Raw genomic sequence first — 144,179 nt, forward strand, 5'->3', positions numbered from 1 at the left:
CCCTTGTTAGCCACGGTTGAGCCACCTTCACCATTTTATTTTTACTCCAGACAGGGATGTATAATTGTTGAAGTTCATCCATGTGATCTTTAAATGTTTGCCATTGCCTATCTGCCATCAACCCTTTAAGTATCACTTGCCAGTCTATTCTAGCCAATTCACGTATCATACCATCGAAGTTACCTTTCCTTAAGTTCAGGACCCTAGTCTCTGAATTAACAGTGTCACTCTCCATCTTAATAAAGAATTCTACCATATTATGGTCACTCTTCCCCAAGGGACCTCGCAAAACAAGATTGCTAATTAGCCCTTTCTCATTATACATCACCCAGTCTAGGATGGCCAGCCCTCTAGTTGGTTCCTCGACATATTGGTCCAGAAAACCATCCCTAATACACTCCAGGAAATCCTCCTGCACCGTATTGTTTCAAGTTTGGTTAGCCCAATCTATATGTAGATTAAAGTCGCCCCTGATGACTGCTGTACCTTTATTGCATGCATCCCTAATTTCTTGTTTGATGCTGTCCCCAACCTCACAACTCCCACTAGCATTTTCTGTCCTTTGGTATTCCGCAGCTCCACCCATACAGATTCCACATCATCCAAGCTAATGTTCTTCCTTACTATTGCGTTAATTTCAGCAACGCTACCCCCCTGCTTTTTCTTTCTGTCTATCCTTTCTGAATGTTGAATACCCCTGGATGTTGAGTTCCCAGCCTTGGTCACCCTGGAGCGATGTCTCCATGATGCCAATGATATCATATTCATTAATTGCTGCCTGTGCAGCTAATTTGTCCACCTTATTACGAATACTCCTCGCATTGAGGCACAGAGCCTTCAGGCTTGTCTTTTTAACAAACTCTGCCTTTTTAGAATTTTGCTGCAATGTGGTCCTTTTTGACTTTTGCCTTGGGTTTCTCTGCCCTCCAGTTTTACTTTTCTTCTTTCTATCTTTTGCATCTGCCCCCATTCTACTTCAGTCTGTGGTTGTGGTCTCCTCCCAGTCTCTGTCCTGAGCAACTTCGCCGTCTCTCCAGGGCATCAAGGAGTGTATCCACTATGGCATCTGAGAACCGGAGGGCATGCTAATGAGTTGCTGCTGCTGGGTCTGCCATGCTCACCGTATGAGTGAGTGCGCTGGAAGCGAATATAACCATGAGGCATTGAGGCCCCAATCTAGGCCTCAATGGAATCCAGGTGGTGCCACTATGTGTGTGGTGCAGCTTCAAATGCTGTTTAATGCCTGGATGTTGAGGCCACGCTTAACGGCCCGCTCAACGTCACTTACCGCCTCCAGGTAAGCATGTAAAGGCATGATTTAATGCTGCAATCCACTTTTCAGATGGCAAAACTGAATTGCATGTTTTGGGGCTACGTCGAAAGCCTGGCTCTAAAAAATCCTCTCAGCTGGTGACACCGCCTCAAAATCGGCGATATTGAATTTCGACCCCTTTAAATTTAAGTAATTAAATACATAAAACAAGGTTAGATAGAGATGGCAGTGCAGGTGTTGTCATCATCATCATCATCATAAGCAGTCCCTCAGTGTTGAGGATGACTTGCTTCCACACTAAAAATGACCACCCAGGTGACCGATGAACTCATTTTAAACGGTGGAAGATGCCTGTGCCTGAATTCTTTTAATGTGGGGTGCCATTGCACACCAGCCACCACATGGGCTTGATGAAGCAAGGTCTTGGTCCAGTGGCAAGGAGATCCAAGATGACTGGAGACCAGGCTCCGCCACATGTGCCAATACATACACACAAACTCAAACATACTCCTACTGTCCTCCTTCCTTCCTCCTTCCCACAGGACCTCTCTCTAGCTCTATGGGCCCAAATTTCCCTAACCTCTTTTTCTGGCACAATCACTCGAGCTGCGCTGCTTTTGCCCGCATCCAATCGGCCAAAAAAAAACCTCCATATTTTGGCCGCTCCCCAGCCTCTGCTCCATCATGGCGCAGTTTGGCCCAATGGATTGGGGGCAGAGCCAGATCGCGGTGCCGAAAACATTGCCGGGACCTCTACGTGCTAGAGTCTGCATGCATGTGCAGTAGCTCCTGGCAGGCCATTTCTGCAAACGCGCGCTGCAGGCTGTGTGGGAGGGGCCGAAGCATGCCATCCCTAGCCCTGGCCGAATGGGCTCCCTCATCGGCGGTCCACTGCGTTCCCTGAGGTAGAACTTCTAGTTTTTATTTGTTATTTACCGATTGATTTTGGTGCTTTAGGTGCAGGGTTCCTTCTATTTTATTTGTTATTTTTTGATTGCTTATTACTTTGGTCCCGGTGCTTTAGGGGAAGGATTCCTTCTATTTTTTTTATTTTTTATTTATTGACTGCTTATTACTTTTGTCTTGGTGCTTTAGAGGCAGCTGAATTTAGGGAGCTGGGAGTTAAATTAAAAAGTAGGACCTCAAAGGTAGTTATCTCAGGATTGCTACCAGTGCCACGTGCTAGTCAGAGTAGGAATCGCACGTGGCTTGAGAAGTAGTGCAGAAGGGAGGGCTTCAAATTCCTGGGACATTGGAACCGGTTCTGGGGGAGGTGGAACCAGTACAAACCGGACGGTCTGCACCTGGGCAGGACTGGAACCAATGTCCTAGGGGGAGTGTTTGCTAGTGCTGTTGGGGAAGGGTTAACCTAATATGGCAGGGGGATGGGAACCTATGCAGGGAGACAGAGAGAAGTAGAATGGGGGCAGAAGCAAAAGCTAGAAAGAAGAAAAGTAAAAGTGGAGGGCAGAGAAATCAAAGGCAAAAATCAAAAAGGACCACATTACAACATAATTCTAAAAGAACAAAGAGTGTTAAAAAAACAAGCCTGAAGACTCTGTGTCTCAATGCGAGGAGCATTCGTAATAAAGTGGATGAATTAACTGCGCAGATAGCTGTTAACGGATATGATGTAATTGGGATTACGGAGACATGGCTCCAGGGTGACCAAGGCTGGGAACTCAACATCCATGGGTATTCAACATTTTCATGAAGGATAGATAGAAAGAAAAAGGATGTGGGTTAGCGTTACTGGTTACAGAGGAGATTAACACAATAGTAAGGAAGGACATTAGCTTGGATGATGTGGAATCTGCATGGGTAGAGCTGTGGAACACCAAAGTGCAGAAAATGCTATTGGGAGTTTTGTACAGACCACCAAACAGTAGTAGTGAGGTTGGGGATGGCATCAAACAGTAAATTAGGGATGTATGCAATAAAGGTACAGCAGTTATCATGGGTGACTTTAATCTATATATAGATTAGGCTAACCAAACTGGTAGCAATACGGTGGAGGAGGATTTCCTGGAGTATATAAGGGAGGGTTTTTTGGATCAATATGTCGAGGAACCAACTAGAGAGCTGGCCATCCTAGACTGGGTTTGTGTAATGAGAGGATTATTTAACAATCTTGTTGTGCGAGGCCCCTTGGGGAAGAGTGACCATAATATGGTAGAAATCTTCATTAAAATGGAGAATAACACTATTAATTCAGAGACTATGGTCCTGAACTTAAAGAAAGGTAACTTCGATGGCATGAGACATGAATTATCTAGAATAGACTGGTGAATGATATTTACAGGGTTGACAGTGGCTAGGCAATGGCAGACATTGAAAGATCACATGGATGAACTTCAACAATTGTACATCCCTGTCTCGTGTAAAAATAAAATGGTGAAGGTGGCTCAACCATGGCTAACAAGGGAAATTAGGGATAGAGTTAAATCCAAGGAAGAGGCATATAAATTGGCCAGAAAAAGCAGTAAACCTGAGGACTGGGAGAAATGTAGAATTCAGCAGAGGAGGCCAAAGGGTTTAATTAGGAGGGGGAAAGTAGAGTATGAGAGTAAGCTTGTAGCAGAATCAGGTGAATTTATAATGGGGAACAAAGAAATGGCAGAACAATTGAACAAATACTTTGAATCTGTCTTCACGAAGGAAGACACAAATAACCTTCTGGAAATACTAGGGGACAGAGGGTCTAGTGAGAAGGAGGAACTGAAGGAAATCCTTATTGGGCAGGAAATTGTGTTTGGGAAATTGATGGGATTGAAGGCCGATAAATCCACAGGGCCTGATAATCTGTATTCCAGAGTACTTAAGGAAGTAGCCCTAGAAATAATGGATGCATTGGTGATCATTTTCCAACATTCTAAAAACTCTGGATCAGTTCCTATGGATTGGAGGGTAGCTAATGTAACCCCACTTTTTAAAAAGGAGGGAGAGAGAAAACATGGAATTATAGACCGGTTAGCCTGACATCGGTAGTGGGGAAAATGTTGTAATCAATTATTAAAGATGTAATAGCAGCGCACTTGGAATGCAGTGACAGGATCGGTCCAAGTCAGCGTGGATTTATGAAAGGGAAATCAAGCTTGACAAATCTTCTAGAATTTTTTGAAGATGTAACTAGTAGAGTGGACAAGGGAGAAGCAGTGGATGTGGTGTATTTGGACGTACAAAAGGCCTTTGACGAAGTCCCACACAAGAGATTAGTGTGCAAAATTAAAGCACATGGTATTGGGGGTAATGTATTGATATGGCTAGCGAACTGGTTGGCAGACAGGAAGCAAAGAGTAGGAATAAACGGGTCCTTTTCAGAATGGCAGGCAGTGACTAGTGGGGTACCGCAAGCTTCAGTGCTGGGATCCCAGCTATTTACAATATACATTGATGATTTAGACGAAGGAATTGAATGTAATATCTCCAAGTTTGCAGATGACACTAAACTGGGTGGCAGTGTGAGCTGTGAGGAGGATGCCAAGAGGCTTCAGGGTGACTTGGACAGGTTAGGTGAGTGGGCAAATGCATGGCAGATGCAGTATAATGTAGATAAATGTGAGATTATCCACTTTGGTGGCATAAACAGGAAGGCAGAATATTTTCTGAATGATGACAGATTAGGAAAAGGGAAGATGCAATGAGACCTGGGTGTCATGGTTCATCAGTCATTGAAGGTTGGCATGCAGGTACAGCAGGCGGTTAAGAAAGCAATTGGCATGTTGGCCTTCACAGCGAGGGGATTTGAGTACAGGGGCAGGGAGGTGTTACTACTGTTGTACAGGACTTTGGTGAGGCCACACCTGGAGTATTGTGTACAGTTTTGGTCTCCTAATCTGAGGAAGGACATTCTTGCTATTGAGGGAGTGCAGCGAAGGTTCACCAGACTGATTCCTGGGATGGCAGGACTGGCATATGAAGAAACATTGGATCGACTAGGCTGATTTTCACTGGAATTTAGAAAAATGAGAGGGGATCTCATAGAAACATAAAAAATTCTGACGGGAGTGAACAGGTTAGATGCAGGAAGAATGTTCCTGATGTTGGGGAAGTCCAGAACCAGGGGTCACAGTCTAAGGATAAGGGGTAAGCCATTTAGGACTGAGATGAGGAGAAACTTCTTCACTCAGAGAATTGTGAACCTGTGGAATTCTCTACCACAGAAAGTTGTTGAGGCCAGTTCATTAGATGTATTCAAAAGGGAGTTAGATACGGCCCTTACGGCTAAAGGGATCAAGGGGTATGCAGAGAAATCAGGAATGGGGTACTGAAGTTGCATGATTAGCCATGATCATATTGAATGGTGATGCAGGCTCGAAGGGCCGAATGGCCTGCTCCTGCACTGATTTCTATGTTTCTATAGGGCTCAAGTTCCAGCTCGAGTTGCTCCTTTTTTTTTGGAGCAACTTGTTTAGCATGGAGTATCTTAGAAATTGCAATTTTCGGCCTTTAGTTTGCTGCAATTCTAGGGAGTTAGAATAGTTTCATTTTAGAACAGTTTTTTTTAAATGACGTCCTCGTCGGCGGTGGGGCCCACTCGAAGTCCTGGGCGGCGGTTATCTGCTGGGGGCGGGCCCCGCCCGAAGTGGCATCTGCATCGGCCGAGGGGCCGCCCGAAGTCCTGGGCGGTGGTTATCTGCTGGGGTGGACCCCGCCCGAAATGGCGTCCTCATTGTTGGCGGGACCCGCCTGAAGTCCTGGGCGGCAGCCCGGCATCTACTGGGGGGGGCCCCGTCCCAGCAGGCTGTGCAGGGCTCCCGGTGCTGCAGTAGGTGAGTAGAAACTTTTAATTTTTTATTTATTGATTGATTTTTTATTATTTTTTTCATTTTTTATTTTTAAAATTTTTTTTGATTGATTTATTGGTTGATTTATTGATTTATTTATCATGTATTATTGATGATGGCTCTTTATTTGTCAAAGTGAAATGTTTAATGCTTGTAAAATCCCGTTAACTTCACTCTAACTTCTCTTCCCCCCACCCCGCCACCACCATCTCTCGTTCCCTGCGCCTAATTTATAAAGTGTTGGCAAGGTTTTTCTGAGCGTACAAAAATCTACACTTACTCCATTCTAAGTTAGTTTGGAGTAAGTTTTCGCTGCCGGCACTGTTTTTGGCGCAGGGCTGCAGCTCCGCTCCCAGCAGCTCCTGCTGCGCTGAGCCGAGCTGAAAACGGGCCGACAGATATCGGAGAATCGCGAGGTAAGTATTCGGCGCTATTTCTGTTCTACAAATTAGGCGGGCCTCTCCGATGTGCGCTGTTCTAGCGGGGGTCCGAAACTTGAGCCCTATGTTTCTATGTTGCTTCTATTTCATTTGTTAATTAATTGCTTATTACTGTTTTGCTTTGTTTGGTGCTTGGTGGTGCTTTAACTGTAGTTACTTGCGTCGATTCCTTAACTGTAAGTAAGGTCTTCCTGTGCAGACAAAAGTGGACACATACGCTGCCCTAAGTTAGTTTAGTACAACTTTTTTCTGGCCAAATTGGCATAAATGGTGTAAGTGGCTGGGAACGCCCCCTTTTGAAAAAAAACCTGACCTAACAAAAAACCTAACTAACTCACTTACACTGGCGCAAATCAAATGGCCATATTTGCAACTAAAAAGATACTCCAGAAAAATCAAGTTACACCAAAAATAATGGTGCAACCCATGGGGAAATTTGGTCCCATATCCCTGAATACCATTACCTAACAATATTTTCGATCTCAGTCTTGAAAGCTCCAATTATCCCAGCATCCACAGCCTTTTGAGGAAATAATTCCAGTTTTTTTACAACCTTTTGTATGATTTCCCTCCTAAATGGCCTATCTCTAATTTTAAGATTATTTCCCCTCGTGATTTCCCCACCAGAGAAAATAGTTTCTCCATATCGACCCCATCAAATCCTTTTAACGTTTAAACATGTTGATCAGATCACCCCTCAATCTTCTATACAAGTGGTAGCATTGTGCTGAGATTAAGGTTTTAATGCAGCTTTCTCAACCTTCATAACATTTTAAATAAATGAAGTTATCTGAGCTGCAAGATAATTGCAGCTTTGGATTAGCAACCAACAGTATAAATAGTTTAGCACTGTGTTCCTTCATGGTAATACTTCACGTTAACAACCTTTAACACTATTTATAGCGATGAGAAAACACAGCTATAAAACACTTAAAATATCTCTCCCATGATTACAAAAGCAGACGTTAATTTTCGCCGCTAATTTTCACTTTAAAAAAAAGTATGAGCAGGTTCTCTTATTTTAAAACAAAGTTTAAAATAAAGCCAGTTGTAGCGAGTTAAATATCAAAGCTATAACTACAGCCAACAAGCTCATTTTTTGTTGAGAAATTCATGGTTTGAGATACACAGGAACGGACGATGGTGAAAAGCATTAGAAAGCAAATGTTTTAACCATCCAGGTAGTGTGTTGTAACTGCAGCATGTGTGAATTTGTGGAGACCAGCGAGATCCTGAGCAACCATGTCTGTGGTAAGTGTCTGCAACTCGAGGACGCACTCCATCATGTTGTGTGGCAATACCACTATCGTAAATGGGATAGATTCAAAACAGATCAAAACTGGGCAGCAATATGGCGCTGTGAGCCATCAGCAGCAGCAGAATTGTACTCGACTACAATCTATGACCTCTGTTAATGAATCAGTACTCCTCCATGTTGAACAGCACTTGGAAGAAGTACTATCCTTCACTCTATCTTTACCATCAAACCAGCGGATGAACCCTGGTTCAATGAGAAGGGCAGATGAGCATGCCAGAAGTAGCAGCAGGTGTACCTAAAATGAAGTGCCAACCTGGGGAAGCTAGAATATAGGAGATGTGCTAAACAGCAGAAATAGCATGCTAGTGACAGAGCTAAGCAATCCCCCAACCAACGGATCAGATCAAAGCTCTGCAGTTCTGCCACATCCAGTCGTCAATGGTGGTGGATAATCAAACAATTAATGGGAGGAGGAGGCTCTATGAATATCCTCAATGATGGTGGAGACCAGCATGTGAGTGAAAAATGTAAGGCTAAAGCGTTCGTATCCATCTTCAGCCAGAAGTGCCGAGTGGGTGATCCATCTCGGTCTCCTCCTGAGGTCCCCACCATCACAGAAGCCAATCTTCAGCCAATTCGATTCACTCCACTTCACACCCCCATTCTCACGGATAGAGGGAGGGGCTCCCGATTCACACTGATAGAGGGAGGGGCTCTGCTTTCTCACTGATAGAGGGAGATGCCCTATTCTCACTGATAGAGATGGGACTCCCCATTCTCACAGAGGGAGGGGCTCCGCACTCTCACTGATAGAGAGAGGGGCTCCATTCTCACTGATAGAGGGAGGGGCTCTATTCTCACTGATAGAGAGAGGGGCTCCATTCTCACTGATAGAGGGAGGGGCTCCATTCTCACAGAGGGAGGGGCTCCATTCTCACTGATAGAGGGACGGGCTCCATTCTCACTGATAGAGGGAGGGGCTCCACATTCTCACTGATAGAGGGAGGGGCTCTATTCTCACTGATAGAGGGAGGGGCTCTATTCTCACTGATAGAGGGAGGGGCTCCTTTCTCACTGATAGAGGGAGGGGCTCCATTCTCACTGATAGAGGGAGGGGCTCCCCATTCTGACTGAAAGAGGAAGGGGCTCCATTCTCACTGATAGAGGGAGGGGCTCCATTCTCACTGATAGAGGGAGGGGCTCTCCATTCTTACTGATAGAGGGAGGGGCTCCCCATTCTGACTGATAGAGGGAGGGGTTCCATTCTCACTGATAGAGGGAGTGGCTCTCCATTCTTACTGACAGAGGGAGGGGCTCCCCATTCTTACTGATAGAGGGAGGGGCTCCACATTCTCACTGATAGAGGGAGGGGCTCCATTCACACTGATAGAGGGAGGGGCTCCATTCTCACTGATAGAGAGAGGGGCTCCATTCTCACTGATAGAGGGAGGGGCTCCCCATTCTCACTGATAGAGGGAGGGGCTCCCCATTCTCACTGATAGAGGGATGGGCTCCCCATTCTCACTGATAGAGAAGGGGGCTCTCAATTCTCACTAATGGGAACTTGGGTGAAGGATAATGACACTCTTCCTTTAATCAAAGGCTCCCCTCCCAGGTACACCTTCTACCGCTTGCCCCGCACAGACTGCCCTGGTGTGGGTATAGCTCTCATCACTAAATCATACCTTGCTCTGTCCCCTTACTCCTCCGGCACTTTCTCATCTTTTGAACATCTCACCTTATTCCACCCCTCTAACTGCTCATTCAAAATTCTCGTTCTCTACCAGCCACCCAAACATTATAAAAACTTTATCACGGATATATCCTCACTGCTTTCCTACCTAACCCTTTGCACCGAGCGACTTCTCATCCTCGGTGATTTCAACCTCCATCTCAACTCATCTTGTTCTCTCTCCGCTGAATTCACTACCCTACTCTCCTGCCTTAACCTCTTCCTCCACATAAATTCCTCAACCCATATTCACGGCCACCCCCTTGACCTTGAAATCTCTCATGGCCTTGCTATTCCAACCGTATCAATTAAAGAGAAAGCCATCTCTGACCATTTCCTTTTATCGCTCTCGACCCACATTCCCCTTCCCCAATCCAAATCTACTTCCTTCTGCATCTGCCCTTGGCAAAAACTCTCCAAATTCTATTACAACTGCACGTATCAACTCAGAACTGTCCAACCTTTGGCCCTCTTTTAACAATGATATTTCTTTAGCCACAGATCTGCTCAAACACACCCTCACTACCACCTTTGATGCCCTAGTCCCTATTAAAATGATTACTCTCTCCCACCCTTGCCGTTCCCCTTGGTACAGCCCTCATCTTCACTCCCTTAAGTCAAAAGGGCGTAGACTTGAACGGATGTGGCGGACAACTGGTTTAGCCATTCACTGCCAGATCTGACTTGAACACATAAAACACTATCGGTTCTTATTTTTGTCTACAAAAACTGCAGGATCATTCTGGATTGCAAAAATAATCCCAGGCTACTATTCTCTACTGCTAACCATCTCCATAAACCCCTCTCTCCTGTCTCCACCACACTCACCTCCAACAACAAGTGTGAGGAGCTCATGGACTTCTTTGGCTCAAAGATTGAGACCATCCGATCAGCTGCCTCTGCCCATTCCCTTCCCTCACCTAGCCCACAGGGCTAAACTTCATCTGACACTCCCACCTGCCCTAGCCCTAAACTTGCATCTTTTTCTAGTTTCTCTTTGATCTCCCCTCTAAATCTCTCCAAACTCATCTTATTCATGAGACCCACTCCCTGCTCCCTTGACCCTATTCCCACTAAACTGCTGACCACCCAACTTCCTTTTCTGGCTCCCATGTTAGCCGACATTGTTAACGGTTCTCTGTCCTTAGGTACTGTTCCCCTCTCCTTCAAATCTGTTGTCATCACCCCTCTCAAAAAACCAACCCTTGACCCCACTTTGCTTGCTAGCTATCGCCCCATTCCCAACCTCCGTTTCCTGTCCAAAGTACTTGAATCTGTTCTTGCCTCCCAAATCCGTGATCATCTTTCCATGAATTCAATGTTTGATTCCCTTCAAACTGGCTTTCGTCCCTGCCACAGTACCGAAACTGCTCTCATCAAAGTCACAAATGACGTCCTTTGTGACTGTGACAAATTATCCCTCCTCGTCCTTCTGGACCTGTCTGTAGCTTTTGACACAGTTGACCACTCCATCCTCCTCTAACACCTCTCCATCAATGTCCAGCTAAGTGGAACTGCACTCACCTGGTTCCATTCTTACCTATCTAATTGTAGCCAGAAAATCTCCAGCAATGGCTTCTCTTCCCACTCCCACATCACTATCTCTGGTGTCCCCCAAGCATCTGTCTTTGGTCCCCTCTTATATTTCTCATCTATATGCTGCCCCTTGGCGATATCATCCGAAAACACGGAGTCAGTTTCCACATGTACGCCACCCAGCTCTATCTCTCCACCACTTCTGTCGACCTCTGCTTGGTATATAAATTGTCATTGCTTGTCCGACAACCAGTACTGGATGAGCAGAAATTTTCTCCAGTTAAATATTGGGAAGACCAAAGCCTTTGACCCCCGCCATAAACTGCATTCCCTAACCACTGACTTCATTCATCTCCCTAGCATCAATCAGAGGGTGAACAAGACTTCGCAAGCTAGGTATCAAATTTTACCCTGAAATGAGTTTCCAGCCACACATCCGTGGCACAACTAAAAGCGCCTTTTTTCATTGCCCGCCTCAGCTCTTCTGCTGTTGAAACCCTCATTCATGCCTTTGTTACCTCTAGACTTGACTACTCCAACTCACTCCTGGCCAATCTTCCACATTCCACATTCCGTAAACTTGAAGTGATCCAAAACTCAGCAGCCCGTATACTAACCACATCAAGTCAAGATTGCCCATCGCCCCTGTGCTTTCTGACCTACATTGGCTCCCGGTTAAACAATGCCTCAATTTCAAAATTCTCATCCTTGTTTACAAATTACTCCATGGACTTGCCCTTCCCTATCTCTGTAATCTTTTTCATGGGCCAGCTCACACTGCGATATGTGTGTGCACTAAGTCCGTGCAGCAGAGCTGGTCTCCAGTCGTCTTGGTTAATCCTTGTCACTGAACCAAGACCTGGCTCTGTCAAGTCCATGTAGTGGCTGGTGTGCAATGGCCACCACACGTTAAAAAGAAATCCAAGCACAGGCATCTTCCATCCTTCAAGATGTAGTTCGTGACCTGGAATATTAGGTCTTTCATTGAAACACCTGTGCACTCATCCCTTTTTTACATGGAAGCAAGTCATCCTCGTTTCGAGGGACTGCCTATAATGATGATGAATCTTTTTCAGCCTCACAAGACCTCTTGAACATCCTTCATTATAGCTGCTTAACCATCGGTGGGCCCTAAGCACTGGAATTCCCTCCCTTAACCTCTACTCCTCTCTACCTCCCTTTCCTCCTTTAAGAGGCTCGTTAAAACCTATCTCTTTAAACAAGCTTTTGATCATCTGCCTTAATTTCTGATATGGCTTGGTGTTAAATTTATCTGTTCGTAACACTGTTGTGAAATATCTTGGGATGTTTTACTATGTTAAAGGTGCTATATAAATAAAAGTTATTATTATTATTATCAAGAAATGGCTGAGCGCACCAGATACTGCAAAGGTTATGGGCCTCGACAAGATCCCAGCTGTCGTGCTGAAGACTTGTGCTCCAGAACTACAGAACTAAGGTGAAAATAGCCAGATTTTTGAATGATAAGTGAATCAAGGGTTATGGGGAGTGGGCGGGGAAGTGGAGTTGAGGCCAACATCAGATCAGCCACGATCTTATTGAATGGTGAAGCAGGCTCGAGGGGCTAAATGGCCTACTCCTGCTTCTATTTCTTATGTTCTTATGTTCTTAACTAGCCGTGCCTCTAGCCAAGCTGGTTCAGTACAGCATCAACCAACAAGTTGCCCAGGTAAGTCCTGTCCACAAAAAGCAGGACAAATCTAATCCAGCCAAGTACCAACCATCGGTCTACTCTCTCAATCATCAGCAAAGTAATGGAAGGTGTCGTTGACAGTGCTATCAAACGGCACTTACTCACCATTAAGCTGCTCACCAATTCTCAGTTTAGGTTTCGCCAGGACCACTCGGCTCCAGACATCATTAGAGCCTTGGTCCAAACATGGACAAAAGAGCTGAATTCCAGAGTTGAGGTGAAAGTGACTGCCATTGTCATCAAGTCAGCATTTGATCGAATGTGGCATAAAGGAGCCCTAGTAAAATTGAAGTTGGAATCAGGGGAAAACTCGCCACTGGCTATAGTCATACATAGCACAAAAAGGAAGATGGTTATGGTTGTTGGAGGCCAATCATCTCTGCCCCAGGATATCATTGCAGGAGTTCCTCATGGCTGTGTCCTCGGCCCAACCATCTTCAGCTGCTCCATCAATGATCTTCCCTCCATCATAGGTTTAGAAGTGGGGATGTTCGCTGATGATTCCACAATGTTCAGTTCCATTCACAGATAATGAAGCAGTCCATGCCCTCATGCAGCAAGACCTGGACAACATTCAGGCTTGGGCTGATAAGTGGCAAGTAACATTCGCACCACACAAGTGCCATGCAATGACGATTTCCAACATCATATCATAGGAGTTGTCCATGAAGGTCCTGACGTTCCAGACCCCGAACTTCATTTTGAAGGGTAGAAAATACTTGTGCGTGAGTTCTTATAACGTGGGGTGCACACCAGCTACCACACGGGTTTAGCAGAGCAAGGTCTTGGTCCAGTGGCAAAGAGATCCAAGACAAATGGAGACCAGGCACTGCTTTATGAGCCTAGTTGCCTACAGCGGGATGCGAGCCGTAAGCTTGGCGCTGAGCAGCGCCCTTCGCTGAGGTGATAAGAAAACTGAGGTCTGGCTGAGGGCAGGCATTGGGATGGTCAGAGGTCCACTTTGTGGAAGGAGGAGAGGTCACAGAGATCAGAATGGCCACAGCCATTGTCCACTCCACGTGCTCAGCAGAGACTGTGCCGTTGAGTGGGGACAGCGGCCGGGGGGAGGCCAGAGCATAGTTGGAGGAAGGAAGGCCCCGACGTCGCCGGAGGGATGAAGGCCAGGATGTTGCCGGTGCGATGGAGGCCCAAATGTCGCTGGAGGGAAGGCTCGTGCGTGAGGGCGAGGAGTGAAGGTTGGGCCCAAACTTGTGGTTGGAGCTGGTTGGAAACTCATCGCCGTTGAGATTGCCGGGGATCAGTTGGATCAGCTGAGTTGGCCAGTGGTGAGCGAGAAGCGATGGTCCAGTTGGAGGGACTTGGCAGCAGGGAGGTTGATCTGGATGGTAAGTCGTGATTGGTGGATGGGGGATGGGCAGTGGGCTCTTGCAGCACGGGTTTTAGGGTAGGAAAATACATTGCGGGGTCGAGGTTAGGGTCAGAGGGGGCTTAAACAATGGCGCGGGGGGGAGGGGTGTGGCGAAGGTTAAAGGAGAGAGAGGTGAAGGTTGGCAGCAGATGGCCAGAGGAGGTTTGTTTGGGGAGGGCTCCCTAGGGAGCTGCTATCCCATCTGCCATCTTGAACAAAATGGCCAACAAGAGCGAGTCTAACCACCGCCCCTTGACATTCAACATAATTACCATCACCAAATCCCCCACCATCAACATCTCATTGAAACATATAAGGTTCTGAGGGGGCTTGACAGAATAGATGCGGAGAGGTTATTTCCCCTGGCTGGAGAGTCTAGAACTAAGAGACATCATCTCCTAATAAAGGGTCGGCCATTTAAGACTGAGATAAGGAGGAATTTTTTCAAACAGAGTGTTATGAATCTTTGGAATTATCTACCCAAGAGGGTTGTGGATGCTCAGTCGTTCAGTATATTCACGACTGAGATAGATTTTTGGACTCATGGGGAATCAAGGGATATGGGGATCATGTGGAAAATTGGAGTTGAGGTCGAAAATCAGCCATGATCTTATTGAATGGCAGAGCAGGCTCGATGGGCCTAGTCCTGCTTCTATTTCTAATATTCTTATACTCAGGATTACCCACTGGCTGATTTTTAGATTCACCCACTACCTTTCACTTAAGATTTTATGGTGACCAGTTCTCTTTCCTTACGTGCTCGACATATTTGCAATCACCGAATTCCTATTGACAACAAGGAAGGACACTCAGGGGAAAAATTCGGAAGCGCCCCATTTGGGGTGTTAACTTTTAAAAGTTGGAAAAATTAGCGTCAGGCGCTGATGATTTCTAACTTTAAAAAATTCAGCATTTGTACTCCAGGAAGTAAGTGTAGCGCAAAATCAAGTGTTCCATTTCCTTCCTGGATGCAAGAGGCAGCAGGTGGGAGGAGGGATGGTGGGGGGTGCAGGGGCGGGGGTAGGTGTGCAGTGCTGTCACGTTGGAGGCTCCTTTCTTCCTTTAAAGGGAAGGACCATCACTGCAGGCTCTGCAAATGAAAAACTTACCTTCTTCCGATGGCAGCCGTGATCCATCCCTATCAGCCCGATGCACTGCAGCAGAGAGCCGAACTGATCAATCACGGGCAAAGAAGATCTGAACGAAATCAAAGAGAGGTATGAAAATATTTTCTAACTTCGCTCAGCCACCTCACCTTTAAGCATTGCCCCCAATGCGCCTGGCCTCCTGATGATCGCCTCCTACAGCTGCTGGTGTTTTCGCCCGTCGATGCTGCAGGGGACGGAACTGTAAGGGGTTCTCGGGGAGTGTTGTTGTGCCTTGGGTGTCTCTCTCTGGGCTTCTGCCCTCACAGCTTATACCTGGCCTGTGAGGTACCCTGAGTGCTGCAAGAGCTCCCCTGGAGAGACTGTGTCCACAGCTTATGAAGGGGGTTTTGAGAACTCGTGCGTCGCCACAGCTTATGCCTAGCCTGTGAGGCACCTGTGAGTGTCAAACACTCCTAACCCCTTCTTCCCGAGCCTGTGACACACAGTTGAGCGTTTTCGAGGTGCTCCTAGCTTGCCTTACACTGTTCTGACATAAGACTCACGATCAGGAGATGTAATACAATAGAACTGAGACAAGGTGATTCCAAGAGGAACTTAGGCTTCCAATTTATTTGACAAAGTGTATCTCAACTGTAAAGTCCTGTCCCCTCAGTACAGATTCACATGAGGCATGTAGTGAAGTCAAGGTCACTCTGGACCTGCACCTTTATTTCACAGCTCTGGAATGCTGCACTTGCCTGAGACCTGTCCTTATATACCTGTCTCTTGCAAGTGCACCCCTTGTGGTAAGGTATGCTGGTGGTTACAGATCATATCTTATTACAGTCATGTATAGCATTTTAGGATACAGTTATATATAATAATGTAAGATACATGACATCACCCTCCCCCAAGGTCTTATTATCTTTATAGGTTCAGTCTCTCAGGTGGTCTACGCTCTCGCGTGGAGTGTCTGAGTTGTGGTTCAGTTGTTTGCTTGGTGTCTGTTTTTCTTTGGGTGTGGTTGCTGGTATCTCGCCTGGGCTGTCTGTTTCGATTGGTGTGATTGTTGTTGACTCACCTGGGCTGTTTCCTCATGTTGTTCCCTCTATCTGTCCACCAGGTGTGGTGCGAGTTCCACATTGTAGTCTGCCTCTGGTTCCGCAGTGTTGTTGATAAATCTGATTTTGACTTGGTCTACATGCCTTCAGCAGGTTTTTCCATTGTCCATTTGTACTACCAGTAGCCTGTTTCCTTCCTTGCCCGTTACTGTCCCTGCAAGCCTTTTGGGACCCCTGCCATAGTTTAGTACAAACACTTTGTCCCCGATCTCATTCCATCTCCCCCTCAAATTTCTGTCATGGTACTCAGTCAGCTTACGGCGCGTTGCCTCAACGATTTCGTGCATGTCTGGGAGGATTAATGAGAGCCTTGTCTTTACCGTCCTTTTCATCAACAGTTGCGCGGGGGGATCCCAGTGAATGAGTGCGGACGAGATCTGTATGCCAGCAGCAGTCGCGACAGGCGACCCTGCAGTGTGGGACTTTGGATTTTAAGCATGCCTTGTTTAATGATTTGCACTGCTCTCTCCGCCTGGCTGTTGGAGGCCGGCTTGAACAGTGCCGTCTTGACATGATTTATGCCATGGTCAATTAAAAAATCTTGGAATTCTGAGCTGGTGAAGTATGGCCATTGTCACTGAGCAATATGTCAGGGATTCCGTGCATTGCAAACATGGTTGCGAGGCTGTCCACAGTGGTGGAGGTTGTGCTCGAGTTTAAAATGGTGCATTCGATCCACTTTGAAAATGCATCTACAACTACGAGGAACATTTTGCCCATGAATGGGCCCGCATAGTCTACGTGCACCCGCGACCAAGGTTTGGTAGGCCAGGGCCAGGGACTCAATGGAGCCTCCCTGGGGGCATTGCTGAGTCGGGCCCAAATGGTGCACCTTCGGACGCAGAGCTCCAAGTCTGCGTCAATACCAAGCCACCAGACGTGGGATCTGGCTATGGCCTTCATGAGAACGATCCCCGGGTGCTCGCGGTGGAGCTCCCAGACAAATGCCTCTCTGCCTCGCAGAGGCATGACTACTCGGCTGCCCCACATCAGGCAGCCTGCTTGTAGTGATAACTCATGCATGCGCCTGTGAAAGGGTTTTAATTCCTCGGGGCAGGCATCGCGAGCCTCTACCCAGTCACCGGTTAGGGCACATCTTTTTGCTAAGGATAACGTGGGGTCGCTGGCCGTCCAGGCTCTGATTTTGCGAGCCGTCATGGGCGAACCTGTGGACTCAAAGGCATTGATTGCCATGACTATCTCACATTCTGGTTTGTCAGACCCTTCCGTGGTCGCCAGGGGTAGCCTGCTGAGCGCGTCGGCACAGTTGTCTGTGCCTGGTCTGTGCCTTATGGTATAGTCGTAGGATGCCAGCATGAGTGCCCACTGTTGAATTCGCGCCGAGGCGTTGGCGTTTATTGCCTTGCTCTCGGATAGGAGGGACGTGAGGGGCTTGTGATCGGTTCCTAACGAGAACTTAGCCCCAAAAATGTGTTGGTGCATCTTTTTGACACCATACACGCACACGAGCGCCTCCTTCTCTACCATTCCGTACCCGCGCTCCGCCCGCGAAAGTGACCTGGAGGCATAAGCTATGGGTTGTAATGTGCCCGCACTATTGACATGTTGCAAAACGCACCCGACCCCATACGCTGACGCATCGCATATGAGAACTAGCTTTTTACCTGGGTCAAAGAAAGTCAAAACACTGTTGGAACACAGAAGGTTGCGTGCCTTATTGAAGGCGCGTTCCTGGGCGTCCCCCCCAAAACCAATCACACCCCTTCCTGAGTAGCACATGGAGAGGCTCCAGCAGCATGCTTAAGTTCTGCATAAAGTTCCCAAAGTAATTGAGTAGCCCGAGAAAGGCATGTAGTTCTGAGACATTCCGGGGCCTGGGTGCCAGGCGAATTGCTTCTGTTTTGGACTCTGTTGGGCGGATTCCATCAGCAGCAATCCTTCTGCCCAAAAATTCAACCTCGGGTGCGAGAAACAGGCACTTGGATTTCTTGACTCGTAGGCCTACCCGATCCAACCGCTTTAGTACTTCCTCCAAATTACGGAGATGGGAGCCGGTGTCCCTGCCCGTGATAAGTATGTCGTCTTGAAATACAACCGTCCCCGGGATGGACTTGAGCAGACTCTCCATGTTGCGCTGGAATATGGCAGCTGCCGACCTGATGCCAAATGGGCATCGATTGGAAATGAAAAGGCCTCGATGTGTGTTGATGGTGGTGAGTAGCTTGGATTCCTCGGTCAATTCTTGTGTCATATACGCAGATGTGAGGTCTAGTTTTGAGAAAAGTTTACCTCCAGCCAATGTGGCAAATAAGTCCTCCGCTCTGGGCAGCGGGTACTGGTCCTGTTGGAAGACTTTGTTTATGGTAGATTTGTTGTCCCCACAGATTCGTACGGATCCATCAAGCTTCATGACTGGAACGATGTGACTTGCCCAGTCGCTAAATCCCACAGGTGATATAATGTCTTCCTACAGAAGCCTGTCTAGTTCATGTTCAATCTTTTCCCTCATCACATAGGGTACAGCTCTGGCCTTGTGATGGACCGGTCTAGCATCCTGTGTGATGTAGATTTTGACTTTGGCCCCTTTGAAAGTGCCCACACCCAGCTGAAAGAGATGTTCAAATCGCTTTCTAACTGTTGAGCAGGAGGTCCATTCCTCTAATGACATGGCATGGACATCATCCCATTTCCAGTTTAGTTTTGCTAGCCAGCTTCTCCCCAGCACTGCTAGGGAGTCTCCGGGGACAATCCACAGGGGAAGTCAGTTCACTGTCCCTTTGTGTGTGACAGAGAGCATGGCGCTGCCGAGGACTGGTACAATTTCTTAGGTTCAGGTCCTTAGTTTGGTGTCGACCCTTGTGAGTTTTGGTCTGTCTCTGTTATGCGGCCACAGTTGTTCAAATTGTTGAGCGCCCTTGAGAGATTGACCGCTCCCGTATCCAGCTCCATGTTAACAGGTATTCCGTTGATTAGGACCCTCATCATTATAGGAGGGGTCCTGTTGTAGGAGCAGCGGCCATTGATCATGTTGACCCGCTGTACTTCGGTGTCCCGGGTACTGTCCCCACCATCTTCTGGTCCGTTTTCCGACCCACCCATCCGATTCGTATACCAGCCGAGCTGCCGTTTTTTTGCACATGCGGGCCAAATGGCCTGCATATTCACAGTTCCTGCAAACAGTTGAAATCGACATCCCCTTGATGAGTGCCCACCCCCATACCTCCAGCACAGACTGCTTGCAAAGAATGAGCTGCGTCTGGCTGATTTCTCTTGAGCTTCTCTCAGTTTGTAGTTGATTGCTCGCATTGTGGGGTGATGAGGTGTGAACGGCTGTTCCTGTGGCCCTTGATGGCTTCTGGCACCACTGCCTGCTGTCGAGAGCCTGTTCTCCCGGTTTTGTCTGAGTGTGGGAGTAGCAGCTTGTTTAATGCTGTGAACTTCTTGTTCCGATATTTCGTTAGTTGTCGTACCTGCATTGTAAATCAACCTCGTTTCTTCTTCCCCTATCAAGAATGTCTGTGCAACCAGTGCTGCTGCCTCTAAAGTCAGGTTCTTGGTCTCTATGAGCTTTCGGAATATGCTTGCGTGGCCTATTCCTTCAATGAAAAAGTCTCTCAGCATTTCTCTCCTCAGTTAATCGGAGAACTCACATAAACTAGCCAACCTCCGAAGTTCCGCCACGAAGTCGGGTATGCTCTGGCCCACACAGCCTCTGTAGTTGTAGAACGTGTGTCTGGCCATGTGTCGGCTGCTCACTAGCTTCAGGTGGTCTCTTACCAGTGTGCTCAATTCTTCAAACGACTTGCTTGCTAGTTTCTCGGGTGCCAGCAGATCCTTCATTAAAGCGTATGTTTTTGAGCCACAGCTGGTCAAGAGATGGGCTCTTCTCTTGTCTGCCTTATCATCGCCTAACCAGTCTTTGGTTACAAAGCTTTGCTGGAGCCTTTCTATAAAGTCCTCCCAATTGTCTCTAGCATTGTATTTTTCATCTGATCCGTTGTTCGCCATTCTGTGGATTCTGTAATCCCGTAACTCGTCGCCACTGTAAAGTCCTATCCCCTCAGTTCAGATTCTCACAAGGCATGTCGTAAAGTCAAGGTCACTCTGGACCTGCACCTTTATTTCACAGCTCTGGAATGCTGCACTTGCCTGAGACCTGTCCTTATATACCTGTCTCTTGCAAGTGCACCTCTAGTGGTAAGGTATGCTGGTGGTTACAGGTCATATCTTATTACAGTCATGTATAGCATGTTAGGATACAGTTATATATAATAATGAAAGATACATGACATCAACAAACAGCAATACACCAACCAAACAATCCCCCTAAATCCCATTAAATGGTCACAACGAAAATTTTTACCCAAGTTTAGCAGTACAATGCCCAACCTCCCACCTTTCCTGGCCTAACTGAGTTGGGAGTTCTGGGGACCAGAGGTTATACTCACTACTGTGCCTTTTGCAGTTTGGTGGTTTGTTTCTTCTATCTTCGGTGTCTTCGGAGACTGGTTTTCCTTCAGTGTCGAGAGGCTTGCTGGTTGTTGGATAATGAGAGCAGAACACACACACACTGGGTCAGAAACCCCTTTTTATAGCCAGATATCCAGTCCGCCTCTCGTGCTGAAATCGATCCTTCCCATTGGTGGGCTTTGTGATTTTGAAAAATGCAGCAGTTTTAGATTATTGCGGGGTTTTTTCCACTGATGTTAACCTACTCAAGGTTTGAGTAGGTGTTGATTGCGTTGGCCTCCTGTAGCCATTGTATTGGCCCTTGGTTTGTTTTGGGTTCCCTCGTTTTCTGAAGGTCTGCATAATTTCCCTCCATAGTGTAAACATGGGGAAGACAATAGCCCGATAATGGCGATGAGTCAGTCCCACAGTTTTCGAGCAAGTGCTCTTCCATTGTCTTGAAAACCCCATGCTTTGGGCTGACTCTGTCCCGCCATTGGCCCTCCGGTGTCCTCCCCCGTCCAGTCACTGCTCTGCCAAGGTCAAACCATCTTGGTTTCAATTCACATTGCAGCACAGACAGATTCCACAGCTCTTTTCCTTCTGGGCAAAATGAGGGGGTTTTCGTCCTCCCCTACATAATCCCCCATCTGACACAGTCAGACACCACTCGAGTGTGTCAAAGTTCAGGGTGGTGCGAAAACCCTTGGTCTCCCAAATTGCCCAACTTTCCCCAGTTTAACTCTAAACTGATCCCATCGATATATATTATAATTCCTTTTAACGCGGTACCAAATACAGAATACAACTGGTTACAATATACAACAGCAATATACATATATGTACTTAAGGTTACAGCAGTAATTGTACATTGAGTCTCATTTCAGTCTGAACCGCAAAACAAAGAAACCTGCCCCGTAAGCTCCCCAGGGGCCATATATGAAAACGCGGTCATCCCTGGAAATGACAAAACCGCCTAAGTGTCGCGGTCAAGCTTTGTTTACATGCCTTGAGTGTTTAGCAATGGCTCTCCTGTCTGTGTAGTAGCCTGAGGAACTGCTTTCTTTTTCTTTTTCTCCTGAGCTTACAGCTTGTAACTAGCATACATGCTACAATCAGGAGTTGGCCGATTACTAAGGCATGCGATCCCACCGGGATCCACGCAGGTATGTCTGCCCGTATCCCCAAATCCCACCAAGCTGGAGGTTTGATCTGGGCAATCTCCCCTGCTAGAATTTCAGTTTTCTGCTCCATGGTGTAAAAATGTTTTTGAGACAAATCCACTGCCTGGAGGAGGGCTGTAAGTTTCTCAGGTAGTGGGGCAATGGGATAGCCAAAATGGGCGACATATTGTTGTAGGTGGCTGAGGTTGTTTTGTACCGTGAGGTGAATCGTGGAAGGTTCAGGGCTGGGTGTGATTCTGGTGTGTGCCACTTGAACCTCTGCCCTGGGTTTAAAGCAAAAGCTGCTGTACGGTATTGGACACCACCTTCCCGGTCCATGTTCATACCGTTGGGCACTTGTGGTGACACAATATGTCTCACCGCCTACATATGCTGTCTGTGGAGGCATGTGGTTAGGGGCCATTACCTCCATTGTGCAATTGATGGGCTCTGCCCCAGCAGTGCTGAACCCGCATTGTGGCCTTGCGAAAGCGTTCAAGTGCTGGGGGCACAGGATTACCTGTGCTCCCCTGCTCCGACAACCCGAGAGGTCTGTACCTGTCACAGTGTGCTCCCACATTGTGACATAAGGTGGGACCTCTTGGAATCGAACATGCACCCCTCCACGAATGACTCCCACATTCTCCACTCGGTACAGGGGTGCTGGTCGTGGGGACGCCCCCTTCATGGGCATCCTGACCACCACACCCATGATGGTATGGTTTGACTTTCCACAGTAGGCTTCCGACGCTACACGAAGTTGGCAAGGACTCAAAACATTATCATAAGGGTGCAGTGCTGCTAAGTGCTGGTTGCTGATCCAGGAGGGGACCTGTCCCTGTCTCAGATCCTCGAGGTTACTCCGTCCCTCTCCCAGCAACCAGGCCCCATAGAGCACACACACCTCATTTTGGGCGGCTTGATCGGAGGCGTTTCTATCCTCCCAAATCAAGGCATTTACAGCCCTGGCCTGTGCTTCCAATTGAGAGATAATCTCCTTTAAGTGAACTGTCATTGCCACCTCTTCGTGGAGCGCGGATCCCACTGCGGTATTCTCGTCCCCCAGGATTTTGCGCAGCTGATTCTTTAACCCATTTATCTGGAGGGCCAGCTGTATGTTATCCAATCTGTTTATGGCGGACGCCCCGATGGTAAACCCTGTGAAAATGTCATTTAAAGTGCCACGCCTCTGCCTGCCCGGATCGGCCCTATCCCACTGTTTATACAAGTCTGTCACTCTCACTCTGGAAGTGGCCACAGTGATCTCCGGGCAGGGGATGGAGGCCTCTCCGTAGGTAAAGTCCTTATGGTTGGAGTACTTGGTGGAGTTCGATCCCAACTACCCAGGCCATTTCCCCTCGTGGGAGTAGGTGACCCGGACATCCGCCGCCGAAGTCCCTTCTCCTGTGGTCACTGTCGGCGCTCTGCCCCCGGAGCATCCGAAAACCAGGGAGTCCTCAGTGTCCCCTCGGTGCCCGGTGCAGATCCTTAGCGATACCAGCATCACTAACATCCAGTAGGGAGGTGTTGATTTCTGAAAGGCAAGAAGAACATGTCCTTGCCTTGAGAGACCTCTCCAGGCTCGGCCCGCGTAACATGTTTCGAACACAAAAATGCTGTACCCAACCGTCACTGCCTTACCGAAACACATATGCACACAACACAAAGTAACAAAACAGAAGGGAAAATATATACACCGCCACCCGTCCCCGGGTGGCCAGACTACATCCTGTCACTGTACAAGCGTCGTCGACCACTCGGCTGACCGTACCCTGGGAACCTGAGGGGCTCATATAGTCCCTCTTAATGAGTCTTGTGCTGCCCTCCAAGGCCATCCCGAGCCCCGGATAATCGGTGGGAGACCCTTGCTAGCGCAATAGAGCACCCTCCCTGTCGTCTTTCGCCTTCCCCGTCTGGGGCGGGGAGCTGAGTAAACAGGGGACCACGGCGCCCTGGGCTGTGGCACTCTGTCACTCCTCCTTACTGTCGGTGCAGTGTCCCACGTTATGGGCTGCAATGCTATCTCCTCCACCTCTTGGGCTAGCCCCAGCTGATCCACCATGGGAGGTTCAGCTTCCCCTCAGACCTTGCTAATGGTAGAGCCTTTCTCCCTACTTCTGTTAGTGGGCTGGTAAAATCTACCCAGTGGTGGGATAGCCTTACTGGAGCAGTGAACCATCCCCGGCTGTAGAGCTTCGGGGCCCGCTGCCTCCTCCGGGGCCTCCAAATCCACCGGGTCCTGTTCTTCTCCCAGTGCCGGATTCCCTTCCCTTGCTCATCCCCTCTGGTTTTTTTACCTCTTTTGGGGTCAAACAATTTACACTAATTAATGCGATACCACTTCACCCGGCGAGGCAATTGAACCGCATAGACCATAGGGCTAGCCTTGTCGACTATGCTGTATGGTCCCATATACAGTGGTTCAAATACCCCGACCCGGGCGAAGCTTCTCACCATCACCTGGTCGCCCACCTCCCAATCATGGTGACTGCGGGGTTCCAGCAGCAGCCGATTGGCACGGTGCTGTTTACCCATGTTGTTGGCCGCCTGCCAGTGAATCTGTTGAAGCTGTTCAAATAGATTCTTGACGAAGCGGTCCCGGTTCACCTCTCGAAGCTGCCCTTCAGTGAGAACCGGCGCCAACACATGCACTGGAGTTCTCATGATCCGGCCAGTCATCAGCTCATGGGGTGAGTACCCTGTGCTCTTTGACTGACTGGCCCGGAATCCCATAAGGACCAACGGTAAGACCTCCACCCACTTGTTCGGTGAGTCTCCCGTCTCCTTGCGCAGCCTTTCCTTTAGGGTCCGGTTCAGGCGTTCTATGGGGCCTGAGGACTGAGGGTTGTAGGCGACATGCCATTTGGCTCTTATCCCCAGCACCTTTAGGGTGGCCTGCATCACCTGGCCGGTGAAGTGGCTTCCCCGGTCGGACTCCACGATTTGAGGTAGACCCCACCGAGAGAACACCTCCCTCACCAGGATCTTTTCAGTCCCCACGGCGGAGCTGTTCGACAAGGGAAGGCTTCCACCCACTTGGAAAACACATTCACCAGGACGAGGCAGTATTTATAACCTCCCTGGGTGGCCGGTAGGGCTCCGATGTTGTCGATCTGGATTGACTGCCATGGTCCCTCTATCCACCTGACGTGTCCCATAGACACCTTCCTTTTCTGAGGGTCTGGGTTGTTTGCAGCGCAAACCAGACAGCCCGCACAGAAGTCGCGGACATCTTCCCGGAGGCCTGGTCACCACCCTGCCTTTTCTACCCGTTGCCAGGTAGATTCCGGCCAAGGGTGTCCCGCACCTGGACCCTCATGGGCCAGCTGAAGGAATTCCCTCCAGTGTTGTGGCGGCATTACCCAGTTGTCCCCTTTAAACAACATGCCTTCCCGCACAGCAATATCTGCAGCACTGTATGGGCCCTCCGCCTTTTCTCCCTTTTTGATAGCAGCCAAGGCAGCCTTCAGGACCGGATCCTGCATCTGGACTACTTTGTGTCCCTGGCTTGCTTCTTGTTGCTGCTATCCTGCCTGCCTCGTATGGGTCCTATGGGCGACCTATACGAGCATCTTCCCTTGCCAGCAGGTCTGCCTGCTGGTTACCTTCCCCCCGTGGCTCAGTTTTGGAGTGGGCCTTTACCTTATGGATATATACATCCCCGGTTTCTCCCACTGCAGCCACGATCTTTTCTAGCAGGGGTTTGGTCACAAGGGGCTTCCCATCCGCAGAGGTGTACCCCGGCATGACCAAATCACCAGATACTCTGTACACGAATTGCAAGTGAACATGCTGTTCGAGCAAATCGTGTATGGGGTAGGGAATTCCTTGGGGTGTGTGACCACATACATCACCGCTGAGAGTTCCGCCTGCTGGGCGCTCAGGGTGCATGGGAGTTTAAGAGCCAAGGCAATTCCTGCCTTGGGATCCCAAACTCCGCAGCTCGTGAGTCTTGTACCCGCGGACACTGAACTGGAGCCATCAATGTAGATCTCACGGCCTGTGGGGTGTATCTCTGCCCGAAATCCAAAGTTAATGTCCCATACCCCCTCCACCAAGCATCTATGCGGCTGCCCTGGATAGATTAAATTTGCTGCAAGCTTGGGCTCGCAGAGGCCCTTGACCTTTAAAGTCATTTGGGAGAGGAGTAGGGTCCAGTGAGTGATTCTAGCATTGCTCACTGTCCCGTCCTTAATCCTCCCGTCCAACAGCATCTGCGTCGGGGTATGATGGGTGAGGAGTGTAATGGGGGATACTCCGATAAAGATCTGAGCTCTCTTTACTGCCCAGTGGGTGGCAAGCAAGTGCCTCTCACAATTGGAGTATCCCTTTTCTACCTCCATGAGGACCCTGGAGGAGTACACCACTGGTCTCAGCTGACCGTTTCGCTCCTGGAGCAACACTGCACTTAAGCTGTCGCCACTGGCTGCCACCTCCAGGAAGAATTCCTCCCCCCCATCAATTGCCTCTAGGGCTGGTGCTACCTGCAGGTCTCTCTTAAGACGGACAAATGCTGCCTCACAGCCCTTGTCACATTCCCACTCGACCCCCTTATGTAGGAGTCTGAGCAGAGGGGCGGCAGTGGCTGTATAGTCCTCGATGAAGTCCCTACAGTAGCCAGTAATTCCCAGGAAAGACCTTACCCCCGACACATCCCTAGGGACAGGGAGTTCCTGCACTGCCTTTCTTCTAGCCTCATCACTGGCCCTTTCTCCTGCCCTTATCGTCAGGCCCAGGAATTTTACCTCTCCTAGACCTATCTGGGCTTTCTTGGTGTTAACTTTAAAACCCCCTTCCTTCAGTAAGACCAGCAGTTCGGCCAGCAGTGGACCGTGTTCCTCACTGCAGTCTGTGAACAACAACAGGTCATCCACATACTGGACCAGCTGGTGTGGTTGGCTGAAGCCTTTTAAGCAGTTCGCCATGCATTGGTGAAAGATGCTGGGACTATTATGAAAGCCCTGTGGGAGGCAGCTCCATGTATACTGCTGTTCCCAGAAGGTGAAGGCAAACTTGTACTGGTCTTCCCTCCGTACAGGGATAGACCAGAACCCGTTGGATATGTCCAGCACTGTGAACGTGGTTGCGGATGCAGGGATTTCCCCTATCAGATCCGCAACCACTGCTACTGTGGGGGCACAAGCTGGGATGTTTTTATTGAGCACCCTATAATCCACCGTAGCCCGCCAAGAATTGTCCGGTTTCCTAACCGGCCAAAGCGGGAGTTGACATGGGTGGCTATGGGTCTCAAAACACCCTGCTCGACAAGCGAGCTTAAAGCTGTCTCCAAGTCTGCTTCTGCCTCTCGGGGAAAGCCATACTGCTTTTGTGGGCGGGACATGGGATCCCCATCTATTCTAACCTCCACTCCTGTGACTCTTCCACAATCGTGTTTATGGGTGGCAAATGCTGCAAGATTTGCTTGCACATAGGCCCGGTACTCGGCCGGGATGTTACCGACCAGAACCTCCAGGTCGTAACCCCCTTTTGGCTTCACTGCACACAGAGTCCCTTTTTCCTGTTTCTTATCAATAGCCATGACTTCTCCCTCTGCTCCCGTGGCCACTGTGCCCCATAGACAGTGATTCCTCAAGTCTACTAGGATCTGGCGAGCGATGATGAAATCAGCCCCCAAGATCCCTTTTCCCACCTACTTCCAGTTCATCAGGACGCACTTCCATTGTGTTTGGAGTGCTCCTAAACGAACTGCGAGCGGGACTGAGAAAAACCAAGCCTTCTCATTTCCTGTGAACCCAACTAGTTGATACGGCACCCCGTTTGATAGAGGTGAGGTTGCGGGGTCCTCCGAATGGACTATCGTGCTGGAAGCACCAGTGTCCAAAAGGTAAGTACCCTATACACCCTCAACCTCCATCTTGACCCAGGGTTGTCCCCAGGGGTCGTATTCTCGTGGGCACAGGTATGCAGGCTGGGTCTGGGCTAGTCACGGCCTCTGTACTGATAGGGTTGCTGGTGCTTCCCTGCCTGTTGCCGTGGCTACCTTCCCAGTCCCCTCCAGCGCTGTCCTCACTGCAGCTACTATCTGGTCAAGGGATGGTGAGGAGCTCCCTCCACTTCCCCCACTCTGGGTGGCTTCTGAAGGACTTCTCCCCCCATATCTCTTTACTGGGCTCCTGCAATCCCTTTTAAAATGCCCAGCTTTCCCGCACCCGTAGCACATTCCCTCCTTATCAGACGAGCGGCCACCCTCCTGGTGCCATTCCCCTTTGGGAATTGAGTTGGGTTTTACTTCATTTACCCGACCTTTGGAGGTTTTCTCCTCCTCCCCTCCTCCATTCCATTGGACCAGTGCCAGTTGCCTGACCACTGCTTCCTCAGTGAGGTTGGGGTCCCGGGAATCGAACCACAGTTCTGCCCTGGCCTTGAGCCGGGGCAAGCAGTTTGCCACGGGCATCCTCAGCCAGCGGCCAGTCTGTACCACGGAAAGATTTGCCCGGTCGAGGAGCTCCCCACAGGCTGCGTGGTATACCACTCACAGCCTGTTCGCAAACGCCTGCGGGGTTTCCCCTGCAAGCTGCCTTGTCCTTTCGACCCGTTCGAAAGGACTGCTGTTATCGAAGCCCATAGCCTCAAGGACGGCCCTCTGGACCTCAGTAAATGTGTACTGCCCCCTCTGACATTCTACCGGTAGGGCCTGGTACAATTTGCTGTCCAGAGAGAAGAGCAGCAGCTTGGCTGTCTCTTCCTCATCGCACCCATTAATTTTCTCTGCCTGCACCACCTCCATGAAGTGGATAGACGGGTCCCTGCTGCGAGTGAGTTGGGCCAAATGGGCCACCATGGCCCTGAGTGATTGAACTCCATGGGGAATAATAAAGTCGCTCTCCAGCGCTCCCTGACCTTGGCCACTTTCCTGTGGAGGACCGTATTTGCGCTGCCTGACCGGGCACATCCGCCCTGGTTCAGGATCTTTCTGCGCTGGTCCCTCTACCTCCAGCTGTCCCCTCATACCCAGTGCAGCAGACAGTGCCTGGTCGCCTGATCCAGTCCTTAACTGACCCTCGGTGGGAGCCTCACATCCTTGCTGCCGAGCGGGACACATTGGTCCTGCCCCCAGCCCTGGGTATGCTACTACCTGCGCACCCCGCTCCTCCTGGTACCCCACCAGACAAACCACTGGTGCTTCAGGAGGTGGTCGGGCATCTCTTGCCTTTGGATTCTCCTCTACCCCCCAATACTCTCCTTTGTCCCCTGTGGACCATCCAGGTCCTATCAGGGCGACGATCCCCTTTCCCTGGGATAGAGCGTGGGTGAGAGTTTTAATGCTCTCCTTGCAGGGACCGTGATCTGCAAATTCACTGCTACTGGCCACTTTATAGGCTGCCTGTACATCTTTTAATTTATTCTCCAGTTCCCAAATTTTCTGGGTGTACCGAGAGTTCTGTTCCCGGAGGGCACCCTCACTACCCTTGGCCTCAGTGACCTGACACTGAAGATAGTCCCGGCTATTTTGGAAGGTCTCCTCCAACTGCCTCTTCCCTTGCTGCTCCTCAGCTAATTCGACCAGTAGGTTGTCCCTAACCGCAGCCCGGATAGCAGAGAGCTCCTCTGATTTCTGAAGACTCTGTTCCAAATCCTTCACCCGCTGGTCGAGCTTTCAGACTTGGCGGGTGAAGCAGATAAGCCAGATGGCCTTTTCCACCCTGCGGTTGTGGTCCTTCCCTGCTATCCACTGGGCAGCAACATCCACTGGGCGCTCTGCCCGTGTGAGGGCTTGCACCCAAGGTTTGGTGAGGTTCACCTTGCTAAAAATGTATGAGGAAATTCTCTCCTCCATTTTAGTTTCCTCTCTTAACATCTCCTGTTTGCTTATGTCCTGCCGCGGTCACCATGTTCTGTAAGGGGTTCTCAGGGAGCATTGTTGTGCCTTGGGTGTCTCTCTCTGGGCTGCGAGGTACCCTGAGTGCTGCAAGAGCACCCCTGGAGATACTGTGTCCACAGCTTATGAAGTGGGTTTTGAGACTCGTGCATCCCCACAGCTTATGCCTAGCCTGTGAGGCACCTGTGAGTGTCAAACACTCCTAACCCCTTCTTCCCTAGCCTGTGACACACAGTTGAGTGTTTTCGAGGCGCTCCTAGCTTCCCTTACACTGATCTGACATAAGACTCACGATCAGGAGATGTAATACAATAGAACTGAGACAAGGTGATTCCAAGAGGAACTTTAGGCTTCCAATTTATTTGACAAGGTGTATCTCAACAAACAGCAATACACCAACAAAACAATCCCCCTAAATCCCACTAAATGGTCACAACGAAAATCTTTACACAAGTTTAGCAGTACAATGCCCAACCTCCCACCTTTCCTGGCCTAACTGAGTTGGGAGTTCTGGGGACCAGAGGTTATACTCACTACTGTGCCTTTTGCAGTCTGGTGGTTTGTTTCTTCTATCTTCGGTGTCTTCGGACACTGGTTTTCCTTCAGTGTCGAGAGGCTTGCTGGTTGTTGGATCACGAGAACAGAACACACACACACTGGGTCAGAAACCCCTTTTTATAGCCAGATATCCAGTCCGCCTCTCGTGCTGAAATCGATCCTTCCCATTGGTGGGCTTTGTGATTTTGAAAAATGTAGCAGTTTTAGATTATTGCGGGGTTTTTTCCACTGATGTTAACCTACTCAAGGTTTGAGTAGGTGTTGATTGCGTTGGCCTCCTGTAGCCATTGTGTAGGTCCTTGGGTTGTTTTGGGTTCCCTAGTTTTCTGAAGGTCTGCATAATTTCCCTCCAACTCAGTTTTCCTAACCTACTCAAGGTTTGAGTAGGTGTTGATTGGGTTGGCCTCCTGTAGCCATTGTGTAGGCCCTTGGTTTGTTTTGGGTTCCCTAGTTTTCTGAAAGTCTGCATAATTTCCCTCCATAGTGTAAACATGGGCAAGACAATAGCCCGATAATGGCGATGAGTCAGTCCCACAGTTTTCGAGCAAGTGCTCTCCCATTGGCTTGAAAGCCCCATGCTTCAGGCTGACTCTGTCCCACCATTGGCCCTCCCGTGTCCTCTCCCGTCCAATCACTGCTCTGCCAAGGTCAAACCGTTTCGGTTTCAATTCACATTGCAGCATAGACAGATTCCACAGCTCTTTTCCTTCTGGGCAAAATGAGGGGGTTTACGACCTCCCCTACAGAACCGAGGTTTGGTTCCGGGGCGATGCACACTACGATGATCTCCGGATGAAGGAGATTGTGGTGCAATGCTAATGCACCGCTGCAAACTTCCTGTCGAATATGGAGGAAGTTGATCTTCTCGCTGCGCCTATTCAGTAAGCATTTAGCGCCCTGTTATCGCCCCCACCGCCTATACCTTTCATGTATCATGAGAGGGACAAGAACACATAAGGTAAGCAGCACGACAGGGTAATAACTGTATTAACACTCTCTCTCCTTCCTGCTTCCTCCTTTGTCCACCCACCCTTAGTCCTATGCCCTCCCAATCCTGATGTACATAGGACCTTGATTTTCAGACAAAACTGGGCAAGAGTGAGCTGTGCATGCACTGCCCAATTTCACATGTCAGTCCAGCTGAAGGGTGTGGGAACATGGGTTCAAACTAACTGTGTATCTCGCTATTCTTTCTGGGCAGTCTGTGATACCAGCACATGATGAGTTAACAGTTAATATAGTTCTCTGCTGAGCATGGGTTATAAATTGTGCAAGGGAATTTTAAAGTAAATCTATCGAGAGGGCTGTCTATCAGGTTGAGGATCAGGTCAGTTGTGTTTATGATAATAAAATGAATGGGAATTTCATGCCGGCAATCAGGTCGCTTGTGCTTATGGAAGTGCATGTTTGTTGGGGTTATGTTGTTATTCTGTTGTCATTTGTACGTATCTTTGATGCAGTGATTTATTGGTAGTATGCATAGAATGTAGCGAATCAAAGGTGAAATTTGGTTTAAGATTGCAAGTGACTTGCTGTTTATTAGCTCATATTGGAATCATTTGAGTATGATGTCTCAAAGCTCATACTGTAAGAAAGGACAAGTGCTGTCATATTGGTTGCGGATGGTATGAGGTTTCAATAAAGTCCTGATATGGCATTGCTACAACTGAGTGTGTGTGTAATCTGGCATTTAAAGTAACAAGACAAAAAAGGAAAAGAAAGCAGTCCAACAAAGGGTAGCCAAAATGGTAAGTTGTTAATTATTTTTGTAGAGCTCGGAGAGGAAGGAGTGCTCCTCTGGGCTCCACTAAAATAATTCAGGCTGCTGCATCACCAAGTTCCCCCCTTCCCCATCCCCGAATGACCCACCCCACCCCCTCCCCACACCCACACCCCCTGCTTGATGCTAGCTGCATAGGCAACTGGGCTGCTCAATATTGCGCATACTTGGAGCCAGTGAGGGTGCCAGTGAGGCTCCAGAGGGGTGCCCGTTTCGTGCCTGCAGTCCGGCAGATGAATAAAAGAATAAAAGTGTTTAGTAATGATAAAATTGATTCTGTCTATATATATATATATAGGAAGCATGGCTTTTGTCATGTTTGTAACCTTCACATAACTGTAACCTTTATGTAACAACACTGTACACTGTATACACCTGAGAAATGCACACCTTGACCACAGGGGGTGAACTTGTGGGAGACACTCCTCACCTGGTCATTCAGGTATAAAAAGGGAGGTCCCACGCAGGGTCATCATTTCTTGGTCCTGTGAATAAAGGTACACGTCACAGAGTGACCTTGTCTCCAGTATGTGCCTTGTGTTGATTTGCTGTAGTGTGTAAGGACACAACATTTGGCGACGAGAAACGGGAATCAACGACTCAAGAAAATGGCCACCGGTAGCATGGAGGAACGGTACTGTGTTGGTGAGGACTGGGACGATTTTGTTGAGAGGCTCCAGCAGAGCTTAGTCACGAAGGACTGGCTGGGAGTGGCAGCGGCTGACAAGTGGAGGGCGCATCTACTGACCAGCTGTGGACCTAAGATGTACGCGCTGATGAAGGACCTGCTCGCACCCGATAAGCCGGCGGACAAGACCTTCGAGGAGCTCAGCAAACTGATCGGTGAGCACTTCAAACCGGCGAGTAGTATACACATTGCTCGACACCGATTCTAAACGCACCGACGTCAGGAAGGGCAGAGCATTCCGGACTTTGTTGCGGACCTTCGGCGCTTGACCAGCCTCTGTAAATTCACAGACGCCTGCTGGGGGGAGATGTTACGGGATTTCTTCATTGAGGGCATTGGTCATGCCGGGATTTTTAGGAAGCTAATTGAGACCAAGGACTTGGCTCAGACCTTCATGGTGGGGGAGGAGGAAACCAAGATCATATACGTGTGCAAAGTGGTGATGGAGCATGGAGTTAACATGGTAAACGTGACTCAGAACCCCGCAGGCAGGCAAGGGCAATTCAACACCAACCAGGCAGTAACAGACTCTAGGGTGGGTCCTCAACAGAGACAATGGCAGGTTGAACGGACCTTTACACCATCACAAGGGACAATACGTCCCGTGATGGGACCATTGACACCCAGAAACAGAATGCTCAAGAGTAATCAAGGAGACAATCAGAGAGGAATGCCTGGCAACAGCTTTTTTGGGGAGGAGCTGGCTAGCCGAGATGAACTGGAAATGGGGGGATGTGCACGCCATTTCATCTGTGGAGCAAAGTTCATGCTCACAGGTCCTACAAAAGTTCGAGTCATTATTTCAACCTGGCGTTGGGACTTTCAAAGGCACCAAGGTAGTGATATGCATCACCCCGGATGCCACACCAGTGCACCATAAAGCCAGAGCTGTGCCGTATGTGATGAGGGAGAAAATTGAGAGTGAGTTGGACAGGTTGCTAAGAGAGGGCATAATTTCGCCCATTGAATTCAGCGACTGGGCAAGCCCCATCGTCCCTGTTCTAAAAACGGATGGCTCGGTCAGGATCTGCGGCGACTACAAGGCCATCATCAACCGAGTGTCCCTTCAAGACAAATACCCGCTTCCGAGAGCGGAGGATCTTTTTGCCACGCTGGCAGGCGGCAAGCTGTTCACCAAGTTCGACCTCACTTCGGCCTACATGACCCAGGAACTGGCCAAAGAATCCAAGCTACTGACCACCATCACCACGCACAAGGGGCTGTTTGTCTACAACAGATGTCCATTTGGCATTCATTCAGCAGTCGCTATCTTTCAGAGGAACATGGAAAGCCTGCTCAAATCAATCCCTGGAACAATCGTATTCCAGCACGACATCCTTATCACGGGTCGAGACACCGAGGAACACCTCCACAACCTGGAGGAGGTGCTACACCGACTGGACCGGGTAGGCCTGCGACTAAAGAAGTCCAAATGTATGTTTTTGGCCGCAGAGGTCAAGTTTTTGGACAGGAGGGTTGCCGCAGATGGGATCCGGCCTACCGAATCCAAAACGGAGGCGAATCGTCACGCGCCCAGGCCCGGCAACACATCCGGAGTTGCGTTCATTTCTGGGACTATTGAGGTATTTCGGGAACTTTCTGCTGAACTTAAGTACATTGTTAGAGCCGCTACATGTGCTCCTGCGTAAGGGTTGCGATCGGTTTTGGAGGTCTGTCAGGAACGGGCTTTCAATCGGGCGCGGAACCTGCTTTGTTCTAATAAGTTATTGACCCTGTACGACCCCTGTAAGAAATTGGTTTTGACATGCGATCCATCATCCTATGGGGTTGGGTGCGTGTTGCAGCAGAGTAATGATGAGGGCCAACTCCAACCTGTGCTTATGCCTCCAGGTCGCTCTCCCAAGCAGAATGGGGGTATGGGATGGTTGAAAAGGAAGCACTCGCATGTGTCTATGGGGTGAAAAAGATGCACCAGTACCTTTTTGGCAGAAGGTTCGAGTTAGAAATGGACCACAAGCCGTTAACATCCCTGTTGTTCGACAGCAAAGCGGTCAATGCCAATGCGTCAGATCGCATACAGCGATGGGCTCTCACACTGGCTGCGTATGACTACACCATACGGCAGCGGCCAGGCACCGTAAATTGCGCTGACGCGCTCAGCAGGCTTCCACTGGCCACCACTGAGGGGGCAGCGGAGCAAAGCGCGCAGATGGTCATGGCTGTCGATGCCTTTGACAGCGCAGGCTCCCCCATCACAGCCCGCCAGATCAAAATCTGGACTAACAGAGATCCCCTCCTATCCTTGATTAAGAAATGTGTCCTGACTGGGGATTGGGCGCCCGCATATGGAGCATGCCCTGAAGAGGTCAGACCGTTCAGTCAGTCGAGGAGGCGGGAGCTTGGAGCAGCGCGAGTCCGGGGTCGGCGAGAGGCCTATAAAGGCCAGCGGGAGTCGAGCAGTTCGAGCAGTCAGTTGAGGAGGCGGGAGCTCGGAGCAGCGCGAGTCCGGGGTCGGCGAGAGGCCTATAAAGGCCAGCGGGAGTCGAGCAGTTCGAGCAGTCAGTCGAGGAGGCGGGAGCTCGGAGCAGTGCGAGTCCGGGGTCGGCGAGAGGCCTATAAAGGCCAGCGGGAGTCGAGCAGTTCGAGCAGTCAGTCGAGGAGGCGGGAGCTCGGAGCAGCGCGAGTCCGGAGTCGGCGAGAGGCCTATAAAGGCCAGCGGGAGTCGAGCAGTTCGAGCAGACAGTCGAGGAGGCGGGAGCTAGGAGCAGCGCGAGTCCAGGGTCGGCGAGAGGCGTACCGGTGCAGCTACAGGGAGAAGGCAAAGAAACAAAGGTGACGTCACAGCCTAGGGGGTAAGTGATTGGCTGGTGATTGGTGAGTAGTTTTTCTTTTTCTTCTTGTATTGGTCAGTAACTTTAGCACTGTTATTACCAGTTTAAGTGTATCTAAGGGTTAAGACATGGCAGGAGAGCTCGGTCGGGTGTTATGCTCCTCCTGTACCATGTGGGAACTCGGGGACACTTCCGGTGTCCCTGACGACTACGTGTGTGGGAAGTGTGTCCACCTCCGGCTCCTGACGATCCGCGTTACGGAATTGGAGCTGAGGGTGGATTTACTCCACGATGCTGAGAATGACGTGAGTATCACGTGTAGTGAGTTGTTCTTACCGCAGGGAAAGGGTCCACAGCCAGATAGGGAATGGAAGACCAGCAGGAAGAGTAGTGCAAGGAAGGTAGTGCAGGGGTCCCCTGTGGTCATCCCCCTGCAAAACAGATACACCGCTTTGGGTACTGTTGAGGGGAATGACTCATCAGGGGAGGGCAGCAGCAGCCAAGTTCATGGCACCGTGGCTGGCTCTGCTGCACAGGAGGGCAAGAAAAAGAGTGGGAGAGCGATAGTGATAGGGGATTCGATTGTGAGGGGAATAGATAGGCGTTTCTGCGGCCGCAACCGAGACTCCAGGATGGTATGTTGCCTCCCTGGTGCAAGGGTCAAGGATGTCTCGGAGCGGGTGCAGGACATTCTGAAATGGGAGGGAGAACAGCCAGTTGTCGTGGTGCACATTGGTACCAACGACATAGGTAAAAAAAGGGATGAGGTCCTACGAAACGAATTTAAGGAGCTAGGAGCTAAATTAAAAAGTAGGACCTCAAAAGTAGTAATCTCGGGATTGCTACCAGTGCCACGTGATAGTCAGAGTAGGAATCGCAGGATAGCGCAGATGAATACGTGGCTTGAGCAGTGGTGCAGCAGGGAGGGATTCAAATTCCTGGGGCATTGGGACCGGTTCTGGGGGAGGTGGGACCAGTACAAACCGGACGGTCTGCACCTGGGCAGGACCGGAACCAATGTCCTAGGGGGAGTGTTTGCTAGTGCTGTTGGGGAGGATTTAAACTAATATGGCAGGGGGATGGGAACCAATGCAGGGAGACAGAGGGAAACAAAAAGGAGACAAAAGCAAAAGACAGAAAGGAGATGAGGAAAAGTAGAGGGCAGAGAAACCCAAGGCAAAGAACAAAAAGGGCCACTGTACAGCAAAATTCTAAAAGGACAAAGGGTGTTAATAAAACAAGCCTGAAGGCTTTGTGTCTTAATGCAAGGAGTATCCGCAATAAGGTGGATGAATTAATTGTGCAAATAGATGTTAACAAATATGATGTGATTGGGATTACGGAGACGTGTCTCCAGGATGATCAGGGCTGGGAACTCAACATTCAGGGGTATTCAACATTCAGGAAGGATAGAATAAAAGGAAAAGGAGGTGGGGTAGCATTGCTGGTTAAAGAGGAGATTAATGCAATAGTTAGGAAAGACAGTAGCTTGGATGATGTGGAATCTATATGGATAGAGCTGCAGAACACCAAAGGGCAAAAAACGTTAGTAGGAGTTGTGTACAGACCTCCAAACAGTAATAGGGATGTTGGGGAGGGCATCAAACAGGAAATTAGGGGTGCATGCAATAAAGGTGTAGCAGTTATAATGGGTGACTTTAATATGCACATAGATTGGGCTAGCCAAACTGGAAGCAATACGGTGAGGAGGATTTCCTGGAGTGCATAAGGGATGGTTTTTTAGACCAATATGTTGAGGAACCAACTAGGGGGGAGGCCATCTTAGACTGGGTGTTGTGTAATGAGAGAGGATTAATTAGCAATCTCATTGTGCGAGGGCCCTTGGGGAAGAGTGACCATAATATGGTGGAATTCTGCATTAGGATGGAGAATGAAACAGTAATTTCAGAGACCATGGTCCAGAACTTAAAGAAGGGTAACTTTGAAGGTATGAGGCGTGAATTGGCTAGGATAGATTGGCGAATGATACTTAGGGGGTTGACTGTGGATGGGCAATGGCAGACATTTAGAGACCGCATGGATGAATTACAACAATTGTACATTCCTGTCTGGCGTAAAAATAAAAAAGGGAAGGTGGCTCAACCGTGGCTATCTAGGGAAATCAGGGATAGTATTAAAGCCAAGGAAGTGGCATACAAATTGGCCAGAAATAGCAGCGAACCTGGGGACTGGGAGAAATTTAGAACTCAGCAGAGGAGGACAAAGGGTTTGATTAGGGCAGGGAAAATGGAGTACGAGAAGAAGCTTGCAGGGAACATTAAGGCGGATTGCAAAAGTTTCTATAGGTATGTAAAGAGAAAAAGGTTGGTGAAGACAAACGTAGGTCCCCTGCAGTCAGAATCAGGGGAAGTCATAACGGGGAACAAAGAAATGGCAGACCAATTGAACAAGTACTTTGGTTCGGTATTCACTAAGGAGGATACAAACAACCTTCCGGATATAAAAGGGGTCAGAGGGTCTAGTAAGGAGGGGGAACTGAGGGAAATCTTTATTAGTCGGGAAATTGTGTTGGGGAAATTGATGGGATTGAAGGCCGATAAATCCCCAGGGCCTGATGGACTGCATCCTAGAGTACTTAAGGAGGTGGCCTTGGAAATAGCGGATGCATTGACAGTCATTTTCCAACATTCCATTGACTCTGGATCAGTTCCTATGGAGTGGAGGGTAGCCAATGTAACCCCACTTTTTAAAAAAGGAGGGAGAGAGAAAACAGGGAATTATAGACCGGTCAGCCTGACCTCAGTAGTGGGTAAAATGATGGAATCAATTATTAAGGATGTCATAGCAGTGCATCTGGAAAATGGTGACATGATAGGTCCAAGTCAGCATGGATTTGTGAAAGGGAAATCATGCTTGACAAATCTTCTGGAATTTTTTGAGGATGTTTCCAGTAAAGTGGACAAAGGAGAACCAGTTGATGTGGTATATTTGGACTTTCAGAAGGCTTTCGACAAGGTCCCACACAAGAGATTAATGTGCAAAGTTAAAGCACATGGGATTGGGGGTAGTGTGCTGACGTGGATTGAGAACTGGTTGTCAGACAGGAAGCAAAGAGTAGGAGTAAACGGGTACTTTTCAGAATGGCAGGCAGTGACTAGTGGAGTGCCGCAAGGTTCTGTGCTGGGGCCCCAGCTGTTTACATTGTACATTAATGATTTAGACGAGGGGATTAAATGCAGTATCTCCAAATTTGCGGATGATACTAAGTTGGGTGGCAGTGTGAGCTGCGAGGAGGATGCTATTAGGCTGCAGAGTGACTTGGATAGGTTAGGTGAGTGGGCAAATGCATGGCAGATGAAGTATAATGTGGATAAATGTGAGGTTATCCACTTTGGTGGTAAAAACAGAGAGACAGACTATTATCTGAATGGTGACAGATTAGGAAAAGGGAAGGTGCAACGAGACCTGGGTGTCATGGTACATCAGTCATTGAAGGTTAGCATGCAGGTACAGCAGGCGGTTAAGAAAGCAAATGGCATGTTGGCCTTCATAGCGAGGGGATTTGAATACAGGGGCAGGGAGGTGTTGCTACAGTTGTACAGGGCCTTGGTGAGGCCACACCTGGAGTATTGTGTACAGTTTTGGTCTCCTAACTTGAGGAAGGACATTCTTGCTATTGAGGGAGTACAGCGAAGGTTCACCAGACTGATTCCCGGGATGGCGGGACTGACCTATCAAGAAAGATTGGATCAACTGGGCTTGTATTCACTGGAGTTCAGAAGAATGAGAGGGGACCTCATAGAAACGTTTAAAATTCTGACGGGTTTAGACAGGTTAGATGCAGAAAGAATGTTCCCAATGTTGGGGAAGTCCAGAACCAGGGGTCACAGTCTGAGGATAAGGGGTAAGCCATTTAGGACCGAGATGAGGAGAAACTTCTTCACCCAGAGAGTGGTGAACCTGTGGAATTCTCTACCACAGAAAGTAGTTGAGGCCAATTCACTAAATATATTCAAAAGGGAGTTAGATGAAGTCCTTACTACGCGGGGGATCAAGGGTTATGGCGAGAAAGCAGGAAGGGGGTACTGAAGTTTTATGTTCAGCCATGAACTCATTGAATGGCGGTGCAGGCTAGAAGGGCTGAATGGCCTGCTCCTGCACCTATTTTCTATGTTTCTATGTTTCTATGTTCCACAGACGGATGGATGAACTCTCCATCCAAGCCAACTGCCTACTATGGGGCAGCCGAGTAGTCATGCCCCAGAAGGGAAGGGAAGCATTCATCAGGGAACTCCACAGCGAGCATCCAGGCATTGTGTTAATGAAGGCCATTGCTTGGTCACATATATGGTGGCCGGGAATTGATGCAGACCTGGAACACTGTGTTCACAGGTGCATGACGTGTGCCCAGCTGAGCAATGCCCCCAGGGAGGCCCCACTCAGCCCGTGGCCCTGGCCCACCAAGCCATGGTCATGTATTCACATAGACTACGCAGGCCCGTTCATGGGAAAAATGTTCCTCATTGTTGTTGATGTGTACTCAAATCGAGTACATCATATTGAATTCGTGCACGACATCCACCACAGTGGAGAGTCTGTGTGCGGTCTTTGCGATCCACAGCTTGCTGGACATCCTGGTTAGTGACAACGGCCCGTGTTTCACTAGCTATGAATTCTGGGAGTTCATGTCGGGTAATGGCATCAAACATGTCAGGACAGCGCCGTTCAAGCCGGCTTCCAATGGCCAGGCGGAACGTGCGGTCCAAATCATAAAGCAAGGCATGCCCCATATTCAAGGACCCTCCCTTCAATGCAGTCTATCGCGCCTCCTGCTGGCCTACAGGTCCCGACCGCACTCGCTCACGGGATTCCCGCCAGCGGAACTACTCATGAAACGTACACTTAAAACTCGGCTGTCCCTCATTCATCCAGTCTTGTCAAACATTGTTGAGGGCAAGCGCCAGTCCCAAAATGAGTGCCACGACCGTAACTCAAAGGGGAGATGGATAGAAATCGATGACCCTGTATTTGTTCTTAATCACGCTGTGGGGCCCAAGTGGCTCGAGGGTACTGTAATTGGTAAAGAGGGGAATAGGGTCATAGTGGTCAGACTCAACAATGGGCAGATATGCCACAAGAATCTGGACCAAGTTAAAAAAAGATTCAGCATGGACACTGAGGAACCTGAGGAACAGCATGAGATGCTGCCCACACCACTGCCAGAGAACGAGCAACAAGAACCGTCAGCAGCATGCACAGTCCCTGCGGTCAGCCCGGACGAGCCGGAAGCACCACAGGTGACAAAGACGCATGCCAAATCTCAACAACCAGAGCTCCAACTGCGGCGCTCCACGAGAGAGCGTTGACCGCCTGAAAGACTCAATCTTTGACCCAAAGACGTTGGGGGGAGGTGATGTCATGTTTGTAACCTTCACATAACTGTAACCTTTATGTAACACCACTGTACACTGCATACACCTGAGAAATGCACACCTTGACCATAGGGGGTGAACTTGTGGGAGACACTCCTCACCTGGTCATCCAGGTATATAAAGGGAGATCCCACGCAGGTTCATCACTTCTTGGTCCTGTGAATAAAGGTACAGGTCACAGAGTGACCTTGTCTCCAGTATGTGCCTCATGTTGATTTGCTGTAGTGTGTAAGGACACAACAGCTTTGAAAGACACCAAACTAGAAAAGATGTTAATTGGAAAGCCATTAACCTAATCAAGGAATGGCACCGGCCCTCCAGATACACACATGTATGAGGAGAAGCCAATCAGGAATGAGCCTGGAACCAAGACCCAATCCTGAGGCTTTCTGAGAAATGTTAGCCTTAAGATGTATAAAAAATTAAATCAAAGATTGCTGGGTTGCTTCTTCTTGTCTCTTCTCCTTAGCACATGGCAAAAGCAGGACCTCCCTCTACAGACAAAGAAACAGGTCGTGTGCTTTGCCAGAGGGAAGTAAGTGTACCTTTTTTATTGTAACATCATTGTATTTGTTGTAACTAAGTTGATCAGTAGGATAGCTGAGGACTGCTGTTTCTCTGATAGATGTGCACGTGTATGTGTTTAATAAACTATTCCAAATTGTTTTAAAAGAATTGGTCTTGCTGTCAATTTAATTCCAGAGATTTAGAAATCTTACAGTATGGTAATGAGCCCTGGCCTTTAAAATGGACTGGGGCTTCGGACTGCACTGTCAGGCATTTGGCTGGTGCACTCCGCATCAATAGTTAAAATCTGTAACTCTATTTCTATTGTTCTATTTCATAGTCTATGGTTGGAGCCAGGCACATTCAGTATGACTTCAGTAAACAATTTCTGTGAAGTAGTTTCAATAGCTCTCACGTCATTGCACAATATGTAGCCTTGTGAAAAGATTCAGAGTTGTTTTTCAAACAATGTTTATTATGAGAGCAGTCACATCAAAGACAAGAAACAGGCAAAACAGAAATTAAAAAATTATGAAAGTCCAAGAAGTATGTGCCAAGTTAGAAATTTTAATCTTGGATATTGTCAGAGGCCTACCATTTTTCTTCCAGTTTCATCATTGTGATCAATTCTGATATTTTTGATGAATGACTGCTTAAGACACTTAGGCCGTGAAATTCGGTACCGGGGACAGTACCTGCCGTGAGACAGGAGTTCCTGCGCCAAGCACGGAAATCCCGCCCCATGACATATATTTGGCTTACTGCCCCTGAGAGGAGGTGCAGCACAAAATATCATGTTACCCTTCCTCTCGGGGACGGAAGCAGGGTACAAAACGTCCGCGAAGTTCGCAGTGCTACGCGGTGAGACACGTAGTGCTGGTGCGTATACGGGGCCCTCCCCTTCATTAAAGGGGAGGACCAAGCTGCCGACTCTGGGTGGGAAACAGGGCCATTGCTAGACCACCAGGGAGTGGGGTGCCGTGGCAGCAGCCCGGCACACAAGTGGAGTGCCAGGTTGCAGGACCACGGCATGGACACGGTGTTTGACTACCAAGAAGACCGCGACCAGTAAGTCGGCCATTTATTTTTTTCTTCTCCACTTCCCCTTTAATTATCACCCCGTGAGCGGCCTACTGTTTGGTATGTGCCCCATGAAGCTTTCACTCCAGGGTGAAAACGGGTTGCTACGCACAGTGATGACGTTGTTATCACCAACGCAATGGAGTGGGGCGCTGCCGGTAAGAGCGGGGTACTACAAGTTACTGCCGCTGCTAAACTCCTACGGAATTTCACGGGAGTTGGTAGCAGCCACATCCCCGTACGAAATGTCATTTGTGCCCCGTTAGCGCCTCCGGGGGCAAATGCCTCGAATTACTCCCCCATTGAGTTGGACTTTCCACTGAAGATCGCTGGGCTATCGCCCATCTATCGCCCAAATAGGCAGGCTATCGCCCATTTTACCTGAAAACTGGAAAATTGGGCCCAGACGTCGCCCAGAGATTGCCGGCCCAACTTTCGGCACAGAATTTTACATCGTCGAGGTGATCGCCCACTGCAACTTTCGACACATCGCCCACACATCGCCGGGCTGATCGCTCGCTGAGAAGATCTCTGGGGATCGCTGGAGAAAAGCTGCTCCTACCTGGCAGTCTTCACAGAATGCGGCACTACATACACCATTTTGAACATCGGAGGAAGTGAGAGGCTGTTTGAAGAAGGGGCTTATCAGGATAATTGTAATTTGTGAGTTATTTAAGGGTGTTATTAACTGACTGATCTGCTCACATTTATATTAATATTTATATTTATATTTATTGAGGACAAAGGGTATTTATAGCAATAGTGATGGGGTCTGTAACTTCTCTACCATTATTTGTAAATGCTCACATGCTGGAGTCTGAAGTTGGGTTTAGTGAAGAGCCCAAAGAGGTGGCAGACTAATGCGGAGGAGGAAACCGTACACCCAACAAACTTACAGGGAAAAGCAATCATACCTGAACTTGTCTAATAACACGTGCCTTAGGAGGCTGCACTTCCAAAAGGAGGTCATCGCTGAGATGTGTCAGCTTATCAAGGGAGATCTGCAGCCGACCAGCACCATCAGGACTGCACTGCTCGTTGAGGTAAAGGTTACTGCGCACTATCCTTCTACGCATCGGGCTCCTTTCAGGCTTCAGCTGCCAATATCTGTGGTATCTCTCAGCACGCCACACACTGCTCCATTCGACAGGTGACTGAAGCCCTTTACGCTCGCAAGATGGACTTTATAAGCTTCCTTATGACCAGAGAGGCACAGACTGGGAGGGCCTTGGGTTTCTCGTGAATAGCAAACTTCCCCAAGGTGCAGGGAACAATAGACTGCATGTACATTGCCCTGTGAGCCTCTTTACAGAACGCAGTGTTTCGTAACCGATAGGGATTCCACTCCCTGAATGTGCAGCTCGTTGTCGACCACGACCAAATAATCATGGCAGTAAATGCAAATTTTCCAGGGAGCATCCATGATGCGCACATCTTGCGTGAGAGCGCTGTCTCTGAACTGTTTAAAAGTCAGCCACAAGGTCATGGTTGGATGCTGGGGGATAAAGGATAGGGCTCATGACCCCCCTGCATAATCCCCAGATGGAAGCCGAGAAGCGTTACAACGAAAGCCATATAGCTACACGCAATATCATTGATGTTATGTATGTGAACCTCACCTGTGTGTAAGACTTGCCACTCGAGGGCACATCTGTGGGAGAACTATGGGTCACCTATGTACCCTGTTGCAAGCAGGTATAAAAGGCAGGCCAGCACTTTTCTGCCTCACTTTGGAGTTATATTAATCGAGACCAAGGTCACAATGGTTTGAGCTTACAACACAGTCTCGTGGAGTTATTTTGAACATAAAAACTGGCGACGAGTTACAGATCATGAACTTTCACGCGGAAATGGCTGCCATTGGTATTCTTGAGAGATTTGTTGAGGGTGATGATTGGGAAGCCTTCATTGAGCACCTCGACCAGTACTTTGTGGCCAACGAATTGGACTGAAACAGAGATCAAGAGCAGGACGATTATCCTCACCCTATGTGGGTCATTGGTATATGGTCTCCTTAAAAATTTGCTGGCACCGGTCAAATCAACGGAAAAATCTTACGCAGAGCTGTGTATGCTGGCTAAGGAACACCTCAAGCCAAAGGAGAGCATCCTGATGGCCAGGTACCACTTTTATATACGCACCGTCGCTCCGAAGGCCAGAACGTGGCGAGTTTTGTCACCGACCTTAGACACCTTGCGGGGCAGTGCAACTTTTCAGCATCCTTGGGGGAAATGTTGCGAGACTTTTTTGTGCTTGGAATTGTCCACGAGAGCATCCTTCGCAAACTGCTGTCTGCCGAATCGTTGGATCTGAGCAGGGCCATCACGATGGCTCAAGCCTTCACATCCATGAGTGACAACACGAAACAGATATCTTCACAGAATCGAAGCTCATTGGCAAGTACTGTTTTTAAAATAATGCCTTCAGCAGGCAGGATTGTACATGGTAGGGCCCACACAACCACAGAGGCCAGGCCCAGGGTGACTCAAAGGTCACTGGGGAGTGCTAATGTGAATCCATTAACGCCATGCTGGTGCTGCGGAGGCAGTTACAGTGCCCATCAATGTCGATTCAAGCACTACGAGTGCAAGGGCTGTGGAACAATGGGGCACGTCCAGCAAATGTGCAAGTGACTGGCGGCAGTCGGAGAGGCGGAGTAGCAGCATTGGTGAGGCCTATAAAGGCCTAGCGGGAATCCGGGGATCGGCGGCAGTCGGAGAGGCGGAGCAGCAGCATTGGTGAGGCCTATAAAGGCCCAGTGGGAGTCCGGGGATCGGCGGCAGTCGGAGAGATGGAGCAGCAGCATTGGTGAGGCCTATAAAGGCCCAGCGGGAGTCCGGGGATCGGCGGCAGTCGGAGAGGTGGAGCAGCAGCATTGGTGAGGCCTATAAAGGCCCAGCGGGAGTCCGGGGATTGGCGGCAGTCGGAGAGGTGGAGCAGCAGCATTGGTGAGGCCTATAAAGACCCAGCGGGAGTCCGGGGATCGGCAGCAGTCGGAGAGGCGGAGCAGCAGCATTGGTGAGGCCTATAAAGGCGAGCCGGTGCAGCTGCAGCAGGGGCAGAAAGTACACAAAGAAGTAGAAAGAAATCGAAAGGTGACGTCACAGCCAAGGGGTAAGTGATTGGCTGGTGATTGGTGAGTAGTTTTTCTTTTTCTTTTCCCTATCAGTAGGTAACCTTTATCATTATTGCCAAACTAAATTAATCTAATGGTTAAGTCATGGCACGAGAGCTCGGACACGTGTTATGCTCCTCCTGTGCTAGTCCCTGGAGACTACATGTGCGGGAAGCGTATCCGCCTGCAGCACCTGACAGACCACATTGCGGCAGTGGATTTACTCTGGAGCATCCACGATGCTGAGAATGACGTGAATAGCATGTTCAGTGAGTTGGCCACACCGCAGGTAAAGGGTACACAGCCAGATAGGGGATGGGTGATCAACAGGAAGAGCAGTGGAAGGAAGGTAGTGCAGGGGTCCCCTGCGGTCATCTCCCTGCAAAACAGATACACCGATTTGGGGACTGTTGAGGGGGATGACTCATCAGGGGAGAGCAACAGCAGCCAAGTTCATGGTACCGTGGGTAACTCTGCTGCACAGGAGGGGAGGGAAAAGAGTGGGAGATCTATAGTGATAGGGGATTCGATTGTAAGGGGAATAGATAGGCGTTTCTGCGGCCACAATTGAGACTCCAGGATGGTATGTTGCCTCCCTGGTGCAAGGGTCAAGGATGTCTCGGAGTGGGTGCAGGACATTTTGAAAAGGGAGGGCGAACAGCCAGTTGTCGTGGTGCATATAGGTACCAACGATATCGGTAAAAAACGGGATGAGGTCCTACAATCTGAATTTAGGGAGCTAGGAGTTAAATTAAAAAGTAGGACCTCAAAGGTAGTAATCTCAGGATTGCTATCAGTGCCATGTGCTAGTCAGAGTAGGAATCACAGAATAGCTCAGATGAATACGTGGCTTGAGGAGTGGTGCACAAGGGAAGAATTCAAATTCCTGGGACATTGGAACCGGTTCTGGGGGAGGTGGGACCAGTACAAACTGGATGCTCTGCACCTGGGCAGGACCGGAACCAATGTCCTAGGGAGAGTGTTTGCTAGTGCTATTGGGGAGGGTTTAAACTAATATGGCAGGGGGATGGGAATCGATGCAGGGAGAGAGAGGGAAGTAGAATGGGGGCAGAAGCAAAAGATAGAAAGAAGAAAAGTAAAATTGGAGGGCAGAGAAACCCAAGTCAAAAAGCAAAAAGGGACACATAGGGCAAAATTCTAAAGGGGCAAAGTGTGTTAAAAAGACAAGCCTGAAGGCCCTGTGCCTCAATGCAAGGAGTATTCGGAATAAGGTGGACGAATTAACTGCACAGGCAGCAATTAATGAATATGATATCATTGGCATCACGGAGACATGGTTCCAGGGTGATCAAGGCTGGGAACTCAACACCCAGGGGTATTCAACATTCAGGAAGGATAGACAGAAAGGCAAAGGAGGTGGGGTAGCATTGCTGGTTAAAGAGAAAATTAACGCAATAGTAAGGAAGGACATTAGCTTGGATGATGTGGAATCTGTATGGGTGTACAGAAAGGGCAAAGGGCAGAAAACGCTAGTGGGAGTTGTGTATAGACCACCAAACAATAGTAGTGAGGTTGGGGACAGCATCAAACAAGAAATAAGGGATGTGTGCAATAAAGGTACGGCAGTTATCATGGGCGACTTTAATCTACATATAGATTGGGCTAACCAAACTGGTAGCAATACGATGGAGGAGGATTTCCTTGAATGTATTAGGGATGGTTTTCTGGACCAATATGTTGAGGAACCAACTAGAGAGCTGGCCATCCTAGACTGGGTGATGTGTAATGAGAAAGGACTAATTAGCAATTTTGTTGTGCAAGGCCCCTTCGGGAAGAGTGACCATAATATGGTTGAATTCCTTATTAAGATGGAGAGTGACACAGCTAATTCAGAGACCAGGGTCCTGAACTTAAGGAAAGGTAACTTCGATGGTATGAGACGTGAATTGGCCAGAATAGACTGGCAAATAATACTTAGAGGGTTGACGGTGGATAGGCAATGGCAAACATTTAAAGATCACATGGATGAACTTCAACAATTGTACATCCCTGTCTGCAGTAAAAATAAAACGGGGAAGGTGGTTCAACCGTGGCTAACAAGGGAAATTAAGGATAGTGTTAAAGCCAAGGAAGAAGCATAGAAATTGGCCAGAAAAAGCAGCAAACCTGAGGACTGGGAGAAATTTAGAATTCAGCAGAGGAGGACAAAGGGTTTAATTTGGAGGGGGAAAATAGAATATGAGAGGAAACTTGCCGGTAGCATAAAAATTGACTGTAAAAGCTTCTATAGGTATGTGAAGAGAAAAAGATTAGTGAAAACAAACATAGGCCCCTTGCAGTCAGATTCAGGTGAATTTATCATGGGGAACAAAGAAATGGCAGACCAGTTGAACAAATACTTTGGATCTATCTTCATGAAGGAAGACACAAATAACCTTCCGGAAGTACGAGGGGACCGAGGGTCTAATGAGAAGGAGGAACTGAAAGATATCCTTATTAGGCATGAAATTGTGTTAGGGAAATTGATGGGATTGAAGGCTGATAAATCCCTGGGGCCTGATAGTCTGCATCCCAGAGTAGTTAAGGAAGTGGCCCTAGAAATAATGGATGCATTGGTGATCATTTTCAACAGTCTATCGACTCTGGATCAGTTCCTATGGACTGGAGGGTAGCTAATGTAACACCAGTATTTAAACAAAGGAGGGAGAGAGAAAACGGGTAATTATAGACCGGTTAGCCTGACATCAGTAGTAGGGAAAATGTTGGAATCAATTATTAAAGATGAAATAGCAGCGCATTTGGAAAGCAGTGACATGATCGGTCCAAGTTAACATGGATTTATGAAAGGGAAATCATGCTTGACAAATCTTCTGGAATTTTTTGAGGATGTAACTGGTAAAGTGGACAAGGGAGAACCAATAGATGTGGTGTATTTGGACTTTCAAAAGTCTGTTGACGAGGTCCCACACAAGAGATTGGTGTGCAAAATTAAAGCACATGGTATTGGGGGTAATGTACTGAAATGGATAGAGAACTGGTTGGCAGACAGGAAGCAGAGAGTCGGGATAAATGGGTCCTTTTCAGAATGGCAGGCAGTGACTAGAGGGGTGCTGCAGGGCTCAGTGCTGGGACCCCAGCTCTTTACAATATACATTAATGATTTGGATGAAGAAATTGAGTGTAATAACTCCAAGTTTGCAGATGAAACTAAACTGGGTGCCGTTGAAAGTTGGCATGCAGGTACAGCAGGCGATGAAGAAGGCAAATGGTGTCCTTCATAGCTAGGGGTTTTGGATATCGGAGCAGGGAGGTCTTACTGCAGTTGTACAGGGCCTTGGTGAGGTCTCACCTGGAATATTGTGCTCAGTTTTGGTCTCCTAATCTGAGGAAGGATGTTCTTGCTATTGAAGGAGTGCAGCGAAGGTTCACCAGACTGAATCCCGGGATGGCTGGTCTGACATATGAGGAGAGACTGGATCGACTGGGCCTGTATTCATTGGAGTTTAGAAAGTTGAGAGGGGATCTCATTGAAACATGACTGGACAGGTTAGATGCAGGAAGAATATTCCCGATGTTGGGGAAGTCCAGAACCAGGGGACACAGTCTAAGGATAAGGGGTAAGTCGTTTAGGACTGAGATGAGGAGAAACTTCTTCATCCAGAGAGTTGTTAACCTGTGGAATTCCATACTGCAGAGAGTTGTTGATACCAGTTCGTTGGATATATTCAAGAGGCTAAAGGGATCAAGGGGTATGGAGAGAAAGAAGAAAAAGGGTACTTCGGTGAAAGATCAGCCATGATCTTATTGAATGTTGGTGAAGGCTCGAATGGCCAAATGGCCTACTCCTGCACCTATTTTCTATGTTTCTATGTTTCTATGACCCCGGACCCAGCAGAGAGCAATCGATTCAGCACGGATCACTCTGAATGAGCAGGAGAGGCAACTCAACCGGAGGATGAAGAGGAAGTGTATGGGGTACACACCTTCATCACCAAAAGCCCTCCGATAATGTTAAAAGTCAAACTTAACGGCATTCCAGGCTCCATGGAATTGGACACGGGGGCGAGTCAATCGATTATGAGCCAGAAGACCTTTGAGAAACTGGAGTAACAAGGCACAGAGGCCAAAACTGAGCCCGATTCACACTACACTGCGCACTTACACCAAAGAACTCATTCATAGAAACATAGAAACATAGAAAATAGGTGCAGGAGTAGGCCATTCGGCCCTTCGAGCCTGCACCGCCATTCAATGAGTTCATGGCTGAATATGCAACTACCTGTTATCGGCAGTGCACAGTGAAAGTATCATACTACGGAATGGTGCATGACTTACCACTATGGATTGCATCAGGCGTTGGCCCAACGCTGTTAGGAAGGAGCTGACTAGGCTAGATGTGGTGGTACTGGGCGACATCAAAGCACTGTCCTTGGCGGATGACTCCCCGTGCGCCCAGGTGCTAAACAAATTCCCGTCGTTATTTGAGCCAGGCATCGGCAACTTCACAGGCACCAAAGTGCAGATCCATCTTGTCATGTATTCTTCATGGCTACTGTTGATACTATCACAAGGTGTGCCACCAGAGGGCACAGCAGTGGGAGACATGTAGGTTACCTGTACAGGTGTGCCTGGCCTCGTGTAAAAGGCAGGCCACCAGGTGTGATCCTCATTCTGGAGTTAACTAATAAAGGACTAAGTTCACTACAGTTCGAGTACAACATACTGTCTCGTGGAGACATTACTAGAGCATCTAAGGATACAACAAATTGGCAACGAGATTACGAACTTTCACACGGAAATGGCTACCCTTGGTACGTTGCAGCAGTTCACCGATGGTGATGATTGGGACGACTTTGTGGAGAGGCTTGAACATTTTTTCACAGCAAATGACCTGGCAGGAGACGACCCGGCCACACTGTCTGATAAGCGCAGAGTTACCTTGCTAACCAGTTGTGGGCCCACTGTCTATAGCCTCATCTGGGCCTTGCTGGCACCAGCGAAGACAACGACCAAGACATACAAGGAGCTCGTAACCCTGATCCATGAACAACTCAAGCCCAAGGAGTGCAACCTCACAGCCAGACACCGGTTCTATACCTAACGACGGACAAAGGCCAGGAAGTCGTGAAGTATGCGGCAGACCTCAGGAGGCTGGCGGCACTGTGTAAGTTCGGCACCCACCTCAATGAAGCGCTGCGGTACATTTTTGTCATTGGAATTTGCCATGAGGGCCTTCTTCACAAGTTACTATTGGCGGATACCACAGTCACACTACAGAAGGCCATTTCTGTGAGCCAGTCATTCATGACCTTGACCTGCGGCTCCAGGCAGATGACTCACCCTCAGAACTCAAACCCGGCAGGTACTGTGCACAGAGTGGCGCCGTTTAGAGCCTGGACTGTAGACCACGAACCCGCTCAGGGAACAGAGAACAGGTCCCTGAGTCCCTTAACTCAGAGTCCGCCAAAGGGGGTTAATCTAGTCGCACCATGCTGTCGTTGCGGAGGGAATCACAGGGCTCACCAGTGCCACTTTAAAGACAACCTATGCAAAGGCTGCAGCACAAAGGGTCACCTCCAGCGAATGTGTAAGAAAAATATGACTCACTGTGTCGATGAAGAGTCTGCAGATGGCCATGAATCCAGTGCGGATTATGAATCAATAGAGAGAGGCAGCCCAGTCCCACGGGGAGGTACATAGCATGTTTACCTGCACCACCGAGTATTCCCCGCTGAAGATGGAATTCGAGATAGAGGATGTTCCAGTCTTCATGGAAGTGGACACAGGGGTGAGCCAATCAGTGATGAATCAAGGAGTCTTTGAGAGGCTATGGGGCAATCAAACTGAACGACCCAAGTTGATCCCGGTTCAGGCAAAGCTGCATACCTACACCGTTGAAATTATCCTAGTCGTTGGTAGTGCGAATGTAACGGTACTCCATGATGACACGGTGCAAAGTTATCTCTGTGGATTGTTGCAGGTGATGGATCAATGCTGCTTGACAGAAGGTAGATGGAGAAGATCCATTGGAAATGGGAAGACTTCACCCCTCCAGCGATCGAAGCTCTCTGCACTCGGAGGCAAAGAAAGCCGTCGCCTGAGGGTGGACCTGGCACCGGAGAGCAGACCAGCATGGCATCTGAGACACAGACCACTCAGCACGACTGCGTGGAGATGATCCAGCTGAGACAACCCAAACGCACCTTCCAGACTCCAGTGGCAGGACTCCGGAGGAAGAAAATCGGATCCAAAGGCAACTCCCCAGCTTCGGAGGCAGAACCGGGGGTGAAGAGGATCACCGCAGTCGACATTATGGATGGAGAAAAGATGGTGCCCAAACCACATGGTGAGGTGCTGAAGGCAAAGATGGCCACGGCCAGACCACGAGGTGCAGCGCTGATGGAGCAACACGTGGCACCAAACGGAGAAGCGGATTGGGGTAAAGAAAGCAAGGATCTCTTAAAGGTGACCTGCAACCCACCACAATTAAAGGGACAGTTCCACACACTTAAGCAATGTAATAGTAATTGTAAGTCAGAGGAAAAAAGTGTAATTGATCTTGTAAAATGTGCAACTGATAATCTGAATTGTATATACGCAACTAGCAAGGAAAATTCGCGCGATTATGTAAAATGTGTAATTGATGATCTGAACTGTGCACGTACAACCAGTGAGAAAAAGTCATGTGATCGCAATCGGACCCACAGTGTGTCCAGCATAAGTAATGAAAAGTTGTGTGATGCAGGGTTTCAACTGCACGCAGCCAATGCAGCAGGCAGACATCCATCGGGAGCACACGGGTCCAGCGAACTACCCAATGCTGTAGCCGGTGTCCCGGGGACCAGAGTCATGCACCATGGAGTGTGGCCACAAGCAGCCGACACACACAAGCTGCAGAGCAACAGCACCGGTATCAATACCATGCCCCGATCGGCTCCACCTCTCAGGCACCCAATGGCACCAACTGCCACGAGCCTGAAGGAGCAGACTGCATTAAGGCGCAGTCCCCAGACCCCATCGCCACCAAGGCTGTACCCGTAGATGTAGGGTCACCTGCTACAGTTTCCCCAAAGGAAACAGGCACCAGCCCGGATCCCAAACCAAACGACACCTAGGCCAGCGAGTCAGCAGTTCCCTGTGCACTGCTAGACAACAGCTCATCAGGGAGCAGCAGCGACCCAGGGCGCAAAGAAAAGATAGGGAGGTCACAGGCATCTGTGAACCGGCCTGATGCTAGGGACCACGGCAACAGCCCCAGGAGCAGGCTACACGAGACAACCGGGTTCCCACTGCCAGCACCAGGCACTGAGCCGCCACCAGACTGCAGGGACACAACCCAGCGGCTCCTGAACTAGCTTATCCTTATGCACCAGTCATTTTATCGATAAGGCATCTAACGTACTTGTCACACCATGGAACCACAAATATAATGCAAAACCCATTTTCCTGAACTTGAAAGCACGTGAATGCTAGGAGCCCTAATGATTGTGGTGGGGGGGGGGGGGAAGAGTGGAGTGGTCAAGGACATACACACACCAACAGCAACCACCAGCATGCTGCTACCCCAACCACTCACGCAAGATTGAAGTGACCTGCCAAGGGTCAACCAGACAGAGCCCACATAGAGCGAAGCCCAGAGCACAGTCAATACAGAGGCGAGTTGCACTCAAGGCTCAGGGGAGAGTGATGTCATGTATCCTACATGGCTACTGTTGGTATTATCACAAGGTGTGCCACCAGAGGGCACAGCAGTGGGAGAGTTGAAGGTTACCTGTACAAGTGTGCCTGGCCTAGTATAAAAGGCAGGTTACCAGGTGTGATCCTCACTTTGGAGTTAACTAATAAAGGACTAAGGTCACTGCAGTTCAAGTGCAACATACTGCCTCATGGAGTTATTACCAGAACATCTAAGGACACAACACACCTTGTTCCTGAGGCACGGCCCGTTCATCACAAGGCCCGAGCAGTCCCATATATGATGCGAGAGAAAGTCGAAATCGAGCTGGACAGACTTCAACGAGAGGAAAACATATCACCTGTCAGTTCAATGAGTAGGCCAGTCCAATCATGCCGGTACTAAAGAGCGATGGGACGGTCAAAATCTGTGGGGACTACAAAGTGACGATCAACCGAGTCTCGCTACAGGACGAGTACCCGCTACCCAAATCAGAGGACTTATTTGCAATGCTAGGGGGAAAGTCGTTCACCAAGCTAGACCTAACCCCCGCGTACATGACATAGTTGCTGGCTGAACCGTCAAAAAGTTGACGTGCATCAACATGCACAAAGGATTGTTCATGTACCACAGATGCCCCTTTGGGATTCGCTCGGCGGCGGCCATCTTCCAGAGGAACATGGAGAGTCTGCCGGACGACATCTTGATCACTGGTTGCAACACCACCGAACACTTGCACAACCTGGAAGAGGTTTTAAAATGACTGGACAGAATGGGACTCAGGCTGAAACGTTCGAAGTGTGTTTTCCTGTTGCCAGAGGTCGACTTTCTGGGGAGAAAGATTGTGGCGGACAGCATCAGGCCCCCGGACTCTAAGACGGAGGCCATCAAGAATGCACCCAGACCACAGAATGTGATGGAGCTGCGTTCGTTCCTGGACTCCTCAACTACTTTGGTAACTTTCTACCAGGGTTGAGCACTTTGCTGGAACCCTTGCATTCGTTGCTACGCAAGGGTAATGACTGGGTTAGGGGTAAATTTCAAGAAACAGCCTTTAACAAGGCCAAAAACCTGCTATGCCCTAACAAATTACTTGTATTGTATGACCCATGTAAACGTTTAGTACTAGCGTGTGATGCGTCGTTGTACGGGGTCGGTTGTGTGTCACAGCAAGCAAATGTGTCAGGCAAACTGCAACCGATTGCATATGCATCCAGAAGTTTATCCAAGGCTGAAAGAGCCTACAGTATGTTTGAGAAAAAAGCGTTGGCTTGTGTATACGGTGTTAAGAAAATGCACTAATATCTATTTGGTCTCCGGTTCGATCTCGAAACCGACCACAAACCGCTTACTTAACTGCTCTCAGAAAGCAAAGGTATCAACACCAATGCTTTGTCCCACATCCAAAGATGAGCACTAACATTGTCTGCATATGACTATGTAATCTGCCACAGACCAGGCACAGAGAACTGCGCTGACGCCCTCAGTCGGTTGCCATTGCCCACCACCGGGGTGGAAATGGCGCAACCCGCAAACATGCTTCTGGTAATGGATGCTTTCGAGAGCAAGGGGTCACCTGTCATGGCTCGCCAGGTCAGGACCTGGAACAGCCAAGACCCCCTGTTATCACTAGTAAATAATGCATCCTCAATGGGAGCTGGTCGGGGGTTCCCAGGGAAATGCAAGAGGAAATTAAGCCTTTTCACCAACGCAAGGATGAACTGTCAGTCCAATCGCATTGCCTCCTGTGGGGGAATCGTGTGGTCTTGCCCAAAAAAGGCAGGGAAACGTTTATACGTGACCTACACAGTACCCACTGAGGCATAGTTATGATGAAGGCTATCGCCAGGTCGCATGTCTGGTGGCCCAGCGTTGACTACGAATTAGAGTCATGCGTACACCATTGCGACACTTGCTCACAGCTGAGCAATGCACCCAGGGAGGCCTCCTTGAGCCTGTGGTCATGGCCCTCCAAACCGTGGTCCAGGGTCCACGTAGATTTCGCTTTCCCTTTTCTAGGGAAGATGTTTCTAGTAGCTTACTCAAAATGGATTGAATGTATAATAATGTCATCATATACATCCACCGGGACCATTGAAAGCCTCAGGGCCATGTTCGCCACCCATGGTTTGCCCGACATCCTTGTCAGTGACAATGGACCATGTTTCATCAGCTCGGAATTCAACGAGTTCATGACCCGCAATGGCATCAAGCATTTCAGGTGTGCCCCTTTTAAGCCCGGATACAACGGCCAAGCAGAACAGGTAGTCCAAACCATCAAGCAGAGCTTGAGACGCGTAACGGACGGCTCCTTGCAGACCCAGTTATCCAGGGTCCTGCTCAGCTACCAGACGCGCCCCCACTCGCTCACCGGGGTTCCCCCTGCAGAATTGTTAATGAAGAGAGCACTCAAAACCAGGCTCTCACTAGTCCAACTGGACCTCAATGATCATGTAGAAACCCGACGGCACTGGCATAATGTGTACCATGATCGCGCGGCGGTCTCGTGTGACATTGAAGTCAATGACCCAGTGTTTTTTCTGATTTACGGTCACGGTCCCAAGTGGATTGCTGGCACTGTCTAGCCAAGGAGGGGAATAGAATGTTGTGAAATTGTTGAATGGGAAAACGTGCAGAAAGCACCTGGATCAGACCAAACTGCGATTCACGGACTTTGGAGGGGGTACAGAGACGATTCACTAGGCTTATTCCGGAGATGAGAGAGTTACCTTATGATGATAGATTGAGTAGACTGGGTCTTTACTCGTTGGAGTTCAGAAGGATGAGGGGTGATCTTCGAGAAACATTTAAAATAATGAAAGGGATAGACAAGATGGAGGCAGAGAGGTTGTTTCCAATGGTCGGGGAGACTAGAACTAGGGGGCACAGCCTCAAAATACGGGGGAGCCAATTTAAAACCGAATTGAGAAGGAATTTCTTCTCCCAGAGGGTTGTGAATCTGTGGAATTCTCTGCCCAAGGAAGCAGTTGAGGCTAGCTCATTGAATGTATTCAAATCACAGACAGATAGATTTTTAACGAATAAGGGAATTAAGGGTTACAGGGAGCGGGCAGGTAAGTGGAGCTGAGTCCACGGCCAGATCAGCCATGATCTTGTTGAATGTTGGAGCAGGCTCGAGGGGCTAGATGGCCTACTCCTGTTCCTAATTCTTATGTTCTTATGTTCTTATGTACCAAGAACAGTTTGAGGAAGACCCCATCATCTAAGATTCACCAACTCACACCCAACCAGCAATTGACCTCGCTGTCAACCACGAGAATGAACCCATCTTGCCCGACAGTCCGACCAGACCAGCCAAGCTGCCGTGCAGCAATGACTCGACCAACTCACCCATGCCAGGATGTCAACTCAGGCGATCGACCAGGGAATGGAGACCGCCAGATCGCATCAACCTATAAATAACTTGTACTCAAGACTTTGGGGGGAAGTGATGTTATGTATGTGAATCTCACCTGTGTGTAAGACTTGCCACCAGAGGGCACACCTGTGGCAGACCTATGGGTCATCTGTGTACCCTGGTGCAAGCAGGTATAAAAGGCAGGACACCAAGTTGCTGCCTTACTTTGGAGTTATATTAAAGAGACCAAAGTCACAATGATTTGAGCTTACAACACGTGGAGTTATTCTGAACATAACAGTCGAAAAGACAATTGACAAAAGACAATTATATTCTGAACATAACAGTCGAAAAGACAAAGAAAAGCGCTTCAGATGACTGGACCACTCTGGAGGCAACCTATAATACCATCATGATCAGGTCGCTGTGTTTATTGTGGTGTGCTGCATGTTGGATAACCTAGCTATAAGGAAAGGACAACAATTGCCAGATGGGGCTGCCGGTCCACCTCAGGAAAGAGTGGAGGTGGAAGAGGCAGATGAGGAAAAGGAGGAGGAGGAGGTTAATGAGGACCTCGGGGAGGACTATCAGCCTGGTGGTGAACCCATGCCCCCATGTCCCCCCGCAAGATTGGAAAAACCCCGTGGGAGTTACACAGCTGCAAAACTCTTGTGTCAGCAGCTCATAAATGAATGCTTTGCATGAACTTACATTGGTGACATTTACAGTTCCAGGTACGGAAAGACAACAGTTGCAGTTGCGTTACCTTTCATCCTTGCCTGGCCTGGCCATTGTTTTCCAACAATTGTATTTGTTTTACCTTACCCTACATTATTAGAAGACACTGCACAACAATTGTAAAATTCAATAAAATGTTTTATTAATTTAACAATAATGGAACTAATTTTTTTGAACTGTAACACCTCACCCCCACCCCACAATAATCACCCAACAATAAATTTAAAAACAACAACAACAATAATAACAATAAAACACCCCCCTCCCTACGTGTGGCCACGTTTCCCTCCAGTGTCTTAACCCCCCATTTGGGTCCCCAGGTAGCGGGACGAGTCGGGCGTGCAGCGGGCGACGGCAAGACTTCCTGCTGTAGGAGGGGTGATGGTGTCACAATTGGCTCAGGGGGTGGTGAAGGGGAAATGTTCCTGTGGATCGCTGAGGCCTATTTCGCATCGCTGGACTATCGCTGAGCTATTGCGCCACCTCCCCCGCCAAAAAAGCCAAAAGTAGCGATTCCAGAAATGGACGCTCTTCCAGCGATCCTCAAGGCTGAAACATTGCTAAGGCTGGAACATCACCCATTTTTTGGGCCCTAGCAATCTGAGTGGAAAGTCCAGCCCTAACATTCTTTCCTTTCTCTCGTACTCTTTCAGTTAGTCACAGGACTCAGTCAGAAATGTTATTTTCCACTGAAAAGATTTTATTGAGTTGGTCATGCTGTGAAAATCAAACAGACCTATACAAATTATGGGCTGGATTTTAGGCTTTTCTGTGTTTGGGGCGATAATGGCAGCGGGGTGGGAAAGTTAGCAGCCAAGAATAGTTTGCGCCTTAGTAGGTAAATTTGGGCATCTGGGCCCTATATCAGGAGCACAGCGTTAAGGGAGGTGTTGTGCATCCCTCTTGGCGCAAGGATGGGAAACAAGCGAGCTAACAAGCCGGCCGGGGAGCACTCCGAGAGACGACTGGGGCAGGGGATGCTGAAAAACTTGTTAAAAAACACAAAAACATTCCCAAAACATTGCCCAGGCCACCACAATACAAATCGCTAAAACAAATTAAAAGACAAATATGTCGAGGAACCTACCAGGGAGCTGGCCATCCTAGACTGGGTGATGTGTAATGAAAAAGGACTAATTAGCAATCTTGTTGTGCGAGACCTCTTGGGGAAGAGTGACCATAACATGGTAGAATTCTTTATTAGGATGGAGAGTGACACAGTTAATTCAGAAACTAGGGTCCTGAACTTAAGGAAAGGTATCTACGATGATTTGAGGTGTGAATTGGCTAGAATAGATTGGCAAATGATACTTAAAGGGTTGACGGTGGATAGGCAATGGCAAACATTTAAAGATCACATGGATGAACTTCAGCAATTGTACCTCCCTGTCTGGAATAAAAAATAAAACGGAGAAGGTGGCTCAACAGTGGCTAACAAGGGAAATTAAGGATAGTGTTAAATCCAAGGAAGAGGCATATAAATTGGCCAGAAAAAGCAGCAAAACTGAGGACTGGGAGAAATTCAGAATTCAGCAGAGGAGGACAAAGGGTTTAATTAAGAGGGAGAAAATAGAGTATGAGAAGAAGCTTGCCGGGAACATATAAATTGACTGTAAAGCTTCTACAGATATGTGAAGAGAAAAAGGATTAGTGAAGACAAACGTAGGTCCCTTGCAGTCGGATTCAGGTGAATTAATAATGGGGAACAAAAAAATGGCAGACCAATTGAACAAATACTTTGGTTCTGTCTTCACGAAGGAAGACACAAATAACCTTCCGGAAGTACTAGGGGATCGAGGGTTTAGTGAGAAGGAGGAACTGAAGGATATCCTTATTAGGCGGGAAATTGTGTCAGGGAATTGATGGGGTTGAAGGCCGATAAGTCACTGGGGCCTGATAGTTTGCATCCCAGAGTATTTAAGGAAGTGGCCCTAGAAATAATGGATGCATTGGTCATCATTTTCCAACAGTCTATCAACTCGGGATCAGTTCCTATGGACTGGAGGGTAGCTAATGTAACACCACTTTTTAAAAAAGGAGGGAGAGAGAAAGCAGGTAATTATAGACCGGTTAGCCTGACATCAGTGGTGGGGAAAATGTTGGAATCAATTATTAAAGATGAAATAGCAGCGCATTTGGAAAGCAGTGACAGGATTGGTCCAAGTCAGCATGGATTTATGAAAGGGAAATCATGCTTGACAAATCTTCTGGAGGTTTTTGAGGATGTAGCTAGTAGAGTGGTCAAGGGAGAACCAGTGGATGTGGTGTATTTGGACTTTCAAAAGCTTTTGACAAAGTCCCACACAAGAGATTGGTGTGCAAAATCAAAGCACATGATATTGGGGGCAATATACTGACGTGGATAGAGAACTGTTTGGCAGACAGGAAGCAGAGAGTCGGGATAAACGGGTCCTTTTCAGAATGGCAGGCAGTGACTAGTGGAGTGCCGCAGGGCTCAGTGATGGGACCCCAGCTCTTTACAATATACATCAATGATTTGGATGAAGGAATTCAGTGTAATATCTCCAAATTTGCAGATGACACTAAACTGGGTGGCGGTGTGAGCTGTGAGGGGGACGCTAAGGGGTTGCAGGGTGACTTGGACAGGTTAGGCGAGTGGGCAAATGCATGGCAGATGCAGTATAATGTGGATAAATGTGAGGTTATCCACTTTGGGGGCAAAAACGCGAAGACAGAATATTATCAGAATGGTGACAGATTAGAAAAAGGGGAGGTGCAACGAGATCTGGGTGTCATGGTTCATCGGTCATTGAAAGTTGGCATACAGGTACAGCAGGCGGTGAAGAAGGCAAATGGTATGTTGCCTTCATATCTAGGGGTTTTGAGTATAGGAGCAGGGAGGTCTTACTGCAGTTGTACAGGGCCTTGGTGAGGCTCACCTGGAATATTGTGTTCGGTTTTGTTCTCCTAATCTGAGGAAGGATGTTCTTGCTATTGAGGGAGTGCAGCAAAGGTTCACCAGACTGATTCCTGAGATGGCAGGGCTGACATATGAGGAGAGTCTGGATCAACTGGGCCTTTATACATTGGAGTTTAGAATGATGAGAGGGGATCTCAGAGAAGCATACAAGATTATGACGGGACGGGACAGGTTAGATGTGGGTAGATTGTTCCCGATGTTGGGGAAGTCCAGAACCAGGGGACACAGTCTTAGGATAAGGGGTAGGCCATTTAGGACTGAGATGAGGAGAAACTTCTTCACTCAGAGAGTTGTTAACCTGTGGAATTCCCTGCCACAGAGAGTTGTTGATGCCAGTTCATTGGATATATTCGAGAATTAGATATGGCCCTTATGGCTAAGGGCATCAAGGGGTATGGAGAGAAAGCAGGAAAGAGGTACTGAGGGAATGATCAGCCATGATCTTATCAAATGGTGGTGCAGGCTCGAAGGGCCGAATGGCCTACTCCTGCACCTATTTTCTATGTTTCTATGTTTCTAAAACAATCACTCTTACCTTAGGAGTCCATTATTCACCTCTTCACCAATGTAATGGTTGGACCATCCTGATTTCCCAGGTGGTCATTGTGGGGTGCACTTTCGGACGGACAGGTCGGGCGGGAGCTCATACTCACGCCAGTGTTGCAACCTGGGACGTTGCACACCGGGCGCAGCTCTTCCGGGTGGTGCTGCTCTGTGCCGCCGCAATACCGGACCCGAGGATCGCTGCGGGGCACAGAAGACCTCACCACCACCATTGACGTCGCTCTGGGGCAAAAAATTGAATGCAGAAGACTAGAAAATCCAGCCCCAGATATTTTCTCAGCAAACCAAAAGTCACAGATATTAAATAATATGTCTTTCTTCCCTCATGCTTTCTACATGTTTAGAGGTACAAATGATAATGGCCCCAAATTACTCCGAACTCTTGGGTTAGCGCTCACCTGGAATTTGCAGTTAGTGGGAGGGCACACAAGCGACGAAAGTGTCATGGCGGGCACGTCGCTGCTGTCCACCAGCCCGTGCACCTTGCAGATTTGGTGCCCCTGCTGTGGAGGAGTGGGAAAGGAGGGGTAGCTGCACAGAAACCCTCAACCCCCAACCTCAAACCCAACCATAGTCCTCTCAACTCGCCTGGGTAAGGGGATTGATTAGGAAAATTTGAAAGACGAATGCTTCCCTGGCCTAGACCCCACTGGTGGGGCCCACGTTCACCCATCTGGTGGCCAGTATGCCTCAATTCACTCAGCATACCAGTCAATGAAGATACATCAGGTCCTAACTGAGCCAGGCTCGTGCAAAGTAGAGAGTTCCCGAGCCTGGCTCCAACCCTCCACAATGACATTTTCCGATAAGAGGCAGGCAAAGATTCTGCCCCTTAAAATGAATATTGGAAACTCCTGGAAATTACAGCACCCAGCATGACAAGTTCACTGCCATTTTCTGGTAGGTTCTGCCTCCTGGTGGAACTTTGATGGGAGATTAGCCGGACCCCTGTAATCTGGGTCCCTCGGCATGTGTACTCCTTCCCAATCTACAGTTAAAGAATGCGAGCCACTGCTGCTCCCGATCCGGCCTCTGATCCCGCTTCTCAACTTCCTATTTCCCAACCCCCAGCCTCTAATCCTCCTCCTCGGCCTCCTATCTCCCAACTGCCAGAATATGATTCCCCTCACTGGCTTCCAATCCTGCTCTCTAATCTCCTATCTCCCGATCCCCAGGTTCCAATTTCCCTCCTCGGCTTCCAGTCCTCCTTTCCTAGCCTCCAATCCCTCTTCTCGACCTCCTATCAACTGAGCCCTGGCCCTCACTTACCTGAGGTTCGCAGTGATCTGATCTTTGCTTACTCTTCGGCGCCTGGCTATTTGCGCCATGTCATGTTGATGTTCAAAGAGTAGGGGTCCTATTCAAAATTGGTGCACCACAATTTCTGCCCCATTGAATTGGAACAATCTTCTTTTTGGTTAGCGAGTGGGGTTAATTTTTGTGGGGGGAGGAGAAGCACAATTATAAATTGGGAATTTGCGAAATATTTTTCTCTAGAATTAAACTAAGGGGTCGAAATTCGGTACTGCCGTTTTTGAGGCGGTGTCACCATCTGAGTGCTGATTTTGCCGCCAGGCATTAGGTGCAAGTTTCAACGGCCAAATTCAGTTTTTACGCCCAGAGATGAGAAAGCAGTGCTAAAATGTGGCGTTGCACACTCCTGCTCGGGCGGGAGCTCAGGAGGCCTGCTGAATTTCGCATCGGGAAGCTGCCGCCATGCTAGCGGGAAAACGGGAAGAGTAGGGAAGAAAGAATAAAAGTTACCTTGCTCTCTGGCCGATTCCACCCGAGTCCTGCTGCTTAACCACCACTTTTTTCAGGCTGTACGGCCGCATGCTGGTATGGCAGCCGTACAAAGCAAATATCGCAATAGAAGCGTCAAAGTGGCATTATACGCTGGATGACATCACCACGCGGATGGCATTAGCCAGCGCAGCATTGCCTCTTGGCGCCTCTGCCAAAGAGTGGACTTCAGCCGAGAGTGGATGCCACTTACCGTCGGACGTAGGCCTTAGCCGCCTCTCGCGCGTGGTAAAGGGTGGCGGCATGAACTGAATTTCGACCCCTAAATGTTGCATAAATTGTACAAACTGGAAAGTAATATTAAAGAGATGAACTGAAATTTAAGCATTTTTGCTATTAACTACAGATGGATGGCACAGTAAGGAAAGTCAGTCTCTGGTTTCTGTCAGTGTTATCAAAACAGCATTCCATATTTCAACACCGACATTATTGTTAAAAGCTACAATTTGGAAAATTTTATTTTAAAATACATTATTCCGCTGTTTTTTAAAAAAATTACGGGCTATAATTATGAACTGCATTCCTTTTTTCCTGTGATAGTTTCAATTGAAAACAGATCCATCTTTGAAGGAAAATCTGAGCTTTGCTAAATATAGTTTCATTTTTAAACGATGAGATGTATCTCTAACATTGGTCACATGCCAAACAATCACAGGAGAATTTAAAGATAAACTAAATCTACTCCTAATTTCCTGGCCTGTTACACTGACTTCTTAAAAAAATAATGACTTTGTTTTTCTCTATGCCACAACTTTTGCACAACAGCGGCATTAACCACATTTTATAAACCCTGCGAAGAGTTCAACTATTTTTGGCGCCTCCATTTTTCAAAAGCTTATCTGTAAAATGCAAGAAATTTTCAGGCCATTCTAGATTGCCGATGGCTACAGTATGGCCGACACTACAGGCTAAATATTCATCTGTGCTATGTGGGTGATAATCTGGCTATATGGATCATTTACCCATTACAGAACTGGCCCGATTTTCATTCAATTGATTTGAGGCAGTTCTGTCTTCTGTAAGCAAGCAGCTTCTTGGCATACAAACATGAATCTTTCTTGAGGGTTCATTAAAAAGCTTGCAGAATTTCAGTTTTTCAGTGGATAGTTTTATGTCAAGTTATCTGCATAGCAACAAAATAATGTTTTCTATTTATGTAGAAACACTAGAAGATTGCACAGTCTGAGGCCTGTTTTAAGGCAGACTGCAAACAGGCACAATACCAGGCCAGGCGCACTTGCGCCAATTGTGTGCTGAACTCCCTGGGAGTAGGAACTCCCAAATTAAAGGGGTACTCACCCCTGGCCTCTCTCTCATTACATTAATAGCCTTGTAGGTTTGGGCAGAGGCACTGCCCCCAAAAGACCATGCCAGCAGTCCCAGCTGTGTTTGTAGCTACTCTTGCAGACTGTGTCAATCTTACACAATAGACCCCCAGAACCTCTGTAATTTCTGGGGCCCTTTTAAATGCTGACAGGCCTACTATATATTTTTATTTGTATTTAAAAAAAAACTTTTTATCTTTACTGTATTCAAATTTTGAAGCCAATATATTCTTCTGTTTGTGATGGGTTAAATTGCCAGTCTTCTTATTAGCTTTTTTGAAATCGTATATTGAAATAATACACCAAACTGTGCCCTATTCAGTCCTTGATATCTTTGGTGTGAGCCAAGAGTCCGTGTAACTGAGTTAGTTTACGTAGAATGACTCAAGATCTAGATTAGGTATCACACATAAACCCTGAATACAAAGTTAAATTATGCGTCCAGCATGTGTCACTGCTTTGGGAGCGAAAGGGAGGAAATTGGACTTCATTGTTGTTGAAAAAGTCTGGGCCAGTGTTATATACGTAAACTTGTATTTAATCTGTACAGCCACCAGAGGGCTCATCCCCTGGAGTCCTAAGGGATCCCATAATCCCTTGGGAGCATAGATATTCAAGGAGGACTCACAGGTTGGAGAGGCACTCTGGAGACCTGCAATAAAAGATAAGGTCACACTCTACTTTGAGCTCAGTGTTCAGTCTGACTTTCTCCATACATAACAACTGGCAATGAGATACAGATAGCGAACCCAAAGATACAGAGAACAGTGAGCAATCTGGAGAAATTCTCGGAGGGAGATGATTGGGAAACTTTTGTGGAGCGACTCGACCAATACTTTGTGGCCAACGAGCTAGATGGGGAAGAGAGCGCTGCCAAACAAAGGGCGATCCTCCTCACTGCCTGTGAGGCACGAATTTATGGCCTCATGAAGAATCTGCTCAATCCAGTGAAACCCACAGAGAAATCGTATGATGATTTGTGCACACTGGTCCGAGAGCATTTGAACCTGAAGGAAAGCGTTCTGATGGCGAGGTGCCGGTTCTACACCTACAAAAGGTCTGAAGGCCAGGAAGTGGCGAGTTATGTCGCCGAGCTAAGACGCCATGCAGGACATTGCGAATTTGAAGGACATTTGGAGCACATGCTCAGAGACTTTTTCGTACTTGGCATTGGCCACGAAACCATACTTCGCAAACTTTTGACTGTAGAGACTCCAACCTTGAGTGAGACCATAGCGATAGCCCACCAGTGACAATACTAAGTAAATCTCTCAGCATTCAAGTGCTGCTACAAGTACTGTGAACAAAGTGATGTTGTTTTCAAACTGTAATGTACAGGGCAGGTCACACATGCCTACAGCTGCACATCCGCAGATGTCTCGGAGTCCAACATCAAGGGTGATGAATGCAAGGCCATTAACACCTTGTTGGCGCTGTGGGCGTGATCATCATTTCCATTCATGCCGATTCAAAGGGTACGTTTGCAAGGGCTGTGGAATAATGGGACACCTCCAACGTTTGTGCAGGCGAGCTGTAAATCCTGCTAAACCTGCAAACCACCATGTTGCAGAGGAGGACAAATCCAGGGAGAATCACGATGAATCAGAGCCTCAGACTAAGGGGTGCACACATTCACCAGAAAGTGTCCCCCAATAATGCTGAATGTTGAACTAAATGGACTCCCGGTGTCAATGGAGCTGGACATGGGCATGAACAAGTCCATCATGGGCAAAGAGACTTTCAAAAGATTGTGGTGCAACAAGACATCAAAGGCCAGCCTTAACTCCAGTTCGCACAAAACTAAGAACTTACACAAAAGAATTGATTCCTGTAATCGGCAGTGCTACCATAAAGGTCTCCTACGATGGAGTGGTGCACAAGCTACCACTCTGGGTGGTACCGGGCGATGGTCCCATGCTGCTCGGCAGAAGCTGGTTGGGAAGGATACGCTGGAAGTGGGACGACATCCGAATGCTATCGCCCACTGACGACACTTCGTGTGCCCAGGTTTTAAACAAATTTCCTTCACTGTCTGAACTAGGCATCGGGAAATTCCAAGGAGCAAAAGTGCAGAACCACTTAATTCAGAGGGCGCGACCCATCCATCACAAGGCAAGATCAGTACCGTACATGCTGAGAGAAAGGGTAGAGATCGAGCTAGACTGGCTGCAAAGAGAGGGCATCATTTCACTGATTGAGTTCAACGAGTGGGCCAGTCCTATTGTCCCAGTCCTCAAGGGAGAAGGCACCGTCAGAATCCGTGGTGATTACAAAGTAACTATCAATCATTTCTCCCTGCAGGACTAATACCCACTACCAAAGGCCGATGACCTCTTTGCACCGCTGGTGAGAGGAAAGACGATCACGAAGCTGGATCTGACTTCAGCCTACATGATGCAGGAACTGGAGGAATCATCGAAGGGCCTCACCTGCATCAACACGCACAAAGGTCTTTTTATTTATAACAGATGCCCATTTGGAATTCGATCAGCGGCGGCCATATTCCAGAGAAACATGGAAAGCTTACTGAAGTCAGTCCCGCACACTATGCTCTTCCAGGACGACATCTTGGTCACAGGTTGGAACACAGTCGAGCATCTGCAGAACCTGAAGGAGTTTCTTAGTCGACTCAACCACGTGGGGCTCAGGTTAAAATGCTCGAAGTGCATTTTCCTGGCGCCTGAAGTGGAGTTCTTGGGAAGGAGGATTGCGGCGGATGATATCAGGCCCACCAACACGAAGACGGAGGCAATTGAGAACGCACTGAAGCCACAGAACGTGACGGAGCTGAGGTCATTTATGGGACTCCTGAACTACTTTGGTAACTTTTTACCAGGTCTCAGCACACTGTTAGAGCCACTGCATGTCTTACTACAAAAAGGGGACAAATGGGTTTCTGGCAAAAGCCAAGAAAATGCCTTTGTAAAAGCGAGAAAATTGTTATGCTCAAACAAATTGCTTATGTTTATGATACATGTAAGCATTTGGTACTAGTATGTGATGCGTCGTCATATGGCATCGTGTGTGTTTTGCAACAAGCTAATGATTTTGAGAAACTGCAACTGGTTGCTTATGCATCCAGAAGTCTGTCTAAGGCTGAGAGGGCCGACAGCATGATTGAGAAAGAAGCGTTAGCATGTGTCTATGGGGTAAAGAAAATGCATCAATACCTGTTTGGGCTAAAATTCGAATTGGAAACTGACGATAAGCCACTAATAACCCTGTTTTCCGAGAGTAAAGGATTAAATACCAATGCATCGGCCCGTATCCAGAGATGGGCGCTCATGTTGTCTGCATATAACTACGCCATCCGCCACAGGCCAGGCACAGCAAACTGCGCCGATGCTCTCAGTAGACTGGCATTGCCCACCACGAGGGTTGAAATGGCACAGCCTGCAGATTTAGCCATGTTTATAAGAATATAAGAACATAAGAATTAGGAGCAAGAGCAGGTCATTAGGCCCCTCGCGCCTGCTTCGCCATTTAATAAGGTCATGGCTGATCTAATCTTGGGCTCAGCTCCACTTCTCTGCCTGCTCCGCATAACCCTTCACTCCCTTATTGATCAGAAATCTGTCTATCTCCACCTTAAATATATTCAATGACCACGCCTCCACAATGCTCTGGGGCAGAGAATTCCAGAGATTTATGACTCTTTGAGAGAAGAAATTCCTCCTCATCTCGGTTCTAAAATGGGTGACCGCTTATTCTTCACTATGATAAGTTACACTATTGACTTTGGGGGGGAGTGTTGTTATATATGTAAACTTGTATTTACTCTGTACAACCACCAGAGGGCTCATCCCCTGGAGTCCCATAATCCCTTGGGAGCACTGGTATTTAAAGAGGCCTCACAGGTTGGAGAGGCACTTTGGAGACCTGCAATAAAAGCCTACGGTCGCACGTTACTTTGAGCTCACAGTGTTCAGTCTGACTCTTTCTCCATACATAACAGCGAGAACCTCCACTTTTTTTTACATGATTAACGCCCTGTAATGCCCATTTTACAGCTGAAATAACATATAACGTCCATATATCATCCATTTTGGCACAAAATGGAAACTGACAGGCATTTTTCGGAAACTTATCACCGAGCGTTACTTTCCCCATGTGTTTAACGCCGGGAAAAATTATTACTGCCCGCCCACATTTTATGGGCGGAAACATCAGAATGGGTGAAATCAATGCCCATAATATCGCTCAGCGTTGATTTCAGCACTGATTTAACGCCGAGATTTAATAATACCGCCCGCCCACTATTTTTTTGTCGTAAAGAGCATATTTATCGAAACTAGCGGCCATGAGATCGCCCATCATCAATTTCACCACCTTGCACACATATCGCCCATAATATCGCTTGCCCAAAAAAACGCCCAGAAAAAGTGGAACTAACCAGAAAAAATCACAGCTTTATCGGCGCCATGTTCTAGATCACATGTTGCATCCTTTAAAAGACTGCTGTGCTTCAACCTTGGTGGAGTTTGGATGTACTCTGCAGGTTATTGGAGTTGATGTGAACATCGCTACAGACATCTTGACCATACTGTGACCGATTGGAATTGTCTTCGTCGGGACATTCGTTGTTTGTGACCAATCGGGCCTGTCCTTTCTCACCCTCTCTTGGTGACAAATTACTTGCAGCAGACTCGAGATCGCCGAAGGTACGCTCCACTGCATTATGTGCCCAATGTAAGATGTGACAGACTGATGAGGAGGACCAGACGTTACACCCCCTGCAAGTACAAGGAGAAGCATTCTTACCTGCCTTTGGAGACTGCGCTTCCACAAAGAGGTTATCACAGAGGTATGCCAGCTGATAAGGGCAGATCTGCAGCCTGCCAGCACCAGCAGAACTGCATTGTCCGTTGAGGTCAAAGTCACCGCGGCACTGTCGTTCTACGCCTCGGATTCTTTTCAGGCCACAACTGGAGACATTTGCGGACTTTCTCAGCATGCAACACATCACTGTATTAGACAGGTCACTGAAGCCCTGTATGCATGCAGGAGGGACTTGATCAGGGAGGCACAGAGTGAGAGGGCTCTAGGATTCTCCAGAATTGAAAACTTCCCCAAGGTGCAGGGAGCAATAGACTGTACATACATCACGATGCGGGCACCTTTTCAGGGTGCAGAGGTTTTCAGGAACCGCAAGGGATTCCACTCCCTGAAAGTCCAACTGGTTGTCGACCACTGCAAATTATACTGGCAGTGAATACTAAATTTCCGGGCAGCATCCATGATGCTCACATCCTGCATAAGAGCACTGTATCTGACTTGTTTAACAATCAGCCACAAAGTCAATCTGGATGCTTGGTGACAAAGGATATGGCCTCACCACCTGGCTGTTGTGACACCTCTGCGTGACACCCACACCAAAGCCGAGAGGCGATACAACGAGAGCCACAGAGCAACATGCGACATCGTGGAGAAAACCATTGGAGTGCTGAAGCAGCGCTTTAGATGCCTGGACTACTCAAAGGTGAGCTCCAATACCACCCTGAGCAGGTAGCTCAATTTGTGGTGGTGTGCTCCATGCTGCACAACTTGGCTATCAGGAGGGAACAAGAATTGCCTGATGAGTCTGACAGTCCACCTCACCAGAGTGAGGAAGAGGAGGTGGATGCTGACATCGGCCCAGACAATCAGGCTGATGCTGAAGCCATGCCCCCACCCCCCTGTAGACCACATGAAAGGGCCCGTGGTGGCATGATAGTTACAAGAGCCTTACGTCAGGAGCTCATCAATTATCACTTTGCCTGAAAGCTCGTTTGTGTTATTTACAAGGCTGACACACTGCTGGGTGTGCAGCTCATACATCAATGATGGGCATCACCTTGGTGACAGTTAAAGTTTAAATTTATTGAAGTTAAGTGTAATTATACCTTTTGATGTTAAGGAATCACCAGTGTGTAATGGTGCAGCTATCTGAGCCAATGCGCTACAAGGTTTTGTTAAATAAAAAATATTTAAACCGAACATTAGTCTGAAATCGTCAGTATTTCTCTACAAACCAACCTTTCCCCCCCCACCCCCTCCCCACTTCTGCTCCCTATCTCTACCCCTTCCCTTTCCCCTCCTGACTCCATGCCACCTGGCCGAGGAGCTCCTCAGGCGATGCTTCATTTGTGGGGGGGGGGGGGGGGTGGGGGGGGGCAGGGGGGGGATGATGACCGAACCGCTGCTTGGACGGATACAGAAGAGGATGGTCCTGAGGTGGGAGCGCGCTCCGAGCCAGAAGCTAGATGTTGCTGCTGGCTCTCATATGTGGTTGGCAATGTGGGTCAGCACCTTGGGGTGCAGTGCCATGCGCCAGGACCACTGGGAACCCTCTGCCACCAGTGTTCCTGGCTACCAGCTCCAGGGCCTCCTCCATCCCTTCCATGTTATATCTTATTTGTTGGACAAAAACTCGGTGCCAACTATATTCTTGTGCTTAGTAAGCTTTTTGCTGCTGGTGAATCTTCCTCATGCTTCCCACAACAGCCAGACAAGCCACACACGCTGTCAGTGCCTCTGAGCTCCCTCTCTATCTGTTTCCTCTTCTGTGCATGTCATGATGACCCTTGACCTCCTGAATTGCTATGCCATTGCTAAGGATGGCGGCTCTTCACGGCAAAAGATAAAAAAAATTTAACGCTAACGCCCATTTCATATCGCTCACGGTAACGCCCATTTTCAAAAATGGAGACTTGGTGCTTTGAATATGTGTGAGAAGCCAACGATCTGAAAACCCTTTTTTACTGCCCATGCTGTAAATATCACCCATTTTTGGGCAATAATCACAAAAGTGGAGGTTCTAGCCCTATTAGTTTTATATAATGGCTTTACTGAGATCCACATATTTGGACAAATTGATCTTTACAAACAATACCAAATTGTGAGCTGTCACTGCTGAGCAAACCTAAATTGGGAATATGATGCAAAATAGTTACTGTCAAATAAAGAGTTGCTAATAATGGCATTTAAATTACATTATTAAGATGTTTAATTCTCTAACTGTGCCAACCAACTAAATGCTGTGCGAGGGCCAGTCATGTGCTATGATATTACTGCAAGCAATATTGACTAGATAGCATTTTGTTATTGAGTACCGTTGGTGAAGCAGCAAGGCCACACTTTAGGACAGCACCAAGGTTGAAAAGAATGGGAGAGAGGCCATGATAAATCAAGAAGTTCTGTTGAGGTGACTTTAATCTTGAGTATTAAAAGCCTGCAGACTGTGAGGAAGGAAGACTGTGGGAGGTGATGAATGCATAGTTTTGAGGACCTGGGAAAGAATGAAATAACATTCGAGACAGGCTGATGAGTTTTGATTTCAACAAAGTGAGGATGCAGCGAAACGAAAGACCACTTCGAACAGTGTGTTTAGAGTTTGGTGAGTACAAGGGAAGAACGTTCTGAGGATACTGGTGAATGCAACGTATGCACTTGTACACACATTTTAATCTCCTGGGGCGGTGAAATTGAGTGCCACTTCCTACTCTGCCTCCTGGGTTACTGAAAGTATGAATGTTCATAATAAATTGCAGGTTTGGGATCTTTGATATCTCAAAGCAACCCAACAGGTGGAAGTGCGGGAGGGGGACTGAGAGGAGAAGAGAGTGCCAGCAGGAAGCTGAGGAGAGTAGTGGTGTAGGAAAGTGGATGAAATGAGGGGCAGGTAATGAAAAGTGCCACCATAAACTGAAAGGTTGGGGGTGGGAAGTGTCACACAAATAAAGGAGGAGGGTGGATGAACTGATGCCGGGGGGAGAAAAAGAATGTCAACTTGTACTGCAGGGGCAAAGAACGAAGACTGCCAGCTTGACTGGGGGAAAGACGACAGCAATTACAAACTGAGGGGAGATAAGGAGAAGAATGTTGGCATGAACTGAAAGAGGGGGAGAAGAGTAGCTGCATGAGATGGGGTGACGAGTGCCAGCTTGAGTTGAAGGGATGGATAAAACACTGCCATTTTGAGTTCAGAAGGTGAAGAGTGCCATTTGCACTAGGGGTGGCGTAGGGAGAAGAAGATTGCCTCTGTGTCATTGTGACAACAGAATAAACAACTTAGCAATCAGAATTAGTAACAGAGATTGTCAGTGCTTATTTACAATAGCCATCAATTTCTCTGCAAGGAATTGGGAAAATCCTTGCAACATTTTCAACAATCTTCCACTAGGCATGTGATGAAAGATTGGGTACACCTGTCGCGTAAGTAATGACAAACCTGTTCTCCACTGCATGTTTAATGTATTTACCTGTTATGGAATTATATGCCAAGCCTTTTGTAAACTATTGAGCTTTTTTTAAACTGTTGGTCATTTTTACCAGTTTTCGAGATGCTATTTACATGTGCAACATCAAAAATGCGGAAGCCTCGGGACCAAGGCCGCTCTGGATTCTGTGTATTTCTGGACTTCGGAACATCTTTCCGATGTCCCAAGTCTGGAAACGCTTGGGCCAAGGTAGGTAGGGAAGGGGAGGGGAGGTTGGGCAGTCAAGTGGCGTCAGAGGCTTGGCCCGAGGTCGGCGGCGGCCCAAGGCAGGCGTCCGGATTCTGGAACAGTACGGATTCCGGAACTCTGGATTTTCTACTCTGTACCTGTATATTGCTGATCCTGGCTGCTAATCATAGCCTGTTGCTTTGTTTTGGGACCTCAGTATGAGCTGCAAGTGAGAATTCCCAGTCTCATGATAAATTGTCTCATTTACGAGGATGTTGCTTGGACTGGAGAATTTTAGCTATGAGGAAAGACTGGGGTTGTTTTCTTTGGAACAGAGGAGGCTGAGGGGAGCCCTAATTGAGGTGTATAAAATTATGAGTGACATATATAGAGTGGATAGGAAGGACCTATTTCCCTTAGCAGAGGGGTCAATAACCAGGGGCCATAGATTTAAAGTAAAGGTTTAGAGGGGACTTGAAGGGAAATGTTTTCACCTAGAGAGTGGTGGGGGTCTGGAACTCACTGCCTGAAAGGGTGGTATCGGCAGAAACCCTCACCACATTTAAAAAGTACTTGGATGTGCACTTGAAGTGCCGTAACCTACAAGGCTACGGATCAAGAACTGGAAAGTGGGATTCGGCTGGATAGCTCTTTGTCGGCGGCACAGACACGATCAGCCAAATGGCCTCCTTCTGTGCTGTAAATTTCTATGATTCTATGATTCTATGAGTACTGCACTGGGGTGTCAGCCCAGATTTTGTGCTCAATATCTCTGGAGTAGAACTTTAACCCACAACCTGCTGATTTAGAGATGAGAATGCTACCTCTGAACCATGGTTGAACCTTGTTCTATGCTTAGGAAATCTATATGCATATCGCCTGGTTCCCGCTCATCTATCGAACTGAAATAGCCTATCCCCTTGGACTGAATCTAATCCTTTTTTAGTTTAAAGACCTTGATCAAATCTCCTGAGCAATGGGGTCGTTCTGCAATATCTTTTTAAAAATGTTGATCTGTAGAGCTCCGTGCTCCCTATCTGTTTTGGACGAGTGGGGTCCAGGTTCGCCATTGTGGAGTATGGTCTGTTTCCACTCATTCGATGTATCGGGCTTTACTGACCCACCAGGTCCCATTGGAGCCCTGGGAGCAGAGAATCCCCGCCCGAGGCTTCACCTTCATGACCGTCATTCTCCTTGACGTGTGGACAAAGGTTCCGCTCCTTCCAAGGCAACCAGGAAACGCCCAAAACCAGTGGAAACCTCTGCAACCAGGTCTCCACCATTTTCTGAGGGGTTCCTCTGGTCTCCCAGCAAAGTCACAGTGAGGCATCGATGGAACCCCCAAGGAATTTTGGGACCGTTATTTTTAATGTAAAATATGGGCATGCAGGGGATGGTTATGCAATTTAAAATGTACTGCTTACACGCCTGAGGTGTGTATCAGTAAAATAAGAGAAGTCACAAGTGGATTTTGATCAACTTCATGGTGCTAAATTTCCATGGGAGGTTGTTCCAATCTCTTGCCACAACTTTTGTGGGAAGCTAGAAGAACCCCAGAGAAACTGCATAAATAGTATGGTTGTTTACGCTCTGAGGGATCTGATGAAATTACAGCGGGAGATGAGGACAACCTTCCCACCCCACCCCACCCACCCCTCTCCACCCCACCCACGGATATGAAGGTTCACCAAGTAGGGTACTTGAACATATCACATAACTGCTTGTATTCGCCTGAAACAAAAGATTATCTGAATGAGTATTTTTATTGTATATGTCATTGTAGAAAATCAGCTGGAGCTGCCTTGTACTGTCACCCTGTCATCGTGAAAAGTGTCCCATTGGAAATAGGATTCTCATTTCTTAACATAACTCTTACAAAATTAAGACAAGACATGCCATGACTGCATTTTGTTACACGTGAGTTTTTTTTGGCAGCACCTCATGTTTGCTTGTCATGACTCACACTGATGTAATGACATCATTGTTTCCTTTGCTTTCCAAGCACAGCAACAAATCATTACAAATTCAGCTTTTACAAAATGCAAACCATTTTAAAACAGTTGCCTCACTGTCTCCACTAAATGCGGTGACTCATTTTTGCAAAATATAGAAGGCAAGATGAAGGATCATAATTCAGTACCCCCTCAAGATTGAAAAGAGATGAAGCAGCTTATTAGAAACAAGAGAAGAAGCACAGACCATGGTAATATTGGTGAAAGAGGGTGGGGTGGGGGAGGGGAGGCGTAATGAAAGGTTACGATAGAGAGCCAAGGCTGGATGATAGGGATGAGAGTGGGGTCATCTAACAGACTACAAACCCTTTTTGGTATCTTGTCCTAGAGACCGAGAGAATTGTTAGACGAGCCTCTCCAGATATGGGAACGGTATTCATTTCTTGGATATGATATGCATGGCACTTGCATATTTGTAACTGAACACTAAATAACTGCCTTATTGTAGCAATTAGACTCCAATGTCCACTTTTGTATTACTTTGTTATTTTGTGATGGAGTATTTTGGAAATATAAGCAGCTAATTAGTACCGCACCAGTTTGAATGTATATTTGGACATAACAGGATACACCTGGACTTTATAGAAAATTAAGCATTTAGGGCAAAAGAATTGGGGTTGTAAGAGTTTCATTTGAAGTCGGAAGAGGTCAGAACTATAATTACAGTTGAGAGAAGTAATCTGGTCCATCCAATCATCCATAAATAAACCTACATTCCCACCACAGCAGCTAGTTGCCTCTGGAATGATTCTAGAGTTTTTGCCTCCATTACCCCACTCAGCAGACCAGATGCCTGTCGGATCAGGAAGCCATGCTTTGCCAGTGGCTGTCAAAGTCACCACCCCCCTTAATTTTTTCTGACACAAATTCCTTCTAGGCTGCTACAGGAGACTTCACTCACATCTCCCAGTCTGCAGTGCACAGTTGCATCAACAGGTCACCAATGCCCTCTATGCCAAAGTAGACTAGTAAATTGATTTGGCGATGATGCCAACAGCCAGAATGAGAGATCTCTGGGATTTTCAGCTGTGGCTGGCTTCCCTCATGCACAAAGCATAATAGAGTTTTGAGGGTACCAGAAGATGAGATAGCAGCTCACGTGAACAGGGAGAGTTTTTGCACCATCAGTATTCAACTGGTGTGTGATTACCACAGAGGTATAATGTAAGTCTTCAGCGCAGTCAAGACGACCTATGGCCCAAGCACCCAAGGCCCTACCCCACTGCTGGCCAAGAATGGACAGGTGCTCATCACTGACAGAGAGGCAGTCAGTGCCCCCTTGAAGGAGCACTTCGTGGATCTCCTTAACCGATACTCTGTCTTCGACGAGAGTGTCCTTGACTCCGTCCAACAGCATGCTACCTACCACCATCTCAGCACAACCCCAGCCTGGCACGAGGTTGAAAAGGCCATCTGACAACTCAAGAACAACAAGTCATCAAGAGCAGATGGAATCCCCGCTGAAGCACTAAAACATGGCAGAGAAGCATTACTGGAAGGAGGAGATCATGCCAGGAGATCTCCGAGACGCTGTAATCATGACCATCTTCAAGAAAGGTGACAAGTCCGGCTGCGCTAACTACAGAGGAATCTCCCTACTGTCGACCACCGGGAAAGTCATTGCAAGAATCCTCATCAATCGCCTTCTCCATGTGGCTGAAGAGCTCCTCCCAGAGTTGCAATGCGGATTCTGCCCACTAAGGGGCACAATGGACATGATCTTCACCACATGGCAGATACAAGAGAAATGCAGGGAAAAGCACCAACCCTTGTGCATGGTCTTTTTTGACCTCATAAAAGCCTTCGACACTGTCAACAATGAGGGATTATGGAGCGTCCTCCTCTGATTCGGCTGCCCTCAAAAGTTTGTCACCATTCTCCGCCTGTTCCACTATGACATGCAAGCTGTGATCCTGACCAATGAGTCCATCACAGACCCATTCCACATTCAGACTGGGGTCAAGCAGGGCTGCGTCATCGCACCAATGCTTTTCTCAATCTTCCTTGCTGCAATGCTCCATCTCACCCTCAGCAAGCTCCCCGCTGGAGTGACGCTAATCTACAGAACAAACGAGAAACTGTTCAAACTCCGCCGCCTCCAGGCCAGATCCAAGATCGTCCCATCCTCCATCATTGAATTACAGTACGCAGATAACACTTGCATCTGCGCACTCTCAGAAGCTGAACTCCAAGCCATCGTCAATACCTTCACCGAGGCCTTACTCTAAACATCCGTAAGACAAAGGTCCTCTACCAACCTGGCCCCGCTACACTGCACTGCTCCCCAGCTATCAAAATCCATGACGAGGCCTTGGACAATGTGGACCATTTTCCATACTTCGGCAACCTACTGTCAACAAGGATAGACATCGACGACAAGGTCCAACACTGTCTTCAGTATGCCAGTGTAGCCTTTGGTCGCCCGAGGAAGAGAGTATTTGAAGACCAGTACCTCAAACCCAGCACTAAGCTCATGGTCTACAGAGCAGTGGTGCTACCTGCCCTCTTATATGGCTCAGAGACATGGACTATGTACAGTACCACCAACGTTGCCTCCATAAGATCCTGCAAATCCATTGGCAGGATAGGCGCATCGATGTCAGTGTTCTCGCTCAGGCCAACATCCCCAGCATCGAAGCATTGACCACTCTCGATCAGCTCCACTGGATGGCCACATCATCCGCATGTCTACCACGAGACTCCGAAAACAAACACTCTACTTGGAGTTCCGACATGGCAAGCGAGCCCCAGGTGGGCAGAGAAAACGCTTCAAGGACACCATTAAAGCCTCCTTGAAATAGCGCAACATCCCCATCAACACCTGAGAATCCCTGGCCCAAGACCGCCCAAAGTGGATTAAATGCATCCGGAAGGCGCTGAACACCTCGAGTCTCTTCGCCGAGAGCAAGCTGAAGCCAAACATCAACAGCAGAAGGAGCACACGGCAACCCAGGTACCCCAACCTCCCGTTCCTTCAACCACCATTTGCCCCACCTGTGACAGAGACTGTAGGTCCCACATTGGACTCTTCAGTTACCTGAGAACTAATTTTTAGTGGGAAAACAATTCATCCGAGGGACTGTCTATGATGATGATGAATGCAATTCTATGCCTGGTTCGCTGGTAGCTGCCATGATGCCTTGGTTCAGGTGCCCTGATCATTCTTGGGGCTTCTTACAATATGGCACAAACATTGTAATTTGCTTCATTCTGCATAACCTGGCAACACAAAGAGGATTGAAGTTGCAGGAGCCACAGCAACAAGAAAAAGCATCATTGGACAATGAAGAATTCGATGAAGGTGGGAGACAATTACAAGAAGGAAGGCCAAAAGAACGCATTGCAGCTAGACAGACTAGCAGTTGATAGAGCTTCTACGAAGGGAGCAAAGAAGAGGTAAGTGTGTTTGCAATGGGAATGTGAAGTGATTTAGTGCTGGGTGGTGAAGGATATGATGGAGGGGAGTGAATTGGTGAGAGGAAAGGTGCACTAGATCCAGTTCCTGGAGTTTCTTCCTCCACTGTTGCAACAGTTATGTCAGCCAGAAAAGGTTGCAAATTCGCTTTAAAAGGAGCATTCCCACTTTAAATAGGGCTCTAGCTGACCCAATGGAAATTGTGCTCCGGAAGTGGGCAGGTTTCCTAGAGGGTCATCAAATCGTGTGGTAAACCCACCAGTGAGATTATAATGAATTCCGGGAGTTAAAATATCCCACGCCTGTTTTTCTAGAGAAGCGGGTGAGTATCACACTCATCCCATTCTGCATGTCATCAAAACCTGCTGGTCGTTGAAATCAGGACCTGTATCTGAACTAACTGGCTTAAATATCACCTTCCTTGATCTTAGGCTAATTCTAAATTTAAGTGGCATACTTATCTGTGCCTGTAACTGACTAGTAACCTCTTCCTCTTTCCACCTTGGCTGTTGTAGGGACACCCTTCCACATATGCTAGATGATGACAGAAATACAAATTAAATAGGAAGAAAGAAAAATAAAATTGGATGAAAGAAAGAGAGAATTTTCTGAGAAGTGCGCCAAACACTGTCTGTACATTTTACATTTCAACGGCCACCTCACGTTAAAATAATTCACGCACAGGCATCTTCCACTGATTAAAATGAATTCATCAGTCACCTGAGTACTTATTTTTAGTGTGGAAGCAAGTCATCCTTGACCCTGAGGGATTGCCTGTGATGATTTCAAAGTGACAAGAGTCAGAAGGACTCACCGTTTTTGCTGTCGATCACTTCAGTCATGTAAAAACTCCTGAAGACCTCCGAATGAATGAGGCATCTAAGCATTTCAGATCGCACTTCTCTCAGACCCTAGGTGAGTAACAATATGACAGGGCTTATGGTACCACCAGAGTTCTTGCAGAACACATCTTTGGTATTTTGAAGAGATGCTTCAGGTGTCTTTATAGATTGGGACGGGGGGGGGGGGGGGATGGGGGGGGGGTAGGGCAGGTATAGGATTGCACAATTTGTGGAAACCCTTCAGTGTTTGGACTCATTGAAAATAAAATTCGATTTGGGACTATTAAACAGAAAGTTTGGATCCTAAAATGCTTATGGAAGAAATTTACGAATTTTAACCAAGTTTGGGATTTTTAAAAGGTGAATGTTGGGTCTGCAAGAAAAGGGGTGGGGTCAATCTCTAAAAGGCCAGTTTGGACATTGGAGCTAATCAAATTGTCTGGGAACTGTTTACCCTCGAAACAGTCAGTCGAGGAGGCGGGAGCTCGGAGCAGCGCGAGTCCGGGGTCGGCGAGAGGCCTATAAAGGCCAGCGGGAGCTCGGAGCAGTCAGTCGAGGAGGCGGGAGCTCGGAGCAGCGCGAGTCCGGGGTCGGCGAGAGGCCTATAAAGGCCAGCGGGAGCTCGGAGCAGTCAGTCGAGGAGGCGGGAGCTCGGAGCAGCGCGAGTCCGGGGTCGGCGAGAGGCCTATAAAGGCCAGCGGGAGCTCGGAGCAGTCAGTCGAGGAGGCGGGAGCTCGGAGCAGCGCGAGTCCGGGGTCGGCGAGAGGCCTATAAAGGCCAGCGGGAGCTCGGAGCAGTCAGTCGAGGAGGCGGGAGCTCGGAGCAGCGCGAGTCCGGGGTCGGCGAGAGGCCTATAAAGGCCAGCGGGAGCTCGGAGCAGTCAGTCGAGGAGGCGGGAGCTCGGAGCAGCGCGAGTCCGGGGTCGGCGAGAGGCCTATAAAGGCCAGCGGGAGCTCGGAGCAGTCAGTCGAGGAGGCGGGAGCTCGGAGCAGCGCGAGTCCGGGGTCGGCGAGAGGCCTATAAAGGCCAGCGGGAGCTCGGAGCAGCGTGAGTCCGGGGTCGGCGAGAGGCGTACCGGTGCAGCTACAGGGAGAAGGCAAAAAAACAAAGGTGACGTCACAGCCTAGGGGGTAAGTGATTGGCTGGTGATTGGTGAGTAGTTTTTCTTTTTCTTCTTATATTGGTCAGTAACTTTTAACATTGTTATTACCAGTTTAAGTGTATCTAAGGGTTAAGACATGGCAGGAGAGCTCGGTCGGGTGTTGTGCTCCTCCTGTACCATGTGGGAACTCAGGGACACTTCCGGTGTCCCTGACGACTATGTGTGCGGGAAGTGTATCCGCCTCCAGCTCCTGACGGTCCGCGTTACGGAATTGGAGCTGAAGGTGGATTCACTCTGGAGCATCCACGATGCTGAGAATGACGTGAGTATCACGTGTAGTGAGTTGGTCTTACCGCAGGGAAAGGGTCCACAGCCAGATAGGGAATGGAAGACCAGCAGGAAGAGTAGAGCAAGGAAGGTAGTGCAGGGGTCCCCTGCGGTCATCCCCCTGCAAAACAGATACACCGCTTTGGGTACTGTTGAGGGGAATGACTCATCAGGGGAGGGCAGCAGCAGCCAAGTTCATGGCACCGTGGCTGGCTCTGCTGCACAGGAGGGCAAGAAAAAGAGTGGGAGAGCGATAGTGATAGGGGATTCAATTGTGAGGGGAATAGATAGGCGTTTCTGCGGCCGCAACCGAGACTCCAGGATGGTATGTTGCCTCCCTGGTGCAAGGGTCAAGGATGTCTCGGAGCGGGTGCAGGACATTCTGAAATGGGAGGGAGAACAGCCAGTTGTCGTGGTGCACATTGGTACCAACGACATAGGCAAAAAAAGGGATGAGGTCCTACGAAACGAATTTAAGGAGCTAGGAGCTAAATTAAAAAGTAGGACCTCAAAAGTAGTAATCTCGGGATTGCTACCAGTGCCACGTGATAGTCAGAGTAGGAATCGCAGGATAGCGCAGATGAATACGTGGCTTGAGCAGTGGTGCAGCAGGGAGGGATTCAAATTCCTGGGGCATTGGGACCGGTTCTGGGGGAGGTGGGACCAGTACAAACCGGACGGTCTGCACCTGGGCAGGACTGGAACCAATGTCCTCGGGGGAGTGTTTGCTAGTGCTGTTGGGGAGGATTTAAACTAATATGGCAGGGGGATGGGAACCAATGCAGGGAGACAGAGGGAAACAAAAAGGAGCCAAAAGCAAAAGACAGAAAGGAGATGAGGAAAAGTGTAGGGCAGAGAAACCCAAGGCAAAGAACAAAAAGGGCCACTGTACAGCAAAATTCTAAAAGGACAAAGGGTGTTAATAAAACAAGCCTGAAGGCTTTGTGTCTTAATGCAAGGAGTATCCGCAATAAGGTGGATGAATTAATTGTGCAAATAGATGTTAACAAATATGATGTGATTGGGATTACGGAGACGTGGCTCCAGGATGATCAGGGCTGGGAACTCAACATTCAGGGGTATTCAACATTCAGGAAGGATAGAATAAAAGGAAAAGGAGGTGGGGTAGCATTGCTGGTTAAAGAGGAGATTAATGCAATAGTTAGGAAAGACATTAGCTTGGATGATGTGGAATCTATATGGGTAGAGCTGCAGAACACCAAAGGGCAAAAAACGTTAGTAGGAGTTGTGTACAGACCTCCAAACAGTAATAGGGATGTTGGGGAGGGCATCAAACAGGAAATTAGGGGTGCATGCAATAAAGGTGTAGCAGTTATAATGGGTGACTTTAATATGCACATAGATTGGGCTAGCCAAACTGGAAGCAATACGGTGGAGGAGGATTTCCTGGAGTGCATAAGGGATGGTTTTCTAGACCAATATGTTGAGGAACCAACTAGGGGGGAGGCCATCTTAGACTGGGTGTTGTGTAATGAGAGAGGATTAATTAGCAATCTCATTGTGCGAGGCCCCTTGGGGAAGAGTGACCATAATATGGTGGAATTCTGCATTAGGATGGAGAATGAAACAGTAAATTCAGAGACCATGGTCCAGAACTTAAAGAAGGGTAACTTTGAAGGTATGAGGCGAGAATTGGCTAGGATAGATTGGCGAATGATACTTAGGGGGTTGACTGTGGATGGGCAATGGCAGACATTTAGAGACCGCATGGATGAAGTACAACAATTGTACATTCCTGTCTGGCGTAAAAATAAAAAGGGGAAGGTGGCTCAACCGTGGCTATCTAGGGAAATCAGGGATAGTATTAAAGCCAAGGAAGTGGCATACAAATTGGCCAGAAATAGCAGCGAACCTGGGGACTGGGAGAAATTTAGAACTCAGCAGAGGAGGACAAAGGGTTTGATTAGGACAGGGAAAATGGAGTACGAGAAGAAGCTTGCAGGGAACATTAAGGCGGATTGCAAAAGTTTCTATAGGTATGTAAAGAGAAAAAGGTTGGTGAAGACAAACGTAGGTCCCCTGCAGTCAGAATCAGGGGAAGTCATAACGGGGAACAAAGAAATGGCGGATCAATTGAACAAGTACTTTGGTTCGGTATTCACTAAGGAGGATACAAACAACCTTCCGGATATAAAAGGGGTCAGAGGGTCTAGTAAGGAAGAGGAACTGAGGGAAATCTTTATTAGTCGGGAAATTGTGTTGGGGAAATTGATGGGATTGAAGGCAGATAAATCCCCAGGGCCTGATGGCCTGCATCCTAGAGTACTTAAGGAGGTGGCCTTGGAAATAGCGGATGCATTGACAGTCATTTTCCAACATTCCATTGACTCTGGATCAGTTCCTATGGAGTGGAGGGTAGCCAATGTAACCCCACTTTTTAAAAAAGGAGGGAGAGAGAAAACAGGGAATTATAGACCGGTCAGCCTGACCTCAGTAGTGGGTAAAATGATGGAATCAATTATTAAGGATGTCATAGCAGTGCATCTGGAAAATGGTGACATGATAGGTCCAAGTCAGCATGGATTTGTGAAAGGGAAATCATGCTTGACAAATCTTCTGGAATTTTTTGAGGATGTTTCCAGTAAAGTGGACAAAGGAGAACCAGTTGATGTGGTATATTTGGACTTTCAGAAGGCTTTCGACAAGGTCCCACACAAGAGATTAATGTGCAAAGTTAAAGCACATGGGATTGGGGGTAGTGTGCTGACGTGGATTGAGAACTGGTTGTCAGACAGGAAGCAAAGAGTAGGAGTAAACGGGTACTTTTCAGAATGGCAGGCAGTGACTAGTGGAGTGCCGCAAGGTTCTGTGCTGGGGCCCCAGCTGTTTACATTGTACATTAATGATTTAGACGAGGGGATTAAATGCAGTATCTCCAAATTTGCGGATGATACTAAGTTGGGTGGCAGTGTGAGCTGCGAGGAGGATGCTATTAGGCTGCAGAGTGACTTGGATAGGTTAGGTGAGTGGGCAAATGCATGGCAGATGAAGTATAATGTGGATAAATGTGAGGTTATCCACTTTGGTGGTAAAAACAGAGAGACAGACTATTATCTGAATGGTGACAGATTAGGAAAAGGGAAGGTGCAACGAGACCTGGGTGTCATGGTACATCAGTCATTGAAGGTTGGCATGCAGGTACAGCAGGCGGTTAAGAAAGCAAATGGCATGTTGGCCTTCATAGCGAGGGGATTTGAATACAGGGGCAGGGAGGTGTTGCTACAGTTGTACAGGGCCTTGGTGAGGCCACACCTGGAGTATTGTGTACAGTTTTGGTCTCCTAACTTGAGGAAGGACATTCTTGCTATTGAGGGAGTGCAGCGAAGGTTCACCAGACTGATTCCCGGGATGGCGGGACTGACCTATCAAGAAAGATTGGATCAATTGGGCTTGTATTCACTGGAGTTCAGAAGAATGAGAGGGGACCTCATAGAAACGTTTAAAATTCTGACGGGTTTAGACAGGTTAGATGCAGAAAGAATGTTCCCAATGTTGGGGAGGTCCAGAACCAGGGGTCACAGTCTGAGGATAAGGGGTAAGCCATTTAGGACCGAGATGAGGAGAAACTTCTTCACCCAGAGAGTGGTGAACCTGTGGAATTCTCTACCACAGAAAGTAGTTGAGGCCAATTCACTAAATATATTCAAAAGGGAGTTAGATGAAGTCCTTACTACTCGGGGGATCAAGGGTTATGGCGAGAAAGCAGGAAGGGGGTACTGAAGTTTCATGTTCAGCCATGAACTCATTGAATGGCGGTGCAGGCTAGAAGGGCTGAATGGCCTGCTCCTGCACCTATTTTCTATGTTTCTATGTTTGCCCCAAGAAAACATTAGCATTTAAACAATCGACCATGGAAGAAACATTATCCACCCCACCCAGAGGATCCAAATGTCACATACATATTCCAACACCTTTTCAACAGGCATAGAAATATCTGGCTCAGGCCAGACTTCCAGAAACAAAAAAATAGCAGTGCTATCAGAATGGACAAGAACTGGTCAGCTCAAAAAAGTCTATCAACACCAGATTAAAACCACTTAATCAAGTTTGTTAGCTGGGCTGCAAAACTTAAATGAAGAACCAAGGTTGATTTGGGGCACAGATAAGGAAGTTTCTCAACCAAGTTGAGAAGGAATTTCTTCTCCCAGAGGGTTGTGAATCTGTGGAATTCTCTGCCCAAGGAAGCAGTTGAGGCTAGTTCATTGAATGTATTCAAATCACAGATACATAGATTTTTAACCAATAAGGGAATTAAGGATTACGGGGAGCGGGCGGGTAAGTGGAGCTGAGTTCACGGCCAGATCAGCCATGATCTTGTTGAATGGTGGAGCAGGCTCGAGGGGCTAGATGGCCTACTCCTGTTCCTAATTCTTATGTTCTTATGTTCTCAAAGTATAATAGGGCCTATCGTACCAAGAGAGATATCTCTATTCTGACCATCACAGAAATAACTTTTCTAACCAAGCACTTCGGAACAACAAGATTGAGAGCACATGGCAAGAAAACGCAGGAAGAAACATCGTGACATCGGAGAAAAGAACTCGCCCCAACTGGCTTCAAAGATGCAGCAGAGGTCTTCTGCCACGCCTGGGGTACGGCAAGCCAAAGCGGCTATAACCAAAGAACCCCGAAACCGCGAAACAGCCCTAACTGTCAAAGGAAGGATTGGTGAGCATTATCCCTGTTGCCCTAGAGTCGAATTTAGCTAGAGAGTAAGTGGGAGGTGGGAGGTATTTCTGTTGTGGTTATTACCTGTAACAAAGTTTAGAACCTTTTAGAAACATAGAAACATAGAAAATAGGTGCAGGAGTAGGCCATTCAGCCCAATGAATTCATGGCTGAACATGCAACTTCAGTACCCCATTCCTGCTTTCTCGCCATACCCCTTGATTCCCCTAGTAGTAAGGACTACATCTAACTCCTTTTTGAATATATTTAGTGAATTGGCCTCAACAACTTTCTGTGGTAGAGAATTCCACAGGTTTACCACTCTCTGGGTGAAGAAGTTTCTCCTCATCTCAGTCCTAAATGGCTTACCCCTTATCCTTAGACTGTGACCCCTGGTTCTGGGGTCATTGGGAACATTGGGAACATTATTCCTGCATCCGACCTGTCTAAACCCGTCAGAATTTTAAACGTTTCTATGAGATCCCCTCTCATTCTTCTGAACTCCAGTGAATACAAGTCTAGTTGATCCAGTCTTTCTTGATATGTCAGTCCCGCCATCCCGGGAATCAGTCTGGTGAACCTTCACTGCACTCCCGCAATAGCAAGAACGTCCTTCCTCAAGTTAGGAGACCAAAACTGTACACAATACTCCAGGTGTGGCCTCACCAAGGCCCTGTACAACTGTAGTAACACCTCCCTGCCCCTGTACTCAAATCCCCTCGCTATGAAGGCCAACATGCCATTTGCTTTCTTAACCGTCTGCTGTACCTGCATGCCAACCTTCAATGACTGATGTACCATGACACCCAGGTCTCGTTGCACCTCCCCTTTTTCTAATCTGTCACCATTCAGATAATAGTCTGTCTCTCTGTTTTTACCACCAAAGTGGATAACCTCACATTTATCCATATTATACTTCATCTGCCATGCATTTGCCCACTCACCTAACCTATCCAAGTCACTCTGCAGCCTCATAGCATCCTCCTCGCACCTCACACTGCCACCCAACTTAGTGTCATCTGCAAATTTGGAGATACCACATTTAATCCCCTCATCTAAATCATTAATGTACAATGTAAACAGCTGGGGCCCCAGCACAGAACCTTGCGGTATCCCACTAGTCACTCTGAAAAGTACCCATTTACTCCTACTCTTTGCTTCTTGTCTGCCAACCAGTTCTCAATCCACGTCAGCACACTACCCCCAATCCCATGTGCTTTAACTTTGCACATTAATCTCTTGTGTGGGACCTTGTCGAAAGCCTTCTGAAAGTCCAAATACACGACATCAACTGGTTCTTCCCTGTCCACTCTACTGGAAACATCTTCAAAAAATTCCAGAAGATTTGTCAAGCATGATTTCCCTTTCACAAATCCATGCTGACTTGGACCTATCATGTCACCTCTTTCCAAATGCGCTGCTATGACATCCTTAATAATTGATTCCATAATTTTACCCACTACCGATGTCAGGCTGACCGGTCTATAATTCCCTGTTTTCTCTTTCCCTCCTTTTTTAAAAAGTGGGGTTACATTGGCTACCCTTCACTCCATAGGCACTGATCCAGAATGGAATGTTAGAAAATGAATGTCAATGCATCCGCTATTTCACCTCCTTAAGTACTCTGGGATGCAGTCCATCAGGCCCTGGGGATTTATCGGCCTTCAATCCCATCAATTTCCCCAACACAATTTCCCGACTAATAAGGATTTTCCTCAGTTCCTCCTTCTTATTAGACCCTCTGACCCCTTTTATATATGTTTGTGTCCTCCTCAGTGAATACCGAACCAAAGTACTTGTTCAATTGGTCTGCCATTTCTTTGTTCCCCGTTATGACTTCCCCTGATTCTGACTGCAGAGGACCTACGTTTGTCTTTACTAACCTTTTTCTCTTTACATATATACAGAAACTTTTCCAGTCCATCTTAATGTTCCCTGCAAGCTTCCTCTCGTACTCTATTTTCCCTGCCCTAATCAAACCCTTTGTCCTCCTCTGCTGAGTTCTAAATTTCTCCCAGTCTCCTGGTTCACTGCTATTTCTGGCCAATTTGTATGCCACTTCCTTTGCTTTAATATCATCCCTGGTTTCCCTTGATAGCCACCTTCCCTTTTTTGTTTTTACGCCAGACAGGGATGTACAATTGTTGTAGTTCATCCATGCTGTCTCTGAATGTCTGCCATTGCCCATCCACTGTCAACCCCTTAAGTATCATTTGCCAATCTATCCTAGCCAATTCACGCCTCATACCTTCAAAGTTACCCTTCTTTAAGTTCTGGACCATGGTCTCTGAATTAACTGTTTCATTCTCCATCCTAATGTAGAATTCCACCATATTATGGTCACTCTTTCCCAAGGGGCCTCGCACAATGAGATTGCTAATTATCCTCTCTCATTACACAACACCCAGTCTAAGATGGCCTCCCCCCTAGTTGGTTCCTCGACGTATTAGTCGAGAAAACCATCCCTTATGCACTCCAGGAAATCCTCCTCCACTGTATTGCTTCCAGTTTGGTTAGCCCAATCTATATGCATATTAAAGTCACCCGTGATAACTGCTGCACCTTTATTGCATGCACCCATAATTTCCTGTTTGATGCCCTCCCCAACATCACTACTACTGTTTGGAGGTCTGTACACAACTCCCACTAACGTTTTTTGCCCTTTGGTGTTCTGCAGCTCTACCCATATAGATTCCACATCATCCAAGCTAATGTCTTTCCTAACTATTGCATTAATCTCCTCTTTAACCAGCAATGCTACCCCACCTCCTTTTCCTTTTATTCTATCCTTCCTGAATGTTGAATACCCCTGGATGTTGAGTTCCCAGCCCTGATCATCCTGGAGCCACGTCTCTGTAATCCCAATCACATCATATTTGTTAACATCTATTTGCACAGTTAATTCATTCATCTTATTACGGATATTCCTTGCATTAAGACACAAAGCTTTCAGGCTTGTTTTTTGAACACCCTTTGTCCTTTTAGAATTATGATGTAGTGTGGCCCTTTTTGTTTCTTGCCTTTGTTTACTCGGCCTTCCACTATTGCTTTTTACCTTTCTACCATCTGTTTCTGACTCCATATTACTTCGCCCTATCTCGCTGCATAGGTTCCCATCCCCCTGCCATATTAGTTTAAACACTCCCGAACTGCATTAGCAAATGTTACCCCTAGGACATCAGTTCCAGTCCTGCCCAAGTGCAGACCGTCCCTTTTGTACAGGTCCCACTTCCCCCAGAACTGGTTCCAATGTCCCATGAATTTGAATCCCTCCCTCTTGCACCACTGCTCAAGCCACGTATTTATTCTAACTATCCTGCTCCCGCTACTCTGATTAGCACATGGCACTGACTGATAGCAATCCAGAGATTACTACCTTTGAGGTCCTACTTTTTAATTTAACTCCTAGCTCCCTAAATTCAGCTTGTAGGACCTCTTCCCGCTTCTTACCTATATCGATGGCACCTACATGTATCACGACAACTGGCTGTTCATCCTCCCTCTCCAGAATGCTCTGCAGATGCTCTGAGACATCCTTGACCCTTGCACCAGGGAGACAACATACCATCCTGGAGTCTCGGTTGCGGCCGCAGAAACGCCTAACAATTCCCCTTACAATAGAGTCCCCTATCACTATAGCTCTCCCACTCTTTTTCCCACCCTTCTGTGCAGCAGAGCCATCCACGGTGCCGTGAACCTGACTGCTGGTGCCTTCCCCTGGTAAGTCATCTCCCCCAACAGTATCCAAAACGGTATATCTGCTTTGGAGGGAGATGACCGCAGGGGATTCCTGCACTACCTTCCTGCTCTTGCCTTGTCTCTTGGTCATCCATTCACTATCTGTCCTAACCCTTACCTGCGGTGTGACCAACTCACTAAATGTGCTATCCACAACATTCTCAGCATCACGCATGCTTCTGAGTGAGTCCATCTGCAGTGCCATCATACAGTCTGTCAGGAGCTGCAGCTGGACACACTTCCCGTACACATAGTAGCCAGAGACACTGGAAGCGTGCACAGCACTTCCCACATAGCACAGGAGGAGCATGACATGGGTCCGAGCTCTACTGCCATGACTTAACCTTTAAATTAATTTACTTGCGAAAATTTACTTAAACACCAAACAGCTACTTAGTAGTTCGCTGCCAATTAAACCAATCTAAAAGTCAGTCTAAAAGAAAGTTATACTTACAAGTCGAACATCCAACCACTTACCAGCTTGGCTGTGATGTCACCTCTCGATTTCGCACCGTTCTATCTTTGTCTGCAACTGGTTGGGCTGGTCTCTGGGCCTCCGTCTCCTACTCTCGCACTCCTTATCAGCTGCTCTAGTGTCAGCACTGGTAGGAAAAACAAGACAAAACAGCACCTGCCACCCCCGCTTGCCCGAACTCACCCACTTACCAAACTCACAAATGCCACTCTATGCTGTTGCACTCCGTGCTCTGCATGAGCTGCCTCTTTTTAAACTGTATTTAGGTCAGATGACTCACTACTGGTCAGTCGTTTACAGAACTGGTTTTAACTCGCTGCTAATTGCCTCCTACTGGAGAGTTACTTTGTTTTTCTCTGCCTAAACCTGAAAGATTCCCAACTATTTAACTTTTCCCCTTTAAATTAAACTGCTACTTACTTAGAAGCTTCTGGCAATTGCCACTAACAATTTACTCCAGCCTCCAAATGGTTTAAAGAGAATAACCCTTAAAACTCACCCACTTACCAAACTCACAAATGCCACTCTATGCTGTTGCACTCCGTGCTCTGCACGAGCTGTCTCTTTTTAAACTGTAAGATTTTACAGTTTTACTGGAGTGTATTTGTGTTATTTGCTTTCTTGAATAAAATCCATACCTTCTTTGCACAAAACAGTTGTCTGCTGTACTTTATCACACCCTGATTAATAAATCCAGGCTCGAGAACCAGGGAGTGGGAGCGACTCGCAACCGCTCAAGGTCAGGGAAGGCAAACTGACCCCATACACCACCTCCTACAGTAGGGGCACTTCAGCACAGTCCAGTCATGATGTTCCATATAATGGTGGCATGCTGCATGCTCCATAATATTGTCGTTCATGGACTCACCTCTCCCTATCTCTGTAACCTCCTCCAGCAATATAATATTCTGCGATCTCTGTGCTCCTACAATTCCAGTCTTTTTGCTACCCAAATTTCAATCATAGAAACAGAAAATAGGTGCAGGAGCAGGCCATTCAGCCCTTCGAGCCTGCATCACCATTCAATATGATCATGCAACTTCAGTACCCCACTCTTGCTTTCTCTCCATATCCCCTGATCCCTTTAGCTGTAAGGGCCACACCTAACTCCCTTTTGGATATATCTAATGAACTGGCCTCAACAACTTTCTGTGGTAGAGAATTCCACAGGTTCACAATTCTTTGAGTGAAGAAGTTTCTCCTCATCTCGGTCCTAAATGGCTTACCCCTTATCCTTAGACTGTGACCCCTGGTTCTGGACATCCCCAACATCGGAAACATTCTTCCTGCATCAGAATTTTATATGTTTCCATGAGATTCCCTCTCATTCTTCTAAATTCCAGTGAATATAAGCCTAGTCGAGCCAGTCTTTCTTCATATGTCAGTCCTGCCATCGCGGGAATCAGTCTGGTGAACCTTCGCTGCACTCCCTCAATAGCAAGAATGTCCTTCCTCAGATTAGGAGACCAAAACTGCACACAATACTCAAGGTGTGGTCTCATCAAGGCCCTGTACAACTGCAGCAAGAACTCCCTGCTCCTATACTCAAATCGTCTAGCTATGAAGGCCAACATGCCATTTGCTTTCTTAACTGCCTGCTGTACCTGCATGCCTACTTTCAATGACTGATGTACCATGACACCCAGGTCTTGTTGCACTTCCCCTTTTACTAATCTGTCACCATTCAGATAATATTCTGCCTTCATGTTTTTGCCACCAAAGTGGATAACCTCACACTTATCCACACTATACTGCATCTGCCATGCATTTGCCCACTTACCTAATCTGTCCAAGTCACCCTGCAGCCTCTTAGCATCCTCCTCACAGCTCACACTGCCACCCAGCTTAGTGTCATCTGCAAACTTAGAGATATTACATTCAATTCCTTTGTCTAAATCATTAATGTATATTGTAAAGGGTCCCAGCACTGAACCTTGCGTTACCCCACTAATCACTGCCTGCCATTCTGAAAAGGACCTGTTTATTCCTACTCTTTGCTTCCTGTCTGCCAACCAGTTCTCTATCCACATCAATACATTACCCCCAATCCCATGTGCCTTAATTTTGCACACTAATCTCTTGTGTGGGACCTTGTCAAAAGCCTTTTGAAAGTCCAAATACATCACATCCACTGGTTCTCCCTTATCCACCATTGGCTGCCATGCCTTGAGCTGCCTAGGCACTGCAATTCCCTCCCTAAACCTTGCTGCCTCTCTACCTCTCTCTGCTCCTTTAAGATACTCCTTAAAACCTACCACTTTGACTAAGCTTTTGGCCACCTGTTCTAATATCACCTTCCAAAAGCACAATACTGCAGTTGTTGGAAGTCTGAAATAAAAACAGAAAATGCTGGAAATAGTCAGCAGGTCAGGCAGCATTTATAGAGAGAGAAGCAGAGTTAATGTTTCAGGTCGATGACCTTTCATCTGAACTGGAAAAAGTTTAGAGATGTAACAGGTTTTAAACAAGTAGAGAGGCAGGGAAAGAGGGGAGGGGTGGAAAGAACAAAAGGGGAGGTCTGTGCTGGGGTGGAAGGTGAGAGCAATGATTCGATGACCTGCAACTTCTCTCCGATGGGATTTCCATTTGTCTTTTTTACCTTGTTCCCCTTTATTGTTTTCTGTTTCTCCTCTCGTGTTTGGTCAGGTACATCTCTTTCCTCAGCAACTGTCTCTGGCTACGACTGAAATTCTACCCTTCATGTTTCAGATCCAGATATCGGCAAGATATTCAGTGTTTCTCGAATCCCTGCTCTCACCGCTTCCACACCCAACACCATGCGCCGCTCTCGACCTCTCTCTTCAGCAGCACCGACTCATTTTATCTCAGAGTTGTTCTGGTCCACCCATCCGTTTCACCCTTCGCCTCATCCGATACTTTAACAAAAAACTTTTTTTCTTCTTTTCAGGTGTCAAGGATCACAGACTTCAACAACTCTTGCAAAACATCACCCCTCCAGTTCGTTCTTGCCCATCACTTCCCTCTGATCCCATCCCTCCTTCCAATCTCACCCCTTGCCACATTTTCACTATTCCCTCTGACCTTCAACTCTCTGACCCCAAATGATCAGTTCTCAGCAAAGGCCTCACTGACCTACATTGGCTCCTGGTTAAGCAATGCCTCAAAATTAAAATTCTCATCCTTATTTTCAAATCCTTCCATGGCCTTGCCCCTCCTAGCTCTGTAATCTCCTCCAGCCCCACAACCCTCCAAGATGTCTGCGCTCATCTAATTCTGGCTTCTTGAGGATCCCCAATTTTAATCGCTTCATCATTGGTGGCCGTGCTCTCAGCTGACAAGGCCCTAAGATCAAGAATTCCCTCCGGAAACCTCTCCGCCTCCCTACCTTTCTTTCCTCCTTTAAGACGCTCCTTCAAACCTTCCTCTTTGACCAAGCTTTTGGTCATTTGCCCATATATCTCCTTATGTTGCTCGGTATCAAATTTTGTTTTATAATGCTCCTGTGAAGCACCTTGGGACGTTTTACTATGTTGAGGGCGCTATATTGATGCAAGTTGTTTTGTTGTTTCTGCATTTTATTTGTTCACATTTCTTTAACTGTCTTTACCTAACGTATGTAGAAGGCTGTCTCTATACAAGGCGCAAGGTCCTCTCTGACAGAGTGAGAGCGCGGTTACAGAAGTCATATTTTACAGCTGCACTAGTCAGTTACAGGCAGACATAAGTTTATCATATGATGTGATTTAAGACAGCTATTTCTGATACTGCTAAAAGTGCATGTCATGGATTTGCCCAGGAGTAGAGGATCCAAGAGGAACAGTTAACACCTCTACCAAAGAGGTTCATTATCCAATGTCCCAGAAGCCAACATCATTGTTCCAGGGGAAGGTGAGCAAACACCCAATCATGCAGCTCATGAGGATTAGGCCGTAAAACTTCTGAAAACATTGCTAATTACCAGCACAGAGACTCTAAACTCTACTGCTGTTAGTTTGTCAGCTATCAAAGGAGTATAATCCTAAATGACCAATTTAAATCCGTTGCAGACACTAATCTCGACTATAAATTAATAATCAGCAAACCAGTTAATGTGAATGACTGTGGTACAACCAAACTATTTTGTTAGTTAACCCAATCTACCAATTATTTGCATACACAGTGTTGAAGTTTAAGTATTGTTAGTTATGATTCTGAAGTTAATAAATAATTGTTGCTGCATGACTGGCCTCATTATTTTCCTTGATTTTGGCAAGAAAGCTTTCATTCATTCACTTAGCAGCTTGTGTGTATCCAAATTGGAGGATGGTAAGGTAAATGCTAATATAATCTGAACTAGATGAGGCAAGGCAGTTTAGCGAGCCAAATCTGACATAATTCACTCCTAGGCGTAGGCTGGATGCCTAAACCTCAGCAGGTTACTTGACAAGAGATTAAGGTGAAAGGGTTAAGGATTTGTCGGGTGTCTTGATAAATATTTGTCAGGGTATTGCGATCCCAGTGTTCTTACAAAGGCATTCTGGAAATCTCATTATAATGTTATTGTTGTTTGAGGATGTTACTTCCTCAAAAAGTCAAAGGGGTTAAAGAGACAGGATCTCTCCCTTCGCAAACCACGGCAGCGTACTAGCGGCAGGTCAAAGTGCAAAGGTAAGAGTTTGGTAAATGGGAGAGTTCGGGCAAGTGGGAGCGGTAGGTGTTGCTTTGTCTTGTTTTCCCCACCAGTGCTGACTCCCCGACCTGAGAGGAAAAGAAAACTAAGTGTGGCGTCACAGCAAGAGGTTCGGGGACGTCGGAGCGGCCTATAAAGGCCAGCTGGTGCAGTTGCAGCAGGGAGAGAAGGCAAAAAAGTAAATCGAAAGGTGACGTCACAGCCAAGGGGGTAAGTGATTGGCTGGTGATTGGTGAATAGATTTTCCTTTTTCTTTTCTTTATCAGTAAGTAACCTTTAGCATTATTGTTGCCAAATTAAGTTAAGTCATGGCAGGAGAGCTCAGACACGTGTAATGCTCCTCCTGTACTATGTGGGAAGTCAGGAACGCTTCCAGTGTCCCTGACGACTACATATGTGGGAAGTTTATCTGGCTGCAACTCCTGACATTCCACATTGCGGCACTGGAGTGGCGGGTGGATTCACTCTGGAGCATCCACGATGCTGAGAATGACGTGAATAGCATGTTTAGTGAGTTGGTCTTACCGCAGGTAAAGGTTACACAGCTAGATAGGGGATGGGTGACCAATAGGAAGAGCAGTGGAAGGAAGATAGTGCAGGGGTCCCCTGCGGTCATCCCCCTGCAAAACAGATACACCACTTTGGGTACTGTTGAGAGGGATGACTCATCAGGGGAGGTCAGCAGCAGCCCGGTCCATGCCACCGTGGGTGGCTCTGCTGCACAGGAGGACAGGAAAAAGAGTGGGAGAGCTATAGTGATAGGGGATTCTATTGTAAGGGGAATAGATAGACGTTTCTGCGGCTGAAACCGAGACTCCAGGATGGTATGTTGCCTCCTTGGTGCAAGGGTCAAGGATATCTCGGAGCGGGTGCAGGACATTTTGAAGGGGGAGGGTAAACAGCCAGTTGTCGTGGTGCATATAGGTACCAACGATATAGGTAAAAAACGGGATGAGGTCCTACAAGATGAATTTAGGAAGCTAGGAGCTAAATTTAAAAAGTAGCACCTCAAAAGTAGTAATCTCAGGATGGCTACCAGTGCCATATGCTAGTCAGAGTAGGAATCGCAGGATAGCTCAAATGAATACATTGCTTGAGGAGTGGTGCAGAAGGGAATGATTCAAATTCCTGGGACATTGGAACTGGTTCTGGGGGAATGGGACCAGTACAAACTGGATGGTCTGCACCTGGGGAGGACCGGAGCCAATGTCCTAGGGGGAGTGTTTGCTAGTGCTGTTGGGCAGGGGTTAAACTAATATGGCAGGGGGATGGAAACCTATGCAGGGAGACAGAGGGAAGTAAAATAGGGGCAGAAGCAAAAAATAGAAAGAAGAAAAGTAAAATTGGAGGGCAGAGAAACCCAAGGCAAAAATCAAAAAGGGCCACATTGCAACAAAATTCTAAAAGGGCAAAATGTGTTTAAAAGACAAGCCCGAAGGCTCTGTGCCTCAATGCGAGGAGTATTCGGAATAAGGTGGACGAATTAACTGCACAGGCAGCAATGAATGAATATGATATCATTGGCATCACGGAGACTTGGCTCCAGGGTGACCAAGGCTGGGAACTCAACATCCAGGGGTATTCAACATTTAGGAAGGATAGACAGAAAGGAAAAGGAGGTGGGATGGCGTTGCTGGTTAAAGAGGAAATTAATGCAATAGTAAGGAAGGACATTAGCTTGGATGATATGGAATCTGTATGGGTGGAGCTACGGAATACCAAAGGGCAGAAAACGCTAATGGGAGTTGTGTACAGACCACCAAACAGTAGGATGGGGACAGCATCAAACAAGAAATTAGGGATGCATGCAATAAAGGTACAGCAGTTATCATGGGCAACTTTAATCTACATATTGACTGGGCTAATCAAATTGGTAGCAATGCGGTGGAGGAGGATTTCCTGGAGTGTATTAGGGATGGTTTTCTAAACCAATATATCGAGGAACCAACTAGAGGGCTGGCCATCCTAGACTGGGTGATGTGTAATGAGAAAGGACTAATTAACAATCTTGTTGTGCGAGGCCCCTTGGGGAAGAGTGACCATAATATGGTAGAATTGTTTATTAAGATGGAGAGTGACACAGTTAATTCAGAGACTAGGGTCCTGAACTTGGGGAAAGGTCACTTCGATGGTATGAGACGTGAATTGACTAGAATAGACCGGTGAGTGATACTTAAAGGGTTGACGGTGGATAGGCAATGGCAAACATTTAAAAATCACATGGATGAACTTCAACAATTGTACATCCTTGTCTGGAGTAAAAATAAAATGGGGAAGGTGGCTCAACCGTAGCTAACAAGGGAAATTAAGTACAGTGTTAAATCCAAGGAAGAGGTATATAAATTGGCCAGAAAAAGCAGCAAACCTGAGGACTGGGAGAATTTTGTAATACAGCAGAGGAGGAAAAAGGGTTTAATTAGGAGGGGGGAAATAGAGTATGAGAGGAAGCTTGCTGGGAACATAAAAACTGACTGTAAAAGCTTCTATAGATATTTGAAGAGAAAAAGATTAGTGAAGACAAACATAGCTCCCTTGCAGTCAGAATCAGATGAATTTATAATGGGGAACAAAGAAATGGCAGACCAGTTAAACAAATACTTTGGTTCTGTTTTCATGAAGAAAGACACAAATAACCTCCCAGAAATACTAGGGGACCGAGGGTCTAGTGCGAAGGAGGAATTGAAGGAAATTTTTATTGGGCGGGAAATTGTGTTGGGGAAATTGATGGGATTGAAGGTCGATAAATTCCTGGGGCCTGATAGTCTGCATCCCAGAGTACTTAAAGAAGTAGTCCTAGAAATAGTGGATGCATTGGTGATCATTTTCCAACAGTCTATCGACTCTGGATCAGTTCCTATGGACTGGAGGCTAGCTAATGTAACACCACTTTTTCAGAAAAGAGGGGGAGAGAAAATGAGTAATTATAGATTGGTTAGCCTGACATCAGTGGTGGGGAAAATGTTGGAATCAATTATTAAAGATGAAATAGTAGCACATTTGGAAAGCAGTTTCGGGATCGGTCCAAGTCAGCATGGATTTATGAAAGGGAAATCCTGATTGACAAATCTTCTAGAATTTTTTGAAGATGTAACTAGTAGAGTGGACAAGGGAGAACCAGTGGATGTGGTGTATTTGGACTTTCAAAAGGCTTTTGACAAGGTCCCGCACAAGAGATTGGTGTGCAAAATCAAAGCACGTGGTATTGGGGGTAATGTACTGACATGGATAGAGAACTGGTTGGCAGACAGGAAGCAGAAAGTCGGGATAAACGGGTGCTTTTCAGAATGGCAGGCAGTGACTAGTAGAGTACCGCAGGGTTCAGTGCTGGGACCCCAGCTCTTTACAATATACATTAATGATTTAGATGAAGGAATTGAGTGTAATATCTCCAAGTTTGCAGACGACACTAAGCTGGGTGGCGGTGTGAGCTGTGAGGAGGACACTAAAAGGCTGCAGGGTGACTTGGACAGGTTAAGTGAGTGGGCAAATGCATGGCAGATGCAGTATAATGTGGATAAATGTGAGGTTATCCACTTTGGGGGCAAAAACACAAAAGCAGAATATTAACTGAATGGCGGCAGATTAGGAAAGGGGGAGGTGCAACGAGACCTGGGTGTCATGGTTGATCAGTCATTGAATGTTGGCATGCAGGTACAGCAGGCGATGAAGAAGGTAAATGGTATGTTGGTCTTCATAGCTAGGGGCTTTGTATATAGGAGCAGGGAGGTCTTACTGCAACTGTACAGGCCTTGGTGAGGCCTCACCTGGAATATTGTGTTCGGTTTTGGTCTCCTAATCTGAGGAAGGACGTTCTTGCTATTGAGGGAGTGCAGCGAAGATTCACCAGACTGATTCCCGGGATGGCAGGACTGACCTATGAGGAGAGACTGGATCAACTGGGCCTTTATACACTGGAGTTTAGAAGGATGAGAGGGGATCTCATAGAAACTTACAAGATTCTGACGGGACTGGACAGGTTAGATGCGGGAAGAATGTTCCCAATGATGGGACACAGTCTTAGGATAAGGGGTAGGCCATTTAGGACTGAGATGAGGAGAAACTTTTTCACAGAGAGTTTTTAACCTGTGGAATTCTCTACCGCAGAGAGTTGTTGATGCCAGTTCATTGGATATATTCAAGAAGGAGGTGGATATGGCTCTTGCGGCTAAAGGGATCAAGAGGTATGGAGAGAAACCAGGAAATAGCTATTGAGGGAATGATCAGCCATGATCTTATTGAGTGGTGGTGCAGGCTCGAAGGACCGAATGGCCGACTCATGCACCTATTTTCTATGTTTCTATGTTTCTGTGTTTCAAGTGCCATTCATACAGGTCATCCTCTTGATGATTGATCCTGTTAATTTTGCTCGTTATTGATATGGTAATAATGGACTTACAGTTACCTGGTTTTGTTCAGCACAGAAAGGCAACATGTTAATGTTTGTACACTAGAGGCAGAAAGTTTTGGGACCAGAATCGGTGCCCAACCTGGAGGCCCTAGGCCAGCTCAAAATTGGGCCTCGAGTCTCACTAACATTTTATGTGCCTCCACAGTCAGTTCACGCATTAAACATTCTGAATGTCAGGCCACTTAGCTTGTCGGCAGCGGCATGGAGATATATTGCAACCGTGATAACGGTTGAGTTGGGGAAGTGTTTCTGTGCCTCCTGGCTCCACAGAGAGGTTTTAAAAAAAATGTTGGGAGTGAAATTCCCCTGCTGTGTGCCTCCCGTTAGCGCCACCAGAGGCACTAACAAAGCGCAAAAGTGTTTTCGCCTGGGGTGGTGGGGGTGGGAGTGCTACCGGCTCCCGCAAAATTGCGCAGGAGGCACAAAACCAGTCGCGGCATGCCCCCGCTGGTAGCGCCCCGGGCCGCTGCGTCTCTGGCGATGATGTCATCGCGTGCACGCCGACACCTTTTCACCCCACAGCAGAAATTGGGCAGTCGCAGGCGATGTCAGCGCCAGCCTCACGGGTCACCAACCGGGCCGCACTCCGCTCGTGAGGCAAAATTTAAAGAGGAGGTGCTCGGCACCATTTTGTGCTGCCCTCCGACCCTGTTTCGGGGTTGGACTGTGGCAAAGGCACCCCGCATCTCCGGTGGCCGAGTGTAGGCCCCTGAAAACCCTGCAGAGCTCGAAAGGAAGGGCCTTTGGAACGCGTCAGTACTACGCGGAGAGGCCGTGAATTCCTCCAATTTTCACCTGGGTATTGCACCCGAGCCAAATCCAACAGGAAGTGGAGCACCCAACATGGTATTCCACTTCCTCTCGGGGGCGGTGACCCCAATTTAGGTCGTGGGGCGGGACATCTGCACCCGGTGCAGGAAGTCCCACCTTGCAAAGGATACTGCTCCCAAACGGGGCGCTCCCAAATTTCGCCCGCGTTATTTAAGAAAAACGTTCTTTAGTTGGAGGCCGCAGCAAACGCTGAAGGATTCTGAACAAGGCAGGTCTTGTACCTGCTCCCCTCAGGGGTTGCAAATTTTCCAGAGGGGTCTTTTGACAGGCATTAGGCCCCTAATTAATATATACAAGGGACCTAACGCCTGCTTTAGGTGGTCTCCTACTAAAAAGTGGGCCCGACGAATTTAGCAGTGACCCGAATGCATGTGTAGATTGGACACGGGCCATCTCACTGCGAAACTGGTCAGCGAAGCGCCAGAAAAATGGGCGCGTTGCATAACAATTTCTACCCCTCATATCTCGCAATTTAATTTCAGAGCCATGGTTTATAATTCCTCTTGTTAGACTAACCGTAACTCAGCATCATGCTGTGAGAATTGTATAGTGATCTGACCTCACTTGCAGCTATAGGTGATGAATTTCCATGGTGGGTTCTCCCACTCTTCAGCTGTAACTTTGGAAAAAGAAACCACAGAAAGCCCGGGCAAATAGCAACAAACGCCATTTATAACATTTACCCAGGATTTCTGTTGCTCTTACACCAAGGTTATGGCGAACATGCATGTGAATCCCTGCAGAAGTTCAACCCTTGAAAGTTACATGGCGCAGACCCTTCCCTGTGACGTAAGAGTTATTCTGGGTAGCCAAATCCTCCAAATAAATCCATTGTCCAGGAAATGAGCAAAACAACTCAAAATAAACCAGTGAGCTGGAATCTCCTTTATTTCAATAACAGTTATCTCTTCGGTGTTTTTAAGGGTACTGATGGAGTTCATTTTCTTGATGTTAAAACAGAAATGATGTATTGCAGGAAGGATGTCCCGCCTAAGTTTTTCTTGGACGTGGGGTTGGGAGTGAGAGATATCTAAACAGGGATTTTCATTAAGAATTGTATTCGTCATTGGCGGCCCCTTAGACAATTATGTCCTGCTTATTTACTGAGATTTCTGATTCACTAAATAGTGCTCAGCTTGTCACGTTTCTTGTGTAGATTTCTTGCTTACGTGATATGCTGTTTGTATCATCGAACCATTGAAATTTACAGCATGGAAGGAGGACATTTCGGCCCATCATGTCTGCGCCAGATGACAAAGAACTAAGCCTACTTTCCAGCTCTTGGTCCGTAGCTCTGAAGGTGACAGCACTTCAAGTGCACATCCAAGTATTTTAAAATGTGGTGAGGGTTTCTACCTCTACCAGCCTTTCAGGCAGTGAGTTCCAGACCTCCACCACCCTCTGGGTGAAGAAATTTCCCCTCATAACTCCTCTAAACCTCCCCCAATTACTTTAAATCTATGCCCCCTGGTTGTTGACCCCTCTGCCAATGGAAATAGGTCCATCCTATCCACTCTATCTTGGCCCCTCATAATTTTATACACCTCAATAATGTCTCCCCTCATCCTCCTCGGTTCCAAAGAAAACAAACCCAGCCTATCCAATCTTTCCTCATAGCTAAAATTCTCCAGTCCTGGCAACATCCTCATAAATCTCCTCTGTACCCTCTCCACTGCAATCACATCTTTCCTATAATGTGGTGACCAGAACTGCACACAGTACTCTAGCTGTGGCCTAACTAGTGTTTTATACAGTTCAAGCATAACCTCCCTGCTCTTGTATTCTATGTCATAGAAACATAGAAACATAGAAAATAGGTGCAGGAGTAGGCCATTCGGCCCTTCGAGCCTGCACCGCCATTCAATAAGATCATGGCTGATCATTCCCTCAGTACCCCTTTCCTGCTTTCTCTCCATACCCCTTGATCCCCTTAGCCATAAGGGCCATATCTAACTCCCTCTTGAATATATCCAATGAACTGGCATCAACAACTCTCTGCGGCAGGGAATTCCACTGGTTAACAACTCAGAGTGAAGAAGTTTCTCCTCATCTCAGTCCTAAATGGCATACCCCTTATCCTAAGACTGTGTCCCCTGGTTCTGGACATCCCCAACATCGGGAACATTCTTCCCGCATCTAACCTGTCCAGTCCTGTCAGAATCTTATACGTTTCTATGAGATCCCCTCTCATCCTTCTAAACTCCAGTGAATAAAGCCCAGTTGATCCAGTCTCTCCTCATATGACAGTCCAGCCATCACTGGAATCAGTCTGGTGAACCTTCGTTGCACTCCCTCAATAGCAAAAACGTCTTTCCTCAGATTAGGAGACCAAAACTGAACACAATATTCCAGGTGAGGCCTCACTAAGTCTCGGCTAATAAAAACAAATATTCTGTATGCCTTCTTAACCACCTTATTTACCTGGCCTGCTACCTTCAGGGATTTATGGACATGCACTCCAAGGTCCCTTTGTTCCTCTACACTTCTCAGTGTTGTAAGGTTACTAATCTTCAGAAAAGCACAGAAGGAGACCATGAACTAAAAATTGATTAATCCAAGCTTTTGGAATTTAATGCAAGTTTTTGGAATTAAGCTGGACAATTAAGGGCATTCAGTGATCAGGGACCAAAACTGACTTTATGCATAACAACAATGGAGTTGTTACATGAGGCCTTGAACTTGATTGACCAGGTTGGGGAAAAACAAACCCACTGGAGACACCAAGTCTGTAAAAAGACCAGACAACAAAGGAACCACACCATGTGTACATTAATTGGGAACGAGGTGTTAAGATGAGAAATCAACTTGAGCCTTGTAGACTCAGTGTGCAAATGGGAAAACAGACGAGTCCATTATTGCAGTCAATCAACCAAGGGGACCACAAAACAATGTATCGATGCAAACACTTTATCAAAACCACAGTGGCGAGAGATCAGTCAAAACCTGGATATAAATATGCGAGCTAGAAGCAGCTCAGCAGAAGAAGGACAGGAACAGACGGAAGAAGAAGCACACAGAAGAAGTAGAAGGACACGTGTACAGACGGACACAGGTCAAAAGAACGAACAGATGAATGGATGGAAGGACATGCAGTATAATTGGGATTACGGAGACATGGCTCCAGGGTGACCAAGGCTGGGAACTCAACATCCAGGGGTATTCAACATTCAGGAAGGATAGACAGAAAGGAAAAGGAGGTGGGCTAACTTTGCTGGTTAAAGAGGAAATTAACACAATAGTGAGGAAGGATATTAGCTTAGATGATGTGGAATTTGTATGGGTAGAGTTGCGGAATACCAAAGGGCAGAAAATGCTAATGGGAGTTGTGTACAGACCACCAAACAGTAGTAAGGTTGGGGACAGCATCAAACAAGAAATTAGGGATGCATACAATAAAGGTACAGCAGTCATCATGGGCGACTTTAATCTACATATAGATTGGGCTAAACAAACTGGTAGCAATACAGCGGAGGAGGATTTCCTGGAGTGTATTAGGGATGGTTTTCTAGACCAATATGACGAGGAACCAACTAGAGGGCTGGCCATCCTAGACTGGGTGATGTGTAATGAAAAGGGACTAATTAGCAATCTTGTTGTGCGAGGCCCCTTGGGGAAGAGTGACTATAATATGGTAGAATTCTTTATTAAGATGGAGAGTGACACAGTTAATTCAGAGACTAGGGTCCTGAATGTGAGCAAAAGTAACTTCGATGGTATGAGACGTGAATTGGCTAGAATAGACTGCCGAATGATACTTAAAGGGTTGACGGTGGATAGGCAATAGCAAACATTTAAAGATCACATGGATGAACTTCAAGAATTGTACATCCCTGTCTGGAGTAAAAATAAAACGGGGAAGGTGGCTCAACCGTGGCTAACAAGAGAAATTAGGTATCGTGTTAAATCCAAGGAAGAGGCATGTAAATTGTCCAGAAAAAGCAGCAAACCTGAGGACTGGGAGAAATTTAGAATTCAGCAGAGGAGGACAAATGGTTTAATTAGGAGGGGGAAAATAGAGTATGAGAGGAAGCTTGCTGGGAACATAAAAACTGACTGCAAAAGCTTCTACAGATATGTGTAGAGAAAAAGATTAGTGAAGACAAACGTAGGTCCCTTGCAGTCAGAACCTGGTGAATTTATAATGGGGAACATAAAAATGGCAGACCAATTGAACAAATACTTTGATTCTGTCTTCATGAAGGAAGACACATATAACCTTCCGGAAATACTAGGGGACCGAGGGTCTAATGAGAAGGAGGAACTGAAGGAAATCCTTATTAGTCAGGAAATTGTGTTCGGGAAATTGATGGGATTGAAGGCCGATAAGTACTCAGTGCCTGATAGTCTGCATCCCAGAGTACTTAAGGAAGTGGCCCTAGAAATAGTGGATGCATTGGTGATCATTTTCCAACAGGCTATCAAATCTGGATCAGTTCCTATGGACTGGAGGGTAGCTAATGTAACACTACTTTTTAAAAAAGGAGGGAGAGAGAAAACGGGGAATTATAGACCGGTTAGCCTGACATCAGTAGTGGGGAAATGTTGGAATCGGTTATTAAAGATGAAATAACAGTGCATTTGGAAAGCAGTGAAAGGATCGGTCCAAGTCAGCATTGATTTATGAAAGGGGAAATCATGCTTGACAAATCTTTGAGAATTTTTTGAGGATGCAACTCGTAGAGTGGACAAGGGAGAACCAGTGATGTGGTGTATTTGGACTTTCAAAAGGCTTTTGACAAGGTCCCACACAAGAGATTGGTGTGCAAAATTAAAGCACATGGTATTGGGGGTAATGTACCAACGTGGATAGAGAGCTGGTTGGGAGACAGGAAGCAGAGAGTAGGGATAAATGGGTCCTTCTCAGAATGGCAGGCAGTGACTTGTGGGGTGCCGCAGGGCTCAGTGCTGGAACCCCAAATATTTACAATATACATCAATGATTAAATGAAGGAATTGAGTGTAATATCTCCAAGTTTGCAGATGACACTAAGCTGGGTGCTGGTGTGAGCTGTGAGGAGGATGCTAAGAGGCTGCAGAGTGACTTGGACAGGTTAGTTGAGTGGGCAAATGCATGGCAGATGTAGTATAATGTGGATAAATGTGAGCTTATCCACTTTGGCAAAAACATGAAGGCAGAATATCATCTGCAAACTTCTTAATCATACCCCCTACATTCATTAATATTTACCACAAAAAGCAAGTGACCTAGTACTTAGCCCTGCGGAACCTCAATGAAAACAACCTTCCAGTCACAAAAGCACTCATCGTCCATTACCCTTTGCTTCCTGCCTCTGAGCCAATTTTGGATCCAACTTGCTACATTGCCGTGGATGATATGGGCTTTTACTTTCGTGTAGTATCAAAAGTCTGGCTAAAATCCATATACACTACATCAAATGCACTACTCTCATCAACCCTCCTTGTTACCTCCTCAAAAAATCCAATTAAGTTAGTCAGACACTGACCTTCCCTTAACAAAGCCATGCAGACTGTCCTTGATTAATCTGTGTCTTTCTAAATGAAGATTTATTCTGTCCCTCAGAATTTATTCCAATAATTTTCCCAACACCGAGGTTAGGCTAACTGACGTGTAATTACTCGGTCTATCCCTTTCTCCCTTTTTAAACCATGGGTACAACATTAGCAGTCTTCTGGCACCACACCTGTAGCCAGAGAGGATTGGAAAATGATGGTCAGAGCCTCTGCTCTTTCCTCTTTTGCTTCTCTTAACAGCCTGGGATACATTTCACCCGAGCCTGGGGATTTATCCACTTTTTAAAGCTGCTAAACTTCTTAATACTTCCTCTCTCACTATGTTTATTTCATCTACTATTTAACACTCCTCCTCCCTGACTGCAATGTCTGCTCGCCCCTCTCTTTTATGAAAACAGTCGCAAAGTATTCATTAAAAACCATACCCACGTCTTCTGCCTCCACACATAGAGATACCTTTATGGTCTGTAATAGGCTCCACTATTTCTCTAATTATCCTCTTGCTCTTAATGTATTTATGAAACATCTTTGCTTGATTTTACTTGCCAACATTTTTTCATACTCTCTCTTTGCTTTCCTGATATCCTTTTTAATTGCACCCCTGCATTATCTATACTCCTCTAGAGTTACTGCAATATTGAGCCCTTGGAGTCTGTCATAAGCCTTCCTTTTTTTCTTTGTCCTACCCTGTATGTCCCTTGATTTGTTAATCTCACCCTTTTCCTTTAAGAGAACACACTTGCTGTGAACCCTCAGGATCTCCTCCTTGAATGCCTCCCACTGCTCTGACACTGATATACCTTCAAGTTGCCATTTCCAGTCCACTTTGACTAAATCCCATCTCAGTCTAGTAAAATTGGCTTTTCCCCAATTGAGAACTTTTATTCCTGATCTATCTTTGTCCTTTTCCATAACTACCCTAAATCTAACTGAATTATGATCACTAGCACCAAATTGCTCTCCCACTGATACATGCTGAATGGTTACAGCTTTGACTCATGCATTACTGAATCTTAAAGCCTTTTTATGCAGTTGCAGGATTTGGAATTCCTAAGAAATTGTGCAATTACAGTGAAAAGAGTTTCCATATGATGATCATTTTGTTTGTATGTATCTAGGCTTTGTGGTTCTTTGCAATTTGTATTTGTTCCTCCTTGCTTTTACTTATAGAAACACCAAAACCATAAATATGAGTGTGAGGTGATGCATTTCAGTATGAGGAATAAGGAGCCACCTACTCCTTGGAAAATAAGAATTTAAATTGTGTAGCGGCACAGAGTGACCGAGGGGTACAGATTCACGACTCATTAAAAGTAGCAATGCAGGTTAAAAAGTACAAACGAAGCACTGGGGTTAATTTCTAGAGCAGAAAAATTATGATAAATTTATATGGAACCTTGCCTCAACCATATGGTCTCCATATTACAAAAATGATACAGAAGCACTGAAGAAAGTGCAAAATAGATTTTCAAGCAAGATACCAGAACTATTAGGAAAGCCTGAAAAGGCTGGGGCTCTTTTCTCTAGAAAAGGGAAAACTGAGGGGGCGAAATTGCCCTGCGCCCTGTTTGAGGCGATAACCTTCCGGGGCCGGGACATTTATCGCCCTGGCGCAGAATTCGGCTCTTCTGCCCCTCAATGGAGGCGGAGCACTATCGGAGGCGCTCCGTGTCCATGAAGGGGCGGTCCCAGGGCGGTAGAGAATGACGCCGAGTCCAACTCTGCATGGCGCTGACGTGGTAGAGCACACCTCCCCTTCATTTAAAGGGGACGGCTGCTCCATGCTCTGCAGTCCCTTTAACAGCTGTCACTGGTCCACCAGGGATGCCCTCGACCAGGCCAACAGCTCGGCATCCATAACAGAGTGCCGGGTTACAGGATGGCAGCCTGGTCGAGGTGCGGGCCGCCATTGTTGGGCCGACAGAAGAGTCAGCTGACAGAAAAATATGGCGGCCCACGGCGCCAACCGCCTCCCCTTGATGGGGCGCCCCAGCGGCGGATGTCCGCCAGGTTCGCGACCCGCAAAGCTGGTGGTGACATCGGCCAGCACCTTCCTCGCCACATACCTGCAATTTGCCCTGCGGAGTATAAAAGCATCAGCTGGGGGCGGTGAGGGGTCGGCGCGCATGGTGATTACATTATTGCGCTGCGTGCGCCAGCACAAGGCACAAATCGTGGAGTGCGGCGCTAACGACACAACGCCCCCAAAACCTCCGCGCCAATTTCCCTGGAGGCAATAACACCATTGTGCCCCATTAGCGGCGCTGGAGGTGCTAATGGGGCTCTAAAAAAGGGCAATTTCGCTCCCTGAGAAGTGAACTGACAATCGATCTTTAAAATTATGAAGGGTTTCGATAGAGTAGATATAGAGAAGATGTGGATAAATCCAAAACTAGGGGCCATGAATAGAAGATAGTCACTAATATATTGAGAAGAAAATTCTTTATTCAGAGAGTGGTGACATGTGGCCCAACATTGCCCAAGCCATTTATTCGGTGCATGACCTGAAGTGCGACGACTTTGCACGCTGGAAAGGGCGCTAGAAAAAAGGGGCCCCATCCTGGCTGCTCTTTGGAGTCCCCAGAGCCATGGCGTGGCATGCAGTCTGAAGGGGGGGGATGGTGGAGTAACAGACCAGCGCAGAAAGCACTGCCGGTACCTGCGCGCATGCTCAATGAAGGCTGCGCGCATGCTCTTGCCCTCCCAGCGCGTCCTCTGAGCTGTGACCAGGACCCGAAGCTCGTAGCCCCTATCCTTGGCCGAAGGGACGCTCCAATCTCACCGCACCCTAGCCCTGGCCGAGTGGCCTCCCGCACCGGCCAGCCAGCCCGTTGAGTTCCCGGGCGAGGTAGGACTTCAGTTTTATTTTTTATTTTGTGGTTGTGTGTGCTTGAGAGTTTTGATTGGGGGGAGGGGTGGGGGAGGAGGAGACATTTTTGGGGGGGAGGAGGAGAGTTTTGGGGGTAGAGAAAGAATATATTGGGGGGGAGAGAAAGAGTGTATGGGGGGGTGAGGAGGAGAGTTTTTTGGGGGGGAGAAAGAGTGTTTTGGGGGGGGGGAGAGAAAGAATGTTTTGTATACCAGCATCTCTCTCTCTCTCTCTCTCTCTGGCTATCCTGCCCCCTCCCAACCCCCGCACCCCCATGACATCGCGGCCAGCAGCTTGTATTTCTCCGGTAGGATTTACTTCATTTTTATGAGTATTTTAATTGGTTGAGCTTTTCCTTGCAATGTTTGGTGCTTAGTTGTTGAGGTCCTCTCCAGTTCCCTTCCCTCCCCTAACCCTGACTTAATGTCTGCCGAATGTGCACTGCTTTTTCTTCACTGCCCGCAAGGTTTTTCAGAGCTGGCCACATACGCTGACCTAAGTGGATTTGGAGTAAGTTTTTGCTGGCCAAAGAGGTATAAATGGCCAAAACTTGCGTAAGTGTCTGGGAACGCCCCCTTTTGAAAATAAAACTGACCTAAAAAAAATCGTACCTAACTGACTTACTCTGGAGCAAATTTTTGTGGGAAAATGGCTATTTTTAACTTACGCCAGAAATAACAACTTACTCCAAAAAAATTGATGCAAGTCATGGCCAAAATTGGGCCCCATTGGAGTGGTTGAGGTGAATACCATAGATGCATTTAAGGAGAAGCTAGATAATTACATGAGCGAGAAAATAGAAGGATATGTTGATAGCGTGCAATGTAGTAAGTTGGAGGAGGTTCATGGGAAGCATAAAACACCGGTATAGACCTGTTGGACCTTACGGACAGTTTCTCTGTTATAAATTCTATGTAATTCTATGCAATATATGCAGAGAGTAAATTCTGACCCAGCTTGCTCTATTTAACCACCAGAGGGAGCCAGTGTCCACAAGAAAACGAGAACTTCTCCAAAAGAGTTTTTCTGGTGGAGAAAACAAGCCTTTTTGTGGCACAATCATTGAGAAAACTAACAATTGTTTTGCTCTAATGATGTATATATTAGTGATTTCCTGTAACACAATGGAAATTTGAAAACTCAGGAACTGAGATGCAGTCATTTTCTAACACATGGCATTAGAAAACTCCAGAACTTTCTATGCAGAAAGTGGAGCATTTACTTCAAGTTTGTTTCCTCATTTCGCTGAGCCCTAATTGTAATTTTTCTTTGCGGGGTTTTATTTAACATAGGAATGTACAGTGCTCCATATGGCCAGCCCCAGTCTTTCATTGTAGTACCTCTCATACTCCTCGATGAAGTTTTTCTCCATGTACTCTTTAAATTTGCTGATACAATCAGCACTCTGCCCAGCTGCCTTGCTTGGCAGTCCATTCCATGTGCTTGCCACCCTCGGCATAAAGAAGTGGGGAGAGGCTGGATGGAAGGCAGGCCTGGTTGAGATGAAACATATCAGATTATACCACTCTGAAGGGATTGGGATCTGAAGGGATTGGGATAGAGAGGACAATTCTTGCATCTCTAGTCGCGCTGCCTCGAATCGTTGGGCTCTGCACACCAAGGATTGAACCTGGAACTTCCTGATTTGTATGGCTTCAGTAAAGAATGAAGTTGTATTTATTTAGGCCTTAACACATCTGAAGATCCTTTTTCATTTAGTGAATTACTTTCGAAGTACAGTCATCGTTATTATGTGGGCAAACATTGCAGCCAATTTGTACATGGTGAAATCCCACAAACACCAAACAAGTGTATGACCATATAATGGCCCAGAAACGCAGCTAATCTGGGCACAAACAAATTATGTGGCTTAAAAGATTGTGGAAATTGGGGCGTAAGTGAGATACGCTTGTAACTGTTTGATGTTTCCAATTGTGTCAGCTGGTTTCCACTGATTTATGACAATGGACATCAATTTTCATTTTGAGCCTATTCTAATGAGATTGGGAGGGTACTTGGGGTGTTTTTCGACATTGGCAAAATGGGAGCAACTTCGGGTGCAATTTCCAGGTTTCGCCCACAGAGGAAACACTAGGCCAAGGTGTTTCTGGTGGTATTGATTAAGTGCTTTATAACCAATGAATTACTATGGAGTGCAATCGCTGTTGTTATGTTATGTACAAGGACACCCTCAAAGCCTCCCTGATAAACTGCAAAATCCCCACCGACACCTGGGAGCCCCTGGCCAAAGACTGCCCTAAGTGGAGGAAGTGCATCCGGGAGGGCGCTGAGTGCCTCGAATCTCATCGCCGATTGCATGCAGAAGACAAGTGGAGACAGTGGAAAGAACATGCGGCAAACCTGTCCCACCCTCCCTTACCCTCAACGACTGTCTGTCCCACCTGTGGCAGGGACTGTGGCTCTTGTATTGGACTGTTCAGCCACCTAAGGACTCATTCTAAGAGTGGAAGCAAGTCTTCCTCGATTTCGAGGAACTGCCTATGATGATATGTAGGGAACTGTTGCAGCCAATGTGAGCCTATCAAGGTCCAACAAACAGTTAGTGAATGAGTGATCAGATAATCTGTTCTTCAAAGTTGTTGGTTGAGGGAGGAATGTTGGCCTGGACACCGGGAGAATTCCGTCTCTTGTTTTAAAAAGTGCCATGGTTCAGCGGTCCCAAAAACACAGGGATCCGCTCTGTTGCTGTATCAGTAGCACAACATGCTATCTGGTGTGCCCAAAACTATAGTGTCTGACCCTATTGGATTTCCCAGGTCCAGGCAAGTTTTATACTGTTAGCAGACGTCTGCGCCAGTATCAGCAGAGGTGGGGTGAGGTCCAATAACTGCCAGCCACTTGGGGCAGACACAACAGATCCAGTTAAAGTACAGACTTCAAATCAGCTCGTTTAAAGTGATTTAAGGGGAAGCTAGATAAACATATGAGGGAGGAAGGAACAGAAGGTTATGCTGATAGGGTTAAATGAAGAGGGGTGGGTGAAGGCTCGTGGAGTATAAACACCAGCATAGACCAGTTGGGCTGAATGTTTCTGTGCTGCTCATTCTAATGTCAATTTCATCGGGATGAAATCTGTTCTTTTTCTAGTTAAACCGCCTGAAACATTTTGGTGGGCTCAACTTCCACTGCTGAAGTGCTGCACTGTATTACAAAGTATTACGAAGTGTTTACAGCACAGAAACAGGCCATTCAACCCAACAGGTCCATGCCAGTTTTTATGCTCCACACGAGCCCAATCTTGTGTCAGCCAATGGCTCAGTTGGTAACACCCTCGTGGAAAGTTGTGGGTTCAAGTTCCCCTCCAGAGGCTTGAGTACATAAATCTAGGCCGACACTCCAGTGCAGTACTGAGGGAGTGCTGCACTGTCAGAGGTGTCGTCTTTCAGATGAGACATTAAATTGAGTCCCCGTCTGCTCTCTCAGGTGGACATAAAAGATCCTATGGCACTATTTTGAAGAAGAGCAGGGGAGTCATCCCCGATGTCTTGGTCAATATTTATCCCTCAATCTACATCATTAAAAAAAACAGATTATCTGGTCATTATTACATTGCTGTTTGTGGGAGTTGCTCTGTGCAAATTGGCTGCTGCGTTTATTACATAATAACGTTGAACGGTGACTACACTTTTTAAAAAAGTACCGGTTGTTCTGGATAAGGGATTTTTATGGACGAGGGGAGGTTACGTTAAATTGGATGGTACAGGTACTGAGCAAATTGATATCGGGGCTGGCTGACTTGGGGCTGGGAGTGCGGCAGAGAGATCATTGGGGGGGGGGGGGGGGTCGGTGAGTCGTGGGGTCAGGCCAGCGATTGCGAGAGTCAGCAGCGAGGAAGGACTTCAATTTGTTCATGTCGGAGTTCTGCACATGCGCCACCTGGTGGCTGGGAATGGTTCCGGACGAAGGGTGGTTCCGGATAAGGGAGTTCCCGATAAGGGACGTTCAACCTGTACTTAATTGGCTATAAGCCACTTTGAGACATCCGGTGGTCATGAAAGATGCTATATAAATGCAAGTCTTTCTTTTTTTTGGTGGCTCCTGGTGCAGAGACAATTCACCAGTGTGCCCTTAGGCTCTCTGCACTCACTTCCACTGTCTCTTGCAATTGTTGCTCCACCATCTGAAAGCCAATCAGTAGATCAGGATTTAGATCTTTCAGTCACAAATGGGCTTCCAAACTGCATAAACCGTTCTGCACAATCCAAGCACAGACTTCTGCTCCGTAGAACATTGGGCCTGCTCTACAATGATTTTAAGACATTTCACAATGTCAGAATCAGTGGAGCGTAAACCGATTGCATTGAAGAAGGGCAGGAATTGTAGTTTATGCGTCCATCGTGGTTGTTGATTCAACGGGTACCTTGAAATTAGGTTCTTTTTGAGAACTAGTTCTTGAACACTTCACACATTCATTTAATAATCCTTTGTCTACTATTTTAGCAGAAGCATGAACCCGTTTGCTCTACACTAATTACCACCTCGTGTTAGAATAGCGGAAAAAGGAAGCCCATGCCACTGCATTAATTTGTACACTATAATGCAAAGATTGTAAATTCAAGGTCGGCTACTCCATACATTTGTACACATGGCACAACTTTGTTTTAAGGGTTAACCTGATGCTTTCCCATAGTTTTGTGTGGAGGGGGTGGGGGCTAAAGCATAAAAGCCTTTTCCTTTATGCTGTGGCAAAAATGTTTAAATACCACATGCCATGTTTTTACGATTTACAAACTAATAAAAATGATTGAGTGCCAGGAACCATATATTGGAAGGCAGTTATTATTCTCTGTATTAACTAAAAGTTGATTGAGTTTTCTTTGAAAGCCTTACAACCAAGGGCTGTGAATAACTTAATCCTTTTGAAAATACTTGTGAGCGAAAAGGGATTGATTACTATCTTATTTCATGAGGTAGACGTGAAAAATTGCAACGCAAGAAACTCTCATATCCCCGTCACTGTCGACAATAATTCATCTGGAGAATTGCAGTGACAAATGAACTGCTGAAATATGTTCATCTCTGTGGCAGTTCAATGGTCTGTCCTGTGTTTAGATGTCGACATTTGCCTCACCTCCAAAGCTGAAACTTATCCCTTAAAAAATAAAAATTTTGGAGATTTGAAATGTAACATGTGTTTATCTGTTTATTGTTTAATCAGTGACTGCCGCACAGCTGCTCGAAACTGTTCGGAATTGTATTTGGCCTCAAGGGAGAATAAAACTCCCGACATAACCCCAGGCTATATATAGTGGGGCCCTGTACTGAAGCTCTTATGCATTTTTTAGAAGTTGAAAGAGATCGAGAAAATGCTGAATATATTACAAAATTACAGGCATATAATCAAACAAAAGACAATAGAAATTGGCCTATTCAATAAATTATTACTTTAGTAGGTTTTACATTAAAAAAAAAATCATTCTGGGCATGTGGGCCTCTCGAGCAAGGCCTGCATTTAGTGACCATCCCTAGTGGGTGGTACACTAGGCCACTTCAGATGGCAAGTAAGAGTCAACCAGGTTGGTGTGGGACTGGAGTGACTTAAAGGCCAGACAGGGTAACAGGGTAAGGATGGCAGGTTTCCTTCCCCAAAGGGCATTAGTGAACCAATTGAGTTTCAACAACAATCCGACAGCTTCATTGACACTTTTGCTGACGCCAGCTTTCTATTTCAAGACTTTAAAAACTGCGTTGAAGTTGTTAAACTGCCCATGGTGGGACTTGGATTCCCCTTCTCTGGATTATTAGTCCAGGCCCCTGGATTACTAATCTAGTATAAAATGTTTTGCTAATGAATCCCTTAATTTGTCAAATGATCCACACTGATCTGGAAGATTTCAAATTTGATTCTCAGTCTGTGCTGAATTGGCTGATTTCATCAGGGTAGCAATTGGGACAACAACAACAACAACTTGTATTTATATAGCACCTTTAAAGTAGCAAAATGTCCCAAGGTGCTTCACAGGAGTGTTATGACAAAAAAATACATTTGACACCGAGCCAGATAAGAAATTACAGCAGATGACCTAAAGCTTGGTCAAAGAGGTAGGTTTTAAGGAGCGTTTTGAAGGAGGAAAGAGAGGCGGAGAGATTTAGGCAGGGAGTTCCAGAGCTTGGGGCCTAGGTAACAGAAGGCACGGCCACCAATGATTGAGCAGTTATAATTAGGGATGCTCAAGAGGGCAGAATTAGAGGAGTGCAGATATAGAAACATAGTAACATAGAAACTGGGTGCAGGAACAAGCCATTCGGCCCTTCGAGCCTGCACCACCATTCAATAAGATCATGGCTGATCATTCAACCTCAGTACCTCTTTCCTGCTTTCTCTTCATACCCCTTGATCCCTTTGGCCGTAAGGGCCATATCTAACTTCCTTTTGAACATATCTAACGAACTGGCCTCAACAACTTTCTGCGGTGGAGAATTCCACAGGTTGACCACTCTCTAAGTGAAGAAGTTTCTCCTCATCTAAATGGATTACCCCTTATTCTTAGACTGTGACCCCTCGTTCTGGAACTCCCCAGCAACGGGAATATTCTTCCTGCCTCGAACCTGTCCAATCCCGTCAGAATTTTATATGTTTCTATGAGATCCCCTCTCATTCTTCTAAACTTCAGTGGCTACAAGCCCATTGATCCAGTCTCTCCTCAGATGTCAGTCCTGCCATCCTGGGAATCAATCTGGTGAACCTTCGCTGTACTCCCTCAATAGCAAGAACGTCCTTCCTCAGATTAGGAGACCAAAACTGAACACAATATTCGAGGTGTGGCCTCACCAAGGCTCTGTTCAACTGCAGTAAAACCTCCCTGCTTCTATACTCAATGTTTCTATTCTACCACAGAAAGTTGTTGAGGCCAATTCACTAAATATATTCAAAAAGGAGTGAGATATAGTCCTTACTACTAGGGGGATCAAGGGGTATGGCGAGAAAGCAGGAATGGGGTACTGAGGTTGCATGTTCAGCCATGAACTCATTGAATGGCGGTGCAGGCTCGAAGGGCCGAATGGCCTACTCCTGCACCTATTTTCTATGTTTCTAAATCCTCTCGCTATGAAGGCCAACATGCCATTTGCCTTCTTCACTGACTGCTGTACCTGCATGCCAGCCTTCAATGACTGATGTACCATGACACCCAGGTCTCATTGCAACTCCCCTTTTCCTAATCTGTCACCATTCAGATAATATTCTGTTTTCCTGTTTTTGCCACCAAAGTGGATAACCTCACATTTATCCATATTATACTGCAGCTGCCATGCATTTGCCCACTCACCTTGTCACGTATCTTTCATTATTATATATAACTGTATCCTAACATGCTATACATGACTGTAATAAGATATGACCTGTAACCACCAGCATACCTTACCATGAGGGGTGCACTTGTAAGAGACAGGTATATAAGGACAGGTCTCAGGCAAGTGCAGCATTCCAGAGCTGTGAAATAAAGGTGCAGGTCCAGAGTGACCTTGACTTCATTACATGCCTTGTGTGAATCTGTACTGAGGGGACAGGGCTTTACAGTGGCGATCGGTTACGGGATTACAGAATCCACAGAATGGCGAACAACGGATCAGATGAAAAGTACAATGCGGGAGACAATTGGGAGGACTTTATAGAAAGGCTCCAGCAAAGCTTTGTAACCAAAGACTGGTTAGGCGACGATAAGGCAGACAAGAGAAGAGCCCATCTCTTGACCAGCTGTGGCTCAAAAACATACGCTTTAATGAAGGATCTGTTGGCACCCTAGAAACCAGCAAGCAAGTCGTTTGAAGAATTGAGCACACTGGTAAGAGACCACCTGAAGCCAGCGAGCAGCCTACACATGGCCAGACACAGGTTCTACAACTACAGATGCTGTGTGGGCCAGAGCATACCCGACTTCGTGGCGGAACTTCGGAGGTTGGCTAGTTTATGTGAGTTCTCCGATGAACTGAGGAGAGAAATGCTGAGAGACTTTTCATTGAAGGAATGGGCCACACAGGCATATTCCGAAAGCTCATAGAGACCAAGAACCTGACTTTAGAGGCAGCAGCACTGGTTGCACAGACATTCTTGGAAGGGGAAGAAGAAACGAGGTTGATTTACAATGGAGGTACGACAACTAACAAAATATTGGAACAAGAAGTTCACAGCACTAAACAAGCTGCTACCCCCACACACAGACAAAACCGGGAGAACAGGCAGAAGCCATCAAGGGCCACAGGAACGGCCGTTCACACCTCATCAACCCACAATGCGAGCAATCAACTACAAACTGAGAGAAGCTCAAGAGAGATCAGCCAGATGCAGCTCATTCTTTGGAAACTCTTTGAACAATGGAACAGGTCTGTGCTGGAGGTGTGGGGGTGGGCACTCAGCAAGGGGATGTCGATTTCAGCAGGCTGTTTGCAGAAATTGTGAATAAACAGGGCATTTGGCCCGCATGTGCAAAAAAACGGCAGCTCGGCTGGTATACAAATCGGATGGGTCGGAAAGCGGACCAGAAGATGATGGGAACAGTACCCGGGACACCAGTGTACAGCGGGTCAACACGATCAATGGCTGCTGCTCCTACAACAGGACGCCTCCTATAATGATGAGGGTCCTACTCAACGGGATATCTGTCAACATGGAGCTGGATACGGGAGCGAGTCAATCTCTCATGGGCGCTCAACAATTTAAACAACTGTGGCCGCATAAAAGAGACAGACCAAAACTCACAAGGGTCGACACCACACTAAGGACCTATACCAAAGAAATCGTACCAGTCCTCGGCAGCGCCATGCTCTCTGTCACTCACAAAGGGACAGTGAACCGACTTCCCCTGTGGATTGTCCCCGGAGAACCCCCAGCACTGCTGGGGAGAAGCTGGCTGGCAAAACTAAACTGGAAATGGGATGATGTCCATGCCATATCATTAGAGGAACGGATCTCCTGCTCAACAGTTATAAAGCGATTTGAACATCTCTTTCAGCCAGGTGTGGGCACTTTCAAAGGGGCTAAAGTCAAAATCTACATCACACAGGATGCTAGACTGGTCCATCACAAGGCCAGAGCTGTACCCTATGTGATGAGGGAAAAGATTGAACACGAACTAGACAGGCTTCTGCGGGAAGGCATTATATCACCTGTGGAATTTAGCAACTGGGCAAGTCCCATCGTCCCAGTCATAAAGCCTGATGGATCCGTACGAATCTGTGGGGACTACAAATCTACCATAAACAGAGTCTCCCTACAGGACCAGTACCCGCTGCCCAGAGCGGAGGACTTATTTTCCACATTGGCTGGAGGTAAACTTTTCTCAAAATTAGACCTCACATCTGCGTAAATGACGCAAGAATTGACCGAAGAATCCAAGCTACTCACCACCATCAACACACATCGAGGCCTTTTCATGTACAATCGATACCCATTCGGCATCAGGTCGGCAGCTGCCATATTCCAGTGCAACATGGAGAGTCTGATCAAGTCCATCCCGGGGACGGTTGTATTTCAAGACGACATACTTATCACAGGCAGGGACACCAACTCCCATCTCCGTAATTTGGAGGAAGTACTAAAGCAGTTGGATCGGGTAGGCCTACGAGTCAAGAAATCCATGTGCCTGTTTCTCGCACCCGAGGTTGAATTTTTGGGCAGAAGGATTGCCGCTGATGGAGTCCACCCAACAGAGTCCAAAACAGAAGCAATTCGCCTGGCATGTCTCAGAACTGCGCGTCTTTCTCGGGCAACTCAATTACTTTGGGAACTTTATGCAGAACTTAAGCACGTTGCTGGAGCCTCTCCACATGCTACTCAGAAAGGGGTGCGATTGGTTTTGGGGGGGTACGCCCAGGAACGCGCCTTCAATAAGGCACGCAACCTTCTGTGTTCCAACAGTGTTTTGACTTTCTTTGACCCAGGTAAAAAGCTAGTTCTCATATGCGATGCATCAGCGTATGGGGTCGGGTCTGTCGTAAAAATAAAAAAGGGAAGGTGGCTCAACCGTGGCTATCAAGGGAAATCAGGGATAGCATTAAAGCCAAGGAAGTGGCATACAAATTGGCCAGAAATAGCAGAGAACCCGGGGACTGGGAGAAATTTAGAACTCAGCAGAGGAGGACAAAGGGTTTGATTAGGGCAGGGAAAATGGAGTACGAGAAGAAGCTTGCAGGGAACATTAAGACGAATTGCAAAAGTTTCTATAGATATGTAAAGAGAAAAAGGTTAGTAAAGACAAACGTAGGTCCCCTGCAGTCAGAATCAGGGGAAGTCATAACGGGGAACAAAGAAATGGCGGACCAATTGAACAAGTACTTTGGTTCGGTATTCACTGAGGAGGACACAAACAACCTTCCGGATATAAAAGGGGTCGGAGGGTCTAGTAAGGAGGAGGAACTGAGGGAAATCCTTATTAGTCGGGTAATTGTGTTGGGGAAATTGATGGGATTGAAGGCCGATAAATCCCCAGGGCCCGATGGTCTGCATCCCAGAGTCCTTAAGGAGGTGGCCTTAGAAATAGTGGATGCATTGACAGTCATTTTCCAACATTCCATTGACTCTGGATCAGTTCCTATTGAGTGGAGGGTAGCCAATGTAACCCCACTTTTTAAAAAAGGAGGGAGAGAGAAAACAGGGAATTACAGACCGGTCAGCCTGACATCGGTAGTGGGTAAAATGATGGAATCAATTATTAAGGATGTGATCGCAGTGCATTTGGAAAGAGGTAATATGATAGGTCCAAGTCAGCATGGATTTGTGAAAGGGAAATCATGCTTGACAAATCTTCTGGAATTTTTTGAGGATGTTTCCAGTAGAGTGGACAAGGGAGAACCAGTCGATGTGGTATATTTGGACTTTCAGAAGGCTTTCGACAAGGTCCCACACAAGAGATTAATGTGCAAAGTTAAAGCACATGGGATTGGGGGTAGTGTGCTGACATGGATTGAGAACTGGTTGTCAGACAGGAAGCAAAGAGTAGGAGTAAATGGGGACTTTTCAGAATGGCAGGCAGTGACTAGTGGGGTACCGCAAGGTTCTGTGCTGGGGCCCCAGCTGTTTACACTGTACATTAATGATTTAGACGAGGGGATTAAATGTAGTATCTCCAAATTTGCGGATGACACTAAGTTGGGTGGCAGTGTGAGCTGCAAGGAGGATTCTATGAGGCTGCAGAGCGACTTGGATAGGTTAGGTGAGTGGGCAAATGCATGGCAGATGAAGTATAATGTGGATAAATGTGAGGTTATCCACTTTGGTGGTAAAAACAGAGAGACAGGCTATTATCTGAATGGTGACAGATTAGGAAAAGGAGAGGTGCAACGAGACCTGGGTGTCATGGTACATCAGTCATTGAAGGTTGGCATGCAGGTACAGCAGGCGGTTAAGAAAGCAAATGGCATGTTGGCCTTCATAGCGAGGGGATTTGAGTACAAGGGCAGGGAGGTGTTGCTACAATTGTACAGGACCTTGGTGAGGCCACACCTGGAGTATTGTGTACAGTTTTGGTCTCCTAACCTGAGGAAGGACATTCTTGCTATTGAGGGAGTGCAGCGAAGGTTCACCAGACTGATTCCCGGGATGGCGGGACTGACCTATCAAGAAAGACTGGATCAACTGGGCTTGTATTCACTGGAGTTCAGAAGAATGAGAGGGGACCTCATAGAAACGTTTAAAATTCTGACGGGGTTAGACAGGTTAGATGCAGGAAGAATGTTCCCAATGTTGGGGAAGTCCAGAACCAGGGGACACAGTCTAAGGATAAGGGGGAAGCCATTTAGGACTGAGATGAGGAGGAATTTCTTCACCCAGAAAGTGGTGAACCTGTGGAATTCTCTACCACAGAAAGTTGTTGAGGCCAATTCACTAAATATATTCAAAAAGGAGTTAGATGAAGTCCTTACTACTAGGGGAATCAAGGGGTATGGTGAGAAAGCAGGAATGGGGTACTGAAGTTGCATGTTCAGCCATGAACTCATTGAATGGCGGTGCAGGCTAGAAGGGCCGAATGGCCTACTCCTGCACCTATTTTCTATGTTTCTATGTTTCTATGGGTGCGTTTTGCAACATGTTAATAGTGCGGGCAAATTACAACCCATAGCTTATGCCTCCAGGTCACTTTCTCGGGTGGAGCGCGGGTACGGAATGGTAGAGAAGGAGGCGCTCGCGTGCGTGTACGGTGTCAAAAAGATGCACCAATACCTTTTCGGGACCAAGTTCGCATTAGAAACCAACCACAAGCCCCTCACGTCCCACCTATCCGAGAGCAAGGCAATAAACGCCAACGCCTCGGCGTGAATTCAACGGTGGGCACTCATGCTGGCGTCCTACGACTACATAATAAGGCACAGACCAGGCACAGACAACTGTGCCGACGTGCTCAGCAGGCTACCCCTGGCAACCACGGAAGGGTCTGACGAACAGGACTGTGAGATAATCATGGCAATCAATGCCTTTGAGTCCACAGGTTCGCCCATGACGGCTCGCCAAATCAGAGCCTGGACAGCCAGCAACGCCACGTTATCCTTCGTAAAAAGATGTGTCCTAACCGGTGACTGGGCAGAGGCTTGCGATGCCTGCCCCGAGGAATTAAAACCCTTTCACAGGCGCATGCATGAGCTATCACTACAAGCAGACTGCCTGATGTGGGGCAGCTGAGTAATCATGCCTCTGAGAGGCAGAGAGAAATTTGTCCGGGAGCTCCACCGTGAGCACCCGAGGATCGTTCTCATGAAGGCCATAGCCAGATCCCACGTCTGGTGGCCTGGTATTGACGCGGAGCTCTGCGTCCGAAGGTGCACCATTTGTGCCCAACTCAGCAATGCCCCCAGGGAGGCTCCACTGAGCCCCTGGCCCTGGTCTACCAAACCGTGGTCGCGGGTGCACGTAGAGTATGCGGGCCCATTCATGGGCAAATTGTTCCTCGTAGTTGTAGATGCATTTTCAAAGTGGATCGAATGCACCATTTTAAACTCGAGCACAACCTCCACCACTGTGGAGAGCTTTGCAACCATGTTTGCAACGCACGGAATCCCTGACATATTGGTCAGTGACAATGGTCCATGCTTCACTAGCGCAGAATTCCAAGACTTTATAATTGACCACGGCATAAATCACGTCAAGACGGCACCATTCAAGCCGGCCAGGTGGAGAAAGCAGTGCAAATCATTAAACAAGGCATGCTTAAAATCCAAGGTCCCATGCTGCAGGGTCGCCTGTCGCGACTGCTGCTGGCATACAGATCTCGTCCGTACTCATTGACTTGGATCTCCCCCGCGCAACTGTTGATGAAAAGGACTTTAAAAACAAGGCTTTCATTATTCCTCCCAGACATGCACGAAATCATTGAGGCAAAGCGCCATAAGCTGACTGAGTACCATGACAGAAATTCGAGGGGGAGATGGAATGAGATAGGGGACAAAGTGTTTGTACTAAACTATGGCAGGGGTCCCAAATGGCTTGCAGGGACAGTAACGGGCAAGGAAGGAAACAGGTTACTGGTAGTACAAATGGACAATGGCAAAACCTGCCGGAGGCATGTCGACCAAGTCAAAAGCAGATTCACCAACAACACTGCGGAACCAGAGGCAGACTACAATGTGGAACTCGCACCACACCTGGTGGACAGACAGAGGGAACAACCTGAGGAAAGGGCAATCCCAACAGACAGCCCAGGCGAGTCAACACCAATCACACCAATCGAAACAGACAGCCCAGGCGAGATACCAGCAACCACACCCAAAGAAAAACAGACACCAAGGCAAACAACTGAACCACAACTCAGACGCTCCACGTGAGAGCATAGACCACCTGAGAGACTGAATCTATAAAGACAATAAGACCTTGGGGGAGGGTGATGTCATGTATCTTACATTATTATATATAACTGTATCCTAACATGCTATACATGACTGTAATAAGATATGACCTGTAACCACCAGCATATCTTACCAGCAGGGGTGCACTTGCAAGAGACAGGTATATAAGGGCAGGTCTCAGGCAAGTGCAGCATTCCAGAGCTGTGAAATAAAGGTGCAGGTCCAGAGTGACCTTGACTTCATTACATGCCTCGTGTGAATCTGTACTGAGGGGACAGGACTTTACACACCTAACCTGTCCAAGTCACCCTGCAGCCTCTTAGCATCCTCCTCACAGCTCACACCGTCACCCAGCTTAGCGTCATCTGCAAACTTGAAGATATTACATTCAATTCCTTCATCTAAATCATTGATGTATATTGTAAATAGCTGGGGTCCTCGCACTAAACCCTGCGGCATCCCACTGGTCACTGCCTGCCATTCTGAAAAGGACCCATTTATTCCGACTCTCTGCTTCCTGCCTGCCAACCAGTTTTCTATCCATGTCAATACATTACCCCCAATACCATGTGCTTTAATTTTGCACACTAAACTCTTGTGTGGAACCTTGTCAAAAGCCTTTTGAAAGTCCAAATACACCACATCCACTGGTTCTCCCTTGTCCACTCTACTAGTTACATCCTCAACAATTTTTAGAAGATTTGGCAAGCATGATTTCCCTTTCATAAATCCATGCTGACTTGGACCGATCCTGTCACTGCTTTCCAAATGTGCTGCTATTTCATCTTTAATAATTGATTCCAACATTTTCCCCACCACCGATGTCAGGCTAACTGGTCCATAATTCCCCGTTTTCTCTCTCCCTCCTTTTTAAAAAAGTGGTGTTACATTAGCTACTCTCCAGTCCATAGGAACTGATCCAGAGTCAATAGAATGTTGGAAAATGATGACCAATGCATCCACTATTTCTAGGACCACTTCCTTAAGTACTCTGGGATGCAGCCGATCAGGCCCTGGGGATTTATCGGCCTTCAATCCCATCAATTTCCCAAACACAATTTCCTGACTAATAAGGATTTCCTTCAGTTCTTCCTTTTCGCTAGACCCTCACACCCCTAGTATTCCGGAAGGTTATTTGTGTCTTCCTTAGCAAAGACAGATCCAAAGTATTTGTTCAATTGGTCTGCATTTCTTTGTTCCTCATTATAAATTCACCTGATTCTGACTGCAAAGGACCTACGTTGGTCTTCACTAATCTTTTTCTCTTCACATATCTATGGAAGCTTTTGCAGGCAGTTTTTATGTTCCCTGCAAGCTTCCTTTCATATTCTATTTTCCCCCTCCTAATTAGACCCTTTGTCCTCTGCTGAATTCTGAATTTCTCCTAGTCCCAAGGTTTGTTGCTTTTTCTGGCCAATTTATATGCCTCTTCCTTGGATTTAACACTATCCTTAATTTCCCTTGTTAACCACGGTTGAGCCACCTTCGCCATTTTATTTTTATTCCAGACAGGGATGTACAATTGTTGAATTTAATCCATGTGATCTATAAATGTCTGCCATTGCCTATCCACTGTCACACCTTTAAGTGTCATTCGCCAGTCTATTCTAGCCAATTCACATCTCATACCATCAAAGTTACCTTTCCTTAAGTTCAGTACCCTATTAACTCAATTAACTGTGTCACTCTCCATCTTAATAAAGAATTCTACCATATTATGGTCACTTGTCCCCAGGGAGCCTTGTACAACAAGATTGCTAATTAGTCCTCTCTCATTAGACATTTAGACATCTCGGGGGGTTGTGGGGCTGGAGGAGATTACAGAGATAGGGAGGGGCGAGGCCATGGAGGGATTTGTAAACAAGGATGAGAATTTTGAAATCGAGGCGTTGCTTAACCGGGAGCCAATGTAGGTCATAGAAACATAGAAACATAGAAAATAGGTGCAGGAGCAGGCCATTCAGCCCTTCTAGCCTGCACCGCCATTCAATGAGTTCATGGCTGAACATGAAACTTCAGTACCCCCTTCCTGCTTTCTCGCCATACCCCTTGATCCCCCGAGTAGTAAGGACTTCATCTAACTCCCTTTTGAATATATTTAGTGAATTGGCCTCAACTACTTTCTGTGGTAGAGAATTCCACAGGTTCACCACTCTCTGGGTGAAGAAGTTTCTCCTCATCTCGGTCCTAAATGGCTTACCCCTTATCCTTAGACTGTGACCCCTGGTTCTGGACTTCCCCAACATTGGGAACATTCTTCCTGCATCCAACCTGTCCAAACCCGTCAGAATTTTAAACGTTTCTATGAGATCCCCTCTCACTCTTCTGAACTCCAGTGAATACAAGCCCAGTTGATCCAGTCTTTCTTGATAGGTCAGTCCCGCCATCCCGGGAATCAGTCTGGTGAATCTTCGCTGCACTCCGTCAATAGCAAGAACGTCCTTCCTCAAGTTAGGAGACCAAAACTGTACACAATACTCCAGGTGTGGCCTCACCAAGGCCCTATACAACTGTAGCAACACCTCCCTGCCCCTGTACTCAAATCCCCTCGCTATGAAGGCCAACATGCCATTTGCTTTCTTAACCGCCTGCTGTACCTGCATGCCAACCTTCAATGACTGATGTACCATGACACCCAGGTCTCGCTGCACCTTCCCCCTTCCTAATCTGTCACCATTCAGATAATAGTCTGTCTCTCTGTTTTTACCACCAAAGTGGATAACCTCACATTTATCCACATTATACTTCATCTGCCACGCATTTGCCCACTCACCTAACCTATCCAAGTCACTCTGCAGCCTCATAGCATCCTCCTCGCAGCTCACACTGCCACCTAACTTAGTGTCATCTGCAAATTTGGAGATACTACATTTAATCCCCTCGTCTAAATCATTAATGTACAATGTAAACAGCTGGGGCCCCAGCACAGAACCTTGCGGTACCCCACTAGTCACTGCCTGCCATTCTGAAAAGTACCCATTTACTCCTACTCTTTGCTTCCTGTCTGACAACCAGTTCTCAATCCACGTCAGCACACTACCCCCAATCCCATGTGCTTTAACTTTGCACATTAATCTCCTGTGTGGGACCTTGTCGAAAGCCTTCTGAAAGTCCAAATATACCACATCAACTGGTTCTCCTTTGTCCACTTTACTGGAAACATCCTCAAAAAATTCCAGAAGATTTGTCAAGCATGATCTCCCTTTCACAAATCCATGCTGACTTGGACCTATCATGTCACCATTTTCCAAATGCGCTGCTATGACATCCTTAATAATTGATTCCATCATTTTACCCACTACTGAGGTCAGGCTGACCGGTCTATAATTTCCTGCTTTCTCTCTCCCTCCTTTTTTAAAAAGTGGGGTTACATTGGCTACCCTCCACTCGATAGGAACTGATCCAGAGTCAATGGAATGTTGGAAAATGACTGTCAATGCATCCGCTATTTCCAAGGCCACCTCCTTAAGTACTCTGGGATGCAGTCCATCAGGCCCTGGGGATTTATCGGCCTTCAATCCCATCAATTTCCCCAACACAATTTCCCGACTAATAAAGATTTCCCTCAGTTCCTCCTCCTTACTAGACCCTCTGACCCTTTTTATAACCGGAAGGTTGTTTGTGTCCTCCTTAGTGAATACTGAACCAAAGGTCAGTGAGCACAAAGGTGATGGGTGAACGGGACATGGTGCAAGTTTGGACACGGGCTGTGTAATTTTAGATGACCTCAAGTTTAAGTCAGGTAGAATGTGGGAGGCCAGCCAGGAGTGCATTGGAATAGTCAAGTCTGGAGATAACAAAGGCATGGATGAGGGTTTCAGCAGCAGATGAGCTGACACTATAATTTGCCTCAATATTCAGAAGCTACAGAGGGGCACAAATCAGAGTGACATGCACATGTTTTGATGTCAAATGTGTTTGTTTGTCAAATGTATCATGAAGTCCTCTGTGGATGAATAACTCACTACTGCACACTTTCTACACACATGCATGAAAATTGGCCGCTTAGGCGAGGTGTTGGAAGTCTGCTGGCATCCATTGAACTGTACACAAGGGGTAGATGAGAAAAAAATCAGAAGGGATTATACATGCATGTATGGTGCATGCAAATAAGAATTAAAGAATCTTGTTTATTTCCACTTCCAAGTAACCATTGTGCCACCTGAGTGGGAAGCAACTACACAGTTGCACATGAATTGTGCTTTATAGCTCAGCTCAAAGGCAATACAACAGCTGGAGAAACAGCTTGTTGCAAATCCTGGAAGACATATTTCTCTTAGTGGCTTAGATTGGAGCTGATTACAGGGTGCAGATGTGAATGTCAAACCTGTTATGGCAGGAGATTGAGAGAAGTCCTTGAAATTTAGGCCTTACATTTCATGTTCACTAAAGAATAAGTTGCATTTATATAGCACCTTTAAAATATCCCAAGGGGCTTCACAGGAGTGTTATCAGATATAATTTTGACGCTGAGACACATAAGGAGTTATTCGGACAGGTGACCAAAAGCTTGGTCACTGAGTTCGTTTTATGGAACATCTTAAATGAAGAGCGACAGGTAAATGTGGAGAGGTATCGGAGGGAATTCCAGGGCTCATGGCCTAGCCAGCAGAAGGCAAAGGCACCAACAATGGAGTGGTTAAATTCAGGGATACTCAAGAGGCCAGCATTGGAGAATCACTGAGATCTTGGAGAGTTGTAGGGTTGAGGATGTTACAGAGATAAGAAGGAGCGAAGCCATGGAGGGTTTGAAAACAATGGTGAGAATTTTAAAATCGAGGTATTGCCATACCGGGAACTAATGTAGGTCAGCGAGCACAGGCACTAGTTTCATGAAAAAACACGTGGCAATCCTCTTTTTCTTATTTGGGAAGGGTGAGCAGTGAGAATAGTTGCCTGTTGTTTCCATCACTACGTTCTCGTGATCAAATAATGTATTTTAACGTGCTTCGTATGATTGTATTGCATGTTATGCAATAAATTAAAAAGATGTATCCTCCATAAAGTCTTTTGAAATTTTAAAATGACTAAAATGCATATCTTTTAGCCTTAAGAAAATCAGTTGAGGTTTGATTGCAATTTCTATTTTCTAGCTCCATGTTGCCATGTATTTAAAAAATAGAGGGTACTCGCCGAAGACCAGTTGCACACCAAAATCAGGTTCACTCAATGGAAAAACATTGATCCAGTTGGCTCCAAATTCCACATGTGCTTTCTGTTTATATTATGGATATGAATATAAAATATAATTTTGAAATGTTATAAAAACCATTGGAAGGAAGGGATAGACCCATAGGAATCAGATTCAAGTCCTGCCCAGACTGATGTGATGGAAGTCTGCTTTCTGTACCAGGTACGAGAGTGCTGAGTGAAATTAATATTCCTGATGGGAATTTGACAAAAAACATATATTATTTGTCTCTAATTGACGCAGAATTGACAGTCTCACTGAGACAGATGAATGGATGTCTGGTGTGGGGAAAGGAAATGTTACACTGGTGTAGTATATATAGGTGCTTTTCTGTGGTTGGTTGAAGGCATTTTATTAGGACAGAGTAGAGTTTTACTTGGCATGTGGGCCAGGTCTTGGGAATATTTGATTCTAGCAGTAAGTGCAAAAATGAAAACTGTCCCATTTCCTAGCACTGTCATCCTTTACCTTGATAAATAGAAAAGTGCACCTAAAAATTGAAAGTGCAAACAACCTAGAACAACTTGCATCTATAAAGGGCCTTTAGGAAAATGTCCCAAGACATTTCACAAGAGCGTAATTTGACAGAAATTGACACCGGCACAAAGAAGGAGATATTAGGATGGGTGATTAAAAGCTTAGTCAAAGAGATAGGTTTTAGAGAGAGTCTTAAAGGTGGAGAGGCGGAGCTGTTTGGGGGGTGGTGGGCCGGGGGGGAATTCCGGAGCTTAGGGCCTAGACGCCTGAAGACATGGCTGCCTGTGGTGCGGTGAAGGGAGTAGGGGATGCAAAAAATGCCAGAGTTAGAGGAATGCAGAATTCTTGGAGAGCTGTAGGGCTTGAAGTGGTTACAGAGATAAGAAGGGCGCAGCCATGGAGCGATTTGACAAAACAATAGTATAACTAATGGCAGATTTATCAGCAGATTCATGTACAATACATACTTACAGTAGTGAATGATGCATTCTTGATTGATTTGGCTTTCCTTGGATAACTAGTTCCTGTCAAACAAGAACTCGGAGGGACTGTTTTATTTATTGGTTTAAATTCTACTGTTATGACATTGATTGGTTGCTGTGAATTTGCCAGAATGCCATTTTATCTTTAGCATGCGATTCTTGCGTTGTTTCGGAACAGCTGGAACATGCTCTATAGCATCTAGGGCACTCACCATTCTGGGGGGAGGGTGAGAAAAGGAAAGTCTCGCCGTTCTCAACCTCTGGACAACCCAAAGCACTTCACAACTTCTGAAATAGATTTTGAAGAGTGGTCACTGTTGTAATGTAGGGAAACATTACATGTGCACAGTAAGGTCCCGCAAATATTACTGAGATAAAAAAAAAGATAATCCGTTCAGTGATGTTGGCTGAGATATAAATATTAACTAGAAAACCATAAGAACTCCCCTGCTGTGTAAGATTTCTAAATCTATGGCATTAAATTGACAGAAAAACTGATTCTTTTAAAATAATTTAGAATAGTTTATTAAACACACACACATGTGCATCTATCAGCAGTCGTCAGCTATCCTACGAATCGACTTAGTTACAACAGATACAATGATGTTACAATAAAAACGGTATACTTTACTTCCCTTTGGCAAAGCACACGGCCTGCTTCTTTGTCTGTAGAGGGAGGTCCTGCTTTTGCCATGTGCTAAGGAAAAGAGAGGGAGCAATCTTTGGCTTGAGTTTTTATATCTCTTAAGGCCATTGTTTCTCAGGAAGCCTCAGGATTGGATCTTGGTTCCAGGGCCATTCTTGATTGGCTTCTCCTCATACATGTGTCTGTCTGGAGGGCCAGCTCCACTCCTTGACTAGGTTAATGGCTTTCCAATTAACACCTTTGTTCCTTTAAGCTCTGTCCAGCCAAAAGACAATATACAAACAGGACATGCTGGAAGTCTGCGGGCTTCCATTTTGTTTCAACACTGCAGCCTTTCCGTATAATTTCCACTTTTATCATTTATATATACACAGAATCAATTTTGTCATTAATAAACACTTTTAGTCTTACAAACTCCTCACCTTGAGGGGGAAATATGCTTATTGACTCCTCATATGGTTTATCTCCTCAGGGCTCACATATCATAATCACTGAGAGGGTTCTGATAGCTCTGCTGTTTATGTTTCTGTGAGGTGGATGACTGCTGTATAATGGGTTTTAAACTTAGAGATAGAGTGAGCGAGAGAGAGAGAGGGAAAAGTGGTTGGTCTGACTTGGTCCCCACCTGATAAGGTGCAGGCCACACGTAGGGGATTTACGATAACATCTCCAGCAGAGACTCTCCCCTTCCCGTATCTCAGTGCACCGTCGCTTCTCAAAGCACATTGATGATTGATGATGGATATTCGTGCGTCATGCTGCAACTCCCGCTTCTCCATCTTCCCTCGGCTTCGGTCGTGACCAGTATCGTCCTGACAATGGTGAGGATCCGTATCATGGTCTGTGTGAAACAAGATCAGTGCAGTATTTACTCTTTGGCAGTTTTTAACTGATTAATGTGAAACCACTTCTTGTACTTAACACCCTTTTTCCCCGGTAACTGAATCAAATAAACCGCGGGGTTAAATCGGTCCATAATCGAATGCAGACCCCACCACCTGGGCTCAAAGGCATGCTTCTTTTTCCCATAATTTAGAATCATTACTGAGTCTCCTACCTCATATTCAAAGGGACGTACTTTCTTGTCAAAGTATCTTTTAATTTGTCTTTTTGACTTCCCCAATTTGGTGGCCACAAATCGATTGATCTAATCGGTGTGATCTACCACTTGTTCCAGCCACTTGGAACTAGATGGTTTCATTGTCAGGGGACTCATCCCTATTAGTGTTAGCTGGCCTGGTGTTCTCATGAGCATCCCCGTATTGGCCTGATATGGGGTGACCCCTGTTGTTCTATGAGGTGTGCACCTCATTGCCATTAAGCACATTGGCAGCATGTTAGCCCATTGAGTGGGGTGGTCTGCACACAATTGTTTTAACATTAACTTGAGGGTCCTATTCCCCCTTTCAACCCCTCCGGATGACTGGGGGTGGTGAGCAATATGTAATTTGTGTTTTATCCCCAACAGTTCCTGCAGGTGGGTAAAAATTTTACCGGTAAAGTGTGAACCTTGATCGCTGTCCACTTGTACTGGTACTCCCCACCTACAAAACACATGATTCAATAGTGTTTTGGCTGCTGTGATTATAGTGTTGGAGCGGCAGGGGAATGCTTCGATCCATTTAGTGAATTGATCCACCACCACTAGGGCATGCTGAAAATTGCCTTGCGCCTGTGGAAGTGGCCCAATGAAGTCTATCTGGAGGTGAGTCCATGGCCCTTGAGGTGGGGGTGTGTTTTCGAGCAAGGCTCGGTTAGTGCATGCGGGAGGATTGTGTTGCAGGCATGGTAAGCATCGTGCCACGTATTCGTTCATTGTTTCCCTCGTGGAAGGCCACCAAGCTGTGGATGCTACTTTATAGAAGGTTACGAGGGCCGAATAGTGCCCTGCTATGGGGTGGGAGTGAAAGAAGGAGAGCAGTTCCTGACCCATCTCTGGTGGAACACACACCAGCGGGCAGGCATTTGGTTTTCTTTTGTACATCAGCAACTGCTCATCTGAGTCAGGGGCAGTGGCTAGTAAGGTACTGGGAGCCCGGGTTGTTGGTTGAGGAAGGGATCTGCCTTCCTCGTGCCGGGCGCTTACAACATCATATGACCAGTATTGCTGCTGCAGGGATTTTAAATCTAGGTGATCTGTTGGGGAGTCCTTGCTAACAGCATTGCAGGGCTCAACAACTATATCCTCTATCTCCCCATCAATCACAGTGTCCTTGGCTGCTCTGTCTGCTCTGGAATTTCCCTCACTATGTGGATCCCCTTTTCTATGGGCTGCTACCTTTCCTATGAAGCAGGGCTGGGATCACTGTTTAAGGCATGACCACAGCAAGCATAACCAGGGCCCATGGACCAGGGCCTTACCGTCTATCGGACGATAGTCATTTTTGTTGTATAGGGACAAGGAGAGCATGGTGTTTATAGCATAGACACTATCGGACCAAATATTCACGGGTCTATCTGAGGTTTCCTTCACAGCAGTTAGAAGTGCGGCGATTTCTGCATATTGTGACGACTGTTGCATATTCACTGGATGGTTCTTTCTGGCAATACCACAGCATACCCGTTGTGAGGAGATCCTTCAATGTAATATTAGGACCCATCGATATAGACATCTGGGCACCCTGTATGGGCTCTTTCTGCACAGGATGGGTCTCAAAGTTAATCAGGGGTAACGGACATTCATGCGGGTCCCCCTCATAGATCAGAAATTGTGGCAGCAATGTGGTGGGTTTGGATATGGTATCAATGTCTCTTTCCATAAATTCCAATGTCCATTTGCTGAGGCACTGCGAGGAAACTAGCGAATCTCCAGGTTTCATCAGTAGTTTCAGAGGTGTGTGTCCACTGTGCAGGATTGTAGCCTGTAACCCAGTAATAAAAATAAAGTGATGTACCGACCAGAAGATGGCCAGTAGGTGCTGCTCGCATGGGTCTTTTCTGCCCCTTGCAGGATACGAGACACATATGCAATGGGCTGTATTCGATCAGCTCGCATTTGGCACAGATCTGCAGTGAGGGTTTGTTCTGTGGCCCCGACCTCTAAACGAAAGGGCAGCGTGGGATCAGGAGGGATCAGACATGCGACCTGTATCACTGCAGTTTTTAATTTAGCCACGGACTGGGTGTGAGCATCAGTCCATGCCGGGCGTATGTCATCACCCTGCAGTTTTATTAAATCATACAGGGGCTTTTCACACTCTGCAAAGCCTGGGATAAAGTTCCTTTCGTACCCCACCATACCCAAGAATGATCGTAGGGCTGTTTTGGAAGTGGGTAATGGCAGTCGCTGTATTATCTCCACCTTGTGAGAGTCGGGGGATGATCCCTCTGGAGAAATGGATACTCCTAGAAAGGCGACTGTTACACTCATAATAAATGGTCAGACCGAGTACTGTATGCAATGAGCAAGTGTGACCTTAGCTCCTTTATTGCAGGTCCAGAGTGCAGGTACTTCGTGAGTGGCCTGCTTATATACTGTACTCCCAAGGGATGCTGGGATCCCTTTGGACTCCAATGGGTAGTCCCTCTGGTGGACAGGTGTAATGCAGGTTACAATGTTACAAGGAGTTAAATACATAACATCACTCCCCCATGAAGTCAACAATACACTTATTTACAAGGTGAGACGATCTGGGGCTTTGCGCACCCCTTGTCAATCGTCTCGGTACAAATGTTGGTGTGGTTGGATTGGTCAGTTCTTCATTGGGCTGTTGGGCAGCCGACCTTGCCGGGTTGCTGGGGATGATGAGTTCTGTTTTGTGGTCAACTGTGATGTCAGTTGCCACTTGTGTGTGTGTTGGAAGGTCAAAGTTGGTGGTGTCCTCTTCAGCTTGTACATAGCTGTCGGTGAACCGCAGTTTAATTTGGTCCAAGTGTTTTCTGTGCCTTTGACCATTGGTCAGTTTGACCTGAAACACCCTACTATTTGGCTGTGACCGTGCCAGCGAGCCATTTTGGACCATGTCCATAATTGAGCACAAACACAGGATCATTGATCTCAATATCACGTGACAAATTTGCGCGGTCGTGGTACACACTCTGTTGATGTCGCTTGTCCTCCACGTGATCATGTAGATCAGGGTGGACAAGAGAGAGCCTTGTTTTAAGTGCCCTTTTCATGAGCAGCTCGTCTGGGGGAATCCCTGTGAGAGAGTGGGGTCTGGTTCGGTAGCTGAGCAGAACTCGGGACAACCGGGTCTGCAGAAAGCCTTCCGAAACGCGTTTCAAGTTTTGCTTGATGGTCTGAACTGCCCGTTCTGCCTGGCCATTGGATGTGGGCTTGAACGGGGCAGATGTGACATATCTGATCCCATTGCGGGTCATGAACTCTTTGAATTCGGCAATGGTGAAGCTCGGCCCATTGTCGCTAACAGGCCGTGCGTGGCAAACATAGCTCTTAGACTTTCAATGGTGGCTGTGGACATGTTTCCAGACATTATTGCACATTCAATCCACTTTGAGTAAGCATCCACGACGACCAAAAACATTTTGCCTAGGAAAGGGTCTGCATAGTCTACATGGATCCTCGACCACGGTTTGGATGGCCAGGACCATAAACTTAGCGGTGCCTCTCTGGGTGCATTGTTCAACTGGTATACACATGACTCTAAATCTGAGTCGATGCCTGGCCACCACACGTGAGATCTGGCTATGGCTTTCATCATCATGATGCCTGGGTGGGTGCTGTTCTGTTCCCCAATAAAAGTGTCTCTGTCTTTCTTGGGCAAGACCACATGATTGCCCCACAAGAGACAGTCTGCCTTAAGGGACAGGTCATCTTTGCGTCTGTGGCATGGCTTAATCGCTTCTTGCAGCTCCACTGGGACATTGGACCAGCTCCCATGGAGGACACAGTTTTTTATCAGGGACAGCAAAGGATCCTGGCTGGTCCAAGTCCTGATCTGGCAGGCCGTGTCGGGGGATTTCTCGTTCTCAAATGCCTCCATGACCATAAGCAAGTCTGCAGGCTGTGCCATTTCCACCCCGGTGGTGGGCAATGGTAGCCGACTGAGAGCATCTGCGCAGTTCTCTGTGCCCGGTCTGTGGCGAATTACATAGTTGTATGCCAACAGCGTGAGCGCCCATCTTTGGATGCAGGCAAAGGCATTCGTATTGATCTCTTTGCTCTCCGAGAATAATGAAATGAGCGGCTTGTGGTCAGTTTCAAGCTCGAACTTGAGGCCAAACAAGTACTGATGCATTTTTTTTACCCCATAAACGCATGCCAGAGCCTCTTTTGCAACCATGCTGTAGGCCCTTTCGGCCTTGGTCAAGCTCCTGGATGCATATGCAGCTGGTTGCAAAATTCCTAATTCAGTAGCATGTTGTAACACACACCCGACCCCATATGACGGCGCATCGCAAGCTAACATTAGTCGTTTACATGGGTGATACAGGACAAGCAGTTTGTTAGAACACAGTATATTTCTGGCTTTCTTAAAGACAGCCTCTTATGAATTCCCCCATACCCAGTCATCTCCCTTGCGTAGTAGCGCATGCACGGCTTCTAGCAGGATGCTTAACCCAGGTAGGAAATTACCGAAGTAGTTAAGGAGTCCCAGAAATGACTGCAGCTCCGTCACGTTCCGTGATCGCGCCGTGTTCTTGATGGCCTCCAGCTTGGCGTCGGTGGATCTGACGCCGTCTGCCACGATTTTTCTCCCAAAAAATTCGACGTCCTGTGCCAGGAAAACAAACTTCGAGTGTTTTAACCTGAGCTCCACGCGATCCAACGAACTAAGAACCTCCTCCAGGTTCTTCAAGTACTCCATGGTGTCCTGATCTGTAACCAATATGTCGTCCTGGAAAACCACTGTACAAGGAACCGACTTTAGCAGGCTTTCCATGTTCCGCTGGAAGATCGCTGCAGCCGACTGAATCCCGAACAGGCACCAGTTGTAAATAAACAGACCTTTGTGCGTGTTGATGCAGGTGAGTCCTTTCGAAGACTCCTTCAGCTCCTGTGTCATGTAGGCCGAGGTCACGTCCAGCTTCGTGAACGTCTTCCTTCCAGCCAGGGTAGCAAATAGGTCGGCTGTCTTGGGTAGCAGGTACTGGTTCTGCAGCGAAAAATGGTTAATAGTTACTTTATAATCACCACAAATTCTAACTGTACCATCCTCCTTGAGTACCGGAACAATCAGACTGGCCCAGTCATTGAACTCCACCGACGCAATGATGCCTTCATGTTGCAGCCTGTCCATCTCGATTTCCACTTTTTCACGTATCGTGTACGGTACCGCCCGAGCCTTGTGGTGGATGGGTTGCGTACCAGGAACCAAATGGATCTGCACTTTCGCCTCCAAGAAACTTCCAATGCCTGGCTCAAATAACAAAGGGAATTTGCTTAGAACCTGGGTGCATGCGATGTCGTCAACTGATGAGAGTGCTCGGATGTCGTTCCAGTTCCAACGGATTTTCCCCAGCCAGCTTCTGCCAAACAACGTGGGGCCATCCACTGGCACAATCCACAGCGGGAGTTTGTGTACTGCTCAATCACAGGAGACTTTGAGTTCAGCACTGCCTATTACACGGATTCGTTCCTTTGTATAAGTCCTTAGTTTGGTGTGAATGGGGCTGAGCTTGGGCCTGTGTGCCTTCTTCCCCCACAACCTGTCAAAGGCCGTTTTACTCATTAAGGACTGGCTTGCCCCAATGTCCAGCTCCATAGACACTGGAATACCATTCAGTTCAACTTTCAACATTATTGGTGGGCATTTCGTCATGAACGTGTGTACCCCGTACACTTCTGCCTCCTCCATACGAGTTTCCAATTCCGTCTCAACCACTGTGGACCGATCTTCCTCTGCAACGTGGTGGTTTGAGCGGGTGCGTCGAGGAAGCAGCCTATAAAAGTCCGGGGAGTCGGAGGCAGCGGGACTTTGAGCGGGTGCGTCGAGGAAGCGGCCTATAAAAGTCCGGGGAGTCAGAGGCCTACTGGTGCAGCTGCAGCAGGAAGGCAAAAAAGAAGTAGAAAGAAATTGAAAGGTGATGTCACAGCCAAAGAGATAAGTGATTGGCTGGTGATTGGTAAGTAGTTTTTCTTTTTCTTTTCGATATCAGTAAATAACCTTTAATATTGTTGTTGCCAAATTAAGTTAATCTAAGGGTTAAGTCAAGGCAGGACAGCTCGGACACATGTTATGCTCCTCCTGTACTATATGGGAAGTCAGGGCGCTTCCGGTGTCCCTGATGACTACGTGTGCGGGATGTGTATCTTCCTCCAGCTCCTGACGGACCACATTGCGGTACTGGAGCTGCGGGTGGATTCACTCTGGAACATCCACGATGCAGAGAATGACGTGAATAGCACGTTTAGTGAGTTGGTCTTACTGCAGGTAAAGGGTACACAGCCAGATAGGGGATGGGTGACCAACAGGAAGAGCAGTGGAAGGAAGGTAGTGCAGGGATCCTTTGAGGTCATCCCCGTGTAAAACAGATACACCGCTTTGGGTACTGTTGAGGGGGATGATTCATCAGGGGAGGGCAGCAGCAGCCAAGTTCATGGCACCATGGGTGGCTCTGCTGCACAGGAGGGCAGGAAAAAGAGTGGGAGAGCTATAGTGATAGGGGATTCGATTGTAAGGCCACAACCGAGATTCAGGATGGTATGTTGCCTCCCTGGTGCAAGGATCAAGGATGTCTCGAAGCGGGTGCAGGACATTCTGAAAAGGGAGGGTTAAACAGCCAGTTGTCGTGGTGCACATAGGTACCAATGATATAGGTATAAAATGGGATGAGGTTCTACGAGACGAATTTAGGGAGCTAGGAGCTAAATTAAAAAGTAGGACCTCAAAAGTAATAATCTAAGGATTGCTACCAGTGCCACGTGCTAGTCAGAGTAGGAATTGCAGGATAGCTCAGATGAATATGTGGCTTGAGGAGTGGTGCAAGAGGGAGGGATTTAAATTCCTGGGACACTGGAACCGGTTCTGGGGGAGGTGGGTCCAGTACAAACTGGACGGTCTGCACCTGGGCAGGACCAGAACCAATGTCCTAGGGGGAGTGTTTGCTAGTGCTGTTGGGCAGGAGTTAAACAATCATGGCAGGGAGATAGGAACCTATGCAGAGAGGCAGAGGGAAATAAAATGGAGGCAGAAGCAAAAGATAGAAAGGAGAATAGTAAAAGTGGAGGGCAGAGAAACCCAAGGCAAAAAACAAAAACAAAAAGGGCCACATTACAGCAAAATTCTAAAGGGGCAATGTGTGTTAAAAACACAAGCCTAAAGGCTCTGTGCCTCAATGCGAGGAGTATTCGGAATAAGGTGGATGAATTAACTGCGCAGATAGCAGTTAACGGATATGATGTAATTGGCTTCACGGAGACATGGCTCCAGGGTGACCAAGGCTGGGAACTCAACATCCAGGGGTATTCAACATTTAGGAAGGATAGACAGAGAGGAAAAGGAGGCAGGGTGGTGCTGCTGGTTAAAGAGGAAATTAATGCAATAGTAAAGAGGGACATTAGCCTGGATGATGTGAAATTGGTATGGGTGGAGCTGCGGAATACCAAAGGGCAGAAAACGCTAGAGGGAGTTGTGTCCAGACCACCAAACAGTAGTAGTGAGGTTGGGAACAGCATCAAGCAAGAAATAAGGGATGTGTGCAATAAAGGTACAGCAGTTATCATGGGCGACCTTAATCTACATATTGATTGGGCTAACCAAGCTGGTAGCAATGCGGTGTAGGAGGAGTTCCTGGAGTGTATTAGGGATCGTTTTCTAGACCAATATGCCGAGGAACCAACTAGAGAGCTGGCCATCCTAGACTGGATGAGGTGTAATGAGAAGGGGCTAATTAGCAATCTTGTTGTGCGAGGCCCCTTGGGGAAGAGTGACCATAATATGGTAGAATTCTTTATTAAGATGGAGAGTGACACAGTTAATTCAGAAACTAGGGTCCTGAACTTAAGGAAAGGTAACTTCGACGGTATGAGGCATGAATTGGCTAGAATAGACTGGCAAAGGACACTTAAAGGGTTGACGGTGGATAAGCAATGGCAAACATTTAAAGATCACATGGATGAACTTCAGCAAATGTACATCCCTGTCTGGAGTAAAAATATAACGGGGAAGGTGGCTCAACCGTGGCTAACAAGGGAAATTAAAGATAGTGTTAAAACCAAGGAAGAGGCATATAAATTGGCTAGAAAAAGCAACAAACCTGAGGACTGGGAGAAATTTAGAATTCAACAGCGGAGGTCTAAGGGTTTAATTAAGTGGGGGAAAATAGAATATGAGAGGAAGCTTGCAGGGAACATAAAAACTGACTGCAAAAGCTTCTATAAATATGTGAAGACAAAAAGATTAATGAAGACAAACGTAGGTCCGTTGCAGTCGGATTCAGGTGAATTTATAATGGGGAACAAAGAAACGGCAGAACAATTGAACAAATACTTTGGTTCTGTCTTCACGAAGGAAGACATAAATAACCTTCCGAATGTACTACGGGACAGTGGGTCTAGTGAGAAGGAGAACCTGAAGGATATCCTTATAAAGCTTGAAATTGTGTTTGGGAAATTGATGAGATTGAAGGCTGATAAATCCCCAGGCCTGATAGTTTGCATCCAGAGTACTTAAGGAAGTGACCCTAGAAATAGTGGATGCATTGGTGATCATTTTCCAACAGTCTATCGACTCTGGATCAGTTCCTATGGACTGGAGGGTAGCTAATGTAACACCACTTTTTAAAAAAGGAGGGAGAAAGAAAATGGATAATTATAGACTGGTTAGCCTGACATCAGTAGTGAGAAAATGTTGGAATCAATCATTAAGGATGAAATAGCAGTGCATTTGGAAAGCAGTGACAGGATCGGTCCAAGTCAGCATGGATTTATGAAAGGGAAATCATGCTTGACAAATCTTCTGGAACTTTTTTAAGATGTAACTAGCAGAGTGGACAATGGAGAACCAGTGGATGTGGTGTATTTGGACTTTCAAAAGGCTTGTGACAAGGTCCCGCAGAATAGATTGGTGTGCAAAATCAAAGCACATGGTATTGGGGGTAATGTACTGACGAGGATAGAGAGTTGGTTGGTAGACAGGAAGCAGAGAGTCAGGATAAACGGGTCCTTTTCAGAATGGCAGGCAGTGACTAGTGGAGTGCTGCAGGGCTCAGTGCTCGGACCCCAGCTCTTTAACATATACATTAACGATTTAGATGAAGGAATTGGTGTAATATCTCCAAATTTGCAGATGACACTAAACTGGGTGGCGGTGTGAGCTGTGAGGAGGACGCTAAGAGGCTGCAGGGTGATTGGACAGGTTAGGTGAGTAGGCAAATGCATGGGAGATGCAGTATAATGTGGATAAATGTGAGGTTATCCATTTTGGGGGCAAAAACACGAAGGCAGAATATTATCTGAATGGCAGCAGATTCGGAAAAGGAGAGGTGCAACGAGACCTGGGTGTCATGGTTCATCAGTAATTAAAAGCTGGCATGCAGGTACAGCAGGCGGTGAAGAAGGCAAATGGTATGTTGGTCTTCATAGCTAGGGTATTTGAGCATAGGAGCAGGGAGGTCTTACTGCAGTTATACAGGGCCTTGGTGAGGCCTCACCTGGAATATTGTGTTCAGTTTTGGTCTCCTAATCTGAGGAAGGACGTTCTTGCTATTGAGGGAGTGCAGCGAAGGTTCACCAGACTGATTCCAGGGATGGCTGGACTGACATATGAGGAGAGATTGGATCAACTGGACCTTTATTCACTGGAGTTTAGAAGGATGAGAGGGGATCTCATAGAAACCTATAAGATTCTGATGGGACTGTACAGGTTAGATGCGGGAAGAATGTTCCCGATGTTGGGGATATCCAGAACCAAGGGACATAGTGTTAGAATAAAGGATAGGCCATTTAGGACTGAGATAACTAGAAACTTCTTCACTCAGAGAGTTGTTAACCTGTGGAATTCCCTGCCGCAGAGAGTTGTTGATGCCAGTTCATTGGATATATCTTATTGAATGGTGGTGCAGGTTAGAAGGGCTGAATGGCTACTCCTGCACCTATTTGCTATGTTCTATGTTTTTATATTTGCAGGATTTGCAGGCTTTGAAGCTTGCCTGCACATTCGGTGGAGGTGTCCCATTGTTCTGCAGCCATTGCACGCATAGTGCTTAAAACAACATTGATGGAGCCGATGATCACCCCCACAGCACCAACAGGGTGTTAACTGCCTCGCATTAACAGATGTTGGCGGACTCTGAGTCAATTGAGGTCGGGCCACAGCAGCCGGTGTGTACATTCTGCCCTATACATTTCTGCTCAAAACCGACATTACTTTATGTACAGTACTGGCTAAAACTTCTTTGTTCTGCGAAATCTACTTGGTGTTGTTGCTGGTGGACATAAATACCTGTACTATCGTATGGCTTTACTCAGATTCGAAGTTTCTACAATCAACAGTTTTCAAAGGATTGTCTCATGTCCGATGCCCAGTACAAAAATGTCTCTGAGCATTTGTTCTAGGAATCCCTCAAACTCACAATGTCCTGCAAGGCGTAGCTCGCCACTTCCTGGCCCTCCGATCGTTGACACGTTTAGAACCGATATCTCGCCATCAAAACACTTTCCTTAGGATTTAGGTATTCCCGGACCAGCGTACACAGTTCTTCGTAGGATTTCTTTGTTGGTTTAGCCAGGGCCAGGGGATTCTTCATGAGGCCCATAGATTGTGGCCTCACAGACGGTTAGGAGGATCGCCCTTCATTTGGTCGCGTTCTTGTCCCCTTCCAGCTCATTGGCTACGAAGTATTGGTCGTGTCTCTCCACAAAGGCCTCCCAATCATCCCCCTCTGAGAACTTCTCCAGGATGCCGACTGTTCTTTGCATTTTTGCTCGGTTCGTTACCTCGTTGCCAATTGTTGTACTCATAATAAATGGTCAGACCGAGTACTGTGTGTAATGAGCAAGTGTGACCTTAGCTCCTTTATTGCAGTTCCAGAGTGCAGGTACCTCGTGGGTGGCCTGCTTATATACTGTACTCCCAAGGGATGCTGGGATCCCTTGGGACTCCAACAGGTAGGCCCTCTGGTGGACAGGTGTGATGCAGGTTACAAGGTTACAAGGGGTTAAATACTTAACAGTGACCCATTCTTTTACTAATTGTGCCTTATGGGCATTCACCTTTAGTCCCGCCTGAGCCAACAATGTCAAAAGTTCGTGCAAAAGGGACAGTTGCTCCTCCATGCCGTCGGTTGCTAGCAGTAGGTCGTCTACGTACTGCAGCAAGCAGGTAGGGCGGGAAAAATCTTTTAAAATTGCAGCCATTCTTTTGTGGAATATCGTGAGGGCATTATGGAACCTCTGAGACAAGCATGTCCAGGTGTAGCCCTGGTCTTCAAATGTGAACGCAAATTTGTACTGGTCTTCCCTCTTAACAGGGATACTCCAGAATCCATTGGCGATGTCGAGGGTCGAGAAGTACTTGGAACCAGCAGGAATTTGAGATAATATGGTGGGAGTTTTTTTTACTACCAGTGAGCAGGCTGGTGTTACAGAATTTAACTTTCTGTAATCAATAGTCAGTCGCCAGCTGCTATCAGGCTTTTTAACCGGCCATGTGTTGTGAAAGTGCCTGTCCTAAGAACACCCTGCTTGACTAGGGATTTTATGGTGTCTCGGATGTAAGGGTGACTCTCCCTTGGGATGGGGTACTGTTTAGTGAATGAGTGGTAGGGGGTCTCTCAATAGATTCCTTGCCTGCCATTTTTCCACAGTCATGCTTGCATGTGGCAAACACCGCTAGGTGTTCCTGAATTAGTTTTGCCACAGCTTCATTTTCACTCCCCGGAGGGTCATATTAAGATGGTTTTTTAATAGCAGAAACCGAGTGAGCATCTGAAATTTCTATCACTCCTGACTTATCTCTCAATCCCATGCAAACGCAGTCCTGATTATAATCTATCACTGCGCCATACTGATCCAACACATCAGTCCCTACAATTCTCCTTCCGTCGGGGGTGGTCATCAACATCAGTGCTGGGACCTTACAGGTGAGGCCTCCCAATAGAAGTTCAGTGGCCTTCTCTGTATACGCGGTGGTTGTATCACTGTTTTATCCTTTAAAGGTCATACAATCCTTGCCCGCTGCTGCATGGCGTTCAGGGTATGGGGTGTGGATGATGGTAATGGCTGAGCCAAGTATTGATAAGCATAATCTGCTGCCTGCCCCCTTTTAAGATAACAAGCACTACTGGTCTCCTGCTACCATCATGTCAGAACTCCACTTCCGACCAATCTTTCGGGGCCGAACCCTATTGCGGGTGCCTGGTTCTGTGTACATTGATAGATATCGTACCGGCGATTACTGGAGGCTCTAGGGGTCTCTTCTGGGTGCTGCTTGGTCTGATTAAGCAGAGTCACTATGTTCAAGTTTTAGATCCCTAAATGGTTTAGGATCTTGGTCATGAGTGCATTGGCTGCTGTGCCAGGCTGGAGGACTGTGTCTGGCAGATTATCTTTTAGGGAAGTGGAACAGGCCAAGAGGAGGACTCGTGATAGGTCTCTTTCTTCCAACTCGGGGTGACCCCTCCTGAAATTTTCCCACCTCCTATTAACTTCCAGTGGGTCGTCCCCATCATTAATAGGCCCAAACCCGTGGCTACACGTCATGGCGTCAGCACCAGATATGGGCTGTGAGTCAGTATGGTTACTGCTGATGTCACCATGCGTATTACGTCGTAAAGAAGTGGTTACTACGGCTACGATTGGCTCTTGTGTCTCCAAGGTATCCCGTCCTACAGCACCTTCCTGGGGATTATACTGACTGCCTTCCTCTTCCCAATCTGTCTCCCCTTTGTCCCCTTCTGCTGTCTCTGTTATTGCTCTCCGTGTTACTGTGGATACCAGGGCCTATACTCCCCTAACTTACTTTTTAGCCTCGCTATTTCTAGTTGGCACTGGGAGTGATCTGCCTCCCTATGTGGCTTCTTAATTACTTCCCTTAATTCGCCCCAAGCATCTTCTATCTCTTGGTCGAGCCCAAATTTTCCAATTTATATTTTTGTAACTCGAATTTGTTTTGATTTGCTTCAATGACGGCTTTTAAATTTGAGAATCTTTGTTGATGTAGCAATGAAGCTGTCTGTTCAGCCGCTCTTTCTAATTGCCTAATACTGTCGTTTGGTTAACCAATTTCTTGTCTTAAATGCTGCATTTCTCCCTCTTTTAACTGCTTGACAAGTTGGAGGCCTTCTTCCTTTTGTTGTTTTATACCTTGACTCTTTTTCTTTTAGTTGAATCTCTTTTACTTGCAATTCTTTAAAATCCTGTGGGCTAGACTTTCTATTAGGTGGCTAAGGCCCCAAAAAATGGGCCGTGTTCCAGCAATGTGGGACGTCTCGGCCTTGCTGATCGCCGGCACAAGGCCCAGTTTTTTTTTTGCGATTTTCCACTCGACCTTACCCCGGCGATGTCAAATGGACGATGTGATTTTTTGGCGATCTCATGATCGCCCACCAAAAACGGAAGTCAAAGAAGAAAAAAAAGCTTCTCTAGCAACGATATTCTGCGCATGTGTGGGATTTTTTTTGTAGTTGAGTTTCTTTGCCATGTTGTGAGAGGTCAGGGGTCATCACACATGCTCAGAAGTACAGGGAAGGTCAGAGAGAGAGCGAGAGGAAGGAGGGGAGTAGGAGCAGTTTGCGTGTGGTTGGATTGAAAAGCAAAATCTTGTTCAAAATTATTCATTCTTTTTGTCTTTTCAGTTCAAATATTGGTCAAAAAAAATTACTGAAAAGACAAAAAGAATGAATAATTTTCAACAAGATTTTGCTTTTCAATATGGAAACTATATTTAAATATATATTACTATGGAGGGAGAAACTGAACGTAAAAGGGCTAAACCCTTTAGTGAGGAGGCCAATGAGGCGTTGGTGAACATAGTGAGTGGCAGGTGGGATGATTTAACATGGGGTGGGCATGGGAAATCTCCACTCTGTGCATATAGGTGAATCTGGGCCGAGATTGCCAATGTCGTATCTTCGGCCTCGAATGAAGTCCAGACACCTGACCAGTGTAGGAAAAGGTGGAGCAGCTTGCTGGCAGCAGTCAGAGTAAGTTGCATTTTATATTTTAAATTTTACATATGTAATATTTAAATGGTGCATGCAAATTTTAATTTGAATCTTGAATGTCATTTCATTATAGTATTAATTAATTAAATTATGAATTAATTTATGCATCCTAACACTAAGTTGAATTTTATATTATGAAATATTATTCATATGCAATGCAATGCTAATTTCTAATCGAACATTTAAATCTGTCAGTCTTAAATGTTTATTACCAAGTACATTATCTTATGCCATGCAATGTTATCTTATCATTTACAGAAGATATCTATCAATCACTCACACATGCACATCTAGCAGCAGTCTTCAGCTATCCTATGGATCGACTTAGTTACAACAGATACAATAATGTTACAATAAAAATGGTATATTTTACTTCCCTCTGACAAAGCACACGGCCTGCTTCTTTGTCTGTAGAGGGAGGTTCTGCTTTTGCCATGCACAAAGAAGAAGAAAGAAGAGAGTGGGGAATCTTTGGCTTGAGTTTTTATATCTCTTAAGGCCATTGTTTTTCAGGAAGCCTCAGGATTGGATCTTGGTTCCAGGACCATTCCTGATTGGCTTCTCCTCATACATGTGTCTGTCTCGAGGGCTGGCGCCACTCCTTGACTAGGTTAATGGCTTTTCAATTAACACCTTTGTTCCTTTAAGCTCTGTCCAGCCAGAAGGCAACATACAATCAGGATATGTTGGAAGTCTGTGAGTTTCCATTTTGCCTTTCTGCAGCCTTTCCATACAATCTACACTTTTAACATTTATATATATACAGAATCAATTTTGTCATTACTAAACACTTTTATTCTTACAGCTGTTCTTCAAATGGTGCCACAGGACCTTTAATACCCAACAAACCTTTAGGTGAGGTGGCTTTCATCTCTCACCAGAAGATTTTGTTTGCCATCTTGAAACTGCATTCGTGAGAATTACAATTAGAAACTGCAGGTATCTAAAACTGAGGTTGAACTTGTCCTCTTTATGGTAACATTACAACCTGTTCGCTATTTACTGTAGCGAAATTTTGCCGTCAATCCAGTTGAGTCATATTTTTTGCTATTAATCATAAATGCACAAATTATATCTATGTGTACAAGCAATAAATCACCAAACAAATAATTAAGTGGTGGGACTGACAAAGCCAAGTAAACTACTGCATTTCCATCAATTTTTTTATGCATTAAGCCTGAAAATGGTTTGGGGACCTGATCCGAGCCGCTACACTGGGATCACACTGCCAGTGCCCTCTAGTGCTGACTCCAC

Source organism: Pristiophorus japonicus, chromosome 2 (genome assembly GCF_044704955.1).
Source record: "Pristiophorus japonicus isolate sPriJap1 chromosome 2, sPriJap1.hap1, whole genome shotgun sequence".
Lineage (NCBI taxonomy): Eukaryota > Metazoa > Chordata > Chondrichthyes > Pristiophoridae > Pristiophorus > Pristiophorus japonicus.